This window comes from Phodopus roborovskii, unplaced genomic scaffold, assembly GCF_943737965.1.
Source record: "Phodopus roborovskii unplaced genomic scaffold, PHOROB, whole genome shotgun sequence".
In the NCBI taxonomy this organism is placed as follows: domain Eukaryota; kingdom Metazoa; phylum Chordata; class Mammalia; order Rodentia; family Cricetidae; genus Phodopus; species Phodopus roborovskii.
In genome coordinates, this window is record NW_026126598.1 from 5469313 (window position 1) to 5606248 (window position 136936).

General features: G+C 43.9%; 3 protein-coding genes across 11 annotated transcripts; all 3 read left to right on the forward strand.

Annotated features, from left to right (window-relative positions):
* Positions 1-728: 728 nt before the first annotated feature.
* Tpst1 (tyrosylprotein sulfotransferase 1) lies at positions 729-57675 on the forward strand. Of its 6 annotated transcripts, none has more exons than XM_051205088.1 (6): positions 730-946; positions 18245-19185; positions 33170-33368; positions 52661-52720; positions 56455-56498; positions 57167-57675. In XM_051205088.1, the coding sequence occupies exons 2-5, from the start codon at positions 18311-18313 to the stop codon at positions 56470-56472; spliced, it is 1152 nt and encodes a 383-aa protein (XP_051061045.1). In that variant the 5' UTR covers positions 730-946; positions 18245-18310; the 3' UTR covers positions 56473-56498; positions 57167-57675. The 6 variants fall into 6 exon arrangements, with proteins under 6 accessions (XP_051061050.1, XP_051061051.1, XP_051061045.1 ...); XM_051205089.1 differs by having other exon boundaries at positions 57401-57675; XM_051205090.1 differs by having other exon boundaries at positions 732-946; positions 52661-52711.
* Positions 57676-68863: 11188 nt separating this feature from the next.
* On the forward strand, positions 68864-78256 carry Kctd7 (potassium channel tetramerization domain containing 7). The gene is made up of 4 exons (XM_051204992.1): positions 68864-69220; positions 72189-72358; positions 75437-75615; positions 75975-78256. The coding sequence occupies exons 1-4, from the start codon at positions 69077-69079 to the stop codon at positions 76349-76351; spliced, it is 870 nt and encodes a 289-aa protein (XP_051060949.1). The 5' UTR covers positions 68864-69076; the 3' UTR covers positions 76352-78256.
* Positions 78257-90893: 12637 nt separating this feature from the next.
* Positions 90894-133251, forward strand: Rabgef1 (RAB guanine nucleotide exchange factor 1). Of its 4 annotated transcripts, none has more exons than XM_051204806.1 (9): positions 90894-90977; positions 108730-108915; positions 112221-112387; positions 117315-117484; positions 126965-127046; positions 127514-127646; positions 129374-129465; positions 131114-131370; positions 132387-133251. In XM_051204806.1, exons 2-9 carry the CDS (start codon positions 108737-108739, stop codon positions 132783-132785), a joined length of 1479 nt encoding a protein of 492 aa, XP_051060763.1. In that variant the 5' UTR covers positions 90894-90977; positions 108730-108736; the 3' UTR covers positions 132786-133251. The 4 variants fall into 4 exon arrangements, with proteins under 4 accessions (XP_051060763.1, XP_051060760.1, XP_051060761.1 ...); XM_051204803.1 differs by lacking the exon at positions 90894-90977 and adding an exon at positions 91260-91333; XM_051204804.1 differs by lacking the exon at positions 90894-90977 and adding an exon at positions 91260-91333 and having other exon boundaries at positions 117318-117484.
* The last annotated feature ends 3685 nt before the right edge of the window (positions 133252-136936 follow it).

Consider the following 136936-nt stretch of genomic DNA (forward strand, 5'->3'; position numbering starts at 1 on the left):
TGCCTCAGTCTCCTGAGATATTACAGATGTGAGTCATCACACTTCCTTTCATTTATTACGTTCTCCTTTTTTTTTTTTTTTTTCAAGACAGGTTCTCATGCTCTTCAGGATGGCCTCAAACTCCCTGTGTGGCCGAGGATGACCTCGAAGTTTTGATCCTCTTGCTTCTATGACCTCAGTACTGGGATTAGAGGCATGCACCACCATTTCCAGTTTATACTGTGTTGAGGATGGAACCCAAGGGTTCATTCTAGGCAAGCACTCTACCCACTGCGCGCTCCATCCTCAGCCCTCGCTTATACTTTTCTGTGGTATGGAATATTGTGCAAATTGATTTGTGTGCCTGACTGCTGTGTCAAGCAATGACCAGGCAGGGAGGGGGGTCTTCCTGGGAACTCTCTTTTGTTTGTCCCTGCCTAGGTTTCAGGGATGAAGGGCCTTCTTGGATATCCATGAGGACTCCCGGGTGCTGTCCTGGCTTCCCTCCAGTTAGGTCACTGGCTCTGTTGCTCTAGCAACAAACTACCCCTGCAGGTAGCTGCAGGAGATCCCCTGCGCCGCCGGCGAGTTGGCCCAAAGCTGGGCCCGGATGTCAGACCCCACCCCTCAGCGCCTGCCCCACCGGCTCTCTCCCAAACCCCGCCTCCCTCCCAGAACCGACAAATCAGAGAGGGAGACACATCGCGCGGCCGGGCTCCGGGTAGCCAATGGCGGCGTGCGTGAGATCCTGCGGCCACGCGGCGGCGGGCGCCGAGGCGGCGAACGCGGCCAGTCGCTGCTGAGGCGGCCGCGGGTGCGCTTCTCGGCGGGGCCGGGCAGGGCCGTCGCCTGGCGGTGAGGAAGCGCTCCCGGGGCGGGCGCCATGGCCACCAGCTAGGGCGGCGGGAGGAACGGCCGAAGCCCAAGATGCCGGAGCGACGGCACGGCTGCGCCTCCGTCATCGTAGGTAAGCGGTGCCGCGCTCCGAGCGCTGAGCCCCGGACGTCTCCATCCTTCATCCCGCCTGCCCCTTCCCCCATCGCCCTGGCCGGCCGTCCGGCCGTCGCGTCCCGCTCCTTTTGCCCAGCAGTCCCTGGAGCTGCTGCTGCGTCTGCCCAGCAGGATTTCCGATTCTCCACTCACCGTACCCCGCCTCACCTGCGCACAATCACTCGGCATCCTTAGCCTGATGGAGACCGTCATCCCGTCTTTTGAGACACCCCCCCCCCCACTTCTTTTTATGAGACATCTCACTTCGTAGCTCAGGCTGGCCTTGAACTCACTCAGTGAGTACCCCTTATTGGCTTCACACTCGATTCATTGTGCAGCCCACGTCGTCTTCGAACTCATTGTGTAGCCCAAGCTGGCTTCAAACTTAACTTTGTAGCCCAGGCTGACCTCAAGCTCATCTTGTAGATCAGGCAGTCTTCGATCCTCCACCTTCTAAGTCCTGGGGTAGCAAGCATGAGCCACTGCGAGTCCCCCTTTCCATGTCAATTGCTGACTCTCCTTCATGATGGTTCATACCCTTTTATTCAGAGACACTATTTCTTTCCTCTGCTTAACTCTTCTGACTTTAGCCAACCTCCAGCTCTTGCCTTTTTTTTTTTTTACTCTCTCCACTTGACCCTGCAGATTTCCCACGATCCTGATGCCAGCTCCCATTTCCTTTTTTTCTTCTTTTTTCTTTTATATGTATACACGTTTTGTCTGCATGTATGTATGTGCACCGTGTGTGTGCCTAGTGCCTCAGGAGGCCAGAAGAGGGCGTTGGGTACCTGGGAATTGGAGTAGGAATTGGAGTTATGAATGGTTATGAGTTACCATGACGGTACTGGAAATTGAGCTCTAATCCTCTGCAAGAACATCATCTGCTCAAACCTCCTGAGCAATGGCTCCAGTTAGCCCCCTCCCCATTTGAGTTAGGGCCTCAAGCTAGTTCTAGATTGGCCAAAACAGACTGTGTAGTCTTGAACTCAGCAATCTTGCTTCAGCCTCCCAGTTGTCTGGATGACAGGCATGAACCATAGTGGGCAAACTGAGATCCAGACTTTAAACATTGCTGGGGACAAGCAGATGGCTCAGGGACTTGAGGCTCTTGCTGCCAAACCTGAGTTGCCAAGTTAGGTCCTCTGGGCCCAAAACATGGTAGAAGGAGAGACCTGGTTTCTTCAAGTTGTCCTCTGACCTCCACAGGAGCCACCCATACCCTAATACATAAACGATATAAAATAGATCTAAAGATAAGTGTCTTAATTTGTCCTTGGATAAGCTGTACCCATAGCATGTAAAGTGCTCACTGATGGGCACTCACGCAGAAGGTCTAGCACATGGAAGTATTCCTAGCTTTGCCTAGAATACTTGGAGATCCTTAGACTCTCTCTCTCTCTCTCTCTCTCTCTCTCTCTCTCTCTCTCTCTCTCTCTCTCTCTCTCTCTCTCCTGTCCTTCCTCCCTCCCTCCCTCCCTCTCTCCCTCCTTCCCTGCCACTTAACAGAAGAACTTGGTGGGTACTAGGCCTGGATTTCAAGGGTTTGCCATTTTTTTGCCTGTTGTCTGTGCTCATTTGATTCTGATCTATCCTTTTATCTCAGGATGAGGGGTCCTCATCCCTCAGGAGAATCTGCCTGGCTCTGCCTTCTGAGTGCTGGGATTAAAGGCACGTGCCACATGTCCAGAGTGTTTGTGGTTTTCAAAGATGTTTATTTAGCATTACAAATATGGCTGGTTCTCCTTCCCTCCTTCCCTACCTTCCTCCCTCCTTCCCTCCCTCTATCCTTCTTCTCTCTACCCATGGCCTCTAAGCATACATAGAGAAACCTTAGATAGAGATGGCTCAGGAGTTAAGAGTTTGTAGTACTCTTGGAAAGGACCTAAGTTCAATTCCCAGAACCCATAACTGCTCACAGGATTATGAAGCCCTCTTTTGGACTTTGGGGCATCTGCACCGACACATATGTACCCACACACATGAACACATATGTGCATAAAATTAAATCAAATCTTTAAAAATACATATCAGAATAATTTTTATTTCTCCATGCTTTGGGTCTGTCATGTCTCCTAAAGTGGCCTCAGGTCTTTTTCTCTCTTCACTGGCAGAATGTTGAAAGATGGATGCGATCTGCCGTGTGGGTGCTGGGAATTGAACCTGAATTGTGTGGAAGATCAGCAAGTGTTCTTAACCACTGAGCCATCTTTCCAGCTCTCCCAGAGTAAATGAAAGGATTTATTTATGTGTGCCTGTGTGTCTGTATGTATGAATGTATGCACATGTGTGTGTGTGTTGGGGGTGCATGTGCCCGTGTATACACAGGGGTCAGAAGAGGGTATCTCTGGGCCTTGTACGGCAAGCACTCATGTAACAGTGGAACCATCTCTTCAGCCTCCAAAGGATTTTTGACCCTTTACCTGAAGGCTGGAATGGGAGACAGCAGGATGAGTTGGGGGATTCCAAGTGTAATATAGGGAAAGGAAAGGGGCTGGGTCATATCTCACTGTGCTTATAGAAAAACTCTCAGTTTATCTTAGCTTTATGGATATTTGTGTGAGAGTGGGTGCACATGTGTTCGGTCCTCACCTTGTGCCTTGTTTTGCCTGAGTCAGGGTCTCTGCTATTTCTCCACCATGTCAGGCTCACTGGCGGGCAAGCTTCCAGAGACTGCTTGGCCTCACTTCCGCCCTGCTGTCAGAACATTGAGATTATAGCACACATTACTGTATCTGGCTTTATGTGGGTTCTGTGTGCAAGTACTTTACCCCACTGACTTGTTTCCCTAGCCACACCTTTTTTGGAGTTAGTTAGGACCTCACTTTTTTTTTTTTTTTTTTTTTTTTTTGTTTTGTTTTTTTTTGGTTTTTTCAGGGCTTCTCTGTATTGCTTTGGAGGTTGTCCTGGAACTAGCTCTGTAGACCAGACTGGCTTCTAACTCATGGATTAAAGGCATGTGCCACCAACGTCTGGCTAGAATCTCACTCTTAATTCAAACCGGCCCAGAATTATCTACAATCCTGCCTCAGCGTCTTGAGTGCTAAGATTACAGGCCTCAGCCACCACACTAGGCTGTATTAGGCTTATGTCTACTGTCAGAAGTACTTGTGATTGTCGAATTTGCTTGTTTATGTATCTTTTTCCTCTTTCTCAGCCCTAAGTGTAGGGCTTTGAAATCAAGACAGGCTTCACCTCTGTCTACATCCTCTACTCTGGCAGGTAACATGAATGGGCATTGGGAATAGATTTTTAAAAAGATTTATTTTTAATGGTGTGTGTGGGTTTCTGTATGTGAGTGTAGGTTTAGTGGTATGTGTGTGTATGTTTGTGGGTGTGTGTTTGTATGTGACTGTGTAGATTTGTACACATGAGTGTAATGCCTGTTAAGGCCAGAAGGGGACATCAGATCCCCTGGAGCTGGAGTTACAGGTGGTTGTGAGCCACTTTAGGTGCTGGTGGTCAAACTTGGGTCCTCTGTAAGCACAGCACATGCTGAGCCTTCTCTCCAGCTTGGAGAATCTGTTTTGAAAAAGAGTCTTCTGATGCTGGTAGTGTTGTGGAGGATCAGTTAGACAGAAAAGACTGGCTTCATGGAGGTCACCAAGGACTCTTACGTGCAGATGGTGAGGTCCCTGAAGCTGAGGGGGTAGATTTGAAGACAGAGAGTTTTGGAGACTTGGGTATCAAATTCAAAGTCTTCTGTGTGCTAAGGAAGCATGCTGCCACTGATCTGAACTACATTATGAGCCCTAAGATCACATCTCCACTTCTGGCTTTGGTAATTGTCCAGATGGTGTTTCTATCCATCCTGTTAGCAACTGCTAGAAAAGGAATAGGTTTAAAGGGAAAGTGAGCGACCCAGTGCTGTATCTGCTTGCCGAGAGTCATCCTTGTTCTTTGCATAAGCAGTCCCTGGATATTTGTAAGCCTGGTGAATTTTCAGAGTTCTGAGAAAGCTGATCGTAACCATTTTGTCAGTGTTCCTGTACTTCCATGAAGAGCAGACTTTGGAAGTCCCTACTCCACCATCCTGGGAGTGCCTCCGTGTGTGTGTGTGTGTGTGTGTGTGTGTGTGTGTGTGTGTGTGTGTGTGTGTATGTGCGGACACTCCTTTTGTGCATCAGCAGTTTACCATTGTGCCTTGGTCCACATTTCCTGTTTTTACAGAACATCAGGTCAAGCAGCGCTGGGGGAGGGGGCTTTTCTAAGCTCTATGAATGTCTCATTCTCCAAATCTTTAGTCTTGATTGCTCTATTTGTGCTTACTGCTGCCTGAAGCTTTTGGCATTAAGTAGTTGTCTCCGATTATTTTTAACAAATGCTTTGGATATGACCATTCATATGAAGGGAGCTCTGATTCCATTCAAACCAAGGTAAGTCCTAAGAATGGAGCTTTTTCAGTGAGCTGCTAGGCAGGGTAAATAGTGACAGCTCTTTGAGGGCACTGTTTGGTTTTGAGTTGCAGTTCTGTTGTGCCCCGGTCAGTGGCTATTGGTGTTCATAAGATGTTTGTGAGGCTGTTGGTTTTCAAGGTTTCTTCAGGGCTGGGGGAAGACAGTGAGGCAAGTTACAGTGCTGTAGAGCTCATTGCTTGTGAGAGCCGGGCTTCTTTCTTATATAAACATTCCTTGGATATTTGTAAGCCTTTGGTGAATTTTCAGAGTTCTGAGAAAGCTGATCTTGACCATTTTGTCAGTGTTCCTGTACTTCATGAAGAGCAGACTTTGGAAGTCCCTACTCCACCATCCTGGGAGTGCCTCCTCCTGCCTCTCCTCTCGTTTATGAGAAGAAGGATTCATGCATTGTGTTTTAGCACACTTGTGTAGGCCATTGGCAACTCTGAAACACTGCAGATCTGTTTTGTTTTTTCCCTTTTTTTTCGAGACAGGGTTTCTTTTCTTTCTTTCTTTCTTTCTTTCTTTCTTTCTTTCTTTTTTTTTTTTTTTTTTTTTGGTTTTTTTGAGATAGGGTTTCTTTGTATGTCTTTGGAGCCTGTCCTGGAACTAGCTCTGTAGACCAGGCTGGCCGGCCTCTCAGAGATCTGCCTCCTTCTGCCTCCCAAGTGCTGGGATTAAAGTCATGTGCTACCACTGCCCGGCCTGTTTTCCCCTCTCTGTTTGTGCTGTTATTTCTGTCCACTGTTAACTGATTGGTCAGTAGTCTCTCAGTATGTGTTCCTGCCCTCTTCTGCTTGTGTGTGTCCCCATCAAAGTGGGGCTGTTATGGATCCTCTAGTGCCATTTCATCTGTCCTGCTCTTCCTCAGCCCATTGATCTAATTCTTCCATAAACTTCTCAGGTGTCTGTTCATACCTCCTGTATGACCTTTTTATCATCCCATCATTGCATGGGTGAGGCTCTCTTGTCTTCTTTCCCATCAGCTCTTAGCAGGCAGATGGTAAATCACATTTGCTTGTGCTCTTTGTGTTTGACTGAAATGTAGGAGTCAGATTTCATGGCAAGAACATTTCAGATATTGTCTAAGATATTGTTATTATGGATTGCATTTTATTTATTCAATACTGAATTGAAGGATGTTTCCTATTCTAGAGAAGTTACACAGGCCACTATCATGAAGTTCTCAGAAGGGTTCAAGAAGATAGAATAATAAGGCATTTCCATTCTGTTCATAAAAATCATAATTGTAGTGGTTTCTTGTAGATGAAAGATTCTGTTCTACCTGGTCCTGCCACCCATCAGCCCAAAATAAATACACAGAAGTATGTTAATTATTAAACCATTTGGCCAATGGCTAGGGCTTCTTTCTGGCTAGCTCTCTCTTATTATTAACCCATAACTACTAATCTATATATTTCTACATGGCTCAGTGCTTAGTCACTGTTCTATTGCTGTGAAGAGACACTAAGACCAAGACAGCTCTTATAAAAGGAAGCGTTTAAGTGGGGGCTTGTGTACAGTTTCAGAGGTTTCATACATCATCATCATGGCAGGAAGCATGGCAGCATGTAAGCAGATGGTAGAGCAATTGCTGAGAGCTAGCTATATCATGATCTGTAGGCCGACAGGCTCTGGACTTGGCTTTTGAAATCTCAAAGCCCATTCCCAGTGGCTTACTTCCTCCAACAAGGCCACCCATACCGCCTAATCCTTGTAATACTTTCACATAGTGCCTTTGGGGGGCCATTCTTATTTAAACCACCACACTGCTCTTGCAAGAGGACCTGGTTTGGTTTCTAGCACTCACATCAGGCAGGTCACAAACTGCCTGTAGCTTCACATTTAAGGAATTTGATATTCTCTTCTGGCTTCTGAAAGCACTTGTGCATATGAGGTATGCGTAAACTCGTGCAGGAACATAAATGTGTCTATAAAAAAATCCTAGCTGGGTATGGTGGTGGATCTCTGTGAGTTCAAGGCCAGCTAGGTCTATATAGGAGTCCTAGGTCAGCCCCCACTACATTGTAAAACCTTCAGAGATGCTTTAGGTTGACACAGGCAGCATTGGGTGAGAGAGAAGGGGAAACCAGAGCTGGTGGTAAGAGGAGTTAAAGAGGCCAAGTGACAGATGAAAGCTGGGGTTGGATCCATTTTAGTTATGGATTATTTTCCAAGAGGAACTGTCTACTGAAGGTTTTAAGCAGGGAAGTGTTGATTGTATTTGCACATTGGGATAGGGAACGAACTGAGTGAAGAAGATTGAAGCTCAGGCAAGAGGCTGTGGATAAATTGTTTTTATTTTTATTTTGTTTGTGCACACATGCTGCAGTGCATATGTATAGAAGTCAAAGGACAACTAGAGGGAGTTGCTTCTCCCCTTCCCTGGGATTGAATTCAGGTTGACAGGTTTGGTGCCAAGTGTCTTTGCCCACTGAGCCATCTTACTGGTCCTGCCATGAATTATATAGTTACTTTGTTGATTTAAAAAAAAAAAAAAAAGGAAGGCCAGGCAGTGGTTGAGCATGCTTTTAATTCCAGCACTCAGGATGCAGAGGCACAAGCAGGTGGATCTCTGAGTTCAGCCTGTTTCTAGGGAATCCAACCTTCTCTTCTGGCCTCCATGGGCACCAAGGCTTAAGTGGTACACAGATACACCCATACACATAAAAACCAAACAAAAAACACCAAAAAAAAAAAAAAAAAAAAACCCTTTGAGGATAATGTTTATAATTGCAAAACGTTTTCATTGTTTTCGGATTACTTTGTTTCTGTTTACTTGTAGTTCTTTGTTTTACTTTTTGATGACTTTGTTGGCTATTTGCTGTTTCAGGTGACTTTATAGGTGTATCAAGAAGAGTTAGGAAATGACACTTTATTCCATATTTACCTGTGGGTTCCTGGTTTTATCCTTACCCACTGTTCACATATCCACAGCATACTGGATGATGATGGGTTTTTGAAAAGATTGCAGTCTTCTGGAGTAAACTAACCACAGCACAGTGGTCTGTCTGAGTGGACACAAGATGTTTTCACCCTGTAGTTTGAGGTTGCAGAAAGGGAAGTGGTTGATTTGGAGGATGGGAAAAGAGCACCCAGAGAAGATGTCCCTGAGGAGATGCAAAGGGGGCAGCTCGGGAGGCGAGTGCAGGCCATTGTTGACAAGCTGGAGCTGGTGCTAGTAGTCCTGAGGGCAGGCTCTGTGGCACCAGTCCTGCTTGAGGGGACAAGGACCAGTATGTGTGGGAGCCCTGCAAGCTACTCTTTAAAAAGGAGAACCTTGCAAGTGTATTCCATTTCCTCTGCTCCCTGGTCCTTCCTTTCATAATTTCCACTCTGACTACTGTGAAAGAGTTTATCATTGCTCTTGTTCTGTGGATCAGAAAACCGTGACTCAGTGCTTTATCTAATGCCAGGTGACTAAGAAGAAGCCTGATTCAGACTGAGCTCAGCTCCCCCATCTCTGGTGACCAGCTGGCTGTCAGAATAACTCAGTGCCCTCTTCTCCTCTCCTTTTCCTTGTCTGGATTAATTCTAAAATGTACAGACCTGATAGAAAGGCATAGGCTTGATTGAGCGAGCCAGTGGGAATAAACAGTTGGATCAAATTTCCTTTATGTTTATGTGTGTTGTTTGCCATGGGTTACAGCTGATTGTAAACATGGGCTTGAAGAATCCAGAAGAGGAATATGTCAGCCAAATGACCTATGTGTGTGCACGTATGTGCGCATGTGCATGGTACACTTGTGGATCCAGAAGACAACTTTCCGGAGTAGATGCTTTCATTTTTATACTGGTTCTGGAGACAGAGCTCAGGTCTCAGGTTTGCATCACTGGGAGGCAAGCACCTTGACCCACTCCACTGACCCATTTTGCTGTTTAGACCTGAAGTATGCCTCTTCCAGTCAGCATCCTTGAGTTCAGTGTCTAGGGTTGAGGCCTCCTGAGCTTTCCTCCTTCCACATTAGCATATCTGTTGGTGTCATCCTTGGTCGAATCTTGGTTAGGCAGCCAGGGTGTAGTGTCTCTTGCATTCCTAGGAGAGGAAAGCTTACAGGGCCTTCCTGTTCCTCAGGTCTTAGCAATGTTTCTGCTCCGTCTTCTGCACTTGTTCTTTGAGCCTTATTTATTTTTGTGTCATACATGTGGGTATTTTGCCTGCATGCACATCTGTGTATCACACCAGTGCCTGGTGCCCACTGAAGCCAGAAGAGGAGGGAGTCAGTTCCCTTGGAACTGCAGTTACAGGGAGTTATGAGCTGCCATATTCTGGGACTTGAACCCAGGACCTCCAGAAGAGTAGTTAAATGTTTTTAACTGCTGAGCCACACATTCCACACTTTCCCATCAACAAAACAAACTACAGAATCCATAGCAGGGTCAGCAGGATGGGTCAGCAGAGGCACCTGACCCCAAGCCTGAGCTTAAGCCCAAGGAAGGAGAGAAGCAGCCCCCTCCCGTTGTCCTCTGACTTCTCCATGTGCACAGTGTGGCATTTTAATTCTATTGATTTATTATGGGTATGTCTTTATAGGAGAGGTGGGTGGGCTTGTGCCATGGCCAGCAAGCAGAGGTTAGAGGAAAACTGGCAGGAGTTGGTTCTCTCCCATTTTAGTGTGAGTTTGGAGGATTGAATCTAGGTCATCAGATTAGGCATCGAGCACCTTTATTCATTAATCACCTTGCTGGCTGGCTATTACTGGTTTTATTTTTTTTTTTTTTTTCATTTTTTTTTCACTAGATTGCCGCGACTGGCCTGGAGCTTGCTATAAGGCTTCACACCCACAGATGCACCTGCCTTGGCCTCCTGAGTGCTGTGATTAAAGGTGTACACCACCACATCTGGCAATGCTGTTTGTATTACTTACTTACTCTATGAGTTTGGGTGTTTTTGTCTGTCTCTACATCTGGGCACCAAATGCATGCAGTGCCCATGGTAGTAGCCAGAAGAGGAGTTGGATCTCTTGAGACTGGAGTGACAGACAGTTGTGAGCCACCATGTGGATGCTGGGACTCAAACCATGCTCTTAACCTCTGAGTAATCTCTCTCTCTCCAGCTCAGTGCTGATTTACTTTGGAAATTTTGCAGTTTTTGGGGAGTGAGGGTAAAATGCTTGCCTAGCATGTGAAGCCTTTTATTTGATCTCCAACATGTACATAAACAATGAAAGAGGAAGAAAGGGAAACAGAAATTGTGGCCCTCTGAGTCTAGAAGCTTTCTGGTGTTTCTAAGAGACAGAGCATGCTGCAGTGGAGAGTCCTATTAATAGTGTTGTAAGGTATGTTTTTACAGTGTGACAGTTCTTTCTCTTTCTCTTGAAGCTAAAAATGACACTAAGCATTCCAGGTTCTGTTCTGGTCTCTTTAGCCTTAGCTCTGCAAAGGCCCCAGCTGAGAAAATACTGCTACTACTTTTTGAAAAGACATGATGCAGCATTTGGAGGTCCTGGGAAAAGCACCCCCCCCTTTCATTACACAGCCATCCATATACACTTGCATGTATACAGTAGGATGTATAAGGGAAATGGTCAGGTCAGCCTTCACTGTGCTTTTCCTCTTTTGATTTACATAACCTTTCACAATTCCATATCTATACATATATAATATATAATTATATTGATATATATGTATAATCTTTCATCATACTCTCATGGTCCTTTCTTAGTTCCTTCTCCCACTGAACCCCTTCTTCCCAACAAGCCCTCCTACTTCCATGTCCTTTTAAAAAAGATATATTTTTATTATTTTAATTATGTGTATGGGGTGGGCAATATGTGGTCACGAATGCAAGTGCCCACAGAAGTCAGAGGTGTTAAGATTGCCCATGGAGCAGGGGTTACAGGCAGTTGAAAGCCACTTGATGTGAGTTCTGGGAATCAAACTCAGGTCCTCAGAAAAAACAGTATGTGCTCTTTTTGTTTGTTTGTTTGTTTGTTTTGTTTTTAGAGACAGGTATAGCCCTGGCTGTCCTGGAACTCACTCTGTAGACCGGGCTGGCCTCAGACTCACAGAGATCCACCTGCCTCTGCCTCTTGAGTGTTGGGATTAAAGGCATGTGCACCACTGCCGTGTGTGTGTGTGTGTGTGTGTGTGTGTGTGTGTGTGTGTCTGGACTCAGTGGTGTCTTCCTCAACCTCTCTCTACTTTATTGAAGCAAGGTCTCACTGAAACAGGATTTAGCTAGTCTTAACTGGCCAGCTTGCCCTGAGGAATCCCTGCCTCTGTTTTCCAAGTGCTAAGATCACAGGCAGCTACCATGCCTGCCCAACTTTTTTATGTGGGCTCTAGGGATCTAGACTCTGGTTCTCACACTTGCCCGGCAAGGACTTTTTCCATTGAACCTATCCCCAGCCCTGTGCTTTCTGGAGAGGCTATTGCCAGGGCTTTGAAAGGAGTAACATCAAGGTGTGAGTAGGAACCTCAGGCTTGACACTGCCTGTTATCTAGAGAAAGTTGCTGCTTGATGGTTCTTGTGGAAGCCTGTTGGAGATGCTGTGTACAGTGAGGTCAGGCTCTCTGCTAAGTCTGCTGTGGTGGAGGTGGAGTGTAGACAAAATCTTTGGGATTTAGAGGTTGAACATCTTTTGTAGTAAATACCTTATGTAAAGATAAATTGCTAAAGCACTTTTGAAGATTTGGTTAGACCTAGAAAAGTGCTGAGGAGAACATACTGCCAGAGCCTCAAGCTTGTTGATTTGTGAAGGGGGGGGGGGTGACCCAGAGGCCCTTGTAGCATTGCAGTGTGGACCTGTGGTCTTCCAGTTTGAGAAACATCCAAAGAGGAAGTCAACTTTCATAAGTTAGTGAAAATAAAGAGAATGTTTCTACTGAAGCCAAATATCCCTTCTTGGATTTTTTAGTATTTTTGCCTGGCCAACGTGCCCAAGTGATCCTTCTGTCCTTAACTGAATTAGGGGCTTCCAGTTGGTGATGGGTTGGTGGCTTGTTTGTGTGCAGAAATCATATGTAGGGGCAGAAAGATCTATGTTCTGAGAGTATGTTGGAGAAACTGCTGACACATACCAGTGTGCTCAGAACTAGTAATAGTATAAGATACTGTAGACATCGGCCATGTTAACCTTTTCTTTTTTGAGCTTGAGTCTATCTCAGGTTGGCCCAAACTCCATATATAGTTAAGGATGGCCTTGAAGCTAAGGGTGGCTTTGAATTGCTCATCTTCTTGCTCCAGCCTTCTAAGTACTGGGATAGGAGGCATGCCCATCTTGTTAATTCTTTTTTTCATTTTCATTTTCAAGACAGGGTTTCTCTCTATTGCCCTGGCTGTCCTGGAACTCTCTCTGTAGATCAGGCTGGCCTCCAAACTCAGAAATCCACCTGCCTCCACCTCTGAGTACTGGGATTAAAGGCATGTGACACTATGTTGGGCTCATTGTTAATTTTTGGAAAGCATGTGACTTTTGTTTTTTTATTTTAGAGGGGTAGCTCTTTGTTTTTGTTTTATGACTGAGTTTTTCCCCCCCTCATGAAGACATAAGCCAGGGCCTATGCATGCTGGGCAAACTCTACCACTGAGTCACACTGCCACCTTCAGTTGACTTTCACTTTGCTGCTAAGGTAATTTTGAAAGATGTTGAATCATTTGTCACCTATTGAATCTTGACAGTTGTCAAAAGTTAACAAGTTAAATGTAGTTCAGAATATGAATAGTGTAAGTTTTTATCAAAAAGCCTTGCTAGTTCAGAATAATTCTTTGTAGTTTTACTTCTCTGCCCTCCTGTAGCATGCTTATAATACCCTAAAACAAATGGAAGGTGTTAGAAAGCCACTCCTGTGACAATCCAAAGATAAAGCAATCATGGTTAAAGCCCCTAAAATTAGCTCTGCTCTGTTGCACTGAGCTGAGTGGGCTTTGTCCAGATTTAATTATTTTGGAGATTTCATTGAAGAGTTTGTAAAATAGAAAACATGAGAGCTTTTTTCATAGGATCATTTCTCTGTCAACATCAGCAAAATTTTTCATTCCTTTCATTCATTGCCACCTAACCCGTGCCACTAAGTACTGTTTGATCATACACATTATGTGGTTATTGGAAAATTTAGGGTCATGACCTCCTGACCTAAATCTACCTTCTTGTTTTCCACGAAAAGCATTGCATTTTCCCTTCACTAAAAAGAAAAAAACAGGAGCGGAGCTTTGAGAGACGGCTCAGTAGCCTTGCTCTTGCATAACTTGCATTCTGCTCTTGCATTCATGTCAGGCAACTCTCACAGCTTCCTGCAACTCTAGTTCCAGAGGATCCAACACTTGTCTAGACACATGTGTGCATGCGCGCACGCGCACACACACACACACACATACAAATTAATAGTAAAAATAATGTCTAAAGAAGAATAAAGCTGGGCAGTGATGATGCCTTAAATCCTAGGGTTTCCTTAAAGAAACCCTGTTTTGAAAAAACAAAAGAAAAAAAAAAAAAAGAACAAAAACTTACTGATCTTTTTTTCTATACAGTCCTGTGCCTTTGTTTGTTTGAACTGGGGTTTCCTGTGGGCAAGACTTGCTTTTAACTCTTGATCATCCAGCCTCCACTTCCTAAATGCAGGGATTACAGGCATGAGCTACCATGCTGGATTTATGTGGAGCTGGAGATGGATCCTAGGGCTTCATGCATACTAGGCAAGTACTCTGCCAGTTTTTGTCTGGCCAGTGCACATGTGGGTGCACAGGTGTTGGAAGGCCAGACGGCTGTCTCCAGTGTCATTCCTCTGGTGCCATCCACCTTTTGTTGGCCAAACAGGTTTGACAGACTGACCAGAACTGTCTCTACCTCCCTTTGCTGAGATTGCACACAAATGCTGTGTGCATGTGCCCTGCTTTTTGTGCATGTGTGCATGTGTATATACAAACAAGTGTATATAGAGGTGTAAAAAAAAAACAATGAAAGTTCTCTGCTTCTACTGTGGGTTCGAGGAATTGAATTCAGCATGTCAGGCTTGTATGACAGATACTTTTACCCGTTTACACACACACACACACACACGCACGCACGCACGCACGCACGCACGCACGCACACACACACAACACATGTGTGCACACTCTCACCTTAACATGGATTCTGAGGGTAGAAGTATGGTGCTATTGCTTTCAAGGCAAGCATTTTGCCCACTGAAATATTTCCCGGCCCTCCATCTTTAAAAGGTTCCCCTTGAATGCCTTGTTATGGCACATGAAATCCTGGGTTCCAGCCTCTTCCTATTTCCAAATAAACTCATTGCTCTGGGCAGTCTGTCTCTCTGTTAGTCATTTTAGGTGGACATCATTCTAATAGCTTTGTAATTCTGAAACTTAAAAGTGTGAGTTTTCCAACTTTATTCTTGTCAAGGTTGTTTTGGCTAGAATGAAATTTTATAAGCCTAAGTTTGATCAAGTGGCTCCTTGCTCAAAATCAGTGACATTTAACTATCTTGTACAATTTCACATCCCTTACTCGCACTGTAAGGTTTGGAGTCCAGCCCTTGCCTGGTTTCATCTCTTCTTCATTTGCACCCGTGCTCACTGCCTTGTAACTACATTCAAATGCCTTCGCAACATGGACCTTTGTGCTCAGCATGCCCTTTGCTTCACACTGCCTCACCCCTACTCATTCTTCAGATCTTAGCCCAAGTGTCACTTTAAAAGAAACACTGCTCTGAGGCATGGCTTTAGTAATGCACTTGCCTAGCAAGCACAAGGATATGAGTTTGAGCCCTAGAACCCATGTAAAAAATGTTGAGTGTGGTGGTGCATGCTTGGAATCCCAGTGCTGGAGAGGAGACAGGTCGAGCCTCAGGCTTCACTGGCCTGCTAGGATGACATAAATGGTGGATTCCAGGCCAGTGGGAATCCCTGTCTCAAGATGTGGGTGGTGTTTCTGAGGATGACATCCAAGATTGACCTCTAACCTCTACGTACAGGCATACACTGACATACCTCTCTCCTCTCTCTCTCTCTCTCTCTCTCTCTCTCTCTCTCTCTCTCTCTCTCTCTCTTTCTCTCTCTCTCTCTCTCTCTCTCTCTCTCTCTCTCACACACACACACACACACACACACACACACGTGTCCAATGGAGATATCTGGCACTAACTGGTTCTTATTGGTTATTTGGTCCTTTGGTTCTCGGGTTTTGTTTGTTTGTTTTTTAATGTGCATTGGTGTTTGACCTGCATGTCTGTGTGAGGGAGTTGGAGCCACTTGAGTTATAGACAGTTGTGAGCTGCCATGTGGGTGCCAGGAATTGAATCCTAGTGATCTGGAAGGGTATCCAGTGCTCTCAAGCACTGAGCCAACTCTCCAGCCCCCTCTTACATTCTTTTTATTTGATGTCCTGCTGTTTAAAATTGTCATGCTATGCCTTCCTTGGGCCTGTTGTCATTTCAGTGAAGTAGACCCTCAGCTTTATAGACCGCCCCCTCCTCTACTAGCTCTACTAGTTTGGGAAGCCCCCCCCTTTATAATATAGATTTAATTTCATCAAGCAGAATGTTACTTTTCCAGGGTTGGATCTTACTTTGTTTTCTGTTACTTGGTCATCTTGCCATTGTTTTTTCTTCCCACGAACTCTCTTTTAAATTAAATCCTGGAATAACATCTTAAGTGTGCCTATAATGGATACATTTTGTATTAAGACTTTTTAATGCTATATTACTACCAATTATCGTAATTGATCCTTTTTATTTGTAGTCTTTTTTTATTAAGCCAATATTTTCATCTCAATCTATTCTTTAGGATCTTGATTGAAGTTCTGTGCAATGCCTGACAGAATATTATGTGCTCAGCTACATCAAATGGATTAATATACGAATAAACAAAAACCAGAACTAGGTTGGTATAGCTCACTGAGACTATTAAAACATTTTTTTTTAGTTATGTATTCATTTTTAGAAAACATCTGTGTTGAGGTGTGATTTGTATGTCTTAATACTCACCCATTGTTAGAGTACAATTCAGTGATTTTATTAGATTTTATATTTGTGCAACTGTGGCAGCAGTCCAGTCAGGAAGTTTTCCTCTGTTGTAGAAAGTTCCATAGTGGCTGTTGGCAGTTAAATTAATTCTCCTTTCTGCAGTCAGTTCTCTCTGTGTAAGCTTGTCCATGTGGACATACTGTATACACGAGTGGTTGTTACTTTTTAGATAGTTAAATGGCAGCTATTATGTATACTTAGGAATGGCTTGAAAGTATGCCTGTATTTGTGTAAAGTATATGTGTTCTTGTAATTTTTTTTAAAGCATAGTTTCTAGGGTTCGCCTCTCTGTGTAGCTCAGTGCCCAGAAGTCAGCTAGTGTTTGAATAGTGCTTGGCTTACATAGCTGAGCCTTGAGCTATTTATTCTACCAGTACATCTGGCATCTAGCAGGGGAGCTGTCAAGTCTAGGCTGTTTGTACATCTACTTCTTTCTTTTGTGTCCCCTTCCTTTCCCTTTCCCATTCTCTTTTTCATTTTCCTTTTCCCCTTCTCTAGTCCCCCCCCCCCCCCCCCCCCGAGACAGGGTATCACACTAGTCCGGCCTGACCTAGAACTCAGTATATAGACCAGGCTAGCACTAAACTTCCAGAATTCTTCCTGATCTGAGCCATACAGACTTCTCTGTTCCCAACTCTTTTGTGCCTGAGTTGCCCAGCCAGCACTGCAGCCTCAGCCTGCTAGAGTTGCTAACCTTCTTGTTCAGCTTGACAGTGCACTTGGGCATGCGTCTTGTTCACCACCTCAAATTAGCAAGCTCCCCTCCACTTGAGAGCAAAGCTCTCAGTGCTGACTGTTCACACTGCCCTGCTGCCCATGGTCCCTACTGAGCTGGGAAATGGCAGAATTACAGACTCGATGTTCTGGCCAGCTTTTACAGTGTTCAGTTGTAAATGTTCTTAGGTTGTTTTATTCCTTTGATTTCCAGAGCACTGAAAGGCCCAGTTGTTAATTAAGCTTTATAATTGGTTGGGGGGAGGGAGTAGGATTGGCTCCATTGTCACTGGGCCAGAGCTGGCTTCTTCTCTTCTTCTAAAATTTACTTTTTTAAAAATTTTTATTTCATGTGTGTGGGTGTTTTGTCTGCATGTACATATATGTAGCACTTGTGTGCCACACACACATACACACACACACACACACACACACACACACACACACACACCACACACACAGGAGTGGGGAGGATAGAAGATTGATTTTTAAGGAACTGGCTTAAAGATTGTGGGGTTGCAAGTTGAAATCCCTAGGACAGTTAGGCACATATGAGTTGTACTCTGTATTCCTGTTTCAGTAATTTGTCTTTGTAGTAGAATATAGGCCAGTGATTCTCTCTCTCTGTGTGTGTGTGGGTGTGGGTGGGGTGTGTATGTGTGTGTGAAGCAAATTGAATACAAGATTGGATTCTAACATTTAATAAATATATGTTGGAATATATTAAATATTTGCTAAATTTGCTATAAAAAATAGTTATCTATTGTGAGCCAGGCACATAGCTTGAGATTTGTTAAATCATAAAAAGCTGTTTCAGATTATAAGCATGTTTGTTTGTTTGTTTGTGGGGCTCCCTTTTGGAGGTTGTCCCTGGGTCTTCATGCTAGGCACGCACTCTTGCCATTAAGCTGTGTCCCAGCCCCCTCTTATTTTGAGACAAGATCTTGTGAAGTTGCCCACACCGTCCTCGAATATATTCTGTGACATAGGCTGGCCCTAACCCAGTCTACTTTCCTCAGCCTCCTGAGTAGCTGGGTCATAGCCTGCACCACGCACTGTGTGCTTCTTCCCATTTGTGGATCCTATGTTCTTAGGTAGTGAAGCGTCATCCAGATTGCTTCTTCTGCTTTCTGGCTGAAACATTGCCGACTGGTCTGTAAACAGTCATAATGTGATGGTAATCTTTGTTTTTTTCTACCAGATGCTGACCATCTTTCTGACTCTCCATGGCCTGAACATTTCTTGACAATAATTTTGAGCAAAATATATGTTTAAAAAAAAAGTTAACCACAGCAAGATGGTGGGAAAGCTGAAACAGAACTTACTTTTGGCGTGTCTGGTGATTAGTTCTGTGACAGTATTTTACCTGGGCCAGCATGCCATGGAGTGCCATCACCGGATAGAGGAACGTAGCCAGCCAGCTAGACTGGAGAACCCCAAGACAACTGTGCGAACTGGCCTGGACATCAAAGCCAACAAAACATTCACCTATCACAAAGATATGCCTTTAATATTTATCGGAGGTGTGCCTCGGAGTGGAACCACACTGATGAGGGCTATGCTGGATGCCCATCCTGATATCCGCTGTGGAGAGGAAACCAGGGTCATCCCTCGGATCCTCGCCCTGAAGCAGATGTGGTCCCGTTCCAGTAAAGAGAAGATCCGCCTGGACGAGGCTGGCGTTACTGATGACGTGCTGGATTCCGCCATGCAAGCCTTCCTTCTGGAGGTCATTGTTAAACATGGGGAGCCGGCGCCTTATTTATGTAACAAAGATCCTTTTGCCCTGAAATCCTTGACTTACCTTGCTAGGTTATTTCCCAACGCCAAATTTCTCCTGATGGTCCGAGATGGCCGGGCATCAGTACATTCAATGATTTCTCGAAAAGTTACCATAGCCGGATTTGACCTGAACAGCTACAGGGACTGTTTGACCAAGTGGAATCGGGCCATAGAAACCATGTACAACCAGTGTATGGAGGTCGGTTATAAAAAATGCATGTTGGTTCACTATGAACAACTTGTTTTACACCCTGAACGGTGGATGAGAACGCTCTTAAAGTTCCTCCATATTCCATGGAATCATTCGGTTTTGCACCATGAAGAAATGATTGGGAAAGCTGGGGGAGTGTCTCTGTCAAAGTGAGTAAACACAGTGTCTCTTCTTTTTTAGCCCTGTATTCAACTGATAAAGATAACATTGGCTCAGGCCAGCACTCGGAAGGCAGAGGCCATCCTCTGTGAATTCAAGGCCAACCAAGTCTATGAAGTGTTGTATACTAGTCAGAGTCACAGAGAAACAGACCATCTCAAGAAAGAAAAGATATACACAAGTATATGTTTATGTTTGTTTTTCATTGGCAAGGTTATTTTTGTTTGTTTGCTACCAGTTTATTTTTTTTCTCCTTCCCTTTTCATGCACACGGGTTATTCATATATATAGTGATTAGTGTTTGTTTGATCAGTCCAAGCTCAAGTTACATGCAGTGAAAAGCTTTTTTCACTGATCTCAGACTTTAATGTCTGTCATTCCTGTTCAGTGGCTTTTGATTGTTAGGTATTTCTGCAAATAAGAATGATTGGCATTTTTGTAGCTTGTATCAGGAAGTACATCTCCTAAGTGTGTAAGTACTTAGTGAATTCAAACCCTTTAGATTTCTTTTTGTCCTTTTTTGTTTGTTTGTTTGTTTGTTTTTGAGACAGTCCCTCATATTCCCCAGGCTAGCTTCAGACTTACCTGTTAGGTAAGGATGACTTTGAACTTCTGGTCCTCCTGCCTCTAACAGTTCATGCAGTGCTGGGGATGGAACCCAAGACTTCATGTATGCTAGGCAAGCCCTGTACTGAATCATATCACCAAGCTGAATTTAGAAAGTGTTACAGAGATAATAAGGACATCCTTATCCCCTGCAGGTAGGAGATTGGTAAGCCACAGGAAGATAAAGGGCAGAGGTAGACTCCAGAGCTTGCCCTTGGTGGGCTCTTGTATTTTTCCAAGGAATTGTACTAGATCCCTTGCTTCTTTGGTTATGTGAAGGATACATTGTGTTTTTACAAAAGGCTAGAGAGTCTCCAAAATTTGGGCACCTAGTTACATAAGAAGTTTGTTAGATCCAGCATGCATACAACTGTGATTTTATCATTTTTGAAATGTCAGTGTCTGCTTTCTTTCTCCTGAACTAGCTGTCCTGATAAACTGATTGGTGAGTTTTATTCCTGCTGTGAGGCTATGCAAATGGAAGATGCTGTTAAATTCGGGAGAGTAAGCTGGTTATACTTAAATTTCACTTTTATTCATATATATATATTCCCCTGCAAAATTAAAATAAAAAAAGTAGATCACATACTTTAACATGCAGTGGCATAGGATATACATTACTGTTCCAAAATGTAGGGAAGGGAGTATAGTAAGGAAACACTGGACCAAAGCAAGACCTAAATTAGCTTGGGAAACCCCCAAATGCTGCTTTCATCTCTCTGTCTCTGTCTCTGTCTCTCTGTGTGTGTGTGTGTGTGTGTGTGTGCTTACAAGTGATCTTACTGTTTCATTCTGGAAGGTCATTCTTTTTTTTTTTTTTTTTTTTTTTTTTTTTTTTTTATTTTATCTGTGTACAACATGAGTTCAATGCCAGTAGAGACAGAGGATATCAGATTGTCTGGAGCTGGAGTTAAGGGGGTTGTGAACTGCTGAGCATGGATGCTGTTAGCCAAACTTAGGTCCATCACAAGAGTAGCAGAACTCTTAAGCACTTTGACAACTCTCCAGCCCCTCATTCATCTTGTCCTTTGCACCATACTCCTCTACTAATTAATCCCACTTAATCCCACTTTTTTTTTAAACCAGTATGTAATAGTTATTGTTCAAATTTTGATTTGATGATGAGCATGATAGCATATACTTTTTTTTTTTTTTTTTTTTGAGACAGGGTTTCTCTGTATTGCTTTGGAGCTTGTCTTGGAACTCACTCTGTAGACCAGGTTGGCCTCGAACTCACAGAGATCCAACTGCCTCTGTCTCCTGAGTGCTGGGATTAAAGGCCTGAGCCACCAACGTCTGACGGCATGGTGGCATATACCTTTAATCTCAGAGTTCAGGACACAGAGGCAGATGGATCTCTCTGAGTTTGAGACCATCTTAATCTACAGAGTAAGTTCCAAACAAGAAGCCAGTTGATACCCTGCTTAGTTGACACCCTGTCTCAAACAAAACAAAACCCCAAACACCCTATCAAAATTTTGAGTTTTTTTTTTTTTTTTTTTTTTTTTTTTTTTAAATTATCCATGTTGCTGCTTGGGTAACTATAAAATAAAATTTTATAGTTTTTATAGATTTTAAATGTTTCACAATTCTAAATTTATTTTGGTTTTGTTTATTTTTCTCATTACTCATAGTGTTTTTCTGCTTATTTGTGTGCCAGACATTGAAAATATTTCTATTCTGGACCTTGGATATTTTTGTACTTTCTATATATACTCTAAAAATTTTGAGCTTTGTTCTGGAGTTCATTTAAATGATGTGGCCAATTTGAATGTTTAGAATTTTAGGTCTATGATTTTTTTTTTTTTTTTTTTTGGTGAGTCAAAGAACTGTTCACTTCATGCTTTCTTTGAGTAAGGCCTTCCTGAGTACTGTCTACTGGGTAGAGTGTTCCCACCTGGATGCTAGGAACAGGCCCTGTTCTGTTGCCATATAAAGGCTGGACACAGTTCCTTATGCATTGTTTTGGATGTTTCTTTCCCCTTATCACAGCTCCAGAATCCCTGTGTTCAATTTTGTCTCTGTCCTGAAAGCTCCAGCCACTCTCCTTTCATTGGACTTTCTGCTCCATTGTGTGTGTGTGTGTGTGTGTGTGTGTCTACTGATCATGCCTTCATGGTGGGACATGTATCATGTAGCCTAGACTGGCCTTGAACTCCCTATATAGTTGTATCTTTCAGGGTTCTCTACAGTAACAAAACTTATAGAATCTCTCTCTCTCTCTCTCTCTGGGTGTGTGTGTATGTGTGTGTGCGCACGTGTGATTTATTGGAATGACTTACAGGCTGCAGTCCAACTAATCCAATAACGGCTGGCTGTGAATGGAAAAATCTAAGAATCCAGTATTTGCTCAGTCCACAAGACTGGGTATCTCAACTGGTCTTCAGTATGTGCTGGAAGCCTGAAGAAGTGGGCTCCAGTGCCAGTGAAGGAATGGATGTGCTAGCAAGGCAAGGGCAAACAGGCAGAGAGCAAAAGCGGCCTCCTATGTCCTTTTACAGGCTTCCAGCAGAAGGCATGAGCCAGATTAAAGGCAGGTCATCCCACCCCGAGATCTGGATCCAAGGTGTATGTCTTCCTGCCTCAAATGTCCAGACTAGAAGCAAATTTATTTATCCGTTCAAACCAAGCAAAAGATTGTAGTTCATTCCAGATGAAGTTAAGTTGACAACCAAGAATAGCCATCACAGTAATCAAGGATGGTCTTGAATCTCTGACCTTCCTACTTGTATTTCTGGACTGTTGGGATTTCAGGCCTGTACCACCAATCCCGTCTCTTCTTCCTGTCATGCATTAATATGTTCTGTATTTTGTAGTTGTGACTTTCCTGTTCTGAGTGCTCAATTTTCTGCTCTATCTCTGTAACACAGTTATGTTAGTTTTCAGTTTGTATTCCTAATGTGTAGAAGCTGACGAAGACCTAAGGCTAATTTTCTCTAAACAGTTGCATCTCAGCCATCTTGGATGTTTGTGTTAATCACAGCTTCTGCACTCCCTGATCATGCCGATGATACTGCAGTTTCATTTGAAATCCAATATCATTTATTACCGTATATGAAAGCAAACTTGTCTTCATCATTGTTTTCTCTTAGCTTACCAATATTATAAATTTGCATTAAGTGTTTGATAATATTGATTTAATAGGAATGAGGAAAGAGGCATCTTCAAATGGCTTTAAATGTTTGCTGGGGACTGAAATGATGGTCCAGTGATTGAAGAACACTTGCTGCTTTTGCAAGTTCAGTTCCCAGCACCCACACTGAGTGATTCACAGCTATCTATAACTCTAGTTTCAGGGGATCTAATGCCCTTTTCTGCCTGCATTGGCAACTGCACACATGTGGTTCATGTACATACATCCAGGTACACCCATGTACATACAATTGAATAAATAAATATCTATAAGTCTTCAAAATAAGACTGAAGTGAAGCTTAACTGATCAGTTAAGAGCGCTAGCTGTTCTCGCAAAGAACTCAGGTTCAATTTCCAGCACTCTCATGATGACTTACAACTGTATGTAATTCCAGTTCCAGGGGGAAACAAAGTCCTCTTCTGACCTCTGTGCATATTGGACACACATATGGTACACATACATGCAAAACATTCATAGTCATAAAATAAGAATAAATCAATCTTAAAACATTTTTTTGGGGTGCTGGAGAGATGGCTCAGTGGTTTAGAGCACTGACTGCTCTTCCAGAGGACCTGGGTTCAATTCCCAGCACCCACATGGCAGCTCACAACTGTCTAACTCCAAGATCTGACATCCTCATACAGACATACATGCAGGAAAAAACAGTAATGCACAGTTAGCTCAGCAGATGAGGGTGCTTTCCACACCCATATGGTAGAAGGGGAACCAATTCTTCCTGGTCCTCTTCCTCCATTCTCTTCATTGCATGGCCACCTCTAAACAATGAATATAACAAAAAAAACTTACTTTGAAAGTGTATCCTGGGCTGGTGGGATGATTCAGTGGCTAAAAGTCAGTCTTGCTCTTAAGACTGATAACCTGAGTTTGAGTTTGATCCCTGGACCCAGCTGGTAGAATAAAAGCTGCACCTTACAAGTTGTCCTCTGATCTTCATATATGCAACACACACACACACACACACACACACACACACACACACACACACACACACTAAATAAGCAAGTAATAATTTAAAATAAAATATTTTGCTGTTTTAGGGCAACATCAGAAAACACTGGTGCAGGAAAGAAGTGGGATTTCCTTCTCTGTAAGATCAGCATGCACATACACAACCCACAGGAGAATAACCAAACCTGTAAGAATCAAGTTTTTTAAAAATCTAGAAATTAGTCAAAAGCTCAAAACATCTAGGGGCCAGAGAGATGCTCAGCAGGTAAGAGTACTTGTTGCTCCTGCAGAAGCCTTGGGTTTGGTTCTCAGCACTCCAAGCCTCTGTTAACCATCTGTCACTCAGTTACAGAGAACCCTACACTCTTATGGCTGCAGCAGCAGGCACTGCATGCCTGTGGTGCACAGACATACATGCAGACAACACTCATGCACGTAAAAATCTATTAAAAAAACATTTCGGGGAGTACTTATTCATAAACTATCTGAATTTCAGTGGGAAGAGTGGGTATTTATGTTTTATTTATCCCAGCCCTGCTCATCATTCTCTGTATCAGCTGGACTGAATGAACATCCTGGATTTATGGTGCTGATTTTCTTTTTGGGTAGTTCCTTGGAAAGCCAGTTTAAAGGCTCTTTATTCCTTCTGACCCAGAACTGGTTCACAAGTGACGCTGCTGAGAATGTGAAGGCCTATTACCACCAGAAACATTTAGGGGTTTTGTCATGCTGCCTGAGTCAGATAGCAATGTGGACAAACACCAGAAACCCTGAAAACGTTAAAGGACTCTGATATGTTTCTGCAAGTGCAGATGGCCAAGATCCTGTACATATGTGCATACCTGGGGAGGACTTCTGGCTGATCTCAAGGCGCCACAGAAGCAAGAAACAAAGGCACAGGCAGAGTTACAAACCAGCTGGCTGAATAGTGTGCCCCAAACACACATGGAGCTCTTGTGGGTTTAGGCATATAAGAAACTTGGTCTAGCTGGGCAGTGGTGTCGAATACCTTTGGTCCCAGCACTCAGGAGGCAGAGGCAGGTGAATCTCAGTGAGTTCAAGGACCTCCTGGTCTGCAGAGTGAGTTCCAGGACAGCCAGAACAACACAGAAAAGCCCTGTCTCAAACAAACAAACAAACAAACAAAGGAAACACAAACTCTGTCTAGTTGTTGGGTAACCACCAGTTTGACAGACTTCAGTGTCACACAACAGAAAAAGAAATGCAGACTTTGTAGAGTCAATTCTGACTCTGTGTGTGTGTGTTTGTGTTTGTGTGTGTGTGTGTGTGTGTATGTGTGTGTTCATTCACGTGAGGTACACCTATGCTGATGCCCATGCATATGTGTATGTATGCATGTGGAGTCAGTCTTGGATGTTGTTTCTCAAGTGCTGTCCACCTTGTTTTTTAAGCCCCAGGGATCCTCTAGCACTAGGGTCGAAAGCATGTGCATTTTTACCTAGGTTCTGAGGATCAAACTCAGGTTTTTCACACTGCAAGGCAACACTTTATGCATGGAGCCATCTCCCATGCCCTGAATAAATTAAAAACAAGCCAGAAGCAGGTCTAGATGCTAAGAGGTTCCAGGACAGCCAGGGTTACATAGAGAGATCGTGTCTCAAACAATAATAACAAACAAAATACAAATAAAACACCCCCCAATCAACCTAAATCTAATATCTAATTATGCATCTGTTAGTTTCTATGCTGCTTAGGTGTTTGTTTTAATTTTATTGTCTGCTTGACACAAGCCAGTGTCATTTGGGAAAGAGGGAACTTCAGCTGAGAAAATGCCTCCTGGGAGCTCTGTAGAGATGACTTAACAGTTAAGAACATTTACTGTTCTTGTAGAGGATGGGGATTCAGTCCCCAGCACCCACACAGTGGTTTATAACCATCTGCAGTTTCAAGGGATCCAATACCTTCTGATTTCTACTGGCACTGAACACATGTGGTGCACATATGTACGCAGGCAAAGCAGCAACACAAAATAAAATGAGAAAGTCTAAAACAAAGAGAAAGCATTTCTTTTAGTTTTCCTGTAGGCAAGTTTGTGAGACTAATAACTACTGTGGGAGGGCCCATGTATAAGGTGCTCACTACTTGTACAAGTGGTCCTTGGTTCTGTAAGAAAGCAAGCTGAGCAAGCCACGGAGACAGCAGACCTTCCATGTCTCTGCTTTAGTTCATGCCTCCTCCAGGTTCCTGCCCTGAGTCCCCTCTAGGATGGATTATGACTGGGATGTGTAAGCCAAATAAACCCTTTCCTCCCCACATTTCTTTTGCTACAGTGTTTTATCACAGCAACAGAAAGCAAACCAAGACCGCATACTGGATTTTAGCTAGCGTTTTGGTGGTGGGCCCCTTGTGTCTCTGCTGAAGCCCAGAACAGCTCAGCAGCATAATTATAAGCAGCATTTAGTTAGCCACACTGGTTGTTCCTTCGTGCTGGAGGGCCAAAGCAATGTGTTAGTGAGGGAACGTTTGAGAAATGGGATTCAGTGCTTTTACAGCCACATTAGGCCATTAGAAAAAAATGAAATCAGATTTGCTGTTTGCAAAGAATGCAGGGCTGGCTGGCCACACACCAAGATGTTGCTCCAGAGAAAATAAGACAACCAGGGACAAACTGCAGCACAACTGCTTTGTCCCCCACACAAAAGAATAAAGTTTCAGGCATGGCCAGTGTGGGGGGGAGCTGAAGAGTGGACTGAAGGGAGGTTTTCCCTTTAACCCCTCCTTATTCTTGTGTCAACTGTTATTGTAAACCAAGAAATGTTCATTGTTTCCAGAGAATAGAAATGATTTCTCCAGCGTCTTTTACTCAGTAGACCAGGAGAAATAACCAGAAAGAAGATATTTAAAGCAGTCCTGAAAATGTGATTTTACTAATTTCATTCAAGAGACGATCACTGATTTTACAAGATGGATACTAAATAGGTTATTATCAAAGAAATAAAAGGTGTTGAAGAGATGTCATGTATAAGGTGCTCACCACTAGATTATATCCAACCAGTAGAGAACAAATAGTCTAATGTTACATAAGCCATGAGAGAGAGCGAGAGAGAGGCATTGAGGCTGACACCTGTAATCCCAGCGTGCTGGAGCTAGATATAGGAGGATCAGGAGCTAGAGGCTAGCCAGGGTCTGATATATGGAGAATTGGAGAGTGTCTTAGGGTGACTGTAGCTATGACGAAACACCATGACCAAAAGCAAGTTGTGGGAGAAAGGGTTTCTTTGGCTACACTTCAGCATTGCTGTTCATCATTCATCACTGAAGGTCAGGACAGGAACTCAAACAGGGCAGGAACCTAGTGGCTGTGGAGAGGTGCTGTTTACTGCCTTGTTCCTCATAGCTTGCTCAACCTGCTTTCTTATAGAACCCAGGATCACCAGCCCAGGGATAGCATCCTCCACAATGGACTGGGTTGTCCCCCATCAATCACTAATTAAGAAGGTGCCCCACAGCTGATCTTACAGAGGTTTTTTTTTTTTTTTTTTTTTTTTTTTTAAACCGAGTTTCCCTTCTCTCAGATGACTTTAGTATGTGTCAAGTTGACATAAAACCACTCAGTAGAGACACCAATGGGGCTACTTAAGACCTTATGTCAAAAGCAAACAAAAATCAGGACAGGGGTGGAGAAATGACTCAGTAATTAATAGGGAGTACTGCTTTTTCAGAGGACCCAAGTTTGACTACCGGCATCATGTCAAAACGATTTACAGCCATCTGTAATGCCAATCCCAAGGAATGTATTGTATGTGGTTTTAATATCAACTTGCTACAAGTTAGACTCACCTAGTAGGTAGCCTCACCTGAAGAATTGTCCTGTGGGCCCTGACTGACGTGGGAAGACCCACCCCCAGTGTAGACGGCACCTTCTGGTGGGAGCCCAGATGAAGAAAGTTTTATCGGGGAAGTCTTTTGCTTGCTTGACTTCCTTCTTGATGCTGGGTAGATTTGCCTTTTTGTTGCTGCTAATTCCTTAGATGATAGCAGATCCAGGGTTTCCATGGTGAAATAAACCAGCAGCTCTTCAGGAACCTTCCAGGCTTCTGGTGCCAGATTGGGCTGCTGAGGCAGCCTCCTTGGAGACTGAGTATTGGTTGTCAACCTTCCAGTGAGAGAGCAATAGCTCCCTCTTCATGGACCCAATAGACTCCTCAGTCCTCAGCTTCTTGGGTGTGATTCGGCTGTTGTTACTATTTTTTTTTTTAAAGATATAAAGCTGTTGGCCTGTTACTATCGTTTCTTATTGGCTAACTCTGTCCTAAATATTAAACCATTTCTATCAATCTATTTCCACATGGTCTTATCTTACCAGAGAGAGGATCTGGAGTTCTGTCCTCTTGGTCCTACATATTGAATCTCCACTCCCTCTCCCTCAATCTTCATTATCTCCTAGTCCTGCCTATCTTGCTTTCCTATTGGCCGACAGTGCTTTATTCATTAACCAATAAGGGAAACATATTTGCAGAATGACATTTCCTATCATCTCCTCTTTTTTGTCTAAATAAAAAGAAGGGTTTTAAACTTAACAGCAATATATATATAACAAAACAGTTATTGATATAAGAACCACAGTTAACAATATTTAGCAAGATTTAAAGAAACTATTTTATCATCTATCTTTGTGAGTCTAAAGTCTTATATGTAACTTATCTTTAATCCTAACTAAGGAAAACTATAACCATAACTATCTGTCTTCAGCTCCCTGAGAGACCACAGAAGGATAATATATAAATGTTAGAAATGACAGAGACAACTCGCCTGGTCAGCCATCCAAAATTCTTCTGTAATGTTCCATCTTCAGCCTAAAGGCCATAGTGTGTCTGGCAGACTCTTCAGTAAAGTAGGAAACTTTAAACTGTCCCACCTGTGTTGGCAGACAGTTACTTTTCTCTGTGTCCTGCAGAATATCTGGCAGACTTCCATGAAGCAGGAACTCTGTATCAATGCCCATCTTGTGTCAGCAGTCACTTTCCTGTGGCTCCTGCATGTCCCATTTATATAGCATAAAGTCAAACAGTCCAGACAAGAGCAGTATCTTGCCCAAATGGCTAGTCTTGCCATATTGGAAGTAAACTCCATAACAGGTTTCTTCGATGTCCATCTTCCTTTCTGACGCAGGTAGTGTTGCCAGGAGCAGTTTTGCCTCATGGAGAGAGGGCCCAGACCTCTGCTCTCTCAAATCTCTACATGTTGAATTCTCTGTTGTTACTATTTTAAAGCTGACTTAAATTCTGATATTTCCTCTCCATGCTTGGTTCTGTTGTTCCAGAGAACTCTGACAAAAACAGGACTTGACACCTCTGACCTCTGTGGGCTCCTGCACTCACACATACATGCAAGCAAAAATGGGGCTGGGGCCATGGCTCAGAAGTTAAGAACATGTGCTGCTTTCCTGGAGGATCTGGGTTTCATTGCTGGCACCTAAATGTCAGATAGCAACCACCTGAAGCTTCGATTCCATCCAGAGGATCCAGTGCCCTCCTCTGACTCCTGTGCACAGCCACATGTGATGCCCAGACATACATGAGGAAAACACAGGAATCAAAAATAATTTAAAAACGTATTCTTTTGTTTTTCAAAATAAAATTTCTCTGTGTAGCCCTCACTGTCCTGGAAACTCCTCTGTAGATCAGGCTGGCCTCAAATCACAGAGATCTACCTGGAGCTGGGCATACAGGCTGTTGTAAGCTGCCTGGTGTGAGTGCTGGGAACTGAACTCAGGTACTCTGCAAGGTAGAAAGTGCTCTTAACTGTTGAGCCTTCTCTCCAGTCCCTCTTTACCTTACATTTAAGATTTTATTTTATTTGTTGAGAGGACAACACTGTGTAGCCTTGGTTGACCTGGTACTAGACCTAGCCAGCCTCAAACTTTTAGAGATCCACACTTCCTGAGTGCTGGGTATTTTTATTTTTGTGTGTTTGTATGTCGTCTCTGTAGCCCTGTGGAGACTAGGAAAGTGTGTTGGATCCCCTAGAGCAGTGTTTCTCAGCCTCTGGGTCTTGACCCCTTAAAGGTCAAATGACCCTTTCACAGGAGTTGCCTAAAGACCACCGGAAAACACAGATCTTTACATTAAGATTCATAATTGGCTGGAGAGATGGCTCAGTAGTTAGGGTCACAGGTTGCTCTAACAGAGGTCCTGAGTTCAATTCCCAGCAACCACATGGCAGTTCACAGCCATCTATGGTGAGACTGATGTCCTCTTTTGATGTTCAGGCAGACATGCAGATAGAGCACTCATATACATAAAAAATAAATTAAAAAAGATTCATAACAGCAAAATTATAGTTATGATGTAGTAATGGAAATAATTTTATGGTTGGGGGTCACTACAACATGCAGAACTGTATTAAAGGGTTGCAACATTAGGAAGGTTGAAAACCACTGCTCTAGAGTCATCTGTTATGGGTGACTGGAAACTGAAACTTTTGCAAGAGCAGCAAGCAGTATTAACCTTAGAGACATCTCACCAGCCATTTATTTTTTACCATATACTTTATTTTTGAAGGGTACAGGCATAATAGTCTATAATGTTCTGTGTAGCATGCTGATTCTCCCACACATTCTTCTCAATTCTATACTACATACCAGTTGGCTGCTGAATCTAGAGGCTTAGGCAGGCCACAGTCAGATTTGGCCATATTATTTATTAGTGTACGGTTCTCTTTCTTTCATAGTGTTAGCAGCTCTTGATCTTCAGTGCCTAGATTTATCAGTTTGCCAAATCTTGTATCTTTTGTAATTTTGATTTCTTTTTCATATATTATTTATAAAATTTTAATATCCCACTTTTCGGTTTGTTAGCATTTGTTCATGATTCTTTATGTGCACATGCCCACAAGTTTAAGCACTTACGTTGTATCATCTGTATACCATGTTTTTATTTTTAGATGTACATATTTTGTTTTATGTGTATGGGTTTTGCCTGCATGTATGTATGTGCATCATCTGTGTGCCTGGTGTCTATTATGGTGGTCATGAGAATGGGGCATCACCATTTATTTGGGTGCTGGGAGATGACTCTTGCTCCTTTGCAAGAACTCTTAACTACTCCTAACTACTGTGCTCTTAACTACTGAGCCATCATTCCAGCCTCCATTATAACACATTTTTACAAGAATAAATTATCTGTCTAGAAGTGTGTGTCTGTGTGCACACCCATGTGCTCTGTGGGTGCCCATCCAGGCTAGAAGAAGGTTGGATCACCTGGAGCCCGAGTGTCAGGCATGAGCCACCCAAAGTAGGTGCCTTGATCTGACTCTGGTTCTTTAAGAGCAGCAAGTGCTCTTAGCTACTGAGCCATGTCTCCTGTCCCATTACACCCAAATTTCTGTTGTTTACACATTTTAAAATGTTTGTTAGAATTATTAGAATTACATGTATTTACTTGTGTGTGTGTGTTTGGGTCTATCTGTGTATACCCAAATGACACTGTGTATATGTGGAGCTTAGAGGACAGTTGTAAAAGTTGGTTTTCTTCTACCATGTAGGTTCTGGGTGTGGAGTTCAAGTCATCAGGCTCGGTGGCAAGTACTTTTATTGGCCCAGCTATGTCACTGAACTAATTAATCCTATGCTTTTTTGTTTTGGTTTGGTTTGGTTTGGTTTGGTTTTCTGAGACAGGGTTTGTCTGTATTGTTTTGGAGTCTGTCCTGGAACTCTCTCTGTATACCAGGCTGGTCTCAAACTCAGAGATCTGTCTGCCTCTGCCTCTGCCTCTGCCTCTGCCTCCCTCTGCTGGGGTCAAAGTCGTGCACCACCAGCGCCTGGCTGGTCCTATGCATTTTAAAACCATTCTTTTCACAAAAACAAAACCTGAACATTTTTCTATATTAGTCTTTAAAAATAAGGCTTCTGGTGGCATTTCATTGTTTATTTCCCTGTAATCATGGCCTGTTGACTTCCATTCTTCCTCTTTGCATATCCATTCCAACACTATGCTTCAATACAGAGGATCTGAGTTCTGGTAGTAGTTGCTGCATATTGTAAATCAGCTGCAGCTTGACAGACAGCCTGGCTGTGGTCTTTACCTACTCCACACGGTCATTCAGGGTCTTGGCCTTGATCCCATTTCTTGAGATGGAACAGCTATCATTGTGGATTCTGATTAAATGCTGAACTCTCATGACTGATGGGGGTGCTGGCCAGTTCATGTTGGTTTGAAGCACACCAGGGTGTCAAGCACTGTGTTTTAAGGTTCCAGGGAGATGGAGAGTGCCAGAAAGGTGACTGAAAGCCCCAGTACATATCAAAACCATAGTTTGGCCACCTTCTAAGACTGAAGGAGATACTCTTCTGCTGTCCAGTTTTCCTTTGCATTTTATTACGTTGATAGGTTTGTTGGCAAGTACAAAAACTAAGCCATCTCACCTGCCCATACTGTGTGTTCTTTTTCTTGAGACAGGGTCTCACTATTTAGCTCTGGCTGGTTTTGAACTCACTATATTGATCAAGCTGTCTTTGATCTTAAAGAAACCCACCTGATTCTGTCTTCCAAGTGCTGGGATTATACCAGTGTACACCACTATACTTGACTCCCATACCATCTATTCTAATGGATCATGACAACATCCGTCTAATCTTTAATAATTGCTTTATAATACAATGCAGGCAATTATGATTTTCATTTTCTTGTGTATGGTATGACTCTCTGTGTGTGTGCTTGTGTGTGTATACGTGTGTGTTAGAGTGTGTGTGTGCGTGTGTTAGAGTATGTGTAAGTGAGTGAATATGGGTACATTGAATCAGAGGGGAGGGAGAGAGGGAGAGAGAGAGAATATTGATACACTGTATGGGTCAGAAGACAAGTTTTAAAAGTCAGTCATCTTCTATCAAGTGCTTTTACCCACTGAGCCATCTCATAATTGTTTAACCTTTTCTTTCTTTCTTTCTTTTTTTTTTTTTTTGGAGACAGGGTGTTTCTCTGTGTAGCTTTGGAGCCTGTCCTGGAACTAGCTCTGTAGTTCCAGGCTGGCCTCGAACTCACAGATATCCGCCTGTCTCTGCCTCCCAAGTGCTGGGATTAAAGGAGTGTGTCACCAATGCCTGGCTGACTTTACTTTTTTTTTTTTTTTATGAGATGAGAGTCCCATGGAGTCAGGCTGACCTCTGACTTGCTTTTGTACATGGATAAGCTGGAACTCCTAATCCTCCTGCCTCTGCTTTTGGAGTGCTGCGATTATAAGTGCATGCCACCATGTTTGTTTTGTGTAGATTTTAAGTAAGTGATTGTTCATGTTATGTTTTCAGAGTGGAAAGGTCAACAGACCAAGTCATCAAGCCTGTCAATGTCGGGGCGCTGTCAAAGTGGGTTGGAAAGATACCCCCAGATGTTTTACAAGACATGGCAGTGATTGCACCCATGCTTGCCAAACTTGGATATGATCCATATGCCAATCCCCCTAACTATGGAAAGCCTGACCCCAAGATCCTTGAAAACACCAGAAGGGTAAGTGAGACTCCCAAAGTAACTAAGGAAACTAGACATGGAATTTGGGTTTGAGTAGATTTTTTTTCTTGTTTTGTTTCTTACTGTTTATGACCAGAAAATTATTTTAAATTACCATTGTTCTAACTTGTTGAATGCCTTACCATCAGAGGTCTGCAGTTTCAGGAAAAACCCTTCTTTCGAAGAGCTGTGGGGACAGGTCAGCCATGTGCTCTGCTCAGTGTGTAGGATGTTGTCCTCTGGCTTCCATTTGCTTGGTGACATTTATTCCCATTGTTGATTATCCTAAATTTGTACAAACAACAGAATTATTAGTGACCTTACTTCTGGCTTCTTTTCCCTTTCCTTAAGTGTAAGGAGCACTGTACTTTTAAGGCTTTGTTTAGATGAGGCAGGATTTCTTGACCATCCCTCCCACCCCAAGGCCAGGCATTAGCTACATGAGAACAAAGATTAGATATATTAGCCCTCTGTTGAAAGTTACTAGTAAGGACTGGGGAGATAGCTTAGTCAGTAAAGCTCGTTGCTCAGATATACAGTCCTGGGTTCAGTGTCCAGAATCCACAGAAATGCTGGGTGTGATGTCCACCTCCATACACATGTGGACATGCACCTCCCCCAGTATATATAAGCATGCATACATAATAACAATAAATACAGTTTGCTGTGGAGAGATGTCTCCGCATTTAAGAGCACTCCCTGGCTGCTCTTAGAGAGGTTCTGGTTCAGTTCTTAGCACCTACATGGCAGCTCACAACTGCTTATAACTTCAGTTCCAAGGGATCAGATGCCCATTTTTAGCCTTCAAGGGCACTATACATGTGATATACTACATACATGCATGCAAGTCACTTAACACATATAATAAAAATAAATTAGATTGCAGCTTTACAGACTTGCTTCAGAGCAGTACTAAAAACTTAAAGAACTAATCTGAATAAATATATTAGTGGTTTCAAATCAGCACTTTACATTTCTGCTAAAAGTTTTTATTAGGTAAGATAAATATAAAATTACACTTTTTTTTTTTTAACATCTGGGCTGGGGGCAGGTTGAGACAGAGTCTCCTGTGACTCAGGTTGGCCTTTAACTCACTATATAGTAGAGGTGCTGGGTATTGAACTCAGGTTCTATATTTTAGGGTTTATATTAGGGTTAGATTAATAAAGGTGAGATTAAACCAGGTCAAAGTGTCAGATTTTTTTTTAAGGTGCTTGATATATGTTGCTGAACACACATGTACACTGCAGAAACCATTGAAAAGCAATGTAATGGAGATGATTTGTTTGAGATTTTTGCTGATTTTAATAGAATTCACTGATGATTGTAATTGAACATTTCCAGTTTTTTTTAGCTGTTTGTATGTGGGGTTTTTGTTTGTTTGTTTGTCTGTTTGTTTTGCTTTTGTTTTTTCAAGAAAGGGTTTCTCTGTGTAGCCTTGGCCGTCCTGGACTTAGATGTGTAGACCAGGCTGGCTTTTAACTCAGAGATCCGCCTGCCTCTGCTGGTATTAAAGGCATGTGCCACCACCACCTGGCTGTTTGTTGTGTTTTGTGAATTGCCTCTTAAATTTCTGAAAAATTTTGTTTCACATATTGAAGTTTTAAACTGCAGCTTGCTAAAATAGCAAGCCAACATTAGTGTAGCATCCCACTTCTCAGTCCCCGACTATCTTTTTGTAATGGGTTGGGAACCAGTAGCTTTCTCCTGTGCACAAGACTGGAAGGGATTTCAAGGTTCCCAGGACAGTAGTCACTATAGTTTCACATGTGCAAGTTGTCTTGCCTAGATTATTCTTGGCTTTCTTGAGTGGTAGTTGGGAAGAATGCTGTGGTTTCGATCCATGTGACTCGAGAATGTGTTTTATACACACAGTGGCTTTTGAAAGGGTTTCATAATGCTTCCTGGGGGGCGGGGAGTTGAGGAAGAAAAGATGAATTCCATTTTTTTTTATCATCCCTTTGTAATAATGTATGCAATCCTAGCATGCTTAGATTCTTGTTTGTAGTTTTACATTTACTGTGTGTGCTGTGGCACACATTTGGAAATCAGAGAAAACTCTGGAGAGTTCTCTTCTCCCACTTTCTTGTGGGTTCCAGGAGTCACACTCTGCTTGCCAGGTTTGCACTGCTAGCGATTTGTGTCCAGTGAACCATCTTGCTGACCCCATCCTTGTCTTTTGAATTTGAGTTTCATTGTCTGCCTTAACCAGTTAGCTGTATTTCAAACCAAATCCTATGTATTTTCAAAACTTTTCCTTTCTGTTTTTTTTTTTTTCTTTTGCCTTTGATGACTCAAATGGTGATCATATGCAACAGCCATGAGTTGTATCATGACCATATACTTCCAAAGATATCTCTATTTGTCAGAGATGGGTGACTCCAGAGAAAAAAGGTGGCTGGAGGAATTGGGCCTTCACTTATGGTATGGGGGGGGTAGGGTAGGGGGAAAATTACATTTTGACTGGGAATGTAGAAATCCGCACCTCTAGGCCTAAAAATGCTGGTTTTTATAGAGTGTGCAGAGCCAGGATTAATGATGTCTGAATCAGCACATCTTAGGACTACATTGCCCAATTCCAAATCAAAGTCATGTGTGTTGTGGTTGCTGCAACTCACATAGAAACAAGATGCTAATGGGTTCTGTGCCCTCTTCTACCACTCCCCAATCCCCGGATAGTGGCACACGTTTTATAAATAATGGTCTCTGGGTCATTTCTGCCTTTTCCTCTTTCATAGCTTTTTAATCTTTTTAGACTTAGCAACTTATTTGGGAATATGACCAAATATAGACACCCTCCCTACCTCAGAAATATAGGCATCTGCATACATTGAATTTCAGTAGACACAGATTAAAGCTTCCTGCTTCATAGTGTTCTTGCCAAGCTCATCCACCCTTCAGACTTTCTATTACAACCTGTTTGCTTATGATTGTCACTCTGTAGGCTTTTCCTGGGGGGGGGGTTCTGAGCTGAAGGTTCATTGTTCCTAACTGCTACATGGGTGCATGAAAGAACCTCAGATCCAGCATACAGAATCAAACTTACTGCCCAAACTTGTTGCTTGCTAGGGAGTTGGCTGCAGTTGTTCCTGACTGGAAGAAATCCAGACTAGGTGATAGGAATGTGGCTGTGATGGCTTGCCTGTGCAGTCTGCAAGCCAGAGAGCAGATAGGAGTTGGTGCACACAGGTCAAGCCTGATGTTGTTTAAAGACCTGGTTGCTAAACTGGAAGAGTCAGGGTTTTGGCTGTGGCTCAGTGGTAGAGTGCTTTGTTAGCATGTGTGAGCTGGATTCAATCCCTAGTGCTACTGAAAAAGGAAGTAAAATTGAACAGTGAGCTGAAAAGAAGTCCCAGGCCAGGTGTGGTGGTGCAGGCATGTAATCTCAGCACTTGGGAGGTGGAGTAGGAAGATCACTACACGTTTAAGCCACAGTGTCCTCCCCTGGGATTCCAGGCCAGCCTCAACTGCAGGGTTAAGATGCTGTCTCAAGAAAAGGTATATGTGGGGCTGGAGAGATGGTTCAGTGATAAGCGCACTTGCTGCTCTCGTACAAGCACATGCATGGCAGCTCACAAACCATCTGCAACTTCAGTTCCGGGGGATCTGATACCCTCTTCTAGCCCCCATGGGCACCAGGTACATGCATACAGGTAAAACATCTGTTCACATAAAGAATTTAAAAGGAAAAGCTATGTAACGGTAATAATTGAAGAGGTCATGAGTTTGAGAGGGGGTGGGGGAGAGACATGGAAGGAGCTGGAGTGGGGAGAAGATGGAGTAGAAATGTTATAAATGCATGGAACTCTCAAAAACAAAAATAACTGTTCCTCATTTCTTAAACAAGAAGGCAAAGAGGGAAGAAGGGGTAACACAGCTCCAAGTGTGATTGGTGTATCCTATGTCGATCCTACTGTAGAGAAAAGAGGAAGTCGTAGTTAGTGGAAAGGCAGGGTGCAGAAGGCACAGTCCAAGACGAGGGCACTTGCAGTGAGTGAGGGAAGCTGGGTTGACTGCCTGAACTGTCAGTAAGAAGCCACATCTGGGCCGCAGATATGACTCAGTTGCTAAAAGCACCTGTCAGTTCTGGCAGCTTGAGTTCTATCCGTGGAACCCATGGTGGATGGAGAAAACCTACTATTGAACATTGTTCTCTGACCTTCATACACACATATGTACACACAGTAACACGCATGTTAATAGAGTATCAAGAAAGAAAGAAACTGCAGCAGGTAAAACCTAACACTTGCTAGAGCCTAGAAGGTACTGCTGCATGTTCAGGTGCCTGTACCCAGCCAAAGCTGCTTCTGCTTGTGTCTGTCTCTGTGCATGGCATTCTCGTTTGTCCAGCTGTTCATCTTAGGATCACCTAGTGTTTCAGATCTCATGTGAAAATTCTTGAGTAGGGGGCTAGAGAGATGGTTTAGTTGTTAAGACTGGTTGCTCCTCTTGTAGAGAATCTGAAAATCATACATACCTCTAGCTCCAACTCCCGGATATCTGATACATGAACCCACCACACATACACACACCTCCTTAAAATAAGTGTTTAAAAATATTGATAATTATTTAACAATACTTGGCTGGGTGGTGGTGCATGCCTTTAATCCCAGCACTTGGGAGGCAGAGGCAGGCTGATCTCTATGTTGGAGGCCAGTCTGGTCTACAGAGCAAGTTTCAGGACAGCAGGGCTACACAAAGAGATCCTATCTCAAAATAAACAAACAAAAAGTAGCTCTGTTATTAGTATGGGATATAGTTTAAACTTCTTAGAACAACAGTCTAGACTTCCTAGAACAACATTTACTTTTTAAATATTTGGGGAGTTTGTTTTTTTGTTTTTTGTTTGTTTGTTTTGGTTTTTGTTTTTTCCATCCTGGTTTTTAATGTGATTGTTCTGTGGACAGAGAACATGCACACTATGATTTCAATTTTTACCTATGCTTAAAATTGCTTTGTGGCCTCATATTCATGTGGGAAACTGTTCTGCAGTTGTGATATGCTATAAATGTCATCATATTGTTTAGCTTGATAATTCTTAGTTGAGTTATAAATTTTGAGAAGAGTACTTTGCTTGTGGCCTTTCTCCTTTTATTTTCAGTTATGCTTCATGCATTTTAAATCCATATTGCTAAGAGGATAACCAGATAGAGCTTGAGGAATTAGTTCTGCTCATGAGGTAGCCTGAGCACTGATGTTTTTCCTAGCTGTTGGCCTTGTCTGATAAGAGTAGAGCCACATCTGTGGTCTGTTTTCCTCATCCTTTAATTTTTAATCTGTCTTTATATTTAATTATATTAAAAAGTGATTAAGTGATGGTATTGTGGTTAATGTAGTTTGACAGCCCCTTCGTTTTAAATGAGGTATTTAATTCCTTACATGTATTGTAATTACTCTTCTGGTTGGGCCGAATTAAGTCTACCACCAAGTGTTTGTTTCTTAATTTTGAACTGTCTATCTTCATTCCTTTGTTTTCCTGACTTCTTTTGGATTAATCTAGTATTTCTTAGTATTTTGTTTTATCTGCTATGGCAATTATCTCTTCATTTTAGCTATGTCTTGTGTTTGTCTATTATGGTTGCTCTAGAACAAGGGCTGCACATTTTCCTGTAAACAGTTATTAAATATTTCATGCATTGTGGACCACATGTTTTTCTTGATAGAGATTTCTTCCCAACATCTTTTCTCTTCAGCCAGATGCCTGCCGTATTAAGGTTTGCTAGCTACTAATTCTCTTAGTTTGTTTTTTAAGCGAAATGTTTTTCTTTGGGAGTTTTTAAATTACATTCAGTTATTTTGTATGGGGAGAAGTGCACATGCACCACCTGTCTGGCTCTCGGTCTGTGTTTCGGGGTGGGGGGATGTAGACCAGAGGCTGACTTCAATTGTCTTTCTTGTTCACTCTCCACCTTATTCACTGAGGCAGGGGCTCTCACAGATGTGACTAGCCAGCTTGTTCTGGGGGTCCCTGGGATTGCAGGGGAGACACCGCACCCACCCAGCATTGATGTGGGGTCTAGAGGTACAAACTCAGGTTCTCATTCTTGCATAACAGTGCTTACCTACCAGACCACCTCCTAGTCCCATTATGGCTCTTTATTGTTTTTAAATTAAATGAGCATTTTTATAAATTCACTGATTCTTTTTTCTTCTGAATCCAGTTTGCCGCCCAGTGACATTTTCATTTCCAGTTCTTAAATTTCTATTTCTCTTTGGGATCTTCCATCTCTTCATTATGTCCGTCTTCTTATGTTCTTCAGTATGTCAGCAACACTGGCCAGAAACATATCTCTGTGCTGTTGCCTAAGGAATTTCTTTCTTTCTTTTTTTTATTTTTATTTTACATATCAATCCCAGTTCTCTCTCCCTCCCTCCCCCCCCCTCACATTCATCCCGACCACCCTACCCTCCCATTCCCCTCGCCACTCCACAGGTAGGGTGATGCCATCCAGGAGGGGTCATCTAAATCTGTCAAGTCATTTGAAGTAGGGACTAGGACTTCTCTCCTGTCTCTAGGTTAAGGGAGTATCCCTCCATAGGGGATGTGCCCACAAAATCCTTTTGTACACCAGGAATACATCCTGGTTCCACTGTCTGAGGTCCCTTAGACTGCTCAGGCCTTCTAGCTGAGACCCATATTCAGGGGGTCTGAGTCAGTCCCATGCTAGATTCCCAGCTACCGGTTTGGGGGCCTGTTAGCTCTGCCTGAGGAATTTCTTGTCCAAACTCTCTGCTCAAGTGGAGTCCAGATTATCGACCTCCCTCGGCTCTTGTATAAAGTGGAGTTGGAGATTATTGTGAAAAGTTTTGACATTCTTTTGAGGTTAACAAAGACTTCCAAGTAGAGATTCTTAGGGCAGATTAGGACAGACCACACTCACATGTGGGTTCCTTGAGAGACACTAGAGATGCTCAGGGCAGATTAGGACAGACCACACTCACGTGGGGGTTCCTTGAGAGACAGTTGTTCATTGTCTTTTTGTTGCTGTGTATATAATTTTGGAAGGTTCTGAATTTGTCTCTTCAAAGGACTGCTAAGGAATCTAAACGAGATGCTAGAGTGGTTCCTGATGTCCTCTGCATAGGATTACAGCTGAGAAAGGAAAATCCCAGATCACAGGTTTGGAGAAGTGAGGTGTAAATTACTGTGAATTAAATAGTCTTGTTTATGAGATTCTGAGACAGGGGTTTCGTCTGGGAAAGGAGTGAAGCTATATTCAGGATCATATTTGCCCCTGTATTGTACATGGTTCTCTGCTGTGTTGACATTGTTTGAAGAATATCTGTATAAAAGCCTACTGTCTCCATGTCAGCAACCTTCACAGCACACGTTGTTCATTGTTTGGATTCCTGACTCTCAGATAGTGAGAGGCTTCAGCTTGCCTGCAGAGAGAGGGGGCCTTTCCCTTCCCATATCTGCTTAAGTTTCTGTCTTTCTGTCCCAGGCCAGTGCTTCAGAGATAGCATCACGATCATTGTCTTCACCCATGGGCCTCTGTTGACGCTTTAGGATTGTGGATCCTATTTATTTACTTCCCCGTATCTTAGGTGTTTGTTGCCATACTGGGCCTTCTGTATGAAAGTAGAGCTATGGGACTGGAGCAATGGCTCAGTTCATAGAGTTCACCCTGCAGCTGTGAAGACCTGAGATCAGTCCCAAGTACCTCCAGAACCTGGGCACAGCGGCATGAGCCAGCCATCCCAGTGGTGCACGGATGGAGAATGGAGGGTCCCTGGCCAGCTAGTTTAGCTGAATCAATAAGCAACAGTACATGAGACTGTCTCAGAAAATACAGGGCAGTGCACTGGAGGAAAACATTCAGCACATGTATGTACACATGAACACAAGCATGTGAACATAGAATACACATGCATTGCTGTGGGGTTTTTTTCTTCCTTCATTTAGCTGGACTGATCGTTCAGATCTTACAGTGAGCTGTTCTGGGGTTGAACCCCAGCTTTTAACTTTAGTTTTCCTTTCAGTGAATAGAGGGAGACATGCTATCTAGCTGAAGGACTGATTTGTTTTGTATCAGTAATTCCCTGGGAGGTAAGTCTGCTGCCTGCTGCAGCCCTGCTTTCCAGCCCTACCTCATCACCCCACACTCTGCAGAATCCCCTTGGGGTACAGTTGCCCCACCAAGAGATTTTTTTTACTCTTGGTGTCTTTCCACATTGTTGTTGGTTGAGGCAGTCCCACTTTGTAGCACTGGCTGCCTTTGAGCTTGCTACATAGGCCAGGCTGCCCCAACTCCCAGAGATCTCCTGTCTCCTCCTTGTGAGTGCTGGCATTTTTAAAAAGGGGGTGGTGGGTGCTGGAAATATGGGCTCACCATGCTTCAGGGCTAGAACATCTGTGTTTATTTAATCCTCCCACCTCGGCCTTCCGAGTGCTGGGGCCATCAATCTGCCATGCAGACTTCCACTGTGGGGTGGTGGTGGCTGTTTGTTCAGTTTTTTGTTTGTTTGTTTGTTTTTGTCCCTTCATTTTTTGAAACCAAGCTTTCATGCAGTCTAGGCTGGCTAGAACTTAGTGTTAAGTTAGGCTGACACTGAACTCTGGATCCTCCTGCCTCTGCCTCCCAAGTCCTGGAGTGACGTGCATGCTCCCTGACACCCACCAGCTCCACTGTAGTTTTTTGTTTGTTTGTAGGTAGATTTATGTATTTAATTCTATGTGTATGAGTGTTGTGCCTACATGTATGTATGAGGGAGTACCACATACATGCTTGTTGCCTGCATAAGTCAGAGGAAGGCACTGGGTCCCCTGGAACTGGAATGATGGATGGTTGTGAGCCGATGGATGGGTGGTGAAAACCAAACCCAGGTCCTCTGCAAGAGCAAAAAGTGCTCTTAACCACTGAGCCATCCCTTCGGCCCTTCCACTCTGTTTTAAAGGGATTAAAAATATTATAAAATGATTTGTTCCCGGGGCCAATGTGAAAATCCCAAGATTACCTTATTAAGTTGCTGTGACAAGGCCTGGCTCATTCTTAAAACTCGAATTGTTCAGCTGGTGTTGGTTGTGCACACCTTTAATCCCACACTCAGGAGACAGAGGCAGGTAGCTCTGTGACTTTAAGACCACCTGGTCTACAGATGGTGTTCCAGGACAGCCAAGGTTGTCAAGAGAAACCAAGTCTCGAGGAACAAAACAAAAACAAAAACATCAAGTCATTCTCATCTTTCCTGACGTGTCATGATAGTGTTCTTTATAAGTGTGTTTACCAGAAATCTTCCTCAGATCAGTGCTTTCCTAAGCTCCTGGTGGCTTTGTAAAGTTGTTTGTCCTCCTTGTCTGTGTACAGCAGGGAGCCAGCCCCTCCACTGTGTGTTTCAGTTCTTTTAAGCCATTCGTGATATCTTCTTTCATAACTGTTGGTTAACTTATCTGAACGCCCGTGGAGCCTCCTGCAGAGGAAGGAGGAGGTCCCAAGCCTCCTCTGCCTTTCTCTTCTGCCTTCATTAGTCAGACTAGCTTTTGAAAACAAGGTGGGTACCTCTTTGCAGTTTTCCCCTTAAAATTTGAAGAAGGAAATCAGTTCTCTTTATGTCAACAGACAGCCTAGAACTTTAAAAAAATGGTTGCACTAAGCATTGATGTCTCTTAGAAGACCCAGCATCTATAGGAGAAGGAGACCATAGTAAACCAGTGTAATTAGAAGTTGGTTTTTAAGACCCATGCTGCTGTGCATGGCACAGTATAGAAGATGGTACCTGGGTTAACCGCTGGTCAGATTTCCAGTCCCTGAAATACTTTCTTCAATTACTTTTTCATTTAAAAAAATCCTTAAAAATAACTTAATTTTAGCTGGCTGTGGCATGTACTCTGTAATCTCAGTACTTAAGAGACTGAGGTAGGAGGATTACCATGAATCCAGAGACAGCCTAGACTACATGGTGAGTGCCAGGGCAATCAGAGTTGGGGTTCTGTTTTGTTTTAATCTCTAGCTATATCTTAACTTTTTAATAAAGACATGAAAAACTGTGTGCCACAGAATGATAACATTCCCACTATTTGTGACCATGCCAGGTAGCTCCTTAAACTCAGCCATGGCTTCTAAAGCCAGGGGCTAGTCTGCCTGGAGAATTAGGCAACTCAAGGGATGAGCCAGTCTGTGGAAAACCCCATCCCTGACATCTCCCTCCAGCCTCACCCGTGCACATTTCAGGGGCAGGAACGTGGAAGGACAGAACAGAAACTGTAGAAGTGTCCAAGTGAGGGAGGGACCCAGGCATGCTGGAGATGCTCTTTCAGGATCCAGGGGCAGGCTAGAGGTTAGGAGGCTGGAGGATAGCTCAGCCACAAGGCTAAGTGGTTAAGACCACTGACCACTCTTCCAGAGGACCTGGGTTCAATTCCTACCATGCACATGGTGGCTCACAACCATCTGTAATTCCAGTTCTACAGGATCTGAAACCCTCTTTTAGCCTAGGTGGGTACCAGCTACACATGTGGTACACAGAATTACATGCAAACAACACACACACACACACACACCATTAAAATGTTTTGTAAAGACTAGAGGTGAAGGTGATAATTAGAGAAAAATCACACACATGAAACCAAGTGGAGGATCAGCCAGTGAATGGTAGATGCCTGCAAAGGAGAGAACAGGGTAGTGGAAAGTTTTCCAGGCAGGCTGCAACCTGACAGGTACAAGCTCTCACGGGTTCTAAGAAACACTGTGAAAAGGCAGCAGCACCCACATAGAGTTTGGTAGTGTTTGTAAATTTCAAGGATCGTGGGAGGTTGGTATCAAGGAGAAAGGGAGGGAGGGAAGGAGGGATTGTCAACAAACAGAAGTAATACTGTTTGCAGTGTTCTCACTTGCAACACTGAATGTTAGCAGATGACGGACACTGAAGTGATTTCTAATTGTACATGTAATTATCTTACTAGTTTTTGGGTAGATTGTATATATCATATCGCTTAACCTCTGGTTTCTTTTTGTTTATTTATTTATTTACTTTGGGGGTGTGGGGGGGAAGTAGAATCTGTCTGTGTAGCCTGAATTGTGCAGGAACTCACTGTAGCTCAGTCTAATCTCAAACTTACAATCTACTGTCTCAACCCCTTGGATTGCTGGAATTGCCAATGAGAGACACATGCCCAACCCACTACCTTTTATACTTATTTATAGATTTTTAAATGTTTTATATGTATGAGTGTTTTGTATGCATGGATATCTGTGAACCCCGTGTGTGCAGAGTTCGGAAGGAGTTAGATCCCTTAGGATTGGCATTATAGGTGGTTGTGAGCCACCAAACGGGTGCTGGAAACCAAACCCAGGTCCTCTGCAATAACAAGTGCTCTTAACTGCTGCACCATCTCTCCAGATCGTCCATTGCCTTTTAAATAGTCTAGTGATATATTGGACTAGGAATGGCACCTGCTGCAGAATAGCATCTCCTAAACGTGGCAGTGATGCTGTACCAATGAAATCTCAACAGTAAAGTACTTAAACAAGACCTGCATAGTGACCACACTGACCAGCATGCCAATGTGGTTGGGGGAAATTTCATAAGGTTCTTCCCTACTAGATGGAAGAGCCACAGCCAGTCAGTGGCTGCTGAGGTAGGGATCTCTTTTTGCCAGAGACAGACCCCCTTGTTATGTTATCCAATCCCAAGTGGTCAGCCCTAAACAAATGTTCATACAAACAACACTAAATGGACTTAGGATTTATACATACATGCATGTACACATACATATCCCCCAGCCTTTCACAAAGAATAGTGGAGAGCTGGGCCAGGATACCAGGCCTAATATAGCAGTGGCTGGTTCTTTGGAGCATTCAATACTCACCATTGTGGCTATTGTAATCCTGGACAAGCATGGTCCATCACATTGATCTTGAACTGTGTAGTCTTTAGAACCTTATGCTAGGGGCAGGAGAGATCATTTCATAGTTCAGAGCACTGACTTCCAGAGGACCTGGGTTAAATTCCCAGCACTCATGGAGTGACTCAGAACTGCCTGTAACCCAAGTTCTGGGGGATCTCATACTCTTCTGGACTCCATGGGTACTACATGAATGTCCTACACAGACATACATCCATGCAAAACACCAATATACTTGAAAACAAACAAACTATATAGACCAGGTTTGCATCGAACGCACAGTCTCACCTCTCTCTACCTCTTTAGTAGAACTAAAGGCATTTGTCACCATCCTGGGCCTGAAATTCAAAGTCTTAATGGTAAATTTCATATATTGGTACTACTTATTGTGATAGGAAAAGTTTTCTATTTTCTATTGGTTATGTCATCCTGATCGATTTAATCACTTTCTGACTCGTCTTCATCCAACAATTATGGCACTGTAACACTCTCTCTCTCTCTCTCTCTGTGTGTGTGTGTGTGTTAAAGATACCTTTAGAGTGAACTTTTATGCTTCAGAGCTGATGAATGCATTTTTTTCACAGTGTAGGATCCATTAACATCTTCTCCACTGTTTCCAGACAGGACAAGACTATTGAACTTTCTAAGAACCCAATCTGTGATGTGCACAACTGCTAGAATATTTAAAGTCAGATGAGAACATGTAAACATGCATGTTAGCAGCTGTTAAACAGCATTTCTGTTTGGAAGATAATGAGTCTCTCTGGGTCACACCAAGCCCAGAGGGAGTGGAAATGTAAACTTCAAAGCTGGCTTCCTTCCTGTATTGTCATTCCTGGCTGGAATTGTGCTTTCTCTGCATGTGAAACTACCAAGTCATAATTCCTCAAGGGAAAGTAATAAAAGTAATGAATTGCATGAATGATGACTAACAGGCGAAGCATGTACTATTGGTGAGGGTCTGTCAGGAACTGAGACTTAAAATTAATCCAATTCTGCACATAATGATGTTTAAGCTAATTCTGTGCACTTCAATACAAGTGGAAGGAAGGACAGAAGCAAGAATTTTGTTGGGCTTAGAGAAAGAACGGGGAAGAATAAAGGATGTTCTAATTAATGGCAAATTTTTAATTTTACAACATGGAACATGAAAAGACTGTGAGACCAATCTTGGCCTTTAAAAATAGGAGGTTGGGCTGTAGTAAGTGGTATAGTGCCTGTCTGGGATGTGCAAGGCCCTGGGCTCCATCCACAGAACTACAAAATAATAATAATAATAATAATAATAATAATAATAATAATAATAATAATAATAAATAAATAAAGGAAACTGTAGTATGTGTATTTTGAAGAAAACTGTGAGCAGAACCACACTTTAAAGTCTGAAGTGTCTAGTACAGTACCAAGTACCAGTCCATACTGTTGGAGGTTGTATAAAGCTTTGTCATTGTAAGTTTTGTTTTTGTTTTAAGATTTATTATTTTTATTTCTCTCCCTTAAAAGATTTTACAATTTGTCCAGGATGTCACTGCACAGGTGTGGGAGGCCCAGCCTGAGTTACTGCAAGTTGCTAACTCTCTCGTGCCAGGCCAACAAAAATTTTCCACAAGTATAGTGTGTGTGTCTGTGTGTGTGTGTGTGTGTGTGTGTGTGTGTGTGTATCGGGGGTAAACACAGAAGCCAGAAGAAGGTGTTGGTTCACTGGAGCTGGGGTTATAGGTAGTTGTGAGCTGCCCAGTGTCAGTGCTAGGGGCTGAACTTGGGTCCTTGGAAGAGCAGCAAGTGCTCTTCACTGCTGAGCCATCTCTCCAGTCCCCTGATCTGATTCTTTTTTTATTTAATGTGTGTGGCTGTTTTGCTTGCATTTATATCTGCTTACCATGTGTGTGCCTAGTGTCTGGAGAAGCCGGGAGAATGGGGTCTGATCTCCTAGAACTGTAGTTATAGATTTTCTGGTCAGGGAAACTCCCACAAATCAACAAGAATGAGCCCAGCTAAGATTCCTGGCAATAGCCCAAACTCGCCATTCTCTGTGATCAGATTGGTGACTATGCTAGCTGTCATCAGAAAGTGTTCATTCAGTAACTGATGGAAACAGAGGTGGAGACTCACAACCAGATATTAGTCCGAGCTCAGGGAATCCTGCTGAAGAGAGGGAGGAAGAAGTGTAGGAACCAGACAGGTCTAGGATATCACAAGAAAACCACAGAAACCACTAACCTGGCTCAGAGGGGCTCCCAGTCTGAACCAGCAACCAGGGAAACTGTGTGGGACTGAGTAAGCCCACTTCATATGTGTGACAATTGTGTAGTCTGTTTGTGGGACTCCTAACAATGGGAACAGGGGCTTTCCCTAATACTTTGGCTGGCTGTTGAGAACCTGTTCCTCATACTGGATTGCCTTTCCTATAGCACCCACGCTACAATCCATTCCACTAATCTGGCGAAGGCCTAGAGATTTAAATAAGAAACAAGAGGGTGGGTCATTCATGCAACAGGAATGCCATCTATTGAGGGGAAGGAGTGGGCTTATATACTGACTAACAGCACAGTGGAAAACAATCCAGGGTCAAGCGTGTAAGTTCTCGGGCTTAGTTCCTCCCCAGCAGATGTGTGTTAGTAAATCAGGAAGAGTACCAATAACAACTCTGGGGCAAGATGTTCCAGCTAAGACTGCAGAATGTTCCAGCCAACAACTCAGGCTTGCTCAAGGTGCCTTGGGGGTCCATGCAGGGCCCTACACTTGCCCAGACTAAATATAAGGGGAGGTGCTTAGTCTTACAGCAATTTGATATGCCATGCTTTGTTGATACCCATGGAAGGCCTGCCCCTTTCTCAACAGAAACGGAAGGAGTAGATTGGAACTGTGTGGAAGGGAGGTGGGAGGAGAGGAGGGAAGGGAAACTGCAGTTAGGTTGTAAAATAAATAATTTTTAAAAAAGATTCAAGGATATGTGTGAGAGGTTTGTTTGTTGCTTTAAAGATATTTATTTTTGATGATATGTGTTTGTGTGTAGGTGTGTGCATGTGTGAGTACAAGTGCCTGCAGTGTCCAGAAAGAGAGTATTGGATCCTCTAGAGCTGGAGTTTCAAGTGATTGTGAGCTACCTGATGTGGGTGCTGAGGATTGAACAGGGTCTTCTGGAAGAGGAGCAAATGCTTTTAAGCACTGGGCCATCTTTCTAGACTCCATGTGAGAGGGCTTTTGCTTTGTTTGTTTGTTTTGTCTGTGCAGGCTACGTGACTGGTGGTACCGTAGCACTGTGTTTAATCCTGGGTTAACCTACAAACTGCAGACTTTCTGGGGCAATGCCCTAGGTATATATTATTTGCATGTGATAGACTGCATAATGGCCTATGAAGACATCCACTTCCCATTCCTAGGATGTGACCAGGGAGTTTACAGGTATAATTCAGGTCCTTATGAGGGGTGGGTAATAGAAGATGCTATGGTGATGGGAGTAGAATCTGTGGAGGGAATATGACTTTGCTACACCGCCACAGTGAGGATGGAGGCCTGGGCATCTTTTCAACTACCACATCTCAGCTCCTTTTCTCTTTTACACAACAACAAAAATGAATCAGTTCTTTCCCAAGTTCCTCTGGTGTCTTTCACTGTATGTATCAAGAAGTGAGGTGATACTTTTAATACTTGGCTTGGAGAGTCCTTGGCTATACTCTTTGGTTCATTAGGCACAGTTCTGCTTTCTTCATATCCAGGTTGCTAAATTTTTGGCTACTGCTTAACAAAGCTCTCCCTGCCTCTGTGTTGTCCCTCCCATCCTTTAAAATGTTCATAGGTAGGCTCTTCAAAGTCCAAAATCTACTAACTCAGCTTTTGGCCTCTTAGACTTTTATCATAGATTCTCTCCTGGCTCCCACCTGCTTCTCCTTGCTGGTTCTGTCCACATTTTAGGTATGTGTTGCAACATAATAATTTCATCCCATGTGGCATATCTGCTGTGATATAACACATTGCCCTCAGGCCTATTAGCGGTTTAAAACCAAAAACATACATGCAGGAATGGGGAACCCAGGTGCAGCTGAACAGCCTCAGCTGTGGGTTCAGGGGAAAAACTGAAGAGATGGTCTGTTGGGAGATAAGTTTATTAGAAGAGTTACTAACATCAAAAACAGGCAGACGGTAATATGGTTGGGGCTCTGAGGAGAGTACAACCTTCAGCACCAGAGACAGACACTATGGCAGGGTCTCTGGAGATAAGAATCAGGCCCAAGTGGCTGAAGTTGGGCCTCTTCTTACAGCTCTCTGAGCATAGGAGTGGTTTCGTAGCACAAGCCTGTAACCAGGCTCTCAGATCCCCGAGTAGACGGGGAAAGTAGTAGAGAACAGGATGTGTGGCCACAAATAACCTCCTTTGATGTAAACTCACTTTCCCAGATCAGAAACCCTGGACCTGGAGGTGTGATAGCTAGGGATTGTCATAGACAGGGTCTCAGCAGGTACCTGCCAGTACCTGTGATGGGGTAGGGGGCTGCTGCAGGTATTGTGGCCTAAACAGCAGTCAGATTGTAATATAATCTTTTAAAAACATGTTTAAAGATTTTTTAAATTCTATTTCATGTGTGTGAGGGCTTTGACTGCATGCATGTGTATGAACCACTTGTATGCATCGCCTGCAAAGGTCAAAAGAGGGCATTGGGTCCCCTGGAACTAGAGTTAAGGATAACGGTCAGCCAATGTGTGGGTGCTGGCCATCAAACTTGGATCCTCTGCCAGAGCAGCAAATGCTTTAAGTCACTGAGCCCCTTTATTATTATATCATTACAATCTGTTGTTGTTGCTTTTGTTTTTGTTTGTTTGTTTGTTTGTTTGTTTGTTTGTTTTTTGAGACAGTTTCTATGTAGTCCTGGAACTTGGTGTGTAGACCAAGCTGGCCTCAGTCTCACAGAGATCTGGCCACCTCTGCCTCCCAAGTTCTGGGATTAATGGATTAATGGTGTGTGCCCGTGCTATCACACCTGGCTGTTCCTCTTGTAAAGTACCCAAGTCCTATTCTCAGCACCCATGCCAGCAGCTCACAGCTGCTTGCAACTCCCAACTCCAGGAGATCCAGCACCCTGTTTTGGTCCTCTGAGCACATTTACTCATGTGGTATATACAGACACAAACACAGACAGCCAGACGGGCAGACACCACACACACATACACAAATAAATAAAATTTCTAAAGAACCTAGTTTTTGTTTGTCGACTTAATGTTTTAGTTATCATCATCTGTGGCTCCAAGGCCCTGCAGCCAGCCCTCTGCATGCCCCTCAGGCCACAAACTGGAGGGCCTTTCAGTCCCAGGGTCCCTACTCTTTCTTCCATCACAACATGTAGGTTTAAATTAAGTCTCTAGCGTTCCATTTACCAACAAAGACTCAGAAGTCAGATGTGAGGGTGAAACCCTGCTAGAGAAGCCAAGACGTGACCAGCTAATCTTGATCTTTGGCTGGGGACTTAGCAAAAAAGATGTCTCTTCACTCATGGCAAAACCAAAAGGAAGGGCCAAACTCAAGTCCCCATCCTTTGCCTCCTGTGCATTTTCTCTGTCCAAATTGCCAGCTTCTCTATGGCCAATTCCAGTCAGCTAGATGCTGGTTCCATTCCCTGATTCAAGGTAAACTTTAACAGTCTGGGAGTGTCACAGTATGGTCAAATATTCCATAACAGAATCTAGTATCGAATTCATTCTGGTTTTTGTTGTTTTGTTTTTGAGACAGGGTTTCTCTGTGTAGTTTTGGAGACTGTCCTTGGAACTCACCTTGTAGACCAGCCTAGTCTACAAGAGCTAATTCCAGGACAGCCTCCAAAGCCACAGAGAAATCCTGTTTCTGAAAAAGAAAAAAAAGAAAAAAGAAAAAAAAAAAAAGATTTCATCTGTGTCATTAATAGTATAGCAATTCACATTATTTTTTATTGACTATATTTAATAATTTATTATATCTAGTGGTCCTGGGGATTAAAGCTAGAATACCATACATATTAGTAAATTACTCTATGAATGAGCCACATCCGTTTTTAGACAGGGTGTCACTGGATATCCCTGACCATCCTGTATAGTCAGCTATATGGACCAAGCTGACATCAAACTCAGAGAGCCACCTGCCTCTGCTTCCCAGATTCTGGAACTAAAAGCATATGCCATCATATCCTGACTGTTTGGAGTTCCTTTTGGGGTAGGGTGTCAAGTAGCCTGTCCTGGCCTTGAACTCACTGTGTAGTTGAGGCTGGCCTTAAACTTGAGATTCTCCTGCCTCCACCTCCCAATTGCTTGGGTTATAAATGTGCATCTCTGTGCCTGGTTTACTTGTCCATTCTGAGTGTGTTATTTCTCAGGACTGCTTTTGTGATACTGTATCTGGAAGTGAGGGTTTGTTACAGTGTCTGCCCTTCTATCAAACTTTATCCTCCTAATTATAGCTACTTGTTTAGCAAGAACTTGTTTAGCAAGAAGTCGTGTGTTGGTGTGTGTGTGTACGTGTGTATACATACACACCATATTAGTTACATTTCAATTGCTATAACAAAACACCATGACCAAAGCAATGCATAAAGCAAGTAATTGGACTTAAAGTTGCATGAAAGTCTGCATGGCAGCAAGCAGCAGGCATGTTGACCCTAGAGCAGCAGCTGAGAGTTCATTTCCCAATCCACAAGCAGTAAGCAGAGAGTGAACTGGGAATGATGTGAGTCTTTTGACATCTTAAAGCCTATCCCCAATGACAGACCTCCCTTCCTAAACAGTTCTACCAGCTGGGGGACCAGGTATTCAAACATACATGGGTGGAGCTGGGATGTAGCTAGGTTTGCATACCCAGCACACCAGAAGTCCTAGATTCCATCCTTAGGACTGTATAAACCAAGCATAATGATGCAGGCCTGTTATCCCAGCACGGGGACAGTGGAAACAGGAGGGTTAGAAATTCAAGGTGATTCTTGGCTAAATAATGCCTTTAAGGCCAGTCCGGGATGACCTAGTCTCAGAAGAAAAGATATATGAGCTTTAAGTAGGTGTCACTTTAAGGATCATCTAACTTACCTTAATAGGATTCTAAGTTAAACTCAGGAAACTGAGGTTGACTCAGATGGAAATTGATGGGCAGTCAGGAGGAGCTTGTTCCTAACCAAGGTGAATTCTGAGGGAAGTCACCTAGGGCTTGCTTCCTCCCAGTTACTAGGAATGGCACTTGAAACGCTCTGGCATTTTTATTTTGATTCCCTCCCCCACATACCCTGCTCTCTCTTAGCCAGGCAGCTCAGGAGCACTGGAGCAGTTGCTGCAGGAGGAGGGTCTCACTGAGCTCTGTTTCTCTCGCTGCCATGAGCTGAGGGTTCCTCTCTCCTTCCAAACTCCCCAGGGGTGAAGCAGCAGCCTGATGGCTGCAGATGTGCACCCGTAGGCTCTGCTTCCCTGAAACTCACTCCTGCTCTGTTCTTTCCAGGTCTATAAAGGAGAATTTCAGCTACCTGACTTTCTGAAAGAAAAGCCCCAGGTACCGTATGTACGTCACTTCCCTTTCCTCCCCTTTTACATAAGAGCTGGGTCTTCCACAAAGTAAGCTTTTGGAAAGACAACGAATGAAATTTAAAAACTGAAATCAATAAAATAAAAGCCAGGTGTGCTGGTTTATACCAGTAATGCTGGCCATCAGCAGAGATGAGAGGGTCACCACAAATCCAAGCCAGCCTGGGCTCCATAGTGGAGTTCCAGGCCAGCTCCCTTCTCAACATACAAAGAAACAAAAAACTAAGGGAAAGAGAAAGTGACCTGTGCTGGTGGTAGTGAACGGTTGTGATTTGGTTTGAGAGAGTTCAGGGTCTCCCACAGCTAGGGAAGTGCTTCATTAATGACATGTGTATGTGACGGCATATGCATCTGCTCAGTATCTCACACATGAATCTGCCAGCCTCCTCAGCATCTTACTTGTATTAAGAATATGCAGCCGCTTTTTGTATTTTTTTTTTATCATATTCACATCTGTGGTATTTTAACTATTCTCACATTGGATACTAAAAGACCTGTAATGCATTGTGCACACACCAGTTGGCTGTCAACAAATGGTGAGACTTCAAAGCTTGCAATCCTTATGCTTTTAAAAATAATTAAAGCCACTGGGCATGGTGACACATGCACTATATCCTTCTTGGGAGGCAGAAGCAGATGGATCTCTGTGAGTTTGAGACCATCATGGTCTATAGAGTGAATTCTAGAACAGCCAAGGGTATTTAGAGAGTCCCTGACTCCAATAAGCAAACGAATAAACCAATCCTTGAGCCAGGCATAGTAGTACCCACCTTTAATCCCACTTGGGAGGCACAAGCAGGCAAATCTCTGTGAGTTGAAAGTCATCATGGTCTACATAGGAAGTTCCAGAACAGCCAGGTCAACATAGTAAGACACTGTCTCAAAAACAAAACACAACAAAACAAACAAACAAACCAAAAAGCAATCTGTAATTACAACTGTAACATTTCAATTCACTTGCATTCCTGAGTTGTGTCCTGAGTTGGAGGAAAAAAATGTTATAGTGGATGTGCACAGTGTCCCATCATCCCCTATCACCTGGGTAACTGCTGGGAGAAGTAGACATCACTGCTTGTCCGCATTAACCTTGATGTTCAGCATGGGGCTGAGGCATACTATCTCTAGGGTGCTGCTGTCTGTGTGAGCTGTGTCTCATGCAGCAAGCCTGGAGTAAGCAGGCTGTCCTCCGGAGCTCAGTGACACTGTCTCCCACCAGGGACAAAGTCTGTGTCCAACCTGACCACTCTCAGTTACCAGCCCTCTAATAATGTGTGATACTAGAGTTTCAGGTTACATTCAAGGCATATTCTTAACAGTATACACTTAACTCTTTCATGTATTCAATAATTGTTTGCTAGGGATCTGTTATGAGTGAGAAATTGGGATACAGCCTCAGAAATTGGAGGAAAAGGAAAGGTCTTCTCAAGGAACTCAATCTTCCTCAGTGATCTGGCACTTGCACAGAGGGGAGCACAGGGCCAGGCCCAAAGTGTGCATGACATCCTAGAGCCCTGGATGAATTCCCAAAGGGACTGTTACTCACAGCCTTGGAAATGAGAACCAGAAAGCAACCCAAGAGGCAGAATCAAGAAACCCAAAAAGGGGATTTGAGACCGAAACTGAAGGCGGTCCTGTGCTCTCCAACACACACCCAAGCCATCTCCAGATGAAGAAGGAAGTGGTTAGACGAATACAAGAGAATCCCCAGTCCTTTAGAGGGAAAGATGTCTTCATCCATGAAGACGCGATTATGAATTTAAAGAATAATAAATTGCAGGACATTGGTGGCACACATCTTTAATCCCAGGAGGCAGAGGCAGGTGGATCTCTGAGTTTGAGGCCTGGTCTACAGAGTGAGTTCCAAGCTAGCCAGGGATACTGAGGAAACCCTGTCTTGGGGAGAGGGAATGATAAATTCCACACCTGAGTTGAGAATATTTACTTGTTAAACCTTGCCATAGCTGGGTATAATGGTACATGTCTGTTTTCCCAGCACTGGGAAGATAGAAGCAGGAGGATAATAAGTTCAAGTCCAGCCTGGGCTACAGAGCCAGACCCTATCTTAAACAAACAAAAACAGTAAATAGTGGTAGAGTTGATGAGATAGCTCAGTGGGTAAAGGCATTGCCACCAAGCCAGGTTTGATTTCTGGAACCCACATAAAGTAGATGAATGGACTCCTGAAGGCTTTCCTCTAACTTCCACATTCTTGCTGTGGTACACACATTCCCCCATAGAACATTCACACAAACAGCCATCTACACAAAACTAAGTATGTACACAAGTATGTATAATGGCTGCTCTTCCAGAGGACCCAAGTTCAATTCCCAGCCACCTACATGGTGGCTTCCAGCCATCTGTGGCTCTAGATCCAGGGGATCTGATGCCCTCTTTTGTTTCTTCAGGTACCAGGCATGCACATGATGTGTAGACATATGTGTAGGCAAAATACACATACACATTAAATAAGAATTTAAAAGAAAGACTATGGTTTAAGGAAGAAACGGGTCCAAGTGTGGACACATGCTTGTAGTCTAAATACTTGTGAATTGCAGGCAGAAGGATCAAGTCCCAGCTACACAAGAGTGTTCAGGGTCCTTTGGATTTACATGAAACCCAGTCACAAAAAGGAAACAAGAAATAAAAACTTTCTAAGCATGGCAGCACGTGCTTGTAATCCCAGAATTAGGAGGCAGAGGCAGGAGGACTGCTGTGAGTTCAGCCAGTTCCACTTAATAGACTTCAAGGTCAGTCAGAAGTAAGGAAGAGGTGCACAGGTTGTGTCTGGGAGCGCCCTGTAGAGTGAGAGCCCATGCTCTTTCTGCTAGTTCATGTGCCCAATAACCAAAAGCTCCTGGACTGTGGCTCCCAGGATCTGACTTGAAGCCAGGCTGACTCGAAGGTTCAGACATCCAGCCACAGGGTTGATCTTTCTGATAAGAAGCCCACCCTGTCATCTCGTGTCCTAACATAAACTAAGATGTGACTCATGGGGTTCGTGAGGAACAAAGGCATCCCTGTTACTCAGGAGATGCCAAGGATTTAGTCTGTCCCTGGAGTGTGGGAAAGGCTGGTCCAGTCCCTTTCTTTAGAACAGTTACAGGCTGAGTTTACCTAAAACTCTGAGTCTAGGGTTGCTTAAAGGGCCATTCACTGTAATCATGAATAATTTTAATAAGAGGCTTTTTATTTAGGTGCTGGCCCCCAACATAGGGCCAGAACTGCACCTGAGAGTGCTTCCAAGTTGCAGTCCCTGATGCATCCCCAGCCATATCAGCCCAGGGCCTATGAGGGTACAGCCGTAAGAGTCTATGTATTCTGTTCATGTGTAGGCAGGATTTTGCTTTAATATATATGTCTTGCAGGTGTCCTTGTCATCTTTTTTTTTTTAGCAAAGCAAGTTTGATTACAAAAGCAGAAATAGCAATTAGTCTAATGACCTACTATTTTGCTAAAACAGCAAATTTGACAAGATCAGTCAATTGTAAGAATAGTCTTCAATGTCTTGGGAGAAAAGGGAAGTGAGCAGCTGGGATGCAGCCTGTATATGCTAGAAGCTTTTTTCCTTTTGCCTTGTCTTTCAAGTATATTAATTTAAACTGTGAATGTATGTTATCCATCACCGCCCTTTAAGCCACTCCTGGTGTGTTGGTGAGAGCAGTTTCCTCTTCTGCTCCCCGGTTTTAACCTATCTATGGGTTCCTCCCACAGACTGAGCAAGTGGAGTAGCTGAGCCTGGATCTTCCCACAGCGAGGTGAGGCCTGCCAGGTACTGCTGGGTGGGATTCTACAGTTGGGCTGTTGAGATAAATGTGTGTCCAGATAGACAGCACAGCTCTGGCCTTAGGCATCCTGGGTCGGCATTGGCCCTGTCACCTCCCGGCACTAAGCAGCTGAATTCTGTGTGTGTTTCCTTGTCTGTGAAATGAATAGTATGTTAAGCAGAGATCCATGGTAAGATCTAACTGACAGTGCCTGGCGTAGAGTAAGTGTGGAGATGGTGTTTGGCTTTAACATTGCAAGGAGCTGAGAGCCCGAGAGGCCCAGTCACCTGTGTGCTCACTAGTTAGAGTGATCCCAGAGAGCCCATTCATCTGTCAGGGTCATGTCACATAGTAACAAGTCAGTATGGTGGCACTGGACATTAGTGGTAGCATTGTCATCATTAGAAAGTGTCTGTTACAGCCCTTGTGTTCTCTTGCTTTATACCTTGAAGTTATTTGCAGGTACTAGAAACATCATGAATGGCAAAGTGTGCCCCTCATGTCCCTCAGAGCCACTGTGCTCTGGTTGTCCACCTTCCTGCCTGTGAACTGCAGGAGCCCACCCACCCCCTGGGGCAAATAAGGAAGCAGGGTTTGTATGGTACAGAGAGGACAGCTTTGATCTGTGCCTGTGACCACATGCTGTGTGTTTGCCCTAGGGACAACTGCTGCCTTTTCTGTAGAAGGGAAATCTCTGGAACTGCTGTCTTCTGCTGGGAAGAGTGGGGTGTCCCAACCACCTGCCAGCCTCATCCCTTGTCCCCAAGGGAGGTGTCCCACAGCCAGCCTCCCTGAGTGATGGCTCTTAAGCCCAGTGACATGCACAACCATCAAGATGAAGAACCCAGCAAGGACACAGTTCTGTTACAGCTCCTCTTGTCTTTTCTTACCAGATTCCAGTCTTAATTTCAAGAGTGGGAGACTCGAAAGATGGCATTCTGTTAACAAAATTGGCAGTCTTGTTCAGAATAGGTTGTCTGTACACGTTCCAGTGTTTTGTAGAACACCCGTGACCATTTAAATGTATTGATGTGGATAATAGTAAATACCTTAATTATTTAAATAATTCATTGTATCGTTTCAGAGACGTTGGGAAATTACTGTATACATTTACAGCCTAATGACTTTTGTATTTTATTTTTCAAAATAAAAGCTTAAATGTGAAGCATTCAAGTGGTTATGTTTTCCGTACTGCCATTCAGAGGCATAAACCTTCTCACATGATGCTAAACCGGCTTGCTGTGGGCTTGCTGTAGGTCCTCTCTGTACCATCTCTCCCCCTCCCCTTTGTGTGTGTGTATATGTATGTATTTGGGCTGTATGTGGGTATATGCACACATACTTGGTCATGCATGTATGTGTGGCCTGAGGGTTGTCAGGTGTCCTTTTACCCTTCACCATATTTTTTGAGACAAGGTCTCTCAGTGAACCTGGAGCTTATGTTTTTTGGCTAGGCTGCTAGACTAGCTGGCCAGCAAGCCCTAGGAATCTGACTGTCTGTATTTCACCATCTCTGGAGTTAAAGAGGCTTGCACCACTATCATGGCTGGCATTTACATGGGTGTTGGGGATCTGAACCCATATCCTCAGGCTTGCACAGCAAGTGCTTTACTTGAATAGCCGCCTAGCTCTTGGCATGATCATTTCTTTCTTTTCTTTTTCTTTTCCTTTTTTTTGTTTTGTTTTGTTTTTGTTTTTTTGTTTTTGGGGACAGGGTTTCTCTGTGTACCTTTGGAGCCTGTCCTAGAACTCACTCTGTAGACCAGGCTGGCCTCAAACTCACAGAGATCCATCTGCCTCTGCCTCCCGAGTGCTGGGATTAAAGGCATGCACCACCACCGCCCAGCCGGCATAATAATTTCTTATATTTTTGATTGTGAGCCTAGCCTTTAACGGCTGAGCCATCTCTCCAGCCCTGGCATAATCATTTCTTAATGAAGTTTTGTTTGTTTTGAGACAGGGTCTCTTTGTAGCCCTGGTTGCCCTGGAACTCACTATGTAGTTCAGGCGGGCATTGAACTCACAGAGATCTGCCTGGCTTTGCCTCCTGAGTGCTGTGATTAAAGGAGTATGCCACTTCCCTGGTGAAGATTTCTGTAACTTATTTCAAAGACCTGTTGCCATTTTTTGATGAATCTTGTTCTGTTTAATCTTGGCATGCTGTGTTTAAGGTCAAAGCACTGACTGTTTCCAAGAAGCCATTATTGTGGAACATGGAATAACAGAGATAATAATAATCACATTCATTGATTATGTTTCCAGTGCCAGGCACGGAACTAGATGTCTTACATATTATTCCGTCTTCACACCTGCTGCTGGTTTAGTCATATCTACATCACCAACGACATCACTTTCTGCCGTGTCACTCTTCTCTTTCCATCCATGCATGTGCAAGAGTGCAAGACCTTTGAACCTACTCAAGTGATTATTGGATTTATCCGCATGCCTCCAGCTCCCCTGTTCCAACCCTAATCGAAGAATTCACCATTTGTCACCATGACACCATTACAGCAGATAAACTAAGCAGTATCTCCAGTTCCACGCATGCCCTGATCCTCTCCATTTAAGACTTTACTGCCTCCCTGGGAATAAAGTACACACTCTGCTGTAATCCAGCCCCAGTCCTCTGCTCCATCCCACCATGGACCTCTCCACATTGGTGCTCTTTCCCTGGAATGTCTTGCCCTCTACTCCTGGCCTGGTAGCCGCCTCTTTATCCTGAGGCTCCCGCAAGCCCTATATCCTCAGGAAGATTCTCTAGCTCTTGTACTAAAACTTGTCACCCTGTGCTGGTTACTTTTGCATTGCTGTGACCAAGGTACTGGACAGAAACAACTTCACAGGAAGAAGGCATTCTTTTGGCTTATGGTCCATCATGGAGGGAAGGCGTGGAGAGTGGATGTTGAGTATTTGACCAGGGAGCACAGTGGCCAAAGCCAGGCGAGGGTATGACCTTCAAAGGTGCAACCTGGAAGAAGGTACTGTTAGAACCAGGTTGCCGCCCAGACTGCAGTGCTACAGCAACCTTCCCCATATATCCCAACAGGCTCCTTACTGAGTCATTGTCTGTGAGGCTAACAGGCTTCCTTGTGACCAGACTTCTGACCTGGGGAAGTTAGCTAACACTAAAGGGGGTCTTGATGGCCATCCTACTCCCTATCCTCTGCCTCCTGCCCGGGAATGGGAGAGCCTGGCCACAGGATTGTGTTCCCATCCTCAGGTAGAAGAGACTCCTGCTTCTGCCATTAGGCCCTGATTTCTCCCTCCAGCTCATTTTGCTGTCTGTATGTGGTGGATATTTTGTCTGTCTATGGCATGAATAAGTCTTCTGGTTAATGCCTTACCCTCAGCAGGCCTTAATGTTATTCTTAAACCTATGTCTGACACTGTCCACGCCACTGATGACGTATGAATACCTCCATCAGGCTCCTGAAGGATAGAACCCACTCACAGATGGCCGAAAGCCCATGATGTGGCCTCTGTACTCTACAGACACTCCAATGCACCCCTTCATAACATCTTTCTTTTCCTGGCCTACGTATATTTCTTTTTCCCCCGAGACAGGGTTTCTCTATGTAGCCCTAGCTGTCCTGGAACTCTCTGTAGGCCAGGCTGGCCTCAAACTCAAAGAGATCCATCTGCCTCTGCCTCCCATGTGCTGGGATTAAAGGTGTATACCACAATTTCCTTTTTTTCTTTTTTTGAGACAGGGTCTCATTCTGTAGGCCAGGTCAGTCTATGTAGTACAGGCTGGCCCCAAAATTGTAGCAACCCTTTTGCCAGGATTATAGGTGTGAGCCACTATGCCTGGCTCTGGTCTAAGCATATATTTCTTGAGCTCTATGGGAAAAAAAAAACGTCAGAAAGAAAAAAGGCCTTTGTGTTCCATATGACATAACAGAGTCCTTTGAGAATTTTATTTTATCCATCTACTAATTTATTTTTCAGACAGGATCTAATTTACTCTATATAGTTCAAGATGCCCTAGAGTTCACTGTATAACCTAGGCAGCCTTCAGACTTGTGTCCGCCTTCCTGCTTTATCCTACCAAGTGTCCTTAATCATTTTGTAAACCTGTCTGTGGTCGTGAAAAGTTAGGGTTTCATAGAAGGAAGCCCTATAGAAGAAATGAAAGGTGACCAAAGTAAAATTGAATACTTATCTGGATAGAGCCAAACAATGAAAATGTATACTTTTCAGTCATAGCAACTGGGAAGCTGAGGCAGGAGGATTATGATTTCTGGGACTAACCGGGATACATACTGAGGTTGAGCAAACCTGGGCTATGAAGTAGAAACCAGTAAGTGGGCATAGCAATACATGCCTGTAATTCCATCACTTGAAAGACCAATCAAGGAGTATTGGGAATTCCGAGCCATTCTGGACTACATGAGACCTTTCTCAAAGTGAAAAGGACTGAAGTGATGGCTCAAGGGTTAAGAACACTTGCTGCCCTTGCACAGAACCCAAGTTCAATTCCCAGTACCTATGAGGTGGCTCCCAGCTGTCACCGTTTTCTGGCCTCCTCTGACACAGCATGCATGGTGTACATACAAGCATACAGGCAAAACACTCATCCACAAAAAAAAAAAAAAAAAAAAAAAAAAAAAAAAAAATCTAAAATTTGTCTTTGAAAATAAAAAGAAAGAAAGGAAATGGGAAAAATACAGTAATCCCTTAGACAGGCGTTCTAAAAAGGATTACCCAGTGCTCTTCAAGGTCAAGGCCTGGTGCAGCCTGAATGATAGCTCAATGGATGGGTGGGTGCTGTGCTGAGACCTACATTTGTCAAGATAATGAATAAGTTCAGGGAAATAAAGTATCTTATCCAACATTGTCCATTGAGTAAGTGTTGGGGGTGGGGCACAGATGCAGGCAGCCTGGGCCCAGAGCGTGGGTCTTAATTATCACTTACTACCTTCCAATGACCATCTTTACACAAGACCTTTTTCTTTACTCATCATTAGTACTTACGGGAACTTTTTGAGTACCACCCTAGACTTAGTAATTTCACAGGCATGATTGTGTGCTAAGAACTTTGGGTAGATTACTGTCTTTAGGACATTAGGACAGTGGTGAAAATGAAGAAAAACATACGTAAACCTTTATTTCAACCAATCACAAAGCTTATGTTAGCTACCAAAACGGGCTGGTAGATGATGGGCTAGGCAAGACATTCCTCTTTGCATTTAAGTTTTGTTGTTGCAATGAGTCTTTTGTTTTTAAAGTCCTGTTTATTTTTTTTTTATTTTTGAATTTTAATTTTTGCCTGCATGTGTGTCTATGCACTAGCTGTATGCCCGTGCCCATAAAGGCCAGAAGAGAGCGTCAGATCTATTTGGACTGAAGTTCCAGATAGTTGTGAGCCACCATGTAAGTGCTGGAATTGAACCCAGGTCCTCTGGAAGAGCATCACACAAACTTCTAAGCCATCTCTCCAGGCCCTAAAGATTTTGATTTGTAAGGTGTGTGTGTGAGTTCAGTGCCCATGGAGGCCAGAGGAGGGCATCAGATTCCTTACAATTGGAATTACGGCTGGTTGTGAGCCCCCTGATACATATAGTGGGAACCCAACTCTGGGTCTCTGTAAGAGTAATGTTTGGTTTTTGTTTTGTTTTGTTTTTTTGAAACAAGATTCACTGGGTAGCCCAAGCTAATCTCAAACTTAAACTCCTCTTGCCTCATTTTCCTGAGTGCTGGGATTACTCACATCACCAAGTCTAGCTTCAAAAGTCTGTATTTCTAAAGAACTAAAAAGCCTGGCCTGCCCGGGCTGTTGCAGGGGAGAGTTGCTTCTGCCACGCTGCCACTCTTCCCTGTAGCCTTGCAGGGCTTTGTCTTTGCATAGGGATCACTGTCTTGTGTGGGAGTGGGGAAAAGAGGTAAGTTTTATTCCGTTAGGACTCATTTTCATTTCTTTTTCTCCTTACAGTTTAAATCATAACAAAGTAGTTTGTGATTTTGAGCCATGTGTGTGTGTGTTATGTGTATGAGGGAGAGACTTATATAAGACTTATGTTTAATTTTTTTTTTTTTTAGTTTGGTTTTCTGAGTTTGTCTCAGGTATCCTACCCTGGCCTCCTCTCTATGTAGCCAAGGGATGCTTTTGGCCTTTTCATCCCTTTACCTCTGCCTCCCAAAGTGCTAGGTCTCAGGAGTTTGCTACCATGCCCGGCCCTATCTTGTTAGAAAAATAAATGAGTCTCATCCTTTCCGGGGTTATTACTAAAAAGCTCACACTGGTTCATTGTCACAGCAAAGCCACTGTTATAAAGTGTAGAGACAGGTTGTTATAAAGTGTAGAAATGACCTCATGGCCTGGCTTTGGTATGGAAAGCCTAAAGTGCCCTCTGTTGGCTAAACATGGAATGACTGTGGGATCTGAAAATGGTTTTTGTACGACAAGAAAATAAATAGATAAGAATGCATTAAAGGCTTTGTCTACTTTGCACCCAGTGAGTAAAGGCAGCTGCCATAGAGCCTGGCCGCTAGAGTTCTATCCCAGGAACCCACATTGTTGGAGGGGAGAACTGAAGCCTGCATGTTATCCTCTGACCACGCTTAACACAGAATGAGGAAAAATAAGTAGATGAAAGATTGTTTTTACAAGGAGAGAGTGGGGCTTCACTTGCTGCTCTTGCAGAGGACTTAGGATGTCCTCAGCACTTACATGGTGTCGCACAACTCTCTGTAACTCCAGTTCTGGGGGTCTGATGCCCTCTTCTCAAATAGGTAGGCACTAGGTTACTAGGTACTAAGCAGCATATAGTGCACATACATACATACACACATATAGGCCAGACATTCATAAAGCAGATACAAAAGGAGAAAGTTTTGTCTACAAAAAAAGTTCACTGCAATGAGCCTGTTTTTAAAAATGAGCTGGGTATAGAGTTTCTATTGATTTTTATGTGTATGAGTGTTTTGCCTGCATCTGTGTCTGTGTACCATATGAGTGCCTGGTACACACAGAGGCCAAAAGAGGGCGTCGGGTCCCTGGGACTGGAGTTGACAGATGGTTGTAAACCCCAGGTTGGTCCTGGGAATTGAACCCAAGTCCTTTGAAAAAGCACTCAGCACTCTTAACTGCTAAGCCATCTCTCCATTCCCAAGATATTGCCTTAGATGGAAAGAAAATAAAGATTGGAATTCTCTAATCCTGCAGGTGGTTTTGAATAATGTGATTGACATGACTACTTAAACTTAACACCCATCTCTTTTTCTTTCTTCCTCCACCGCCCCTGTTTTATTTTTTTTGAAGCTATGTTCCCATGTATCCCAGGCTGGTGTTGAATTGTCTAGGTGGCTGAGGACTACCCTGACCGCTGAGCCTCTCACCTCAAGCGCTGGGATGCAAGGCACTTGACGCCCCACTCCGCTTGACACATTTCTCCTTTTTTTTGGTTTTGTTTGTTTGTTTGTTTTGTTTCTTTTTTTTTTTTTTTTTTTTTTTTTTTTTGAGACAGGGTTTCTCTGTAGCTTTGCAGTCTGTCCTAGAACTAGCTCTTGTAGACCATGCTGGTCTCAAACTCACAGAGATCCTCCTGCCTCTGCTTCTCCAGTGCTGAGACTAAAGGCATGCACCACCACCGCCTGGCAACACACTTATTTTCTAACACTTACTACTTAAGTTAAGATTAGCAATAATGATGCTGTGGAGACTTGGCTCTTTTTCGATCTTCATTGAAATGTGAATACAGAACAAAGCAGAGTAATTTGATGGAGCTGGCTTGGAGAGACCACACTGAGGCTAGGATTTATGTCTTCCTTTTGCAGAGATGGTAAATGGTGTCCAGGGAGCCAAGTCTGGCCACACACACTCGTTTGGTCTTGTCTGTGGTTGCTACAATGACAGAAACCAAAAGGCTTGCCAAGCCTAGAGACCTTTACTCTCTGGATCTGGTCAGGAAAGCCTGGCTGACCTACACACTTGCTATTTTAATAATATATTGCCTTGGGACTAGTATTTCCCTGTGCCTGAAAGTTTCTAGCCAACTCAGAGCTCAGCTGAATTCAGTTCCAAATGCCAGAACTGAAGAGCTAGTAAGTCAGGTATATGCCTCTGGTGGAGGCAGGAGGACTAGAAGTTCAAGGTCATCCTGGAATGCTAAGGGAACTCTAGGGCATTTCAGGATATGTGAGGCCCTGTCTCAAGACAAAATAAAGCCTGGAAATATGGCTCAGCAGTTAAGAGCACTTGCTGCTTTTCCAGAGGACCTGAGTTCAGTTCCTAACTCCCATGTTAGATGGGAGCTACCACCTGTAGCTCCAACTCTGTGGGATCTGGCCCTCTTCTTTTGGCCTCTGCAGGTACCCATACACAGGTGCATAAACACAGAGAGATACATGGAGAAAACTAAAATTAGGAGAGTAAATATGAACTGAATGAGTACTCACTTCTTTTCTTTAAAAAATGAAAAATAAAGAGCTGGAGAGATGGCTCAGCAGTTAAGAGCACTGGCTACTCTTACAAAGGACCCAGGTTCAATTCCCAGCACCCACATGGCAGCTGGTAGCTCACATCTGTCTGCAGTTCCAGTTCCAGGGGATCTGGCATCCTCACACAGACACACATGCAGGCAAAACACCAACGTATGTAAAATAAAAATAAATAAATCACTAAAAAATTTTCTTTGGGGAGAGTTGGCCAAAAACAACACCATTGAGTGCCTCATTTCAGGGCCTGATGTCATATGACTTGTTTATGTGGTCCTTTGGGGAGTTCCGGGGCATCAAAGCCTCTGTCCACTGAGAAGAGAGCCACCCAGCGCATCCCCAGAGGCTCCCTGACCCCTGTGCACAGCCTCCCTGTGAGCTGGCTAGAAGTCATTCTTGGAGTGGTGTGGAGGGTAACTGCTTGCTGCCAGGAAACTGTCCATCCTTCCTGCTTTCCCAGCAACCCTCACTCCAGGCTGCTGACCTTGGATTTCCCAAACGGTTTAAACAAAACCAAATGGGAAAGTACATTCCTAAAGGAAATTCTTGGCAGAAAATGGAAGAAAGCTCCAGCACATAAAAATGATTACATATGCATCTTCCCTCTTTTATACTCTTTTATTTTCCTTTCTCTCCCTCCCTCCCTCCCCCTCCCTTCCTTTATTCTTCCTTTCCCTCTTTCCTTCCTTTTCTCCCCTCCTTCTACTTTTTGTTTTGATTTTTGAGACAGAGTTTCTGTGTATCCCTGGCTGTCCTGGAACTCACTCTGTAGACCAGACTGGCCTTGAACTCATGGCAATCCACCTGCTTCTGCCGGGATTAAGGGCATATGCCTCCAGCACCTAGCCTTCTTTCATTTTTGAGCCAGGGTCTCACATAGCCGAAGCTGGCTGCAAACCCATTGTGTAGCTGAGGGTAACCTTCAACTTCTGATCCTCCTGCTTCTACCTCCTGAGTGGTGGCACTTACAAGTTTTATTTTTATATTTCTTTGTGCGTTTGTGCACATGCTCGCTCGTATGCTTTGGTATGGGTATGGAGATTGGAGGACAACTTCCAGGAGTTGGTTCTTCCTCCCCCACTCCATGTGGGCTCCAGTGTTTGAACATAGGTTGGTGGCAAGTGCCTTGACCTGATGAGCCACCTCATTGGTCCAAGTTTTATTGTGATTATTACCACACTATCCTGTTAATATATTACTGAGGGTGTAACCCAGGGCTTAGTGCATGGTAGGTATTGTACCAACCAAAATACAACTTCAACTCTTTTCTCTCTTTTTTTAGGTCTCACTATGTATCTCAGTCTGGCCCCAAACTCTTCCTGCCTCAGTCTCCCACATTCCTGGGTTGCAGGTGATTGCCACCTGCTGTGGAACAGTCTTTGTACACTGTAAATATGTATTATTATTATTATTATTATTCTCATTGGTTCATAAAGAGCTGACTGGCCTATAGCTGGCCAGGAAGAGATTGGGTGGGAGAGCCAGGCTAGGAGGACACTGGGAAGAAGGGCGGAATCTGAGGAGTCTTGAGAGACACAGAAAGAAGCAAGATGTGTATGCCTCTCGGCAGGTGCTCATCAAGGTGTTCAGTCATTGGTCTAAGTCTGCAAGTCATCTTGGATTCTAGGAACGGCAGAGATTCACAGCATAGACACCCACCCACAAGCCCCTGGGGGCAGTTGTCCATGATAGCAAGGCCCACAGCTGGAGCAGGAGTAACCCTATTCAGCTTGTCTCGAGCTAGGATTTCTTTGGACCACCTTACAGAAGCAAAACCAAGGCAACCCGCACTTGACGGGTGATGCTTCATTACGCATATCTCTTCTCCGCCCCAACTCATCATCTACTTAAACCTCAAGCTCATGTCAATTATCAGATACACTTGGAGGTAACAGGACTCCTTTGCCATCTCCTCTTCCCAATGTGGCCGTGAGACCAGTGACAGAGCTTGTTGGAGCTGCTGAAAGATACAGGACTTTTTTTCTGAGGGAACCTCCCCCCAACAGAGGTCACACGGTCACTGAGTCACTGAGTTGTGTTGCCTCAAGTGGGTCATCTGGGTAGCTGGGTAGATCCTTCTGGAAGAGCCAGTTTCCAGCTGTGTCCTGGTGCCGGGGTAATGATGCCATCATGGTGAGGTCATCTAGAGTTGCAGGTATGGATTCTTTTTCTCTGTCCAGGTGAAGAGAATAACAAAGCAGGAAAGGCAAGGACTCTGCAGTCTGCCAAGTTGTACTGAAGTCACATACACAGCAAAAGACACAGACTCCCCGCCAGTGGAGAAGGGATTCAGAAATCCAGCCTTCAGAAGGGCTTGAGTCTTTTAGTGGTATAGGGTGGATCTCCATCTCCTTGTTTCTGATAACCCATAGCATTATGAAAGCTGAGACATGTCTGGTCATGTCTAAGTGAGACGGGGACCCTGCTTGTGGGGGACAAGGGGGTAAGGGGGTGCTCTTGTCCTCTACCTATAGGGCTTCTTTGCCAACCTGTCGGTAGGCGCTATCATTCATTGATCTTAATGGTTCCTATTTGGGGTTTGTTTTTTTTTCCCTTTATGTTTTTGTTTGTTTGTTTGTTTGTTTCCTCATGCAACCCAAGATGGATTTAAACATGCTACTTAGCCAAGGCTGTCCTTGACTCCCTAGCCTCTTGCCACCACTTCCCAAGTACTGGGATTACAGTGTGAGTCACCAAGCCCAACCCTATTGTTGTTATTATTATTATAGAGTTGAATTCTATTATTATTATTATTATTATTATTATTATTATTATAGATGAGTTGAATTCTCAGAAATCCTATCTAGTCTCCCAAGTTGCTGCGATTAAAGTGTGAGCTACCAAGCCTGTGCTTTTTGTTTTGTTTTTAATTCAGATTCCTGTGTGAGTCGACGAAAAAAGCCTAGCACAGCAGCCATGCCCTTGTGGTTCAAGAAGGGTCCGCCACGTTGTTTCGGGGCCCAATTTCCTTCTTCCACATCGGCCTGTGCCCTCAGCTCTCCTCAGCGCATCCTCAGAGACAGCCTGCCCGAGCCTCTTTTTTACTGTGGAGACAAGCCTGCCAGTACTGTCCGCTTGCCCAGGACTCGCTAGGCCAGTGAAGACAAGGTTGCCTGGAGCTTCGCACCCGCTAGAGAGTCAAGGCAAGCCCCACCAAGGCGCTGCCCCTTTGAACACGCTTCCTGCCAATCAGAGGCGGAGCCAGCGAGGACATAGCCAATGGCAGGAAGCAATTGGTGGTCGATCCTTGGGTGGCCGCGCCCCGGGACCAGCGCTGTCCAGAGCACCCGGAGTGCAGAGAGCGTGCCCGTTAGTTAGATGGCCAATAAGGGTCGGGCCGGTCGGCAAGCCGGCTGTCAGTGATCACTCTAGTTCAAAGTCTGAATGTGTATTCTCTATGGCCGGACCAGATTTTAACAATCAGGGCGGGGCTAATTGCACTCCTCCAATAGCAGATGGCGGCCGGGAAACACAAGTCCCGCTGCCCTAGGTAAGCAGCCTGGACCAAGGGAGGGAGCGCTCCCGTTAGTCAGAGAGCCAATCAGAGTGGAACAAGCCAAGCCTGCAACCAACAGCTACCCCGCCTCGAGGCCAAACGTATTTCCCTTCTGATTGGACGAGGCCCTTGCCAATCACAGCAGGAGCCTGTGAAATCTCGGCCAATAGCAAGAAGCGCCCCATTCCGATTTGCGGCGCAGGGTCCACGCGGTGGTTGCCCATCGAGGTCGGCGCTTGGTGATCAACTCCCCTCCGCCAAACCCTGGAGCGGGCGGGCGTCGCGCGCGCTTGTCAGTCAGAGAGCCAATCAGAGCCGGGTAGGCCAGTGGCCACTTCGGGGCAGGCCGAACTGTTTCCTCTCTGATTGGGCGAGCCTCCTGACAATCAGGGCGGAGCCAGCGAAGGTTTGACCAATAGCAGGAGGCGGCTGGGTCAGAGCAGCGACTAACTGTAGGCGCGGTGGTCGTTAGACTGTTGCGAGAGCAGCGCACGACGTCCAACCTGCGCGCAGGCCCTCGGCGACTGGCGCCCGCCGGCGGCCCTTCTCGCCATGTCAGGCACTGCTTGGCTTTAGTTCTTCAGGCCTCCGCCCACCCGCCTACCCGAAGCCGCGCCCACCGCCCAGAGCCAGAGGGATGGTGGTAGTCACCGGGCGGGAGCCAGACAGCCGTCACTCGGACGGTGCCATGTCCAGCTCCGAAGCCGAAGACGACTTCCTGGAGCCGGCCACTCCTACGGCCACGCAGGCGGGCCACGGGCTGCCCCTGCTGCCCCAGGAGGTACCTGGACCGAGCGATGGGGGAAGGGAGGACTGATGGGAAGCACGGGAGAGACTGGTGCTTGTAGAACTGACCTTGGGAGGTGAGCCTCCCGAGGAGCTATCCACCCCTGATGCCACTCCTGCACTAGGTGTGTCCTCCCTGCCCGGGGTCACCTGCATCCCGTGTGCCTCCTTCCCATACTCAGTAGCTACCAGGATGTGCAATTCCATTCCTGTATCCTGTCTCACCTTTATCAACTAAAGAAGGACTCCAGACTCATCAACACATAGCATGTTCCGTACAATCCAAAAGGAGGCCCTGGGTTGCCCAGGTGTGTTCTCCAGCTGACCAGGGAGTGGTGTAAGATAACCTATATGATGCTGTGGTATGGTTTAGGACACGCCCTAGTGGGCCGACCACTCCCATCCAGTTGCTTTCATGCAGTGAACAGCTTACACTACCACACGGGGCAATTTCATTTGCTAGAAGGACAGACATGAATGGTAGAGCACTCGGGGCAAAGGAAGCAGCATGAACAAGGACATAAAGGTGATAAATTCGTGAAATAGAAGGAGCACTTGAACTGTAGAGCAGAGACGGTGGGATTGGGGTCCTCATTCTTCTGTGGCTGTACTGTGGCACACTGTGGCTTCGTTAGTAGTCCTTCATGTGGGTGACACTTTGCACCCGAAATGATCCTTCAGAGAAACAGGAAGATGGATAAGGAAATGGAATTTCAGCAGACAGAGTTTTCTGAAGGGGCTGGCTGGGTGAGGCTCTCAGGCAGCAAATACTGTATAACTTTCTGTTAGGGTTAGAAGCCCTACATTGCCAGCATCGTAGAAAACTTGTGAAAATAAGTAAAAATCTACCCATAACTCTGCAGTTAGAGAAAAGAGCCAATAGAGATACAGTGGTGCTTTTTTTTTTTTTTTTTTTTTTTTTGTGCACTGTCATTGGGCAAAAAGATACGGTTTGAGGGAAAGGGCACACAACCCCACAGACTGCAGAGCAGGTGTTCAGTCCCAGCTTCCTATGAATCACACCCCTTCATGCGATATCTAGAACTCTTTTCAGTTTTTTTATTTTACATATTATGGTACAAAGAAGTGGGCTAGTATGAACTAATTCTAAAACAGGACTGCAGAAGTGCAAAGCATTATACCAAAGTGATATTTGAGCTTTGACATGTACACAGAATGGGGTTAGTTTCTGTAGGGAAAGCAGAAGGCAGTTTGCACTGTAAGAGTTGAAATTTGCTAGGTGTGATTGTGTAAACCTTTAATCGCAAAACTCCAGAGGTAGAGGCAGATGGATTTTTGTGAGTTCCAGGACAACCAGAGCTACATAAGTGAGACTCTGTCTCAAAAAAAAAAAAAAAAAAAAAAAAAAAAAAAAAAAAAAAGAGTCGAGTTCATACTTAGAATTGTAAATCTTGTGTATTACATTAATTGATTTTGTGGATTTTAGTTTTTACTGTAAGGCAGGTCTTAGGTAAATAAGTTTTCTTTCATCATTTGTATCTTTTATTTTTTTCATGGGATAGAACCTCTCTTTGTGGTCCTGATTAGCTTCTCTCTTACTATGTAGAACCAGGGTGGCCTCACAGAGAGTATCCTGCCTCTGCCTCCCAAGTGTTGGGACCAAAGGTGTATACCACCATGCCTAGCTGTGTTCTCTTTCTTTCTTCCTTCCTTCCTTCCTTCCTTCCTTCCTTTCTTCCTTCCTTCCTTCCTTTCTTCCTTTCTTCCTTTCTTTCTTTTAACAAAGGATTTGTGGAAACTGGGGGAAAGGACCATTTAGACAAATATATAGACCTTAGACTTTCACCATAGCTAGAGTGATGTTATAACATTGAGAGAGAAATAATACTTCTGCTGGGATAAAATTTGAGTTGATTTGGAGGTGGTCTGTGGGAAAGTTAGACCTGGAAACAGTTCTTTTGTATATAGTTTGAAGAAAATAGAGCACTGAAAGATTTTTTTTACAATTCTCTAGCATGTCAGGAAGGGACCCTTATGGGTTCCAAGGCTAACTAACCTTTACCATCATTTCCTGTTCTCACTTTCCGCCAAAACCTTTAGCTGATTTTCAGACTAATCAATCACTATAGATTGAGCAGGAGAGGAATGGAGTGCAGTCGACAATGAGGATTGGGAGTGCTGAGAGTGAAGGTCGGCCACAGAGCTCCTGCATAGCATGTGAAGTCTCTGGATGAGAAAAAGGAATAAGGACCAGATGCCTCTGTGCATTCAAAAGCAGCTGTTGGTCTCCGTTCACAACTGGCAAGCACATGCCATCTTCACGTCTTTGGGATGCCTGGCATCTAGTAAAATGGATTGAGAGGGAAAAGATTGTCACTGTATTGGTCTAGGTGCTGGGACAGAGGAAAGTGTGACACATAGTGAAAGCCAGAATATGTACACAATTCTGTCTCAGGGCATGAGAAGGATGATAGAGCAGTACTGGTCACAGAGACTTAGAGAATAAACAAGTGCTGTTCCTGACCTGGTGCCTTGGTGTGAATTAGAAAAGGGCACACACACACACACACACACACACACACACACACACACACACACACACTCATCCAGGTGCTTACACAGTCAACAATCTATACTGCCACATTTGGCAATGTCATTTGCTAGCTGGACAGGAGGAAGCTAGTGAGAGTGTTTGTGCCCAAGGAGACAGCATGGATAAGGACATGGAGATAATTTGTTTGGGAAGAAGATGAGGAAATCTGAGCAGAGGTTGTGGGGTTGGACTGAAGAGGGACCGGATTTAAGAGCTATCAGCTGGGATGAACAGGACGTGGTGATTGATACTCAAGGAAAGAGAGAAAAAAAAAGTGTTCAGATGGTCTCTGAGTTTGGGATGACTAAGTGAATGGTACGACATTAATCAGACCTAGGCAGACTGCTCTGGAGGAGCCCACCTCTCTCGTTACTTTGTAAGTCTGAAAGCTGTGGTGCTTCCTTTCCAGTTTCCTGAGGTCATACCCCTTAACATTGGAGGGGCTCACTTTACCACACGCCTGTCCACCCTGAGGCGCTATGAAGACACCATGTTGGCTGCCATGTTCAGTGGACGACATTACATCCCTACAGACTCCGAGGGCCGGTACTTCATTGACCGAGATGGCACACACTTTGGGTATGCCTCTTCCTCTACAATCAGCTCCACAGTCATAGCAAGCAAGTGGCCTGGGGTCTCATCTTGGGTATTGGCATATGCCATGGTACCAGAGGAGATAGCTTAGTGGTGGGATTTAATAAATATTCTCAATGATTGGATTAAAATGCTTAGATGTTTTGCCAGAGGAGGTGAGTACAGCAAGAGAGAAAAAAAAAAAAAAAAAAAAAAACTTAAGACAGGGTTTCTCTGTGTAAACAGTCCTGGCTGTGTTGAAACTCACTCTGTAGACTAGGCTGGCCTTGAACTCAGAGATCCTCCTGCCTCTACCTGCCCTGCCAAGTGCTGGGACTAAAGGCGTGCAATACCACTGTCTGGCCAAGAAACTCCAATACTGGCAGGATTTTATGGAACTTTTTCTCATCCTGCTCAGTTTGAGACCTGGATATATATGTAATGCGCTTGGAGTCAGAGAATAGTAAAAAAAAAAAAAAAAAAAAAAAAAAAAAAAATCTTGGAGAAAATCTTTAGATTCTGGGACTCAATAATACCATGCAAGTTAGCATGGTGGCACTCAGCTGTAAGCCCAGCTCTTAAGGGGTGGGAGCAGGAAGATTGCAAGTGTTTCTAGGCCAGTGTGGGCTATATAACAAGACCCTGACTCAATACTCCCAACAAACACCACCACCTACTGCAACACAGGAGGTATGGCCTGTAACTGGTTCTGAGGCTTGCAGTGGTTCAAACAAGCAAGGTGAGAGAAAGGCTAATGCTGGTTTCTCCCCCTTCATTTTGTTAGGAAACCCTTAAAAAACACATACAAACACAAAAAAACTTGTTGTTACTGGGATTTTAACAACAACAATGCCTCATATACACACACCCCAAAGTCTCAATGTATTTGATGTGTGTGTGTGTGTGTGTGTGTGTGTGTGTGTGTGTGTGTGATTTGTGCACCTTCCCATGACTGTCTCAGTTTCATTGCAATTAAGATTTATTGTTATTTATGCATGCATCTCACTTGTGTGTGGATACCCTCAGAGACTGGAATAAGATGTTGGATCCCCTAGAACTGGAGTCACAAGCAGCTGTGAGCTGCCATGTGGTTACTGAGAACTGACCTGGGTCCTCTGGAAGAGCAGCAAGTATTCTTAGTTTCCTTGTTGAGATGAGAAATAATTGTAGCTGTCTGGTGGGCTTGTCGGTGAGGGTTAGTTAGATAAAGAGCCTGTGTGTGGCCTCAACTAGGTCACATCTTCAGAGCATGTAGCTAGCTAGAGTCCTCTGATCCTTCAGGCTAACTGTGGAGATGACTAGAGGATTGGCATGGCCTTTGACCTTGAACTAATGGCCTGGGAAGCAGAAACTCTTCAACTGATCTATATGTCTTTGTGTTGACCTCCAGTAAGGTTTGCCTACAAGGGTCATTTTTGTCCTTAGAAAGGAGCCTCTGGCCAAAAAATTTGTTTTGCAGTGTCTGGTTTTCCCCAGTGGGCTATCAGCTGCCTCTGATGGTGAGAAAACAAAGTGTCACATCACTCTGTAACTATAAAAAGATTTTTGTTTGCAGGCATTTGGGGAGGAAAGTGCTGGCCCCAGCTGGCAGCTCTTAGCTGGGCCTTGCCCAGGGTTCTGTTTGTCATAGCTCATAATGGTTTATTGAAGATCCCAGAGGACTGAATTGAAGGGGGTGGGAGTGGCTAGCGAGATTGGAGGTGAAGGTCCCAGCACCTCTCAGTCGCTTGTGACCAGTTCCAGGGGCTCTGCTGCTTTTGCCCTCTACACTGTGTCCGCACTCTGTGCACATACCCACACACTCCCACACGCCAGACAATGAAGACTAATAAAAACCTTCAAAAGGGTTGTGAGGAGGGAGAACAGGATCCAAATTGAGGCTTATATGCCAGTGCCCTGTTGTCCTTGACTGGAAAGTGGCAAAAAATATAACAGAAAGCAAGATGGAGTGGTATTCGTGCTTGGGCTGCTGGACTCCCATAGTCTGGAGTTTATGGAGTTTTTCAGAGATTCAAAGTATGAGTTCAGGGTATTAGGAAGGGTACACACATCTCTGCTGTTGTAGCTTATACATCGACACTACCACCATGGGGGCTGCTTGGGCCTCTGTGGGAATCCCTCCTTGTGCATACAGCACTTTGCTTGAGTGCTTCTAATGAAGTCAGGACCATTGTGGTTATAGGCTCAGCCAGTCGTGACTGGACTTGAGCTTTTGCCAGCTGTGGCTCCTTCAACAATTGTTTTCCATACCATCCTAGACCCCAGCTAGGCCTCACTTATAGGCAGGAACTAAGAGAGAGCCCGCTCTATGATGTCATTAAAAGGACCAAATGGGTGGCACATGATTAGTGGCTAATGAAGATTAATACTTGGTGTTAACCAGGTAGTGGTGGTGCATGCCTTTAATCCCAGCACTCAGGAGGCAGAGGCAGGTGGATCTCTGTGAGTTTGAGACCAGCCTGATCTACAAGAGCTAGTTGCAGGACAGCTTTCAAAACAATACAGAGAAATCCTGTTTCGAAAAAACAAAACAAACAAACAAAAAAAAAAACACAAGCAGATAACAAAAAAAGCACTGAATATGTACTTTAAGAAACTATATATGACTTTACTTAGTTGTGAAACCAGTTAATCCCCACATTGTTTGGTATTTTTGTCTTCATATAGCTACAGAATAATACTAATGGTAAGGATAGTGAGACAAGTGGAATCTTGTTGTCAACACTGCAAGCTACAATTATTCTATTATACTTTTATTGTTGTTTTTTGAGACAGGGTCTCTCTGTGTTGCCTGGTCTGTCCTGGAACTCACTCCGTAGTCTAGGCTAGCCTCAAACTCCGAAATCCACCTGCCTCTGCCAAGTGCTGGGAATAAAAGGAGTGTGGCGCCACCCCCCCCCCCAGTGGGGTACTGGGGTAATTTTCTTTCATTTTGTACGCGGTCACACCAAGGCACACAAAGGTCAAGTTCACTTAGCGAAAGTTATTCAATTGGCAATGTGGCCCAAATTCTGCTCTCGATGCCTGGATAGCCTCCCACCTTCCCCGTGGTCTTATTTCCTAATCACCCTTTTTCCTGCACAGAGATGTGCTGAACTTCCTGCGTTCAGGGGACCTGCCACCCCGGGAGCATGTGCGGGCTGTGCACAAAGAGGCCCAGTACTATGCTATTGGGCCCCTCTTGGAGCAGCTGGAGAACATGCAGCCACTGAAGGGCGAGAAGGTGCGCCAGGCCTTTCTGGGGCTCATGCCCTACTACAAAGGTAAGGGGTCATCTGCCCTGCACATTTGGGAAAGGGGGTGGCAAGGCATCTTTAAAAGCTCCCAGGCCTTTCCCAAAAGTGGGTGGGTCCAGCATTCATCCAGATTAGGAGAAAATGTTCCCTTCTTTCAGTGACACTGGGACTTTTCAAGTTGGGAAGGACACCCACTCCCTCAGCCTTCCAGAACAGCCAACAGATAAAATTTCATGGGCCATGTTGAAGTGTGCCCTTCCTGGGTCCATGGAAAGTCAGCCTCTTTCCCTCTGCATCCTGTCCCTGGGTGGACGTCTCTGTCTTGTTGTGTCTCTCTCCCCTCTGTTGCAACTCTGTCTATTGATGGCTGTGGTGTTAAACTCTAGACCATTTGGAGCGGATCGTGGAGATCGCTCGGCTTCGCGCAGTGCAGCGGAAGGCCCGCTTTGCCAAGCTCAAGGTCTGTGTCTTCAAGGAAGAGATGCCCATCACCCCCTATGAGTGTCCACTCCTCAACTCGCTTCGCTTTGAGCGGAGTGAGAGTGACGGACAGCTCTTTGAGCACCATTGTGAAGTGGATGTGTCTTTTGGTCCCTGGGAGGCGGTGGCTGATGTGTATGACCTGTTGCACTGTCTGGTCACAGACCTCTCAGCCCAGGGCCTCACAGTGGACCACCAGTGCATCGGGGTGTGTGACAAGCACCTTGTCAACCACTACTACTGCAAACGGCCCATCTATGAGTTCAAAATCACATGGTGGTGAGTAGGCCTGGTGGATGAGAGTCCGGTGAAGGAGGCTGTCCATCCTCGTGGGTGGCTCTGGGAGTCTGATCCCCAAAGGAGCTGCTGACTGTTCCAGAGCCTGCTGAAGGGAGGATAGAGTGCTAAGGCCCAGGTGCCAGGACACGGGTGCTGCTGCAGTCTCCCTGGCTCGCCCGCCTTCGTTGGGGACTCAGTCTGCTGTCTCCCCGTCTTTTCCTCGAGGCACGGCAGTCTTCATTGGAGGCCACAGGATCTAGTGAGGACGTCACTGGGAGTCCAGAGAGGTTTGAGACCCTCTTGACACCTTGCAGGACAGCTTCTGCCCACTTTAGAGCCGCGTCACTGGTGGAGGTGTCATCACTTCCTCAGCCTGCTGGAACATTCCTGGCTCAGTGTGTCAGTGGGAATAAGGAGTGTGGTAGGTGGTTTACCCAAGTGTCCCCCCTGGAGCCCTTGGCCAAAGAAGGAGTCCTTTTCTTCCAATGACTGCAGCGCCTCGTCTTAGGATGTGGAAAGATATGTCCTGTGCTCCCAGAACATGCCCGTCACCTTCTCTTTGAGATTAATCACAGCTGCCAAAGCCATGTACCAGTTGGGCCTTAGAAAAACCACAATGTTTACAGCCTTGCCCCAGGGCTCTGGCTTTACCTTCCTTGCAGGGTTATCTTCTCCTAGGACTGGAATGTTAAGTTCCAAAGGTTCTTTCTGAAGATTTCCCCAAGTCAGGCAGACACAGAGTCTAGATCTTTCGATATGTAGCATCCTTCTCAGAGGCCGAGAACATGGCTTGCTGTCAAGTCTTGTGGTGTTAGGATCCAATGCGGTGAACCTTCTGGAAGGGACACTCTTTCCTTTGTAGTTTTTGTTCATTGTTCCGGAACGGAAAATAAGTACTGAGGGAGGCACAGCTATCCTAGGAGCTGAAGATGATGGGGGTAGTAAGCTTTCTGTTTCAGCAAGAGAAGCAGTCCACAATAATTTCTTGTTCAGAGTCAGGGTGAAGCATGCATCCCCTAAAGAGAGAGTTGTGTAGCTCTCCTCTGAGAGCATTGCATGTCCAGGCTGCACAGGGAGGAGGGTCTATGTAGTCTTGGGTATCCTTGACCATTCCTGGATAGCATTTTTTTAATTGTAATCTTTTCTTAACGTAAGGAATTGTTAAACGCAGCACCACCATGTTCAGTCCTTATAGGGTCAGAGTGGTTCAGTCAGACACTTGGGGGTTGAAGGCACCCATGTGCTCCAGAGGACTAGAAGGCCAAGCCCTGGGCACTGAGCCAAATTCCTCCATGCAGGTGCAGGACAGTGGCTTTCCAGGGCTCTTGTTGAAACACATGGTTTTGAACTTGTGCTTCACTCTGAGCGTAACAGAGGTAGAGACTGGGGTCCAAGAGGAAGTGAGTAGCAGTCATCTTCCGGGACACCTGTTTTCTTGGTTGTCCTCAATAGGATCTCTGGGGTGTCAATGCCCCTGCATGGTCTTAGCCCAGCACAGTGGCTCTACCTTGTTCTAGCAAAGAAGTTCCTTATTTAAATAGTTTTTATTTTTATTTTTTGGACAGGGTCTCATGTAGCCAAGGTGGGCCTCAAATTAGCTGTATAGCTAAGGACAACCTTATACATCTTGACCTTTCTGCCTCTACCTTCGAAGCTCTGGGGGATATAGGCACATTTCCACCACATCTGGCTCCTTAGTTCATTTTTTTTTCTTTAATGGTCTGTGAAGCACACTATTGAGGATGATGTTCATATGAGTAGAGAGCCTACAATTAAGCCTGGGGATTTTAGTAACTGGGCCTGGAACTCTTTTTGTTCCTGCTGTAGAGTCCCTCGATGCTTGGAAGCCAGGCCCAGACTGCTTGCTCAAGGTTGCTGGAGACACTGCTTTTCCGCCCCCTCCCTTTTTTATCCTCAGGATAGTATGTTTTGTGCCATTGTGGCAAGAGAATGCTCCAGGCCACTGGAGCAGGCAGAGGAGGGAGGAGGGACACTAGATAACCAGCTCAGAACTCTCCCTCCCCTTTCAATTCCTTAATTTTTTTTTAAATAGTTGATGTTTGCAATATTAGCACAAACTGACCATGTGCTGAATCTTCTTGTGTGTGTGTGTGTGTTTTTTTTAAATAACAAATCCATTTGCATTTTTAAGTCAGTGATGTCTGTACTTTCTTGCAGCACAGAAACTTTTCTTTGTACTACAAAATATATTTATTATAATTCTTCCTTGACTAGTGAAACTGAAATATGAAATATTAAATAAAGCAATATATATTGGGATCTGGGATGTGGTTTCATGATAGAACATCACCAACTATGCCCAAGGCCCTGGGTTCCCTCCCCAGCACTACAAAAAAAAAAAAAAAATCATGTCAAAGTGTATCTTTGCTATTTGGATCTCTTCACTTACTTTGTATTCTATTTCTCTTGGAGCTTTTCTTAAATTAATAAAGGAATTCATCAGCCTGTTGGCCCTCTCTAATGAGAAGCTGAGGCCATTCTGAAATATGATGTCGAATGTGGTGGCTAGAGATGGCTTCTAAATAAAGGGGTCATATCTGTGGAAATGACTTTTGTCTGTTCAATCCCTCTCCAGTTGCAATTGCTCAGGCACAGCCCAAAAGACCTGTTAAGGACGGCTTTTCCTTGATCCACAGGAAGTCCACTTTGAAAATGATTTGTGTGTCACATCAATCAATGCCTCTCATCTGCTTCCAGTCAGACCAGTCATTGCTGAGTCTGACCTAAGTAAGTGCCTAGCCTTGTTTCACTCTGGGCACCTTCTTCTCCTGGGTGGCAGGCTCACTGGTTGGGATGAAGAAAGATTTGATAGCACCACATGGTGCACTGTCAGCCACAACAGAAATAGAATACAAAATAGAGTTGTGGCAGAGAAGACTGAGGGAGAGCCACAGTGAAACAAAACGTCCCAATGTGTGGTGGGGAAGTTGACTGTTACTGGTCTAATAGAGGAACCATTACTGTCCATAACCTACATCTGTGTGTTCACCTGGCTGCCCAATACTCCCAGTGCTGAAAGCCGACAGTACTCTGGAACCTCCTATTCTTTTCTCTTGCAGTTTCACTATCTGGGAACTAACTGCCTGAGCTCTGTGTTCCAGGCTGATCAAGTTCTGAGTTGCTCCTTGGAGGACTAACACACACTTGCAGTACAGAGCAAGTGGGGTGGGGTGGGGGGTGTTGTTGTGTGATGATGCTGGGCTTCGTTCTAAGACAGACATCACCCCAAACACTTTTCATACAAAGCATTTTAACCTAGGAAGGATCTCAAGGGTACTTCTCTCTCTCTCTCTCTCTCTCTCTCTCTCTCTCTGTGTGTGTGTGAGAGAGAGAGAGAGAGAGAGAGAGAGAGAGAGAGAGAGAGAGAGAGAGAAAAGAGAAAGAGAAAAGAGAAAGGATTTCTCAGACATTGCTTTGGAGGCTGTCCTGGAACTTGCTCTGTAGGCAAAGCTGGCCTCAAACTCACAGAGACTCGCCTGCCTCTGCCTCCCGAGTGCTGGGATTAAAGGTATGCACCACCAGTGCCCAGCCTCTGCATATTTTTTTTAATAATTTATGTTTTGCATTCCAATTCCAGTTCCCCCTCATTCCTTTCCTCTCACTACCCTCACCCCCCCCCACACCTCCCATCTGCTCCTCGGAGAGGGTAAGGCCTCGCCTATGAAGTCTGTCCCATCATCTCGTTGAGGCAGGACCAAAGCACACCACCCACCCCCACCATGTCTAGGCTGAGCAAGGTATTTCTCCACTAAGTCAGTTTGTGTATCAGAATTAGATCTTGGACCACTGCCAGTGGCTTCAAGCCCCAGCCTTGACATTGTCACCTTTGTTCAGGGAGTCGAATTTGGTCTTACCACTGTTCCCCAGTTGTCAGATGGGATCAGTGATCGCTCACCTTCTGCACATTTTTAACCATATTTGATTGTAATATATAAAGTTAAGCTCTCTTGGGCTTATGTGTAGGCTCTTGCCTGGAGGGGATGTCCATCCCATGATTGTTAAGGAAGGAACAGGAGGAGAGGAGGGAGGGGCAACTATGGTTGGTATGTAAAATGAGTGAAAAAAATGTTTAAAAAAAAAAAAAGAATGGTCGTCAATATGTAGACTAGACTGGCCTCAAACTCCCAAGTGCTAGAATTGAAAGTATATGCACCATGCTTGGCTTTTTAAAGACTTTATGTGTGTGGCTGTTTTGTCTGTACCATGTGTGTACCAACCAAGTGCTCACAGAGGCCAGAAGAGGGCTTCCAATCTCCTGGGACTACAGTTCCAAGTGGTCTTGAGTTGCTATGTGGGTGCTGGGAATCAAGCCTGGGTCTTCTGTCAGCCAATGCTTTTAAACACTGGGGCATCCTTCCAGCCCATTGGGGGAGTTTTGTTTTGTTTTTGAGACAGTCTTACTCTGTAGCTGTGCTTGTCTTTGAACTGGTTCTGCCTCTATTGATAAAAGTAAGGGATTACATGCCAGGCTGATGCTTTTTCTCTTTTGTTTGCTTTTTGTAGTTTGTTTTCAGTGTTAGGGATTGCACCCAGGTCCCTGCATATGCCAAGCAAGTGTTCTTATACCAAGCCATATCCTTCCTTGGGCTGAAACCCTGACCTTTTTTTAAATGTTTATTTATTTATTTTAAGGTTTATTATTTACACAGTGTTCTGTCTGCACGTATGCCTGCAGGCCAGGGGCTCGAAGAGGACACCAGACCTCAGTACAGATGGTTGTGCGCCACCATGTGGTTGCTGGAAATTGAACTCAGGACCTCTGCAAGAGCAGTCAGGGCTCTTAACCTCTGAGCCATCTCTCCAGCCCTTTAATATTTAGTTTTAGGATTTTTTTTTTTTTTTTGAGACAGCGTTTCTCCATGTAATAGGTCTGGCTGTCTTAAACCAGCTCTGTAGACCAGGCTGGCCTTGAATTCACAGAGACCCTCCCGCCTATGCTCTTAAATGCTTACATATGTATAGCCCCAAGTGCTGGGAATAAAGGTATGCATCATTACCGCCTGGCTGAAACCCTGCCTTTTTTTTTTTTTTAACATAATTTCTTTATTGAATCTTTGGGAATTTCACGTCATGCATCCTAATTGTGCTCACCTCTCGGTCCCTCCTTGTGCTTTCCTCATCCCTGCAGTGCCCCCACCCAATTAAAAACGCAAAACAAAACAAGCAAACACACACACACACACACACACACACACACACAGGTGTCCTGGTGGCATTGTGAGCTGAGGTGTGTTGCACAGTATTCCCTTTTGTTCAATCAGCTGTACTTGCAAATGTTCATTGCAATGAGTATGGCTCCAGGCTTCTGGAAACCCTGACTCCCAATTGAAAGGAAACCTTAAACCCAGAACATTAAAGGGCTCCTCAAGTTCTAGCCCTTTTTGTTTGTTTTACTTTATCTCTTTCTCTTTTGGCCTTAACCTTGGAATTCCACTGCTTCAGGCTCCTCAGTTCTGGGGTTACTTGTGGGTTCCGCCTTGACATTAACTGGTTGTCCTTGTGACTGTGAGCCCTGTGTCTGTGAGGTGGAGGAAGGCCTTGTTCCTGGGATAGCGAGTTCAGGATGACCTCCTTGGTGAGTGATAGCTGGCTGGCTGGGCCCTAGGTCCCGGAAAGCCTGCACTAGTGGAGCTGCAGCCCCCTACAGCTACCTGGGCATTTCACAAAGTGAAGGGTATCCATGATATGGCCTCTCTTCCAGGGCCCTGTGGGTAAGAAGAGTTGAGTGCTATGCTCAGTTGCTCTAGGTCTGGCTTCAGCTCATAGCCCTTAGACTCAGGCTTTCTACCTTCCTGTGTGAACAGCTGGCTTTATGAAGGTACCTTCTTTTGGGGGGGGGGTGTTCAAGACAAGGTTTCTCTGTAGTTTTGGAGCCTATCCTGGAACTAGTAGACTAGGCTGGTCTTGAACTCACAGAGATCCGCCTGCCTCTGCCTCCCGAGAGCTGGGATTAAAGGCGCGTGCCACCTCTGCTTGGCACGAAGGTGCCTTCTTTAACTGGATTGACCTTCAGTTCACTTTTGGTTTGTTGTGTTTACAGCAGGATCCCTTAACTTCTTTGTAGCCTTTGTTTTCCTGGTGTGTTCTTTAGCTTTAGCTCTCTCTGCCTCCCTCCTTTTCCTTCCTCCTATTTCCCTTCTCTCTGTTTCTGCTTGGTCGGTTTTTTACTATGTAGTCCAGGCTAGCCTCTCACTTGGAACAATCCTCTTGCCTCTACCTCCTAAATGCCGGGATGACAGGCATGCCCTACCATCCTCTCACGTGACCGCTAAGCAAAGCCCACGTGTGAGTTGGATGCTGATGAAAGTAGTTGTTAACTTGTAACAGGTGCTTCCTCTCCAGTCACCTTTGGAGTGTGTTCTTCTTTACTGGGAGCGTGTGTGCTTTGTGTGCTTCATTTCTTCCCTAGGTGAATGAATACCTGCTTCTAAAAGCCTTATTCCGTTTCCCAGGTACTGGGATTACAAGTATGTGTCATTATACCTTGCTTTATTTTATTATATTTTTGATGACACAGGTTCATGTTGTTCCCTGACTGGCTTGGAACTCATGGCAATCATCATGCCTCAGCCTCCTGAATGCTGGAATTAAAAAGTTATAAGCCATCACACCCCACCATTAATTTACCTTTAGACAGGGTCTCATGTATACCAGGCAGAGCTGGAACTCACTGGGTAGCCAAGGATGATCATTAATTCCTACTCTTGCAGGGCAGTGATGGTGCAGGCCTTTAGAAGGCAGGAGGATCTCTGTGTATTGGAGGCCAGCCTGGTCTACAGAACAAGTTCAGGACAGCCAGGACTGTTGCACAGAAGAAACCTTGTTTCAAAAAACAAAACAAAACAAAGCGCACACACATTCCTAATCTTCCTGCCTCTGCCTCCTTCCTGGATTATAGATATGTACCACCTTGCCTGGTTTATACAGTGCTGGGGATGGAACACAAGGCATCCCGGATGATGGGCAAGCAGTACCAAATCACAGAAGCAGCCTTCTCCCCCACTTTTAACCTTTTTCTGCGACCTCTCATTATGTAGCCTCCCTAGTAGCTGGGATTGCAGGCATGTGCCAACACAAGCATCTAGACCCCGATGCCATCGTGGTTTGTTTGTTTTTTGTTTTTACTTTATTCACTGGGGGTGGCGTACTTGTACCACAGCACATGGAGGTTGGGATAGCATGAAGTCTGTTCAGCACGTTGGGGGTTCTCAGGAGGGCCCTCTCACTGGACTTTCTACAAGTTCTTAAATAGACCTGTACGTTCTGCCATTCTGTACTCTGTATGTACATGAAGCAGCAGTGTTCTCAGCAGTGAGGATTATTATAAAATCAAAGCATTAACTCCAAAAAACCACTGGAGATGCTTTATGTCCTGCAGCATCAAATATCCAGCTAAGAATTTGTTCTTTTTCCATCTTACTAGAATGCAAATTTGCCTTCATCTTTTATAAATGATCAAATTGTATATCTACACCAAGGGATTATCTTAAAATACATTCTTTTATGATTTATTTTCAGTAAGTGGTCGGCTTGTACACCTTTTTCATATACCTATATCCCCTAGGGATCAAGCCTGAAAAGTGTGTTTTTGTTTGTTTTTCTAATCAGGATTTCTCTGTAGCTTTGGAGGCTATCCTAGAACTCTAGAACTCACTCAGTAGACCAAGTTGGCCTTGGACTCAGAGATCCACCTGCCTCTGCCTCCCGAGTGCTGGGATCAAAGGTGGTGTGCCACCACCACCTGGCCTGAAGAAGTTTTAAGAAGTCTTGCCCTAGAGTTGGGATAGAGGTCAAAGGAAGGCTTCCTTTCTCCCTCCAAAACTGAGGTCAAATTCTTCTTGGAGAAGTCACTGCTATGGCTGACAGGGTGTCAGAGAAGTCCCAGGATGCTTGCTTGGGGGCACTTCAGAATAAAACCACCAGAAAGAAGCGCCCCTTACAGCTGTTAGGCTGCCTGCATCCTGCTGGTGCAGGATGATGCACTACCACCAGGGCAAATAAATACCTGTTCCACGGCTCACCAGCGCCCTCTAAGGACAAACAGGAATATTACTTTTTTAAAAATCTAAGGACTGCCTTTCTCTATTTCCATTGCTATCCTCTTGAAAAGGCAATGAAAGGTGAATTTGCAGCAGAGAGACAGCCCGCTGATAACAATCACATTTCCATGTTGACAGCCCGCTAATAATAATCACATTTCCATGTTGACTGGCCCTGTTTTATAATCCTATCTAGGCTGTTTTCCTCGATTTTGAATGATATACTCACATTATCTGTTAAATATTACTACTTACACATCTACTTAAGAGTGGGCATTCATACTCCTCTCTGCTGCACATGTCTTCATAAGCTTTCCCAATCTCATCTTGCACTGCCCACCAAAGTCAGCAAAACCCTGCAAATCATTTTTTACTCCTACATATAGCCCATTGTTGAGCACTGTGGTATCTGCAACATGTATCTTGAATCCATTCATGTTGTCTGAAATCTTTCAACTGTCAACTGTGTTGCTACAGACACCTCTTGGTTTAGCTGAACCCTCATTGCCTCCTGAATCCATTCCCGTTTGTCACTTCTGCAACCAAACACCTTCCAGGAGGAATAGTTTATTTTGTCTCATCTTGGGGAAAGTTTAGTTCATTAGAGAGAGGGCTGAGGGTCTTGCTCTGTACTCATAGCTGGTCTGAACTCTATGTACACCAGGCTAGCTTTAAACTTCCAGTGATCCTCCTGCCTCTACTCCTTACCCTCACATGCTGGGATCGCAGATGTGCACCATCATGCCTGACTCCAGGTGTTTTTTCTTTTCTCTCTTATTTTTTTCTGGAGTGCTCAGGGTAAGACAGGGTTCCTCTGTGTAGTACTGGTTGTCCTGGAACACACTCTGTAGACCAGGCTAGCCTTGAATTGACAGAGATTGCCTGCCTCTGCCTCCTGAGTGCTGGGATTAAAGCTGTGCGCCACCAACTGGCTTTTATTTTCTTTTTAAAAAATGTTTTTATCTGGGTGGTGGTGGCACACCCCTTTAGTCTCAGCACTCAAGAGGCAGAGGCAGGCAGATCTCTGTGACTTCCAGGACAGTCAGAACTGTTACACAGAGAAACCGTGTCTCCAAAAACAGAGCCCAGGTCAAATCTAAAATATTAAAGATTCAGTTTTGGTGTCATGGGGACAAGAAGCAAAACTTCGGTGGCCCACTCTGAATTCTGTTCCCTTAATTCCCAAGACCCAGAATCCTGTCTTTGGATGAAACAGTACACTGTCCCAAATACAATACATGCCTGCCAGTTAAGGGCAGGCCTTGAGCCATGTATGGTGGCCCATCCATGCCTGTAATCTCAACACAAGAGGGGTGGAGGTAGGAGGATCAGAAGTTCATGGTCAGATGGTCAGCCTCTGCTACGGAATGAGCTTGGCCTGGGATGTTAGACATGCCATCTCAAAAAAAAAAAAAAAAAAATTTGAGGTTGTGCTATGAGGTCCCTTCCTCAATGCTGTGGCTGTCCATAAATTGCCCATGCTACTGTAAGTTTTCCTATTTAAACACAGTGGTTCAAGGCAGGCTTGGGTAGGACAGTTTCCTTGGTCTGTTGTATGTGCCCTGTCTGTGGAGAAGAGACATTTTGTTCATGCCTTCCCAGGAAAAGCCATGAAATCAACTCCACAGGACCTTCTTTTCTATAAGGTAATTCTCTATCCCCTTCCCTCCTACCCAACTTGTGTTTCAGACCAACACAAAACTGGAGGGAAAAAGGAAGCCAGTGGACACAAGTGTAAGATGAGGCAAGAAAACGTGGAGCTCAGACATTGGGATCACCAAAGACAAGCTAGGCAGGGGGTTTGAGAGGTGGCTCATTGGTTAAGAGTACAGGTTGTTCTTCCAGAGGACCCTGGTTCAATTCCCAGCGGCCATATGACAGCTCACAACCTTCTGATACTGGAGTCCCAGAGAATCTGATGCCCTCTTCTGGCCTCTTGGGGCACTGCATGCATGTGATACACAGACATACATGCTGGCAAAACCCCCATAAACATACAAACTAAGTTTAAAAAATAAATAGGGCAATGAAAATTTATGAACAAACTCAGATTAATCAATTTGGTACTAAGCCAGTTTTTAACAAAGATAGTAACTTAATAACAGGCTTCCATTCATGACTGGAACAGAAAGTACTCAGTATGATAATCCCCCCCCCCATCCCCTTAAATCAGTAAGCAACATCAAAATTGGCAGAGGAATGGTAAAGACATGAGGGGTAGATTGTTCTGTTAATGGTCTCAATGAGTCAGAACTTCCAGGGTCCATGCTTTAGCTAGTTCCTTCCCATGCTGACCTTGGACTTGTCCACTTGACCGCCCTTCCTTCCTTCCTATGGAGACTTGTTTTGCAGTCAAGGCTGGACTCCAACTCACAATTCTCCTGCTTCAGCAACTTGATTATTAACAGTTTGTGCTATGACAGATAGACCCAAATTCAAATTTCTCCAGTGTATTATTCCCCGTTCCCTGTATCATTTTCCCTCACACATCACTAGCTAATATATGTTTCTTTGTTGGCTCCACCACTTAGAGCTTAACAGCATTTTTATTTGTTTATTTTTATCTTTTGATACAGTTTCTCTATGTAGCCCTGGCTGTTCTGGAACTCACACTGAAGATCAGGCTGGTCTTGAACTCACATAGATCTTGCTGCATTTGCCTTTCAAGTGCTGGGACTAAAGGCATGCATATCATACCCAGCTGTTTTTTAAAAAGACATTTATATGTGTGTGCATGTGTATTACTTGCACATGTGTGTGCCATGTCATACATGAGGATGGAGAACAACTTGCAGGAATCAGTTATGCTCTACTACCTGGTCTCAAGGACTGAACTCAGGTCATTGGGCGTGGTTGAGTGTGTTTACCAAGTTAGCCGTCTCACTAGCCCTGTCCCCTAGAATTTAACTCCTCAGTACCTTTGTTTTTATAATCCATCAAACAATAGGCACTTAAGGAAAACTGCATAAGGGAGTCCAGGAATCCCCACTCAGTGTTGGTGTTTGGTGACTGCACTTAGACACACCGTAAGTGGCATCTTGTATTGATCCTGTGGACACAGGACAGCACTCACTCCAAAGGAAACGAGTGTATTTGCAGCCAAATGTGAGTGACCATGGCCCTCCCAGATGATGCAATCACCACTGAAGTGGTTACTGGAACTTTTTTTTTTTTTAAGATGTGGTCTCATGTAGAGAAGGCTGGCCTCAAACTCACCATGGAGCTGATGGTGAACTTGAACTCCTGATCCTCCTGCCTCAGCCTCCCATGTACCAGGATTGTAAGCATGCACCGTCCTATGTTAATTTTTCATAGTCATACATGAATGCACTTGCCAAGCTGGCTGGGGAGTTAGAGCAAAGTGGGGGGTAAATCTCTGCTTTAGGGTTGGGCTGCTGTCTGTTGACATTCTGGGCTTTTGGATCGGTGGAAGCTGTGATTGGAATGTGCAAATACATGCCAAAGATTTTACCCTATGGTCAAAAAGGATATTAAGTCAGAGACAGATTGAGCCATAAATGGCCATTAAGCAGACTGAAGACAGTCTGAGATATGGATCTACAACATTCCAACTCTCCAAAATCAGTCTACAGAATCTTTGTTTTTTTGAGACAAGGTTTCTCTGTCTCAGCTTTGAAGGCTGTCCTGGAACTAGCTCTGTAGACCAGCTGGCCTCACAGATATCCACTTGCCTCTGCCTCCAGAGTGCTGGGACTAAAGGTGTGCACCACCAACACCTGGCCCAGTCTACAGAATCTTTAAGCCAAGAGTGGCTTTTTAAAAAAACGTCACAAGGCAGACAGTATTGAACTGTTGCCTCTAATGATCCTGAATAGGAACTGAGACCAGGTTCTGTTTGTACCTCCACTATTGTATGACACTGGCTAACTTATTAACTCATTTAACTTTTAGGTCTCAGTTATACTCAAAGGTTTTTTTTTTTTTTAATTCTGAGGCTTGAACCTAGGGCCTCTGGGGGGCAGGAACTAGCCTTCTATAGGTAGGGAAGGAAAAGGGCCTGTGACGAAAACTGCAAAATGTTCATACATAATGCACTGAAATGAACCTGAGGTTTAAAAGAACGTTAAGAGTCCAAGTAACAATAGGGCAGTGGTGACACATGCCTTTGATTCCATAACTTTGGGAGGCAGAGGCTGGGGTATCTTTGTGAGGTCAAGGCCAGCCTGGTCTACTTTTTATTTTTTTAGATTTACTTATTTATTGTGCATAGTGTTCTGCCTGTATGTATGCCTGCAGGCCAGAAGAGGGCAACCACATCTCATTTTGAGATGGTTGTGACCCGTCATATAGTTGCTAGGAATTGAACTGAGGTCCTCTGGAAGAACCACCGAGCCATCTCTCAAGTTCGACAAACCCTTATCTTAAAATAAAACGGGGGGGGGGGGGGAGAAAAAAGAGGGTAGGGGGAGGGAGTGTTCAAACAAGCCAAGGAACTTCATGAAGCAAGGTCAGTGTCAATTGGCTTGCTCGATGCTAGGCATTATTGCTTCCCCCACCCCACCCTCCCCCATCCCCGCTCCATTTGGTTTTTAGAAACAGGCCTTCTCTGTGTAGTCCTAGCTGTCTTGGAACTCTGTAGACCGGGCTGGCCTTGAACTTAGTTATCCTCCTGCCTCTACCTCACAGACATTGGGATTAAAAGTATGCACAACCACTGCCTGACCTGCCCTTTTTTTCTCTTCAATGTAGCTAATTAGAGCATACTAAATTGTAGGATGGCTTCTAATAACCCTGCCCCCCTCACTGAGCCAAAAGTGTTACTTTTCTTCTGTAGTAAATAGAGAGTAAACAGGGAGTCTCCCTCAATTTTCCTTTTATAATTTTTTAAAAGTCCGGTTATTGCGTGTGGCTCCATGTGCCATACTCACACGGAGGTCAGAGGACAACTTTTTTAGTTGCTTCTCTCCTTCTACCCTTATGTTAGTTAGTTGGATTCAGGTTGCCAAGCTTGAATGGCCAGTCTTTACTCAGCCATCTCTCTCTCTTACTTGTAATCCTCTTTAATAAAACTTGCCTTCTACTCATTCCTACAAGTGCTCATGTCTTTAATCTTCATAGGCCTTAAACGCCCAGCTTGGAGCCATTTTCTCAGGCTGGTCTGACCGTGTCTGGCACCCTAGCTCCTTGTGTCAAGCACAGCTGGGGCCATCAAGATCCCTTACACTCAACATTCCTGCGTCATCCACATGTGCTCTGGCCAGGAAGGAAAACCCACAGCTGTAGCCCATGCTGTAATCCTCCTGCCTCAAACTTCAAGTGTTGAGATTAGAGTAATTCACCACATCTGGCTTTTTCGCTTTGTAATTTTCACTCAGGGTCTAAGTGGCCCAGGCCTGGGATGAGAACTCTTGGTCCTTCTGTCTCCACTGCCTCAGTACGGGGATTATTACAGCCTGGTTGCTTGTGGAGTAATTCCTTTAAGGTTCTAACTTGAATCCTTTTAAAGTCCTGAGATCTGTGAAGACAAACTGGGAGGGTCAGTTCTGTGGACCACCTACCCAGGTGACCAGGCTCTTTCTAGTGGTGAATAATAACTGAATGTCCATGGACCAAACCAAACAAAACAGAACAACAACAACAACAAAAACTCGGGTGAAAACAGGTATTAATTGAGACAGAAAAAAGGCATTCTGTCAGGAAGGGTGGTTTTTCCAGAGCTAGGAAATGTCTTAATAGTTCTGGGTTGATCATTTGTAGGGCTCATGGACTCTCTTGTCTTTTTTTTTATTATTTTATCTCCTCCACCCGATGGTTCTTGGCCTGGGGGAGATAACAAAGGCGGTGAGGTTGTATCTCAATTGTAAAGTGGGATTGTTATCTATCTTTACCGTCCAGCAGTTATGTGTTATTTCTCCTTCTGACCTCTTCTCTGACTACTTATTCCCTGCTAACTCCTCATAAGAAGACATGTTTTTATTTTCTAGTGATGGCCGCATTCCTTACATGCTGGGAAGTGTCTCCTGGACTGAGGGATTCCTCTCAGATTTTTCGTTTGCTTGTTTTTCGAGACAAGGTTTGTGTAGCAATACTGGCCGTCCTGGAACTCACTTTGTAGAACCAGGCTGGCCTCAAACTCACAGAGATCCACCTGCTTCTGTCTCCCAAGTGCTGGGATTAAAGGCATGTGCCACCACCGCCCGGCTCCTCTCAGATTTTTATGTCCTATTCCATGCTATGACCATTCTTAGGGCTTCTTGTCGCCCTCAGGCTAGTGCAAGCAGAAGTGAGGAATGGCAGGGGAAGCAGTGGCTTCTCGCAATCCGCGGACACGTCAGCGAGAGTCTTGCGGTTATTCGGTGTGCCAAGTTCCCAAGCGCTGTCCCTCCAGCCTTTCTGGCGGTCAACCTCCTGAGTCGGACACCTTTTCCGGCGGGTAGCGCCCAGACCCCGGAAATCCGAAGCGTCACGGAAATGACGCGACACGTGCGCAACGCGCGCGTGCTTGTGGAGCCGGGGGCGGGGCGTGCGGGGGCAGGGGCGGGGCGGGGAGCCCAGTGACTGAAGCGGCGCTGGGAGCGGCTGTCGGACGGCGGCGGAGCCGCGAACCAGGTTCGGAGGGACGGGGTCCAGGGAGGCGCGTTCCCCTTGGAGCGGGGTGGCGGCGGTGGCGGCCGGCCGGGCGCTGACCCCGGGCCGCTCCGTTCCGCCACTTAGGCGGGCGGGAGGGAGGGCGGGCGGGCGCCAGGCCGCCGGAGCTCCGCGCTCGGCCTCTCCTCCTCGGCCGAGTTCTTCACAGCTCGGCGGGACTCGGGCTCACGGGAGGACGCTGCTCCGGTCTTCTGCCGGAGTCCGGAGTTGTGGTTGCGGCCGGGCGGATCACATTCGGACCCCGCGTGGGTCTCGCGGATGGCGCGGGCTGCTGTGGCGCGGGGTTTTGAATACTTCTACCAGGTGGTAGTGGCAAGGTTATGGGTGTCTCCGAATGAGATGTCTTGAAGCTGAGGCAGGAGGATTGCCGGGACTTTGAGGCCAGCCTTTGCCACATAGCAAGACCGGCTTATAGGGAAAAAATAAATGAAGGCAGTCCCTGATGCCGAGCTGTCTAGGAGAAGAGCGGAGGGGATGTCCCTTCATCCCCTCGCGGAAGTTCACTCCAAAGAGGGAAGCGTCTTGGAGACTAGGTCACTGGCAGCTGGCTGTGTCTCAGAGCTGATGACCAGTCTCTGTGGTTAGGAAATGTGTGGCTGAATGTGGTAAGCTCCGTCAGCCTGTGGAGTTTAGAGGTGGCATTTTGGCAGGAGAAGTTTACAGCATTACCTGGTTAAGAGGACAGACAACCTTGGTTACAATATTGTCAAGAAGATTGCTACTTACAGTATGACTGACTTTAAGGTTTGCACATGCTCGATAGGATCTGTTTAATTGAACTATATCCCCAGCTTCCGTTCAGCCTTTATGAACTACTGTTTGGGGAACCATTTATTTATTTTGGTTGTGTATTTATTTTTGGCGGGGTCGGGGGCAGGGTCTCATAGTGCAGCCCTGGCTAGCCTGGAATATCATGTGTAGGTCAGGCAAGACTCTGAACTTGGAGCTATCCCCCTGCCTGTGCCTCTCAAGTTCTGGGATTGCCGGTGTGGGCCACTGCCTGTGTTTCTTTTGGTATGTGTGTTCACATTGTGTCACTAATGGAGGCCAGAGGCTAGCTAATGTTGCAGATCTTCAGTTTCTTACTAAACTTGGTTTTTGAGACAGGGTCTCTCAGTCAACCTGGAGACCCATAGCAATCCAGCAAGCTACAGAGATCTCCCAGTCTTTGCCTGCAAGTGCTGGTGCTGGTGTTAGAAGTGAAGCAACCCCCTCCCCCCTTTTGTTTTCGTGGGTACTGGGGATCTGAACTCAGGTTCTCATGCATATGTGGCAAGTACTTTGTAGATTTAGCCGACTCCCCAGCCCTGCTTTTTGTTTTTGATGAAGTTGGAATGTATTAAGAAACAGTTTTGTCATAGATTTAAGCACAGGTATTAAGGGAGAGGGAGAGACTCTTAAAAGGACAATACCCTTTCAAGACATGGGTGTGATCATCTCAAGAGAGTCTCTAAGATTTATTGATTTGTTTTTTCAAGACATGGTTTCTCCGTAGCCCTGGCTGTCTTGAACTTGCTCTGTAGATCAGGCTGGCCTTGAACTCACAGAGCCTCTGTCTCTTGAGCGCTGGGATTAAAGGTGTACTCCACCAATGCCTGGTGGTTTACTGATTCTGGTTTTTTTTTTTCTCTCTGTGTAGCTTTGTAGCCTGTATTGGAACTCACTCTGTAGACCAGGCTGGCCTCAAACTCACAGAAATCTGCCTGTATCTTCCTTCTAGGAGTGCTGGGATTAAAGCTGTTCACTAACACTGCCCTGCGTTTTACTTAACCAGAGAGTTAAGAAGTTGTCAGGATTTGAATTTTTACTTGCTTAAAAAAGTTGGACTAGAGAGCTGGCTCAGTGGTTAAGAGATTTGTCTGCTCTTGCAGGGGCCCCTGGTTCGGTTCCCAGTACTCCTATGGTGGCTCACAACTGTCTGTAACTCTAGGTCCAGGGATCTAATGTCCTTCTCTGGCCTCCCGGGGCACTAGACACATACATGATGTGTACGCATACATGTAAGCAATTTTTTTTTTTTTTTAAAAAATCACAGTTCTGTTCTCTAGAAGTTAGCCAGTTGAGGGGAGAGGTGAACAGTAAAAATACTGGCATAGTGTGCTTGCCTAGTTTGCATTAAGGCCCTGGGTTAGATCCCTAGCAAACAAACAACCCTAAAAAATATTTCAGTATGTTTCTATCATGGTGTGTGCTAGCATAGAGCGATGAGGATTAGAGCACAGGCCACCCTTGTCAAGTGTGGAAGGTGGAAGAAGGGATCAGGGCATACCTTCCTAAAGTGTCTTGAAGAATGTGTAACAATTCAGACCAACAAGCTGGAGTAGGAATTTTGGAGGCAGGTGAGTGTGTGTTGGGGGAGCAGGGACTAGGAGAAGAGGTCACCCAAGTACATGAAGCAGGTGTTGAAGGGATATGCAGGGCAGAGATGCCAGTTGGGGCTTTTCTGTGCTGGTGACAGGGCATGAAGCAAGGTCATCCTGTGGCCAAGATAAACTTTAAGCAGCAGCTTTCACACACAGGCTGCTGCTGCATGGTTGAAGATGTTGATGTCTGATGTAGTGCTGGGTTAGGTACTGTCTTGAATTGGTTAATGTTTGGGTTGAATTGTGGATTCATTTGCTAAGATCAGCTCCATTATAAATTTCCAATAACAGAAAAGTCTGCTTTTACCTCTCCACTCTCAATCTACCCTGGGCATTTATTGGTTTTATGAGTACTTTGCTGACTACATGAGAACACTCCATGGATGTCTCCCAGGCTTTGGCTAGATACTATAGAATTTTAAATACATCACTACAGTGTGCAATTAAGTTTTGGCACTCATTTTTATTGACTGTGAGGTAAGCATCTCTAGCAGAGGTTATCCATCCAACCAACACCTATGTGTCCGTAGAAATGCTGCTAAGTGGCTTTCTTAGCATGATAGTAAATAAAGTTACTATGATAAAAATGAGAGTTTCACGGAAAAGGAACACTTTGCAAATCTTACCCAATGTTTACCATTAGCAGACAACACTGTAAGTAGTATGTACAGGGGGAACAATTGATTTTTATCACACTGATTATTATTTAACTGTTTTGCTTTTTTTTTTTTTTTTTTTTTTTTTGAGACAGGGTTTCTCTGTGTAGCCCTGTCCTGGAACTCTCTGTAGACCAGGCTGCTGTCCTTGAACTCACAGAAATCTGCCTGCCTCTGCCTCTCAAGTTCTGGGATTAAAGGTATGTGTCATCATGCCCAGTTTAACTGGCAGTTTTTAATGTTTGAATAAAGTTCCTAAAATGCTTGAAGAAGAGACTGTAGAGGATTACCAGAGAAGGTCAGCCTGGGCAGCTTAGTGATGTCAGAATAACAAAAGAACCTGCCTAACATGCTGAAGACTCTGATGGCTGCATTTATTTTTTCAATTATGTGTATGTGTACATAAGTATGTGCACACAATGTGCCCTTGGAGACCAGAGGACAACGTTGTTGAATCTCCTGATATGGTGCTGGGAATTAAATTTGGGTCTTCTGCAAGAGCAGTACATGCTTTTAACCCCTGAGCTGTCTCTCCAGCACCTTGCCTGTTTTCAGAGATTTCTGTTTTTTACTGAAACTTTTCCCACCGGCATAGGAAGTGTAACTTCGGTGGTATAGGAGAATGCTTTTTCCTTGTTTCTGGTAGCATACTTTACCAGGCTTCTGATCACCAGGGCAGCCAATAATTGTGGTTATGATCAGTTAATTAGATGTAGCAGGCGTCGTAAGTCATGATCATAGAACATTCTACATTGAGGTAGGGGTTTGTAGACTAGCTTTCTTGGGGGTGGGAGTACTAAGGGCCCTGGAACACATGCTCTTCAAGTACTTCACCACTGATTTACCTTCCGTGCCCTGAGTCATAAGCTTTTTATTTTTTCCCCAAACGATACTGGGGAGATTGTTAAAGAATCTGAAGCAGGAAGATAGCCAGAGCCATGGGGGCTCTAACCTTAGGGAGTGGCTATGAAGGAACTGAATAAAATCTTGTTTTGTTTGTATGTAGCTCTGGCTGTCTTGGAACTCACTATGTAGACCACTATATAGTTATGCCATCACATGTGGTTCTTGAGTTATGGATCACTTTTCAAGCTAGTCAACTGAGTTGCCACTCATTGTAGTCACTAATCAAATATGTGGCATTTTAAAATTAAATGTGGGGGTTAAAAATTTAAGTGGGAGCTGGGCAGTAGTAGCACACGCCTTTAACACCAGCACTTGGAAAGCAGAGGCACCAGCCTAGTTTACCAAGTGAGTTCCAGGACAGGCACCAAAGCCATACAGAGAAACCCTGTTTCAAAAAACAAAAACAAATTTTAAGTGGGGTGTGGGCTGGAGAGATGGCTCTGTGGTTAAGAATACTGGCTGCTCTTGGAGAAGATCTGGGTTTGAATCCTAGCACCTACATAGCAGCTCACAACCATCTGTAACTCTAGTACCAGGAGAATCTGATGTTCTCTTTTGGCCTTGGTAGGCAACAGACACACAGGTCTTGCACACACACACACACACACACACACACACACACACACACACGCGCGCACACACACACACACAGGCAAACACTCATAAAAATAAATGTTTAAACGTTAAAAGGGGTTTAAAATAATTTTTGTACTTTGTATGTGTGTGAGCATGCTGCACACATGTGATTGCATTTTCAGGGTGTGTGTAGATGTCAGAATGATCTGTGGGATTTTCTCCTTCTGCCATATGGGTCCTGGAGATCAGATTCAAGTTGTCAGGCTCAGCAGCAGGCGCCTTTACTCAGTGAGCCATCTCCCTGACTCTGAAAGAAAAAAGGGGGTTGTTATTACAGTTTTTTTTAGAAAATAAAAATAAGCTGTGATTTAAAAAAAAAGTTTTACATGAACTTTTAACTTTTCAAGAGCAGAATACTAAATACATAGTCCCTTATCAATTTCTGATTTTTATACTTTGCTGCCACTGCTGTCTATCAGAATTAGGAAGCACAATGTCTTCAGATAGCCACATGTGTATTGGTTATCTTTGTACTTCATGATTTTAGCATGGAGGTATTTCTGGTTTTTTCTCGGGTAAGAGTATATATTTGTATTAACCTACATTTACTTTAGTAACTTAAAAGTACCATTGGTTTTTTTTATATGAAAACTATGCTAATCTTGTATTTTATTTTTATTCATTTTGTTTGTTTGAGTTAGTTCTTCACTGTAGCGTTGACTGTCCTACTCACTGTGTAGAATAGGCTGACATCAAACTCACAGTATCTGCCTGCCTCTGCCTCCCTGGGTTTAAAGCTATGTGCCACCATGCCTGGATTTGTTTGTTTGTTTGTTTGTTTGTTTTTTAAGTACAAACACTGGGGAGGCAGACACACACAAAAGCATAGAAATAATGTATGTCACATGGCCTTATCATACATGTCTCATAATTTGGGGGATTTTTACATAGGATATATTTACAATTTTCTATGTGTTTCAAACCAAAAATACATAATGACAATATTTTGTTTTTGTAGTTCCTCTATTACACTGTATATAGAATTTTCTAATTTTAGGCATACTATTTGCTAGAGCAGTTTTTTTTCCCCCTTTAGATGGCACTTTGGAGCACAGTTAAAAGATGCTTTTAGAGATTAGACTCAAAATGTTTATTAATGGATGAAAATCTCTTTGTATTATGCCATAATTTTCTTAAGTAGAGCATATCTTGTTCCAGAAATGATTCTTAATGACTTGTGAAGACATGCTCAGCCTGCTGCTAGTAACATGCCAAGCCAGATGAATGAGTATATGAGTGATTTGGAGTAGATGGTGGTATCAAGGACCAGCTCTGTACCATATGCTAGGGCTGACGTCTGAAGTTTCTGGTTGAGGGCTGTAGAGGTGGCTGTGCTCCTTAGCAAGCCAAGAAAGGAACATAATGGTTTAGTGACCTTGAAAGATAACCAGAAACTCTTCAGCTCTGTCCTTTAACTTTAGCATGCTTTGGAAGGGCTGTCTGCTCTGTTCCGTCTTAGCTGAATTACTCCTGGCCTCATGTGATCCAAGTGTTTTGATGTTACTGTTTAATCAAGGGTCTGTTTCACATGATCCAGATAAGACTGCACAGTCTTCAGACTACCCTCAGAAGTATTTTGTTTTTCAGCTTTTGCTTTGATTCTGTGCTATCTGGAAAGCACCTTGAGTAGATCTATTTTATATTGTTGGGCAGTCAGAATACTCTCTCTCTCTCTCTTGAGTATATCTATTTTATATTGTTGGGCAGTCAGAATTCTCTGTCTCTCTGTCTCTGTCTCTGTCTCTGTCTCTCTCTCTCTCTCTCTCTCTCTCTCTCTGTGTGTGTGTGTGTGTGTGTGTGTGTGTGTGTGTGTGTTTTGGATGGAAAAGGCTGACAGGAACATGAGATGGACTGAAAGGATAACAAGACCAGAGTGAGGATTCATTTCTTGAAGTAGGTTTTGAGATAACTAGCTTCAGCACAGAGATCATTAGCTTGAAAAGCCCACACACAAGATTTATGTTTAAGGTGGGAACATCTTAGGTACACAGCTAGTAAGTCATTGTCTTTGTTTTGCACACTGAAAAGTTACTCTTTCCGTAATAATAGGATTTCTAGAGTGCCAGCATGGTTGGTGTGGTCAGGAGACTGTTCTTATTTACCCTTAGTAAATAGTAGGTGGGACCATCCTTGCCTAAATACAGTTGTGTAATGTTGTGACTCCTTAATTGCATTTCCATCAACCTTTGACATTGTTTTTTAAATGTACCCTGAAGAATGAGTTGGACCAGTGACCAAAGCTTTGACTACAATAAGGATAATGCAAATGAGAATTCTAGAAACAGAATTGAAAGCTAATGAGATAGATTGACTAAAATATATCACAGGGTCTGGTGTGCAGTGCCATGATGCAGTATGTTCATAGTGTGCACAGACCTCTGGTTGCCTTCTTCAGTACATGAAAGAAAAGAAAGACAAAACCCCCAAAGTTCTTTATAATTAGTATCTTGAGACACTAATTCTTGGCTTCTATGTAGCAAATTCTGTTTCAATCTTCAGAAGCTCTTTGGTGCACTTGTGATGATGCCTTTAAACAGGGATACTTCACACTGTTTCTAGCTTTCCAGTTCTTAGCAGGAGGTTGGCACAGGCTTCTGTCATACTCAGAAAAGGACATCTCAGGCTGGAGAGATGGCTCAGACATTATGAGCACTTGCTGATCTTCAAGGTCTTGGGTTCAATTCCCAGCATCCACATGGTGGCTCACAACCACCTGTAACTGCAGTTCCAGACAGCCTGTCTTCTTCTGGCTTCTGTGGGCACCAGGCACATATGCAGCATGTAGATATACATATGAATACCATATGAATAAAATAAAAATAATTAAAAAAGAAAAGGGCATCACCATACATCAGTTGCTCATGCCTTTAATTCCAGCACTTGGGAGGCAGAGGCAGGCGGATCTCTGTGAGTCCGAGGTCAGCCTGGTCTGCAGAGCGAGTTCCAGGACAGCCTCCAAAGCTACATAGGGAAACTCTGTCAAAAAAAAAAAAAAAAAGAAAGAAAGAAAGAAAGAAAGAAAGAAAAGGGCATCCCCTCCTCGAGTCAGGAGGAGAGATGAGTTGAGTCACATCTGTGGTACTTTCTTTATAGCCGTAATTTCCAATGTGGTTCCCAGTTGCATCGCTTAGGACCTGGATAAAGTCAGATTCTCAGACCTTGTGACTCAGAAGTATGTGAGAAAAGGTGACATGGCTAAAGCAGAACTGAAAACAACCCTCCTGTGGTGGAGATGCTTTATGTCGCAGAGTGCTGTTCCTTGGGTGGGGCCAAGACTGATTGCTTAGGTGGTTAGTAATTGCCCGGTTAGTAATTGCCTGTCTGAGTGCAGGCTGCTCCCCTGGAAGAGCACTGAGAGAGGACAGTAGGCTAGTACAGCTGGATTATCTTGAGCCTCGGGAATGGCATGCTCAGATTAGAGCTCTAATTGCTCAAATGAAGAAGGTGTAGCTGAGCACAGCTGCCTGGAAGTCCTGAAGAATGCCGCTGGCTCAGCTCATTCTAAATTGTGTCTCTCGGGGTTGATTATCTTTTGGGATTACTTGGACAGAGTAGTGTTTACATACTTTGTTTTCTAACACTTAAAATGGAAACCTGAAGTCAGTTGTATGCACGGAATACTGCTTTTAGAAGGAATGGGAACAAGGAGGTGGTGGCACACGCCTTTGATCCAGCACTCGGGAGGCAGAGGCAGGTGGATCTCTGAGTTCAAGGCCAGCCTGGTCTACAGAGTGAGTTCCAGGGCAGCTAAGGATGTTACACAGAGAAACCCTGTCTCGAAAAACAAAACAAAACGAAAGAAAGAAATGTGTATCAAGTGGACAAGTTGATAAAACCTGTGTACAGATTGGAAATGCCTTATCTTTGTGTGATGGTGCATTCATAACATGAAAGAAGGCTAAAAGATCATTCAAAAAGAGCACTTGGGAATCAAAGGGAAAATTTAGAGATATAGGCACAAATGCAGAGATTATCAGTGGGTAATCTATTTGGAAAAACATATGCATGGTAACATATCAATAACAATTGTTAATAGGGTGCTGAAGAAAGCACTCAGGTTAAAAGCACATACTGCCATTACAGAGAACCTGTAGCAGAGAACCTGTAGCACCCATGTTGGGGGCACACAACTACCTATAGTTCCAGCTCCCTGAGACCCAACACCCTTTTCTGGCCTTCTTGAGCACTTGCACTCACAAGTGCACACAGGATACCCCCACACACACACACATACACACATATCACATAGTTAAAAATAAAATCTTTAAAGACAAATAGCAATGACATTGGGCAACTTGATTATTAGCAAAAATTAAAGTTTTCTGAGGCTGTGGGAAGTAGGTTCCCTTACCCTATGAGTGGGATGGCAGACACTGTCATTTTCTGAGGCCCGTTTGAAGGCATATATCAAAATGTCAAGCGTATGTACTAGGACTTTCCACTTGGGTTTCGAGGAGGCTGCTCAGGGTTTGCAGAGAACCTGCCTGTGTCCTTGTCCGCCAGCTGCCAACCAATCTCAGGCTTTTTATTAATATTACCTCTCTCTATAAGAACATGCCTCATTGTCACATGTAAATGTTATTTTCTACTCTATTTTTGCCTGTCTATTTTGGTCACAGGTGAGGCCTTTTAAAAACTGATGGACGTTTAAAATTTGGGTGTTCAAATTTCACTTCCTTCTTGATTTTCTTGTAGCTTCTAGGCATAGAAATTTCATAAATATATGTTAGGTCTTTCATCTATCTGTCTCCAAAGTTTTTAAGTTGTACCAGGTGTGATGGTGGACACCTGTAATCCCATCACATGGGAGACTTAGTTAGGAGGACTGCAGGTCACTTTGGGTCACATAGTATGACAAATTGGAGACTTTGTCATCTCTTCCCTCTCTAAAAGAAGAAGAAAAAAAAAAAAGGTTGGATATGGTGGTACACACCTTTAATCCCAGCAGAGACAGGTGCATCCCTATGAGTTCTATCTATCTATCTATCTATCTATCTATCTATCTATCTATCTATCTATCTATCTATCTATCTATCTCTGTACCCATAGTATCAGATCCCCTGGAACTGGAGTTATATACAGGTGGATGCAAGCTGCCATGTGTTGCTGGGTATCAAACCCATGTCCTCTGCAAGAGCAGCCAGTGCTCTTAACCACTGAGTCATCATCTCTTAGCCTCTTTAACAGGTTTTTCCAGTTATTTTGAGGGATGTCAGTTTGCTGGCCAGTTGTTCATAACTGTTTGTCTAAAACACTGCCTTTCCCTTCTTCCTTTAATATTATTTTATATGTTGGGTGTATTAGGATTCATTTGGAGGTTTTGTATTTTTTAGAATTCAAACTTTTTTGTTTGTTTGTTTGTTTTTCTTGTGTAGCTTTGGGGCCTGTCCTGGAACTCATTCTGTAGACCAAGTCTGACCTCAAACCCACAGAGATCCACCTGCCTTTGCCTCCCAAGTGCTGGGATTAAAAGTGTGGGCTACCACCACCTGTTGAGTTCATACTGTTTTAACTAATATGCAGGGAAAATTTAGAAAGTTAATTTAGAAAATTAAAAACTGTCCTGTGGGGGGTTTTGTTTGTTTGTTTGTTTGTTTGTTTTTTGGTGTTGGCTTTTCAAGACAGGATTTCTCCATAGCCTTAGTTGTCCTGGAACTCACTCTGTAGATCAGGCTGGACTCAAACTCAGAGATCTGACTGCATCTGCCTCCTGAGTGCTGGGATTAAAGGTGTTTGACACCATCACCCACAAAATTTCCCTGTTGATTGTTGCTGGTGAAATATAGGATCATTTTCTGAGTTCCAAAAAGTCTTGAGAATTTTATTGCCATTTGACATAATGGAACTTATGTCATTTTACTAATATTTTATATGAATTTTATTCAGTGTCAATGTAAGTCTTACTACTTACAGCATTACCATTAAGCTTTCTTCATTTCTATTTTTGTCTTTCATAGTCCATGCTGATCTTGAATGTTGACTCTATTGCAACCTCTCAAGTTCTAGGAGTGTAGTTGTGTCTGTGATCCCTTATATATCAATTGTTTTACATCCACCATATGACTTTTTTATTAAAATATTTCCTAGGGTTTGTATATATTGATGTTACACTGAGATGTTTTATATCAAAATAATATATATAAGATATATATCATATATCTTACATATCTCTTTTTATATCTTATTAGCAACTTTTAGAGTTCCATAGATTTTATATACACAGATTTTATTTGGTTCTCAAACAAAGTCTCATAAAATTTCATTGTTTCAAGATTATTAAGTTGGGAGATGGTAGCACACACCCTTAGTCTCAACACTTGGGAGGCAGAGGCAGGCAGATCTCTGAGTTGTCTACAGGGCAGTCAGGGCTATACAGAGAACCCTTGTCTAGAAAAAAAAGAAAAAATACTCAATATTAATAGCATTTCTTTATTCAGTCTCTGAGCTATATACTGCTCATGTTAAACACTAAGATACATAGAGCTTTTTTGCTTAAGGTAGTGGCCCAGGTGTCTGTCAGTATGTAACAATATTTGTTGAATCAATGAGTAAACACAATAGAATATGTAGGTGGGGGTGGTGGCTCACACCTATAATGCCAGTACTCAGGAGCTTGAGGTGGGAGAATCACTATGAGTTTGACATCAGTATGGGCCTCAGAGTAGGACCCTATGTCAGAAAACCAAAACAACTAGAAAGAAGCTATCACCTGTCAGCTGTGCTATTTTACATTCTTCTCGAATGTATAAGAATGCCATTGGTAATATCAGTGCTTATTTGTGTCAGTCTGATATGTCTGAGTGATGGCTCAGGTTGGTAGAGTTTTTGTTTGTTTGTTATGAGCAGTGCTGGGGATCAAGCCCAGTGTCTTGAGCAAATAAGGCAAGTGTTCTACCACTGAGCTACACCCTCAGCTCCATCTGATGCTTCTACTTGCTCTCATGTATTGCTCTCATGGCTAAGGGTGGGAATGGCTCCTATGTAGTGTTTGCTGGAAATATTAAGGGCAGTGAAGAACTGGAACTTTTGCCCTGCTTATAAGTAGTAAGCAAGCCTGCCAACATTGATGGGTGTAGGCAGAAGACCTAAGACTCAAGTATCAGGAACAAAGGGACCCACTATTCAGGATATCAGCAGAACAGACTTTATGTCACAGTGAGTACCTTTGCCCCACAAGTCTCATGAAGGCAGAGTCACAGCTAAGGAGTTCAAGATTAAGGAATCCAGATTTCATGACATTTTTAGTCTATTGACTTGCAGGGAGGGACACGGTGTGCTCATTGGACTGCATGGTAAACAGACTCCCCCCTGTTACGTATGGAAAAGAATACTTATCTCTTTTGTTTTTACATTTTTAGTTAGGTGTTGTGTATGTTTGTGGATGCACATATCCTGTATGTGTGGAGGTCAGAAGACAATTTGCTGGAGTCAGTTCTTTCTTTCCCAGATTGGTTGTCTGGCTGGGCAGCAAGCTGTACCTTGCTGAGTTGTCTTGCCAACCCTAGCCCAACACAGGTTGGCCTGGAACCTACAATATAGCCTAGGCCGCCCTTGATCCTCCTGCCTCAGTCTGTCCAGTACTTGGATTACCCCAACATCTGGCCAGAAAGTTCTTTCTTTTTCATCTTTTTGGTTTTTCTCTCTGTAACAACTCTGGATGTTCTTGAACTCTTGTTGTAGACCAAGCTGGCTTTGGACTCACAGAAATCTACCTGCCTCTGCTTCACGAATTCTGGGATCAAAGGTGTGTGCTACCACCACCCAGTTTAGAAAGTTCTTTCTTGAGAGTTAGTTGTGCCACAGGAATTTTCCCCCTAATTTTGTCTTTACTTTCTTTTGTGTAGGAAACTGGATTTAGTTGTTCTGCTCTGCCATTTACTTCCATAAGTATCTGTACATTTAATACTTCCTAGGAGAAGCACAAAGCCAGAAGAACCCAAGTTTGGCTCCTACTGCTGCAAATGTACAGTATTGTCCCTGTGGCTTAAGAGAAGGGATTGGCAGTAAACTGGGGGTTGGGGGTGGGGTGAGAGCTCAGTCAGGAAAGTACCTGGGGTGTAGACTTGGAATCCCAGCACTGAGGAAGTAGAGACTGAAGGGTCCCAGCGGCTCACTGGCCAGTCAGTCTAGTCTAGTTGGTCAGTGGGAGACCGTGCTTGGGAGGTGGGGTGGGCAATGGAGTCCTGAGGAATGACACTTGAGGTTGATCTCTGGCCTCCATGTGAGCACATGCACACCCACCACACACCCACCACCAGACACAGAAGAGTAGGAAGATCTCCCTGTGCTTCTTCAAACTGTGTTGCAGGCCCAGCTTCTGATGCTGGATGGAAATGGAGATCACTGAGGATTTGATGACATCTGAGTTCTTAATTCATTCTCTCTCGTACACACACACACACACACACACACACACACACACACACACACACTCAATTTTGAGCATCCTAAGAGGCTAGTGTTTAGTGCACCCTCTCTATCTTTACAGCTCACATGTCAGTCAGGCCTTTTCTCTGCATCCACTTTGATCCACTTTTGGTTTCGGGTTATGCCTGACTTCCTTCTGAGGTTCACCTTGGGTCTGCATACCTAAATATTCAGCCAAAGGGTGAGGTTGTGCTCAAACCTCTCTGGCCAGTAGAGCTTTGGTTCTGAGGGGCAGAACGTGTGTATACAGAGGCAATGTGGTGGCTCCAGAAAGCATATGAGGGTCTGAGGTCTGAGTGCATACTTTGGTACATATATAGATCCACTAGTAGGATGAGAGTTTCATCTATTTTGTGTGTGTGGTTTTTGTATGTGTTTATATGTAGATAGGTATACATGTGTGTGGAAGCCAGAAGTTGTAGTTAGGTAGACCACCTTCTTCAGTTGCTGTCCTTCGTAATTTTTAGAAGATTTTTTTTTTTTTTTTTTTTGCCAATTGTGTTGGCACACACCTTTACTTCCAGTACTTGGGAGGCAGAGGCAGGCAGATCTCTGAATTGGAGACCAGCCTGGTCTACAGAGCTAGTTCCATGCCATCCATATCTACGTAGTGCAACCCTGTATCAAAATTTTAAAAAATTAGTTAATTAGTATGGGTGAGCGTGCCTGCCACCACTTACTTGTGGTGGACAGCTTTTGGGAGATGGTTCTTCTCTTCCACCATGTGGGTCCCAGGGATAGAAATCAGGTTATCAGGCTTGGCAGCAAGCACCTTTACCTGCTGAGTCATCTCACCAGAGTCCATTACTGAGCTTTGAGCTCAACATTTTGGCTATCCTGATTGGCTAGCAAGTCCTAGGGTTCTTTCTGTGTCAGTGCCCAGCATTGAAGTTACAGGTGCATAGCATATTGTCAGTTCAGCTTTGAGGTGGTGCTAGGGATTGAACTCAAATCTTTATGCTTGTGCATCAGTTACTTATTTACTGAGCCATCTCCTCAGCCCCAGTTTTAATCAGTCTTTACAGTTGTTCCTGAATATTTTATTGTGTTGTAAGTGTTTCATCACCGTAACAAAACACACAAGATAAGAACTTATAAGAAATAAAGGTAGGTTTCTTTGTTCATTTCTTCAGACAGAGTCTCACTATGTAGCTTAGGCTGGCTTCATTTCATACCTGCTGTGTTCAGGGATGACCTTGAGCTCTTGACACCACTGCTACCTCCGAGGTGCTGAGATCATAGCTAAGATTACTTCAAAGTTGAACTGCTGAAACTGGTTCCGGAAACATTCTGACTTGTTTAAATGCTATATTTATTTTCCTGAATTTATGTTAAGAACTTACACACACGAATGTGGTCAGACCGCTAGTACCTGATTTCTGTCTGTTTTCTTTTTCTTCTTCTACTCCTAATCTTGTGCTTAGCTACCTTGTGACCCACTGGGGGAAAATAGCTGACATTCAGAATTACTTAGAACAGTAAAAGGAAGAACTTTTAAAATTATTTATTTTATTATTGGTATTTTTTATCCCATGCATGTTTGTGAGTCTGTGTGAAGATACCCACATACACTAGATTCTTTGTACCCTGGGGTCACAGTATTCCAGGCAGTTGTCTGCCCCCTGATAATGGGTTTTCTGTGTATGTGCAGTCATGTGCATGTGAGTGCAGATTCCGGTGAAGCTAAAAGAGGGTGTCAGATCTCCTGGGGCTGGACTTATGGACAGTTGTGAACTGTCCAACATTGGTGCCGGGAACCTAACAGGTCCCCTACAAGTATTGAAATCAGGTCATCAGGCTTTTGCTGGACCATTATGCCCCCCTCCCCCAGTGGGTTCATATACACATTCTCGATATGCCCAGTGTGCTATCTGCATATCTTTTGGCATAACAGTCACATGTTTGGGGAAGATAACACATAGATTGGCTTCTTAAAAACATGCCAGTTAGGTCACCAGCTCCTAAATAACACCAATAGCTGCCTTCTGGAAGCACAGATCTGAATTCATGAGGAGAGTTTGAGAGTTGGATCAGTGAACTTGTCTCATAGAGAGCCACAGTAGCAGGGTTGTAATGTGGGGCTTCCTCACCCCTCCAGGAAGGGCAAACTCTTTGTGAACAGGGTCTTGAATGGGTCTGCTGGAGGACAGCTAGCTATGTACCAGCCAAGCCATGGTGTCCCTACTTACATGGCTTCTCCTTAGGCTGGAGCTTGATGAGCTGGAGGTGGCTCTGGTGTTAGGTGGATGTCAATATATTTAATTGATCTTTTTCTTTATTAGGCAAATATCTTTCTTGTTTAAAAAGTTCTTATGTGTATGGGAGTTTTGCTTGCATGTATGTCTGTGTACCATGTGTGTAACTGGTACCCTAGAGTTGCCAAGTAGGTGCTGGGAGTGGAACCCAGGTCTTCTGGAAGAGCAGCCTGTGCTCTTAACTACTGAGGCAACCACTCCAGCCCCATGCAAGCCCTCAACTCTTGAGATCAGGTATTAAAGGAAAACTCATTCACCATGGGAAAGGAACCACAGAAACAATGTCTGAAACAAAGTATCCTTAGAATAGATACATCTTTCTTTGAAAAAGCAAAAATGTAGCTAATGGTTCTAGGCTATCCCTCCCTTGAAGCCCCTCCCACTCAGGATTTTTCTTATTCTTAATAAATTTACCTTTACTCTGCTCAAAAAAATTAAAGTTCTCAACTGAGTCATGAGCATGATTTGTATGGGAAACAGTGCTCCCATTGAAATTTTTGTGTAGCTGTGTGAGTTTAGACAAGCAATTGCAGATAATGTAGTAGAAAAAAAATTTGTAATCTTACCTAGTTGTGAACCCATTCTCTGTTACTTGTTTTTAGTACAGTTTATAGACTTTAAAATGTTTTCTTCTACTACTATGGATTGAACACAGGGCCTCTCATGCTAGGCAAGTACTCTACTACTGAGGTAGATCCTCAGCCCTCTCTTTACATTATTTTATTCATTCATGTATTTATTTGTGTCTGTGTGTGGAGGTCAGAGGACAACTTTAAAGAGTTGTGTCTTCCTCACTATGTGAGTTCCTTACCCATTGTGCCATCCTGCCATCCCATGAATTAAAATATTTTACTGGTTCATTCATTTATCTTTTTTATTTTTGAGGCTAAGTCACTGTGGCTGTGGCTGTCTGGAATTCTCTATGTAGATCAGGGTGGCGTGGCCTCAAACTCACAGGGATTCATCTGTCGCTGTCTCTCTAGTGCTGGGATTGAAGGCCTATGACATTCATTACACCTGCTTTTTTTTTTTTTTTTTTTTTTTTTTTTTAAAGATAGGGTCTTGTGGGGTTCTCTGCAAATGTCATGGCAGGTAGGGAAGCAAACCTCAAAGAGATGACTTAGTCAGCCTGGATCAAACTTTGGGAGTCTGATGCCAGGTCTTTTATTTCCAGCATATGTAAACACAGTACAATTTAAGGAAAAGTTTCCTGGTGTAATAGAACCCCTGGTGTACAAAGAGGTATAATTATATTGAAACTCAAAGTGCATGTCATTCTTTCCAGGAAGATGGGTTCTAGAGATAGGCTACCTGTACTACCTTAAGGGCCTAGGGAAGGATCTGGTGTGGTCTTGGTCAACAGGTAGTGCTGAGGTCATTTAGACTATTAGCCCCCTCTGGTCCTGGTTGATAGCCTGGCCTTAGAGGTAACACAGATCACCAGGTTATTAATCACCTCCAGTTCCCAGTCTTCTGGATGGAAAAGCAGGTTCTTTATAATGAATGGTTGCCTCTGTGGTGGCTGCATCTCTTTACACCCCTACTGAGAGGATAGAAGAGTTCTTGAAGTGATGTCTCATTGTGGTTTTGATTTATCCCAGCAGTTTCTCTCCTGTGTTTGCTGACTGTTAAGTATTTATTTTGAGGTAAGGCTTCTGTAAGCTAGGTGGGCTTAGACCCTGCAATCCTCCTGCCTCAAATTTCTGGAATTAGAGGCATATGCCAATATGCCCAGTCTTTCTTTGTTAGTCATTTTTGTTTGTTTGCTTGAGACAGGGTCTTACTGTGATTATCTGGCTGGCCTAGAACTCACAGAGATCCATCTGCCCCTTTTCCAAGTGCTAGGATTAAAGGCATGCACTACCATTCTCACTTGTTGGCCATTACACAAAGTATATTTTTATTAATTTTTGTTTGTGTATAAGCATGTGCCACAAGCACATGTGAGGAGGCCAGTGGACAATTTTGGGAGTTGTTGGGTTGTCGGTGTGCTTTTTATGCTCTGGGTTTTACCTTTTCTGTAGAGGTTGGGAATGTCTTCTCCCATTTCTCAGACTGCCCATTTTTACTCTGTTGATTGCTTTGTTTACTATGCAGGTGTTTTCAAGTTTGCTATCATCCTATTTGTCTGTTTTTATTGCTTCTATCACCTGTGCTTTGGTGTATTGACAGAGTCCTTGTCAGTGTCAGGAAGCTTTTCCTCTAGGAGTTTAAAGCTTTATGCTCAGGTCTTAATCCAGTATTAGTCTCTTAAGGCGCACTGTGTATTTCTTCAGTGTGACTCTGCTGGGACTTGCCATGTTTAACTTTGGGCCTTGCACTGTCTTCTTTCCCTTTCTTCTTCTTTTCTCCCCTTATCACTTGAAGATCTTAGACTCACTTGAATTTTTCTTCATGAGTGTTATTATATTTTAGTAGTATGGTAGTACATACATTAATTTGCCATGCTTTCTCACTCCTTGGTTATCAGGAAGAAGATGAGCTTGAAGTCCGAACGCCGGGGAATTCATGTGGATCAATCTGAGCTCCTGTGCAAGAAAGGATGTGGTTACTATGGCAACCCTGCCTGGCAGGGTTTCTGCTCCAAGTGCTGGAGGGAGGAGTACCACAAGGCCAGGCAGAAACAGATCCAAGAGGACTGGGAACTGGCAGAAAGGTAAAAGGAACTCACTGGCTAGGTGGAGGTGGGGTGTGGCTACCAGTGACATAACCAGGTACAAAGTCCTGTCATTGCCTGGCCATGCTTCTCTCTTTTATTAAAACCTATCAGCAGGTTCATCATAAAGAGAGAATTCTTTCTTTTTCCTGGGCAACACTTAATAAAATCACTTTTAGTGATTTCTTCATTTTATTTTTGTTGATTTTATATTTGAATGTGCTGTTCTTACCTCTTTTGAAGGTAAGCACAGTTTGTGATGGAGATGAATTGAGGTCATACATGTGATATGCTGCACACAAGGTTTGTGTGGCTCTTAACTATTGCTTTCCTCATTCTTTTGACATACCCAGCATGGCAGGCATGTAGCAAGCACAGTGATAAAACACATAGTAGTCAACACCTAGTTAGTTAAGTACGTGGTCCTTGAATTGTGGACATTTAATTTTTCTTTTAAAATGGGACTACTACAAAGTAGCTGTGTCATCTCCAAATACTAGTATGACAAAACTTAAGAGATGGAAGTGCTGATGAGTGCAGGGGCTCAGGAAATGCCAGGAGTAAAGTCCATCCTTTGCCATGATATCCTGCAGACTGTGATGCTGTCTCAGTAGAAGATCAAACCAGATGCTGCTTTTCCTTGTCTAGTCACCTGGTATTTGTTGAATAACTGCTCTGTTCACGTTCACATCTGTGGTACGCTCAGAGAATAGTGCCTGAGCTCTGCTTGCAGAGCCTGACTGCTGAGCTATTTTTCTAGCCTCTTAAGTTTTTATATAGCTCCTTGCATTAAGCTAAAGTCCAGATATAAACAGGGTAACTTGTTGGGTTTATAATCTTTCTGGGTTCTCTGCCACACAACGAGTTCCAGAATGATAGTTGGCTTGCAGAATTCCACGCTATCTGGAGACTTCAGTATACTCGGCACATAGTCCATCTCATCAGTGGTCCTCCTGCCTCTGCCTTCCAAGTGCTGGGGTTACAGGTGTGAGCCACCAAGCCTGGCTAGAAGCCACACTTCATGCCTGTCACTTCCTGTTAGAAACTATACTTTTGCCCAGTAGTCTCCTAGTCATCCTGTAGATGTACCCCTAGTGTCACCGCTGTAGAACCTTCTCAGACCTTTGTCCTGGTGAAGTTTTTATGTCCTGTGTTCCAGAAGCACTTGCTTTCCACTCTGCTTTGGGAATTGTCCTCTAGATAGTGAGTGATGTCCCTTACAGCTGTTGGTTAGGGAAAAGTGCTGCACCATCCTGCTCCTGATTTTCAGTGCTGATGCCTGAGCGAGGATCTCATGCATGGGCCTGAGCTCTGCCTCTGAACTGCATCCATTCCAGCAAATCCGTTTCCTTCTTTATTTATGAACGCTTTCTCTCTCTCTCTCTCTCTCTCTCTGTCCCCTCTTCTGTTCCCAGTGCCTCTATGTGTCTTCCCTTTCCCCTCAGTTCTCTTTCTAAATAAACTCCTCATTTAAGCTCTGTCAAAAAACAACAACAACAACAAAAAACAAAAAAAACCAAAAAGAGCAGCAAATGCTATTAACCCTCGGGCCATCTTTCCAGCCAGCCTGTTACGTATTTTTTAAATAATATGTGTTGCATATATATGTGTATATTGTATATGTATATATACACACACATATATGTATATATAAAAATATATATGTATATATATATAATGTATACACACATAGAGACCTATTTTATTTCTTAATTATATGTGTTTCTGTGTATGTGCATGTGAGATCAAGTGCCTGAGGAGGCCAGGAGTATCAGATCCCTGTGAGCTGCTCAGTGTGGGTTGTAGGAATTGCACTCAGGTCCTCTGTAATGCAGTATGTGCTCTTAACTGCTGAGACATCTTTCCAGTTCCATAACACACACACACACACACACACACACACACACACACACACACCTTCCATAATGTATATAATTTAAAAATTATCTATTCATCTATACATCTATGTGTATATGTATGTATCTACCTACCTACCTGTCTATCTATGGAGGGGTTGTCTCCATGTATGAAAGTCAGAGGTTCTCTCCTTCTGTCATATGAGCTTTGGGAATTGAATTCAGGTCATCAGGCTTGGTGACAAGTACTTTTAGCTGACCTACTGAGATAATCTTGCTGGATTTTTAGTGATATTTTGAGGCAGGCTCTTTCTCTGTATCCCAAGATGACCTCAAACTTACTGTGACATCAGGGATTACCCTGAACTTGTGATACTGCCTGCCTTTACCTCCCAAGTGCTGGGAATACAGGTGTGTCCACCATGTGTGCATGCAGGGCTTTGTGAGTGCTAGGCAAGCAGTCCATCGACTAAGCTACATCCCAAGCCTTAACATTTTAACATTATATTTCTTTTTACATTTAAAAAACATTTTTATGTGTGTGGTTGCCTGCATGTATGTACATATACCATACCTGGTCTGAGGAGACCAGAAGAAGATGTCAGATTGTCTAGAATTATAGGAGATTGTGAGCCACTATGTGGGTGCTGGAAAATAAACCCAGATCCTCTACATAAGCAGCAAGTGCTTTTCAATACTGAGCCATTGGTCCAGCTCCTAGATTGATTTATTGTGTGTGTGAGTGTGTGAACTCCACAGTACTCTATGGAGGACAACTTGCAGGGGTTAGTTCTCTCCTTCCACCATTTGAACTCAGGGATCAAACTCAAGAGGTCAGGCTGGCGACAAGTGACTTTACACACTGAGCCATCTTATCAACCTTTAACTTTCCTTAGTTCTCTCTCTCTCTCTCTCTCTCTCTCTCTCTCTCTCTCTCTCTCTCTCTCTCTCTCTCTCTCTCTCTCTCTCTCTCTCTCTCTCTCTCTCCCCCAAGGTGGGGGTTTCTCTGTACAGCCCTGGATGTCCTGGAACTCATTTTGTAGACCAGGCAGGCCTGGAACTCAGATCACCACCACTGCCCAGCTATAGATCTGTTTCTTAATATAGTAATTTGAGACAGGGTCTTAGTCTATAATCCAGGCTGACCTCAAACTCAGCAATCTTGCCTCAGTCTCCCAAATGCTGAGATTGTAAGTGTAAAATCTGTTTTTGTTTTGTTTTGTTTTTGAGTACTGGGGATCTGGGGATTAAACCCATACATTGAACTCTTTAACAGGTATAGAATTTCATCTTATAGCTGTGTCTTCCAGACCTCAGACCCATTTGGTATATTTAGGTTCTGTTTATAAAGCTTTTAGATTCTATTCAGTCATGTGAACAAGACCATTTACACCTTGGGAAAGCTTGGTGAGGATCCAGATCTTTCACCATCCTCTCCCTGAATTTCAGACTTCAGCGGGAGGAGGAAGAGGCCTTCGCTAGCAGTCAGAGCAGCCAAGGAGCCCAGTCCCTCACGTTCTCCAAGTTCGAGGAAAAGAAAACCAATGAGAAGACTCGCAAGGTCACCACAGTGAAGAAGTTCTTCAGCGCCTCTTCCAGGGTTGGGTCCAAGAAGGGTAATTCTCTCTTTTCTTTCGTGACTGAATAAGCGACAGGCTGCATCTAAGAAGGCAGGCGGACTCAGCCTTTTATATCAGCAAGCTTCCAGATTTAATGCAGAAATCACGTCTGATGGCCAGACTATACATGAAATAATAATTCTCTTTGATTCAAAGACACTGTTTTTTTTTGTTTTTGTTTTTGTTTTTTTTTTTTAAATAAAGACATTATTTATCTCACAGGAGAACTAAAGGGAATTGAAATGTATAGTTCTATTTATAAAACTCTCCATTCTCCTCCAAACTACCTGTCAGTCATTGTCTATTTAATGTTTGTTTTGTACCTTTATTTTTTGGTCTTGTTTTTCTTATGTAATACTTACTCTGTTCATAAGTTATCAGAAGTGGCTCTTTCTGGGATTGAAAGTCACCTGAGATTTTTCTCTCTCAAAGCTTATTTCCTGTGCTATCAGGAAACATACAGACAAGAGAAAGCTCATTTGGGGCTCTTGAATAACTCATATTAAGTATTTTCTTATAGCTGGTCTGACTGGCCATTAAGTCCCAGAGGTCTTTGTGTCTGTGTTGCCTAAGGCTTAGGATTGCAGGCTGTGCCACTTCATTCATGTATTTTAAAAAATTTTATATATATGGGTGGTTTGTTTGCTTGTATGTCTGTGTACCACTTTGTGCCTGCTGCCCTCGAGGCCAGAAATGGGTGTCAGATGCCTTGGAACTAAAGTTACATATAGGTGTGAGGTGTCATGTGGCTTTTGGAAATCAAACTTGGGTCTTCTGGAAGAGCAGTCAGTGATTTTTAACTACTGAGCCATCTCTCTAGCTACTCATTCATCTACTCTGTGTGTGTGTGTGTGTGTGAGTGTGAGTGTGAGTGATTGACTTTGGGTATCTTTGATTGTTCTCCACCTTTTTCTTTCTCTTTTTTAAATTTTACTTATTTATTTATTTATTTATTTATTTATTTATTTATTTATTTTGAGGCAGGGTTTTTCTGTATAACAGCATTGGCTATCCTGGAACTCACTATGTAGACCAGGCTGGTCCCAAACTCACAGAGATTCACCTGCCTCTGCCTCCCAAGTGCTGGGATTAAAGGTGTGTGCCACCACTGCCCAGCTTCCACTTTATTTTTTGAAGCAGAGTCTCTTAACCAAAACTCCCTGATTTAGCTGGTCTGACTGGCCATTAAGTCCCAGAGGTCTTCGTGTCTGTGTTACCTAAGGCTTAGGATTGCAGGCTGTGCCACTATGCTTAGCGTTTGTGTGAATTCTGAGGGCTGAACTGAGATCCTCTTGCTTGTGCAGCAAAGCAATTTACTTACTATCTTGAATATTCTCCCTAGCTCCTTTATTTACTTTTTTCTCATTAAAAAGATGTTTTAAATCTTTTATGTGAGTTCAAGTGCTCAAAGAGGCAAGGGATCCCTGGAGCTGGAGTTACAGGTGGTTGTGAGTTGTCTGATGTGGGTGCTGGGAACTGAACTCAGGTCCTCTGGAAGAGCAGTATGTGCTCTTAACCGATGAGACTCTCTCAGCCCTCAGCTGCTTCTTAAAATAGTGGGGGCTGGAGAGCTAGCTTAGTAGAATGAGCCCTTGTTTTTATTCTAGTTCTGTCAGGCAGCCACCTGTAATTGCCATTCCTTGGGAACCAATGCCTTTGGTAAGCTGTGTGGGCACCTGTATTCATTCACACAGACAATACACATATACAGAATTACAAATAATAAAAGTGAATTTAAAATGCTATAGAAAGAAAGGCATAGTGATTTGCTACTGAAGAGATGGCTCAGTAGTCAAGTGTACTAGCTGCTCTTCTACAGGACCCAGATTTGAGTCTCAGCACCCATGTGGCAGCTGACAGCTGTCTGTAACTCCCAGTTCCAGGGAATCCCTCTTCTGGCCTCCTGCTTACTGGGCATAGAAATAGTGCATAGACACTTAATGCAGACAAAATATCCATCGTTTAAATAAAATGAAAGCAATAAATAGATAAAATTAAAAGCTCGTTTGTTCTATCAGTGAGCAGACAGGCTAGTTGAAGAGTTTCAGTGAGTCTCAGAAGATGCTGGTTGTGTCTGAGCCTCACAGTCTTATACCGTAAAGGCTGATATGGTGAGACACTGAGAGCAAACATTGATGCTGGCAGGAGACCTGCTCTCTCAGAGCCTCTGCATGCTTCCTGGAGTAAATTGGTTTCTTAAAGGCAAAATGAGCAATGATAGCCCCATTGAGACTCTTTATGACCTTCCAGATAGAATGATTATTGCTGTTTTCATTTAAGTGACACACTTACTCCTACAAGACCACACCTTCTAATTCTTCTAAAACTGCTCAAGTAGTTCACCAACTGGGAACTAGGTATGCAAAAATATGAGCCTGTGGGGGCCATTCTTATTCAAACAACCATAGATTTTGATGAATTTTATTATTACTAAATTAGTAAGTTAACTTTTCAACTTATCTTTCTTTTCCCTCCCTCCCTCCCTCCCTTCTTTCCTTCCTTCCTTCCTTCCTTTCTCTTGAGACATTGTTTCTCTGTGTAACAGCCCTAGCTGTCCTGGAACTCACTTGGTAGACCAGGCTGGCCTTGAACTCACAGAAATCTGTCTGTCTCTGCCTCCCAATAACAGGAATTAAAGGTGTGTGCCTACCACCCAGCAAATTTAAGTTTTTGAATGACATCTTCTTGTGGTTTTAATTTGTATATTTGTTATTCTTGAAGTGCTTATCTTCCCTGTTAAGATCATTGGTCTTGGGGGGTTGGAGAGATGGCTCAGTATTCACGTAGTGGCCTTCAACTGCCTGTAATGGGATCTGATGTCCTCTTCTGTTGTGTAGACGTATATGTAGACAAAGTACCCATATGCATAAAATACATAAATAATCCTGTCTGTCTAGTTTTGTGATGGGTAGGGTGTGTCCCCATGTGTGGAAGTCAGAGGTTTTCTCCTAAGTAATGTGGAGCTAGGCATGGTGTCCCATGCCTTTAATCCCAGAATTTAGGAGGTCAAGGCAGATGGAGCTCTGTGAGCCCAAGGAGAGCCTGGCCTACTTATTGAGTTCCAGGCCATCCAGGGCTGCATAGTAAGACCCTGCCTCAAAGCCATAGAGAAACCCTGTATCAGAAACAAACAAACAAACAAACCAAACCAATAAAATGATAGTGTGAAGTTAGTCGATTTAGAACCTTTCAGTCTCTTTGGTGGTATGGTGGTACACACGTGTAGTCCTAGCACTTAGGAAGCTGAGGCTTCTGTCTCTAAAGGGAAAAACAAACAAAACCTTTTACTTAATGTGTATTGGGGAATATGTGTTTGAGAGTGTTAGAATCTTGCTATAAAGCTCAAGCTGGTATCAAATGAACTACGTAATCCAGGCTGACCTAGGACTTGATCCTCCTGCCTCAATCTTTTGAGTGCTAGAATTACAGGCTTATGCCATTGCACCCAGCTTCGATACATTTTTACTGTGAGCAGTGTGACTTGCAAACTGAATAGTGGGGAAATAAATTGGCCTTTGTCTTTTTGGCAGGTGAAAGGTCATTCATTTGGAAGGTTTGCTAATACAATGTGTTACCTGATGCCTTTGTGCTCCCATTGATGGTTACTTTGGTTGGTGATGTTTTTGACAGACTCAGGAGATCATAAAGAAAGTTGTTCAAGAAAGGGTACATTTCAGTATTAGTGATTAAGGATATACCTCAAAGTATTGAATATTTTGGCTATGAATATTTTGGCTAAAAGAGTGCTAAGGAGTGGCTTCTATTGAATAGCTATTATTTGTTTTCTCTTAGTTTAAAAAATTTATTAGTTGGCTATGTGTCTGGGAGCCTGTGGAGATAACATTACAATGCTCTGGAGTTTTTTCTTTCTACTTTATGTGGGTTCTTGAGATAGAGCACATCTCCGGGCCTGTGTGAAAAGCACTTTTCCCTTTTGAGCAATCTTACCAGCCCCTGGTTAGTTGTTTTTGTTTTTTTTTTGTTTGTTTGTTTGTTTTTGTTTTTGTTTTATGTTTTATTTGGGTGGAAGTGGCTGTGTACTAGTACTTTTCCACTGCACTCAGTGGAACTTCTGACTTCAGGAAGCACAGCCCCCCCCCCCCACATTTGTTACCTTATAACAGTATCCTGCCTTCCTACACCTGTAACTCACTTTAACACAGCTGTTAGGCTGGTAGCACAAATTTGAGAGTTTTTGTTATTACTTGATGTGCTTTTTCTAACTGTTTATTTTCTGGATCTCACTGTGTAGCCTGGAACTCACTATGCAGACCAAACTGGCCTTAGTTTAGAGATCTGCCTACCTCTGCCTCTGCTGTGATTAAAGGTTGTTGCCATGTGCCCGGCCCTATATTTGTATTTTTAAGAATTCCCTAATTCAGTTGATCACAGAGAGCAATCAGGAGTCATTCTCTGTTCTACTCTGGTTCTTGGAGGTTGAATTTAGGTCACCAGGCTTGAATGACTAGCTTTTTTTGCCTGCGGATCCATCTGGCCATCCTGTAGTTAAGTTTTTTAAGACAGGGTCTCATGTAACCCAGGCTGACTACAGTCTCACTAGGTAACTGAGGATGACCTTGAGCTGACCTGGATCCTCCTGCCTCCACTTCCCAAGGATTACAGTTGTATACCTAGTTTATGCATTGCTGGGTCTAGAACCAAGGGATTTTTACAAACCAGGCAAGCACTCTATCAACTGAGCCATGTTTCCAGTCCAGCTGAATATGTTTTAGATCATGTAATTTTATCTACTTATAATTCCAAATTTTCCTTACTTTAAGGACACTCATCCAAATGTTTAAATATAAAGTGATGTAAATTTAATCTTAATTAAACATAAATTCAATAATCTTGATAGTTACATAGATTAATTCCATACATTAGTCTTCTGGGTAACAAAACTTACTGTGTTTAATTTTCTCAGCAGAAATTCAGGAAGCCAAAGCTCCCAGTCCTTCCATAAACCGGCAAACCAGCATTGAGACGGATCGAGTGACTAAAGAGTTCATAGACTTTCTCAAGACCTTCCACAAGACAGGCCAAGAAATCTATAAACAGACGAAGATGTTTTTGGAAACAATGCATTACAAAAGGGTAGGCTGAGTCTAACCACTTGGAAATAAGAGCTGTGGTTTTAGGGAAGGTTAGAGATAACTGTGATCTTGTCATTTTACACCTGAGAAGAACAAGGTGACGTTTACGTAAGACAAGCCTTTTGGCTCAGTTAACACCTGACTCTCAGGCTGGTACTTTTCCACTGTGCTCTGGTCATCTCTGTGAAACTTCTGAAGTTAGTTACCTTGTAATGGAGTAGCCTGCCTCCATAGACCTTATAGACCTTAGCTCAACTCTTTTGTTTTTCCCCAGACAGGGTTGCTCTATATAGCAGCTCTGGCTGTCCTGGAATTTGCTCTATAGATCAGGCTAGTCTTGAACTCACAAGTGCTGGGATTAAAGGCTTGTGCTACCCAGCTCAACTCTTTAACTCTTTTTTTTTTTTTTTTTTTTTTTTTTTTTAAGATTTAGTTATTTATTGTGTGTACATGTTCTGTCTGCATGCATGCCTACATGCCAGAAGAGGGTACCAAATCTTACTATAGATAGTTGTGAGCCACCATGTGATTGCTAGGAATTGAACTCAGGATCTCTGGAAAGAACAACCAGTCAGTGCTCTTATCTCTGAGCCACCTCTCCAGGCTCTTTAGTTTAACTCTTAGGCCAGTAGCATGAAGTCTACGTTGTTATTACTTGTTTTACTTTTTGTATTTGGATCATTCCTTTTTTCTACTTTTATTCTTTGATTGAGACAGGGTCTCACAGTTGTAGTCCTGGCTGGCCTTGAACTCACAGAGAGCCTCCTGCCTCAGCCTCCTGCCTCTGCCTCCTACGATTAAAGGTGTTCAGCACCATGCCTAGCATGTTAGATATTTAATATTCTTCTCCATGTCCACTTAGAGAAACAAGGATAAGTGTAGACATTGAAAGGTACAGTTAGCAGCTACAGTTTCAGTCCTTTTGTGCTGTAGATGAAGGGCTTTGGAAAGCAAAGAGTGGAAGTTAACTGTCAGGTCCCTTGCTAGGGTTTTCACCAGTGTCGGCTAGAGTTGTGGGTTCCACGTGCATCTCACTGTGTAGCTCAGGCTAGACTTTAGCTCCCCACCTCCGCCCCCAGCCTTCACAGGGCTGGGATTACAGGGACATACCACCATGCCTGGTAATTTCAGTTTCCATAATTCATAAGACTATTTGTGAACGAATTCATTTTGTAAATAAAGATGAAGTCTTTTCACCTTCTACAGCTCATCTAGGTCTGAGTCTTCTGTGAGGTGAAGGGAGCTCACAAAGAAGTGAACGGTAATCAGGGTGCAGAGCTGCACAACTGTGCCCCTCCTCCAGGCATCTCTAGCCTAATAAGTGATGGGTCTGTGCCCGACATTCCCAAGTGTTCCTAAGGTTCAGTTCTGGAAGGGGAAGCTTTTCCTTCTTGCTCTTCAGGGGGTGCCATGACCCCATGTTAGCAAGCAACTGTCTCTTTTTCTTTAAGTATTTGTAAAGAAACAGTGACATTTAGAGTTCAAGCAAGCTACCACTGGTGTTAATGTATGGGTTGGGGGGAGAGAGAGAGAGAGAGAAAGAGAGAGAGAGAGAGAGAGAGGACAACGATAGGCTTCTTTAATGTGTAAAAAGTGAGGTTTGAGGGGTTTTTGTTCTTGGGCTGGAATGGTCAAGAGGAGATCCCTACTGAATTTGCATTTAGGCTGCAGTATGTACAGAATATATACTGTGTTTATATTATATTTCCAGAAGCACTGTTCAACTTGGGTTTGTTTTCCTTATGAGAAGCATAATGTACTCTTGTTCTGAAATCATTTAATTGACCTTTTACTGAGTCTGTGAAAATAAATAGGCAAGCCTGGTGTGGCGATGCATGCCTTTATTAACAGCACTCTGGAGGAAAAGGTAGGCAGATCTCTGTGAGTTTAAGGATAGTGTAGGCTACATAGTGAGTTCTAGGCCAGCCAAGGCTGCACAATGAGACCCTGTCTCAAATAAATAAATAAATAAATACATACATACATACATACATACATACATACATAGAAAAAAAAATATAAGCAAGCAGCTGTCACAGATGCCACCATGCTGTGTGTTCAGGGAATCACTAATTGATACTGGAGATCTCAATGAGCCTTAAATTCCTCCTGTTTTAAAAACTATTGTGCAACTAAGTTTCTGTTTTACACTAGCACCAACTGTTTTGTGGTAAGCATCCCCATTCTCACTCATGGGTCCTGTGTATCTTTGGTGTCTAGCATGATGGACCACATATCTGATACATTTTATATGTACAGATGAATTTTTAAAAGTTTATTTATTTGTTTGCTTACTTGTGTGTTTGTGTGTGTGTGCTTGTGTGTGTATAGGTGTGCACATATGGAGGTCAAAGGGCAACTGTTCTCTCTTTCCACCGTGTAGGTCCTAGGGATCAAACTTAGGCCTCTAGGCTTGGCAGGAAGTGCCTTTATCCACTAGCCACCTCACCAGGTGTTGAAGGAATCCATACTAGCCTTTGACTTCAAGTTATAAAATTTGTTATTTATGGCTGAACTCACTTAATCTAGCTTTAAGACACTAACCAGATAGATTTATTAAGTACAACATAGGGGACAGTTCCTGGAGATTTCAAAACATACTGTAGGTTAAGGTCCATTCTGTATTGAGCTCTTCAAATGTGCTTACAAACCTTTTCTGTACTTAAACTTTCTTGATATTGCTCTAAGGGCCTATTGAGCTTGAAAACAACCCCTTATCCGTAGAAATAGCCCCACTGACCATTGATATAAACTGATCTTTGTTCCTATTGCATTACACAGATTCTTTCTCCAAATTGTTGGTGTAGAACAATGACACACTCTTGCCTGTGTCTGATTCTGCATCGTTCCTGTTTTCTCCAGTCCTAGTTTATACCAGAGTTGAACAACCTGTTCTGTATGTGGGCCAAGATTAGACAATTGTTTTCAGAACTGCATTAAATGTCTTTCCCAGACATTTGATCTTTGTCAGGAAACAATCTGCATTTAGGCTTTAAAAAAAAAAAAAAACTAAATATGTTCCCTTTGACTAAAATTTCAGATCCAACAACCTTTTTTGCTAATATTTTCCAAAGGTTTTTAATTTTTCCTCCATTTTTAAAAGCAGTTAGTTTATTAAAGATATTTTGAAATAGATTTTAAAGCTCAATGGTTGAGGGACACTCCAGAAGAAAGATACATCCTGAAGTGTGGGTGTGTGGGGCTTCTTCTGAGGGAGTCACTCCTTTTTCTCTTTTAAGATTTATTTTTCTTTGTATGTAACGAGCCCAGGGAGAGGGCTTTGAATTCCCTGGTGCATGGGTTATAGTTAATTGTGAACAGCCATGTAGAAGCTAGGAACAGAACCTCACCATATCTGGCTCTGTGATTAGCTACCTGATTTAATACATATTATTGAACCTCTTCGTAGTCTTCAGAATGATATCTTTCCATTGCAGTGAGAACAGCATTTGCATAATTAACACTGTTATATAAATCACTTCTGTAATCTCGAAGATCCAGATCACCAAGCTTGAAGTCAATCTGAACTACAATATAGTGAGTTCCAAGTCAGCCTGAGCCACAGAGTGAAACTCTGTCTCAAAAAAACAATCACAAAAACATTTTAAAATTAAGTGGTAGAGAGCCTGCCTAGAACACAGTCCCAGTCCTGTGAAAAGGAAGTGGAGAAAGCCTGCCAGGCATGGTGGTGCACACCTAATCCCAGCCCTCAGAAGGTAGGTGCTGGCACATCTCTGAGTTCAAGGCCAGCCTGGTCTACAGAGTGAGTTCTAGGATAGCTAGGGCTACACAGAGAAACCCTGTCTTGAAAAACAAAACAAAACAAGCAAACAAAAAAATCAAAACATCCTCCCCTCCCCCCCAAAAGAGAGAGAGAGAGAGAGAGAGAGAGAGAGAGAGAGAGAGAGAGAGAGAGAGAGAGAGAGAGAGAGAGAGAGAGAGAGAGAGAAGGGGCCAGTGTGTGGCTCAGGGGACAAAGTTCTGAGTTCAGCCTCCTGGTGAATAAAGGAAAAAAGGAGGAAAAAAAAAAAAGGGAGACAATGGAGGAACATTACAAAAGGAGGAGCGTTACAAAAGACAGAAGCTAGAATTTACAATACTTGGTTCCTTTATTCTTTTTTTAGTTTTTCAAGACAAGGTTTCTCTGTGTAGCCCTGGCTATTCTGGAATTCATTATGTAGACCAGGTTGGCCTCGAACTCACAGAGATCCATCTGCCTCTGCCTCCCACTGGGATTAAAGGTGTGTGCTACCACTGCCAGGCTTCTTTGTTCTTATTTGTATAAAATTACTTGAATGAAACAATCTTACTGTAAAGGGCCAGTCTTGCTCTTTCTGAGGACCTAGAAGTTCAGTGTCCAACACTTTTGTTGGGGTGCACACAACTGCTGATAACTCTAACTCCAGAGAATCCATTGCCCTCTTCTGACCTCTGTTAGGTCTGCACTCATGCACATACCCCTCCATACACACATTTATACATATAATTAAAAATCAAATGTTAAAAAAAATTATCTTAATATAAGACTCAAGCTTCAGTTAGTTAGAATAGTGGCTGTGGGTTCAAGGGTATATGTGGTCTCCTGTGAGTGCAGTATCTATAGCTTTTTTTGTCGTATTTTATTACTTTATGTATACGGGTATTTTGCCTGCATGTATATCTGTGTACCTAGTTCATGCAGGGCCCACTGAGGTCAGAAGAGGGCATTGGATCCTCTGGACTGGGGTTAGAGACAGTTATGAGCTGCCTATGAGTGCTGGGAATAGAACTTGGATCCTCTGGAAGAGCAGCAACTGCTGCTGTTAACTACTGAGCCATCTGTCCAGTCCTTCAAGAGTAATTTTAAAGTATGGTGGAAAGTTGGGCGTTGGTGGCACATGCCTTTAATCCTAGCACTTGGGAGGCAGGTGGATCTCTGTGAGTTTGAGTCCAGCCTGGTCTACAGAACTAGTTCCAGGACAGGCTCCAAATCAATAAATATAGTCTTGAAACAACAAAAAACAAAACAAAACGAAATAAATAAAGCATGGTGGAAAGTTGGGCATTGTGGTACATGCCTTTAATTTCAGTACTCAAGAGGCAGAGGCAGGTAGATTGCATCTCTGAGTTATAGGCCAGCCTGGTCTACATAATGAGTTCAAAGTCAGCCAGAGCTATATAGTGAGACCTCATCTTGAAAGGCAAGTAAGCAACTAAGCATGGGAGACCCAGAGAGACACTGCTCCCTCCCATCCTTACTAGAAAACCTTGTTATTTGATTTAATGAGTTCCATGGCTTGCTGAAGAGTTTTCTTCAAGTCTGTTTCTATGAAAACATGTATAAAACATGCTATTAGGCTGGGTGCGTTTATGTAAGCCTGTACTTTCAGTTCTTGGTAAGCCAAAGTGGGAGGATTACTTGAACCCACAAATTTGAGATGGGCTTGGATTAAAAAAAAATGAGAGCCTGTCTCAATACCCAAATCTAGCTGGGTATGGTGGCATATGACCATCCATAATCTCAGCACTTACAAGGCAGATGGCAGTGAGTTAGACTATGGTATGGGCTATATTATGAGGTGTAGATCAGCTTGGGCTACAGAGTGAGACCATGTCTCAAGCAAAAGCAAACAAACAGGCACCCGATATTACATGTACAGAAGGCTTGGAGTGGAACTCATTGCTGTTTCAACTGTTTATAGTCTGCACTTACTAATGTTAATAATAGAGCACCTGGGAGTCAGGGTCAGGCAGAGCTCTGTGAGTTCAAGACCAGCCCGGTGTATAGAGCAAATTCCAGGACAGCTAAGGCTACACAGAGAAACCCTGTCTCAAAAAAAAGAAAAGAAAAGAAATGAAAAATTCTTTGCCAATTCTGAAAGAACAGCCTGCCCTTTCTTGAAAGGGTTAATCCTCTGTCTACATTATCACCACCCTCAGTGTACATTGCCTCTAGTCTGTAGGATAGTGCAGTAAAACCCAAAGTTTATTTTTAAATTGAACTGATTTTCTGAGTTACTTGATGGAGGTTTTTCTTCTGCTTGCTTGTTTTTGTCTCTGCTCTTTGAGAAGGTCTCATGTAGCCTTACACTTGCTGTACATCCAGAGACGATCCTGAACCTGTGTTCATCCTGCCTTCACCTCATTGCTCAGTTCAGGGTTTATTTAATTATTTTGGTTTTTTTTGAAGCAGGGTTTCTCTGTGTAACAGCCCTGTCCTGGAAGTAGCTTGGTAGACCAGGCTGGCCTTGAACTCACAGAGCTCTTCCTGCCTTTATTATTTTTCTTAATTTAAAGTTTTTCTTTTATGAGTATGGGTGTTGTGGCTGCACGTAGGACTGTCCACCACTTGATTTCCCTGTGTCGACATAGGTCAGAAGGAAGGCATTGGATCTCCTGGAACTAGAATTGCAGATGATTGGGAGCTGCCATGTAGGTGCCAGGAACTGAACCCAGGTCCTCTGTAAGAGCAGCCAGTGCTTTTAACCACTGAGCAGTCTCTCTAGACCCCTTAATTCCAGTTTTAAAACATAATTTCCATAGGGCTGGAGAGCTGGCCCAGTAGTAGACCACCCAGGTTCAGTGCTCAGCATTCATGGCTTAGCTGTTCATCACTGTCGGTGCATCTGACACCAGCTTCTGTCTTCTGAGGGCACCAAGCATGCATGTGGTGCATATACATATTTGTAGGTAAAGACACACATAAACATAAATCTTTACAAACAAAACCTATATGAGCTGCTACTGTGTGACCTCATTTTCCTTACTAGGGAAGTGGTCAAACATAACATAGAACATTTTGGCCATTTCATTACCACCACTACTCCCCCCATCCCCTGTCAGCCTTTATGTTAAAATTTGCTATGGTGTATGCCTTCAGTCCCAGCACTTAGAAGGCAGAGGCAAGTGGATCTTTTGAGTTTGAGGTCAGCCTGTCCACATAGGCAATTCTACATAGCCTGAGCTATGTAGAGGATGACCCTGTCTCAAAAAGAAAAAAAAAAATTTTGCTACTGATTAGTTTGTTTAAACTTAAAGTATGCCTTGTGTTAATGCTTATGGAAAAGGTGTTTTTCTGTGTTTAAATGAAGAGTTTATAGTTTAAAATGTGACTGCATCTTCATTCACTTATACTTTTCCAGAATAAATGAGATAAGGTCTCATATAGCCTACACTGGCCTTAAATTCTTGATTCTTCTACCTCTACTCCTAAGTGCTGAATCACACGAGTTCACCAATGGTTTACACTGTGCTGGGAATCAGTCTGGGGCCTTTTGCAGTCTAGTTGAGCACTCTACCCACTGAACCACATTGCCAGCATCCACTTGAGTGTTTTAACCCAAATAATAGTTTGCCCTGCCTGGTCACTGTTAGAAACCAGAAGGGTATGTTTAAAGAAAGAGGCTCATCAACACACGCCTTAATTCTTGAGGAAGTTGGGAGGAAGTAACACAAACTGAGTCAGGAAATTAGAAGCGGCCTGTTCTCATTTAATGCAGAGGCTGAAAAAGGCAACATTGTAGGAGTGCAGAACAGTGCCTCCAGGTGTGGGGTGGCAAGGCAGAGGGGTGAGGAAAGGAAGGCAGGTACAAGGGTATGCGTGCGTGCGTGCGTTGCGTGCGTGCGTGCGTGTGTGTGTGTGTGTGTGTGTGTGTGTGTGTATGTGTGTGTGTGCATGCGCCTGCCTGCATGTCAGTATGTGCACATGTATGCAGGTGTCCAAAGAGGTGGTCAGAAGGTGTGGGAACTCAAGAGCTGTTTTGAGTCACCTGATGTGGATGCTAGCACTTAATTCTTGTCCTCTGGAAGAGCAGCAGGTGCTCTTAACCTCTGAGTTACCTTCTCCAGCCTCTCTGATGTCCCTCAGCACAGTAGGAAAGCAATGTCTGTTGACACGTAATGGTGTATTTCTAAATAACAAGTCTAGGATTCTTATACTAGATGCCTTGGTCTGTTCACTGCACCCAGATAGAAGTATCACTGTGCCCATGAATATGTAGTAACTAGAGAGCAATTGACTTTTTTTTTTTTTAAAGAGTAGAAAAATATTTGATTATAAATGAGGCCCCATCCTACCTTCTCTGAGGAGTGGATGGGGATGGGAAGGATGGGAGGTTGGGGGAGTGAGAGAGGGGGAGGGACAGGGAACTGGGGTTGATTTGTAAAATGAAAACTAAATTTTTTTTTTTTAATTAGAAAAAAATAGAAATGAGGCCCCAGTGAGGCTGGGAAGATGACTCAGAGGTTAAGAGAGTGCACTGCTCTTCCAGAGGACCCAAGTTCAGTTCCTAACACCCGTGTCAGGGTTAGAACCTCCATCTGTATGCAACTCCAGCTCCGATCTGAAGGACTCAACAGGTCCATTGTCCTCTCTAGCCTCTGCTGGCACCCACACACTTAAAAATTATTTTGCTTAAAAAGATATGCGTGTGTGTGTGTGTGTGTGTGTGTGTTTAGGTATGTGCACGTGAGTATGTGTATTAACCCATTTCTGTTAATCTATGTATTTCCACGTGGTCTCCTCTTACCCTCGGAGAGCCAGCTGGCGTCAGGCTCTCTCCGGTCTCTCCATGTTGACTCCTCCCTATTCCTCTTTCCTCCTTGTCTCCTAGTCCCTCCTATCTTCCTTTCCTATTGGCCAACAGTGCTTTATTCATTAACCAGTATGAGAAACATATTTACAGAATGGCATCTCCCATCAGAGGTGGAGTTTCAGGGAGGCAGTGATGAGCTGCCTGACGTGGGTTTTGGTGAATAAACTTGAGTCCTCTGCAAAAGCAGCATGAGCTTTTAACTCCTGAGCCCTCAAAATAAAATAAATAAAAGTAAATGTGGATTCTTTGTGCATGTACAAACCTTAAATGGGGTGGGGATGTAGTTAGGGGGGAAAGCGCTTGCTTAGCATTCATGATACCACAGGACCAATCTCCAGTACCATTTATTTATTTATTTATTTTTAAATTGACTTGGAGCAATGGCTCAGTGGTTAAGAGCAGTGGCTGCTCTCCCAGAGGACCTGGGTTTGATTCCCAGCACCCACATGGTAGCTCACAATCATCTATCTGTAGCTCCAGTTTGAGGAGATCCATCCAACACCCTCTTCTTCTGGCCTCTGCGAACACACATACACTCAGGCACATACATGTACTCATAAAATAAAATAAATAAAATGAATATTTTTAAAGAGTAACTCAAAAGGGATTAAAAAAATACCCTATATGTTACAACTATTAAATTCTAGATAGGAGTGTGGCTTACACAGCGAGAACCTGTCATGAAGAAATTAACAATAATGATCATAATGAGAGTGATGATGTAAATGAAATAAATGAGTGCACACAAACTACATGTGCATACAGTGAAATGTAAAAATGATGAATTGTACCCTTTTTCTTGTAGAATATGTGTAATTTGTAAGTGCTCTGAGTTAGAAACTGGTTGAAATGTAGTGTTCTCCTCAGATTCTTCAGCTGCTCACCAGTCTCTTGTCTATTGATTCCAGGATTTAAGCATCGAGGAGCAATCAGAATGTACTCAGGACTTTTACCAGAATGTGGCCGAAAGAATGCAGACTCGTGGAAAAGGTAATGTGTTGGCCAGCTGTTATGCGGCAGCTGGTTGTAGCTCAAGTTAGCTGTTTTCCAGTGCTCCGATTGGCTTGGCTGGTGCCATGCCGACACTGGCAGCTATGTCATACCTTGAGATGCCTTTGAATGTCTTCCTCCCTGTGTATGACCAGGACAGTTGGACAATTGGGACTTTGGAGACTGTCCTGGAACTAGCTCTTGTAGACCAGGCTGGTCTCAAACTCACAGAGATTCATCTGCCTCTGTCACCCAAGTGATGGGACTAAAGGCATGAACCACCACTACCTGGCTAAGTTGTGAGTTTCTAAAGGGGATTTTTAATGTGATATTTGTAAATTTCTTTACTGGTTATATTTATCATAAATTAACTTTTTTCCTGTGTGGAAAATGTGGAAAACAGTATAACAGCATTTATTGATTTGAAGTCCTTCTCTTGAGCTGTTTTGCCCATCTGTGTATTCCAGTGCCTCCAGAGAAAGTGGAGAAGATAATGGATCAGATTGAAAAGCACATCATGACCCGACTCTATAAATTCGTGTTCTGCCCAGAGACTACTGATGATGAGAAGAAAGATCTTGCCATTCAAAAGAGGATCAGGTGAGTGCCGTGCCTGTCTTTTGTCTGCTTTCTAGAATGGAAAGAGCATGTGGGCAATAGTGCTGAGAGCTTCCAACCCTGAGCGGTGCAGCATGTGAGCTTCTCAGCCAGGCACGCGCTTACCTGCCTTTCTGTCGGACTCAGCTGGCTGGAGATGGGATTTGTGTTGGGTATTTGAGATTGTTCTAGTCTCTAAAATTTTCAGGGAACACGAGGACTTGATTTCTTGTTTCCTTGTCAGGAGGGCAGCTGTGACTGTCTGTGTCAAGGCAGTGGTATCATCACTCCTCCTTCCCAACCTGTTGGGTTGCATTCTCCAGGCAGCTGTGCAGGCATGTCTTTGCCAATCTGAACTGGTGATGATTACTGACCCATTCTTGGGGAACCCCTGGAGTGACCCCAGACTCTGCAGTTCAGCAGCAGTGGACCACTTACTAACAAATCTGGATTAGTTACTTGTTCACTGCTATGATGATAATTGACAGAAACAGCTGAAGAAAAGGAATTGTTTGGGTTTTGGTTTAGGAGGGTCTAGTTCATCATTGTGGGGAAGGCAGGCCTGTGGCAGGAACATGCAGCTGGAACTTCATATAACACCATGGGTTTGGAAGCCTCTTCTCTCTTCCCCCTTTAAAATTTACTGTATGTGTACATGTATGTGCCTGGGTGTGTGTTATGTACACCATGTATATACAGGAACCAACGGAGGTCAGGAGAAGCACTGGATCCCTGGATCTGGGGGTACAGGTGGTTGTGAGTGTTCATGTGGATGCTGGGAACTGACCCAGGTCCTCTGCAAGAATAGACAGTGCTCTTAACCCTGAGCTATCTCTCCAGCCCCTTTGTTTTTTGACAGAGTCTCATGTAGCTGAGGCTAATCTTGATCTCCTGATCTTCTTGCTTCTCAAGTTTAACCTCTCAAGTTTAAGAAATTACAGGCATGCCCACTATGCTCTTTTCTTCAGCTTGAGTCCCCAGCCCATGGATGACAGCACTAAAATTTAGGATAGATCTTACCTCCTTAGTTAATCTTCTGTAAAAGCCTTTATCAGTGAGTCCAGAGGTATTCTCTAGGGATTCTAAATGGAGTCAGGTTAACACTGAAGACTAACTATCACAGCACCCAGTGTGTGGACAGTTCCAAGGCTGAGTCATATGGTGTATCTGGAGCCCCTATGTCCTTTCCTGAGGAACCTCAAATGAGGTCTCAGATAAAGGGGCCGGTAATAGATAAGTATGTGGAGATGCCATACCAGAAGTGAGGAGTTGACACAGGGAAGATGTAAACTAGAGGCCAAGGCCAGGGACTAGAAGTTAGATAGATATTAGCCTGAGGAGTAGGCTGCTGAGAGCATCGGTCATGCTGATAGAGAACTCAGCCACAGAGGCCAGTGTAAAGGCAAGGTGAGTTAGGAAGGGACTCAGGTTGTGGAGACATGTCACCCTCTTGGGACTCCTGTGTGTCTTGGACATTGACAATAGGATACATTGGTTTCATAGTGGAATCTCCTTTGAGCCAAGAGACTGCCCTGGTGCAGAAGTGGTGTGACTTTTTTTTAGGGTTTTACTTTCTCCTGTCAGCTAAACTTCTTACGTGGTCAGGAGCCATGTGCTTGAACTCGGGACTACATGATAACCCATTTTCCTTTGATTGGAGGAAGCAACAGGATTAGAGTCTCCCTTCTGTTCTTAGGCCTCTTCCTGACCACCCCTCTCTCTCTCTGCAGGGCTCTGCACTGGGTGACACCTCAGATGCTCTGTGTCCCTGTCAATGAGGAAATCCCTGAAGTGTCTGACATGGTGGTGAAAGCTATCACAGGTCAGTGGGGCTGAGAGCTGACAGGTTAACATGATTCTGCAATATTAACCCATAGAAATCCCTTAGAATCTATCCTTCCTTCCCTCCTCCTCTTTCTTCCTTCCTTCCTTCCTTCCTTCCTTCCTTCCTTCCTTCCTTCCTTCCTTTCTTTCTTTCTTTCTTTCTTTCTTTCTTTCTTTCTTTCTTTCTTCCTTTTGTTCATTCGTTTAAGGCAGGCTAGCCTAGAACTTGCTATGGAAGACCAGGCTGACTTAAAGTCAGAGACCTGCCTGCCTCTGTCTCTGCCACCTGACTGCTGGGTGCTACCCATTACAGCAAGTAAACTCCTTTCCCCTTCTTGTTTTACTTGAACTGCTTTTGATATTTTAAAAAAATCATTTATGTTTACTTTATGTGTATTGGTGTTTTGTGTGCACATATAACAGGAGTTACAGACAGTTGTGAGTTGTCATGTGGCTGTTGGGAATTGAACCTGGGTCTCTGGAAGAGCAGCCAGTGCTCTTAACTGCTGAGCCATCTCTGCAGTCCCTGTGATTTTATATACATACATATTAAGTAACGTTTATTTATTTGTTCATTTATTTAAGGCAACATACTGCATCTTAAATGTGAGGACAAAGGACAACTTGTGGGAGTCCATTCTCTCCTTCCACAGTGTGTGCCACAGGGATCAAACTCAGGTTGTCAGGAGTGGCAGCAAGTTCTTTTACTTACCAACCCATCTTGCTAGCCCAGAGTCTCATTGTTTGGACATAAGCTAAACTAATTCAAATGCAGCTAGAAATGACAATGGCTACTACTCTTCTCCACTCAAGTCAACTCTTCTGGCTTTTGTGTCAGAGAGCTTGATAGTAGCCATGTCCCTGAAGAGCAGTGTGGATAGTGAAGACAGTCCAAACTGAGTTTAAAGGTACCTAGGAGAGGCTAGGGATTGAGGCTCATTATGTTAGGAGAGGCTGGGAGTGGGGCTCAGTGGAATAAGCCCCATGTTTCATCTTCTACTGCATTAACTGGGTGTGTTGGTGCATACCCATCTTCCCGGCACATGGGAGGTAGTGGGAAAAGAATCAGTTCAAGGTTATCCTTGCTACATTGGGAATTCAGGGCAGCCAGTTGTGAAAGTAAAAAAAAAAAAAACAATGAAACACTTTAAAAAAAACAAAACAAAAAAAAAAAAAAAAAAAAAAAAAAAACACCTTGTCTCCCTTTCCCATGGAGCACAGGGCTGTTCTCCCGTGGGCTTCTTGGGCAAACTTGTGTCATTCCTCTCTGTTTTCTGTTCTCTGCATGACCTTGGGCAATCAAGCAAGCCTCTCTGATACTCAGTGACCCATGTTTGAGATGGATGTCCTAAAGGTGGCATGCCTGGTTCATGCTATGTTCAGTAATTTGTCTGAACTGCTTTGGTGGTTTAAGTTCCTCCTATATTAATCTAACTGCTGGAGGAGTGGGTAATGAGACACCTCTGTCCTGAAGGATTAAAAGTACTTAGCCCATTGCTGCCCTTGCCCAATCCCCTTTAAGATAAAAACAGAGTCTCACTGTAGCTATGCTTAGGCATCCTATGCTAGGGTGGTACCACCTTGCCTGGCCAGTTGCTTCTTGTGTGGTAACTCTCTCAAGGTGGGACTGTCCCTCTGCTTCACAGACATCATCGAGATGGACTCAAAGCGTGTGCCTCGGGACAAGCTAGCCTGCATCACTAGGTGCAGCAAGCACATCTTCAATGCCATCAAGATCACCAAGAATGAGCCAGCCTCAGCTGATGACTTCCTGCCCACCCTCATCTACATCGTCCTGAAGGGCAACCCCCCTCGCCTGCAGTCCAACATCCAGTACATCACTCGCTTCTGTAATCCTAGCCGGCTTATGACGGGCGAGGATGGCTACTACTTCACCAACCTGGTAAGATTTGACTTCTGAAGGCAGGGAGAAGGCCCAGGAGGGGATTTACCTAAGGGTCCTGTGACAGCTTAGAGCTCTGGGGGGGGGGGTGCATGCTTGTCAGAGGGGAGATGACCAGTCTACATACCTCTTTGCACTTCTCTAGAAGTGTACGTCACTCGGCAGATCATCCCATGAGGAGTTGAGATCTGAGGAGAGCATGCTGCTTGGCTCCTGTTGCTTGCCTGGTATCAGCATCACTGCGGCCCCTTGTGATCTGTTGCAAGGAGGGGTCATCTGATGCCGATGCTGCTGACTTACTGGGGGAGATTCAGCCTTACCACTGATATGAATAGGGGAGATTGTGAAAGGAAAGTTCACTAGGCACAGAAGCTGTTTTGGTTTTGGATACATGTTTCCCATGTAATAAATGACTGGAGCTCAGGATGAGTTGAAGGCAGGTAATACAGACCTGTGAATGCTCATACATGAGGGACAGCTGGGACTAAGGAGACAGAGCTGGGAGAGATGATAGAGATGGCAGAATGGGGAACAGAGGACAGAATCTGCTGAGGTGCAAGGAATTAGTGGAACTGTGAAGCCACTGGACCAAAGAGATTCTTGAACAAAGGGAAAATCAAGTATCCAGAAATGTGGGCATGTTAGCACATGCCAGCAGCTGAGAGGATGAGGTGGGTAGATCAAGAGCTCTGGGTCCATAGGGAGACCCTGTCTTACAAAGAGAACAAGCCAGACCTGTAATCTCAGGACTCTGGAAGCAGAGGTGTGAGGATCCAGGAGATGAGGAACTCAGGATCCTTCCTGGCTATGTAATAAGTTTGGGGCTAGCCTGGGCTACCAGCTATCTCAAAGACACAAGGAAGGGCAAGGGGTATAGCTTGTGGCAGAGTTCTTGCCTAACATACATGAGGCCGTCGGTTCAGTCCCAATACTTGGGTGGGGAGAGATTTTAAAATCTGCCTGAACTCCTGCAGCTTCTCCGCCTTGACTGCCACGCCTTTCTCTTTCCTCTGCAGTGCTGTGCGGTGGCTTTCATTGAGAAGTTAGACGCTCAGTCTTTGAATTTAAGTCAGGAGGATTTTGACCGATACATGTCCGGCCAGACTTCCCCAAGGAAGCAGGAGTCTGAGACTTGGGCCCCCGAAGCCTGCTTAGGTGTGAAGCAAATGTATAAGAACTTGGACCTCCTGTCTCAGTTGAATGAACGGCAGGAAAGGATCATGAGTGAAGCCAAGAAACTTGAAAAAGACTTAATAGACTGGACGGATGGAATTGCCAAGGAAGTTCAAGACATTGTTGAGAAATACCCACTGGACATCAAGCCCCCAAACCAACCATTAGCAGCCATTGACTCTGAAAATGTGGAGAATGACAAGCTCCCGCCCCCGCTGCAGCCTCAGGTGTATGCAGGGTGATGTCTTGCTCATGGCCATTTTTACTTGGGGCTGATTTCAGGGAGCTCCTGCGTTCCACTGTTCAGGTCTGGGATACGAATTAACTGCTTAAAAGGTCAAAGTATTTTTAAGGTACAATTTTAGGAATTGTTTTTATTTTTATTTTTTTCCTAGCAGGGGAAGCTAGTAAATAATAATGCACTATTTATTTGAGTTGGTGAGGTAGGTTTGTGTGAATTCTGTTTCCATCTTTTCTGTCCTCCCTGATTTTCCCATGGGCTTCCTCTGTGGTGGACACTGTTGTTGGTTTGGGGCAAATACTGCCATTTAAAGGATAAAACAGATAGATGCTACAGAGTCTGCGTTGAAATGTTCCCACACTCTCCCAGTGTGAAATTATTTTGTAATTGTAAAGATAGAAGATATGTTAATAAGTAAATATGTAAAATTGTAAATATGTAAAAAATAAAGCTGGGGAGGGGTGTTATCTGCATGCGTGGCATTTCATGTGATGATTTTTTTTTTTTGTGAAAATGAAATATATTGAGTGTTTGCCTTTAGCACCATTTTATTTGCTTTGCCCCACTGAAAATAATCTAGATATTTGAGGCTTTCACCTTTAACAGTACATTACTACTGCTAACACTGCCCTAACTCTGAGGTCCTTTCAGGTACATGTGATGAAGTTGTGACACCAACTTTTAGGTCACATAAAGTGTTCTGGGGTCCTGGGGAGGCAGCTCTTGTTGCTGGAGGTTTCTGTGCCTCCTATTCCTGCCACCCTTCAGCTCCAAATGAACACACAGATGCTATATTAATTATGGAACTGTTGGCCAATGGCTTGGGCTTCTTATTGGCTAGCTCTCTAAATTATTAACCCATATCTGTTAATGTATGTATTGCTATGAGGCTGTCGTTTACCCGTAATCCGGCATGTTACTCCTTCAGCAGCATGGCATCTCTTCTCCACCTCTCTCCCCAGCGTTCTCCTTGTCTCCTAGCCCTGCCTGTCTTTCTGCCTGGTCAATCCATGTTTTATTCATCAACCAATAAGAGAAACAGATATACAGAAGGGCATCCCCCATCAAGCTCTGTTAGTAAGTGCTTTCTACACCAGTGTGAGTTCCTGAATTTAGTGTCTAGTACCCATGTCAAAAGCTCAGCATGGTGACACACACTTGTAATGGCACTACTGGGAGGCAGTGACAGGCAGGTTCCTAGGGCTTGATCACTAGCAAGCTTTGCCTTATCTAACCATTGAGTTCCAGGTCCCTGTGAGAAACACTGTCTAAACAACAAATCTAGACGGATGGCTCCTGAGAAATGACACCCAAGGTTGACCTCTGGCCTCCACATGCCCACATATGTACCTGTGTACCTGTACATATGTATACCACACACACATGGACACATCGCATACGGAGTTGGTACCACTGACTTTGTGCTGTGCTTGTGGCACCCTCCCCCTTAATCGTCCATCAGACTTCCCCACCTATTGCTTTCTTGTTTTGTTTTTGCTCCTTGTTTTTTGTTTGTTTTATTTTTGAAACAGTTTGTGGCTATGTAACCCAGGCTGGCCTCAAACTTCTGATCTTCCTACCTCTGCCTCCCAATGTTGAGATTTATGGGTATATATCACCACATTCAGCTCACTCAGACACATCCTGTCACTGAGTTCTGTGATACAAAGACTTAGTTTCAGATGGAGGTTGGAATGAATGAATGACGCTTATGGGAATTGACAAGGAACTTCAAGCAAGAGGATGCCTTGCAGCATCCATAGTCTGCTTTATCAACAGGTAACAATCAACGGGCTAAGTAAACCTTTCAAAACTTTTAACCTCTAAGAACTCTACCAGAGATCCTGAGTTCAATTCCCAGCAACCACATGGTGGCTTACAACAGCCATCTGTAATGAGATCTGGTGTCCTCTTCTGGCCTGCAGGCAGAACACTGCATACGTAATAAATAAATTTTTAAAAAATGAAAAACAAAAACCCACAAACTTTTAACCTCAGAACTGACATTAGTGGCAAGAGAATTCTCTTGCTGTGTACATTGTGGGGTAGATGCTAGCATTGCCCCCCATGTTTGTGAGATAATGGTCTCCATTCATGTCGTGACACATGCTTATAATCCTGGTACTCAGAAGTGGAGGCAGGAAGATCAGGAGTTCAGGTTATCATTTTACACAGAGTAAGTTTGAGGTAAGCCTGGGCTGTGGAGATCCCACCTCACAGAAAGAAAAAATAAAATTGTCTCTGGACATTATTAAATGTGCTAAGAATCACACATCTCTTGTAAGCAAAGGGGTTATGCTCCTGCTAGTTAATATGCTATAACCAAAGAATATTGCATTAATTATATAGTATAATGCTACTTGATGTGTCCCTCTGAGAGGCCCTGCAGTGGGGAACCTTCTCTAATCCTTGTGGAACTTTTTATAGCAGAATTATAATCTTCTACACGGTCATCAGCACCCATGTGAATTTAGGAATTCCTCAGGGTACCATTCTTGAAGTGTCATGGCATTCAAGCAGTCGAGAAAGGCTTTCTTCCTTTCTCAACATAGTTTCCTAAATGTTTACTACAAATATGTAGTATAGTAATTTTGGAATAAAACTGGGGCAAGTATATAACGTTTTAAAAAATACTTTGTTTTTAATGATGTGTTATCCTGTGGGAAATAAGATTCATTGGGACAAAGTATAGGTTGATTGATGCTTATTTGGGGAGAAATCACTTACACCTGAAACAGATGACTGCTGTGCGTTCCCACTCCAAACATGCCACCCAGATGCCCTCTGCCACCCAACCAGGAAGCAAGAGAGTGGGCCAGGGTCTGGGACCTCATACCTAGTCTCCCACAGGTCATGTCTGCACCTCTGCCCACGCCCCAATGGGTGTGGTGAGTGCAACAGGTGAGGTCGGGGTGGATATCTCACTACAGTGTGTATGTCTGAGTGTGCTTGTCTGTGTGTGAGTGCAGGAACCTTCGGAGGACAGAAAAGGGCATCAAGTCCTCTGGGCCTGGAGTTACAGGCAGTTAGTTGGTAGTGAGCCACCTGACATAGTGGCTGAGAATCAAACTCAGGTTCTTCGCAAGAACAGAATGTCCTGTTAACCGGTGAGCCATCTCTCCAGTGTGAAATATGAAACCTTGATGCTTTATTTAAGCTGCCATTATATACACCAAATGTGACCTAGCAACTGTCAATAAAGACACAACAGCTGAGTCTGCTGTCCTCAGGTTCACCCATAGGGCAGTGACTTGCACTCAGATGCTTGTGAAAAGGGTGAGGAGATGATTCAGTAGATGAGATGCTAGCTTGGCAACCATGAGGCCCTGGCCCATGTTAGGAACCTGGCTTGGTGGCATCCTTGCAACCTCAGATCAGAGGAAGTGGACAGGAGGGTCCCTGGACTCAAACCATCCAGTCTACTCTCCTTGGAGAGTTCCAGGCCAATAAGAGATACTGTTTGTCTTCAAAAAACAAGGTGGGTAGCATTTGCCCAGGGTAACTAAATTCACGGTTGATCTCTGGCTTACACAACATGCAACAACCAGTCGGGATCTTCTCTCACAGTAACATGGGCCCAGGTGATACCAGTGGCTAGCACGCTTTCCTTTTTTTTCTTTCTTCTCTACTTTCTAGGTGCTAATTCAGGCCCACATAGTCTAAAATTTCCTGGAAACATGCATTTCTTTTAGTTGTACATTATTAAATAAGATAATCGCATCAAAACTGGTGGGGGTAGAGCCAGAAGGATCAGGAGTTCAAGGTCAGTTTGACCCTCGGCACCATATGGACACACAGAACAATAGTTCAGGGTCAGCCTTGGTTACATGTGGAGTTCATGGCCAACCTAGACTACATAACAGCTTGGATAAAAAACAAACGAACGAACAAAAGTAAGATGTGCCCGTCAGCCTCTCACAAAAGCTGACCACTGCATGTCTTGCAGGTTGTTTACTGGTAGCTTCTGTGGATATGTCATGTTTGTCTAGTGCTTGCGATTAATGGTATCCTGCATCAGGTAAAGACTTGTTTCTCTTCAGTCAGCATCAGGACCTTGGCCAGGCCAGAGATTCTGATTTCTGAACAAGAAAGTGAGGTATTCACGGATTGTGAATGTGATTCTAGAATCAAGTGTTTCGAAAGATGTCCGTA

Excerpts from the sequence above, each read along its gene's own strand:
- Tpst1 (XM_051205088.1), top strand. The coding sequence starts at position 18,311 with ATGTTTAAAAAAAAAGTTAACCACAGCAAGATGGTGGGAAAGCTGAAA. Across the intron at positions 19,186-33,169 it reads GGGGGAGTGTCTCTGTCAAA|AGTGGAAAGGTCAACAGACC; the intron begins GTGAGTAAACAC and ends TTATGTTTTCAG. Across the intron at positions 33,369-52,660 it reads TCCTTGAAAACACCAGAAGG|GTCTATAAAGGAGAATTTCA; the intron begins GTAAGTGAGACT and ends TGTTCTTTCCAG.
- Kctd7 (XM_051204992.1), top strand. The coding sequence starts at position 69,077 with ATGGTGGTAGTCACCGGGCGGGAGCCAGACAGCCGTCACTCGGACGGT. Across the intron at positions 69,221-72,188 it reads TGCCCCTGCTGCCCCAGGAG|TTTCCTGAGGTCATACCCCT; the intron begins GTACCTGGACCG and ends CTTCCTTTCCAG. Across the intron at positions 75,616-75,974 it reads GCTCATGCCCTACTACAAAG|ACCATTTGGAGCGGATCGTG; the intron begins GTAAGGGGTCAT and ends GTTAAACTCTAG.
- Rabgef1 (XM_051204803.1), top strand. The coding sequence starts at position 91,275 with ATGGCGCGGGCTGCTGTGGCGCGGGGTTTTGAATACTTCTACCAGGTG. Across the intron at positions 127,647-129,373 it reads GCCATTCAAAAGAGGATCAG|GGCTCTGCACTGGGTGACAC; the intron begins GTGAGTGCCGTG and ends CTCTCTCTGCAG. Across the intron at positions 129,466-131,113 it reads GGTGGTGAAAGCTATCACAG|ACATCATCGAGATGGACTCA; the intron begins GTCAGTGGGGCT and ends TCTGCTTCACAG.